The 140,159-nt window shown below is 48.3% G+C and overlaps 6 protein-coding genes across 8 annotated transcripts; all 6 read right to left on the reverse strand.

Moving 5' to 3' along the window:
- Positions 1-9,174: 9,174 nt before the first annotated feature.
- LOC132373213 (keratin, type II cuticular Hb5-like) lies at positions 9,175-15,774 on the reverse strand. Its single transcript, XM_059935940.1, is given in 11 exon segments — positions 9,175-9,252; positions 9,254-9,336; positions 9,339-9,365; positions 10,026-10,057; positions 10,807-11,027; positions 11,433-11,558; positions 11,825-11,989; positions 12,633-12,728; positions 12,869-12,929; positions 13,488-13,696; positions 15,355-15,774. Coding segments are annotated over 11 exon segments (1,518 nt in total).
- Positions 15,775-24,753: 8,979 nt separating this feature from the next.
- KRT84 (keratin 84) lies at positions 24,754-32,189 on the reverse strand. Its single transcript, XM_059934611.1, has 9 exons — positions 31,668-32,189; positions 30,208-30,416; positions 29,533-29,593; positions 28,959-29,054; positions 27,869-28,033; positions 27,615-27,740; positions 26,891-27,111; positions 26,384-26,415; positions 24,754-25,073 (listed from the first exon to the last, which is right to left on the reverse strand). Exons 1-9 carry the CDS (start codon positions 32,187-32,189, stop codon positions 24,754-24,756), a joined length of 1,752 nt encoding a protein of 583 aa, XP_059790594.1.
- Positions 32,190-42,292: 10,103 nt separating this feature from the next.
- On the reverse strand, positions 42,293-80,937 carry LOC132373216 (keratin, type II cytoskeletal 6A-like). Its single transcript, XM_059935943.1, has 7 exons — positions 80,398-80,937; positions 60,903-61,111; positions 58,171-58,231; positions 57,242-57,337; positions 47,128-47,277; positions 44,466-44,591; positions 42,293-42,514 (listed from the first exon to the last, which is right to left on the reverse strand). Exons 1-7 carry the CDS (start codon positions 80,935-80,937, stop codon positions 42,293-42,295), a joined length of 1,404 nt encoding a protein of 467 aa, XP_059791926.1.
- Positions 80,938-85,973: 5,036 nt separating this feature from the next.
- LOC132373215 (keratin, type II cytoskeletal 6A-like) lies at positions 85,974-91,305 on the reverse strand. The gene is made up of 9 exons (XM_059935942.1): positions 90,766-91,305; positions 89,567-89,781; positions 89,163-89,223; positions 88,923-89,018; positions 88,633-88,797; positions 88,029-88,154; positions 86,983-87,203; positions 86,729-86,763; positions 85,974-86,615 (listed from the first exon to the last, which is right to left on the reverse strand). The coding sequence occupies exons 1-9, from the start codon at positions 91,303-91,305 to the stop codon at positions 86,362-86,364; spliced, it is 1,713 nt and encodes a 570-aa protein (XP_059791925.1). The 3' UTR covers positions 85,974-86,361.
- A 7,904-nt stretch (positions 91,306-99,209) lies between these two features.
- LOC132373218 (keratin, type II cytoskeletal 6A-like) lies at positions 99,210-117,778 on the reverse strand. 3 transcript variants are annotated; one of them, XM_059935946.1, is made up of 10 exons: positions 117,230-117,778; positions 116,033-116,247; positions 115,629-115,689; positions 115,389-115,484; positions 115,099-115,263; positions 114,495-114,620; positions 113,449-113,669; positions 113,195-113,229; positions 113,035-113,081; positions 99,210-99,840 (listed from the first exon to the last, which is right to left on the reverse strand). In XM_059935946.1, the coding sequence occupies exons 1-10, from the start codon at positions 117,767-117,769 to the stop codon at positions 99,598-99,600; spliced, it is 1,749 nt and encodes a 582-aa protein (XP_059791929.1). In that variant the 5' UTR covers positions 117,770-117,778; the 3' UTR covers positions 99,210-99,597. The 3 variants fall into 3 exon arrangements, with proteins under 3 accessions (XP_059791929.1, XP_059791928.1, XP_059791927.1); XM_059935945.1 differs by lacking the exons at positions 113,035-113,081; positions 113,195-113,229; positions 113,449-113,669; ... (4 more) ...; positions 116,033-116,247; positions 117,230-117,778 and adding exons at positions 99,965-99,999; positions 100,219-100,439; positions 101,265-101,390; ... (3 more) ...; positions 102,803-103,017; positions 104,000-104,548 and having other exon boundaries at positions 99,210-99,851; XM_059935944.1 differs by lacking the exon at positions 99,210-99,840 and having other exon boundaries at positions 112,440-113,081.
- A 7,895-nt stretch (positions 117,779-125,673) lies between these two features.
- On the reverse strand, positions 125,674-130,995 carry LOC132372537 (keratin, type II cytoskeletal 6A-like). The gene is made up of 9 exons (XM_059934612.1): positions 130,456-130,995; positions 129,267-129,481; positions 128,863-128,923; positions 128,623-128,718; positions 128,333-128,497; positions 127,729-127,854; positions 126,683-126,903; positions 126,429-126,463; positions 125,674-126,315 (listed from the first exon to the last, which is right to left on the reverse strand). Exons 1-9 carry the CDS (start codon positions 130,993-130,995, stop codon positions 126,062-126,064), a joined length of 1,713 nt encoding a protein of 570 aa, XP_059790595.1. The 3' UTR covers positions 125,674-126,061.
- Positions 130,996-140,159: the final 9,164 nt, after the last annotated feature.

A 140,159-nucleotide genomic window follows, 5' to 3' on the forward strand; every position in this document is an offset into this window, starting at 1 on the left:
CCAAGGCCATGGGAGACCCACCAGGGTTCCCACAACCTGCACTCTTCTCAAGCCCCTTCCCTCCTCTCCTTCCCTGCAGTGCGGCAAGCTGGAGGCTGCCGTGGCGGCCGAGGCAGAGCAACAGGGCGAGGCGGCCCTTAATGATGCCCGCTGCAAGCTGGCCGGGCTGGAGGAGGCCCTGCAGAAGGCCAAGCAGGACATGGCCTGCCTGCTCAAGGAGTACCAGGAGGTGATGAACTCCAAGCTGGGCCTGGACGTGGAGATCGCCACTTATCGCAAACTGCTGGAGGGCGAGGAGAGCCGGTGAGGACGGGTCCAGGGTCACTTCACATCCCCACTCCGGGCTAGAAGAGTGCCTCACTGACTCATCTCCAGGGAGAGAGCATTCAAACTGGCAAAGTCTTTAGAGCTCTAGAGAGTCCCGCTATTTCCCCATTCTCAGATAGGGAAACTGAGGCTCAGAGAGGGGAAGGGCTCGTCCAAGATCGCAGCTAGCTAGTGGCTAAGCTAGAACTACATCAGCCTCCCAGCTAGCACTCCAGCGATCTCTCTCCCTTCCTGCATTGCCCCTCCAGCTGCACCTAAAGCTCGTTCCCAGGTAACTATGCTACCCTGTTGGCTGAAAGGGTGTTTCTGCAGTCACATCTCAGTGGGTTGTGAAAGCTGCAATCATTCCGAAGGTTTGTTAAAGGCCATTCGATTTAAGATGCACAGACAAGGAATCCTATCAGCCTGGATAGTCTGGGGTTCAGGACCAGCGAATAGACAGGAGCAGCGCAGTATCCTTGCCCAGGAGGGAAGACAGGGACAGACACAAATCCATCCATCCTCCAGGTGACTGGGCTTAGTGTCCCAGGGAGGATGTCAGAGGCTTCTCAGGGGAGGAGGTAGAGGAGCTAATGGGGCAGGAAAGGGACAGGACACTTCAGGCTGTGCTGACAGTTTGAGCCAAGAATCAGGGTCAGGTGAAGTCAGCATGGGAGGGAGCAACGTGGATTTACACATCGGATGGTACATGGGCCTCTAGCCTTGGGTGGCCATGTCATTATTGCCTCTGAGTTGGATCCCATCCCAGGGAGCAGGCTAGACCAGGGAGTAGAGTATAGAGGTTAAGATCACAGGCTGTGAGCCAGATCACCTGGGTTCAGATCCCAGCTCTACACTTACTAGCTTCGAACCTTTATGCCTCAGTATCCTAATAGTGTCTATAAAACAGATAATCATAAAATCCACAGCTTCAGGTTGTTGCAGGGATTCAGAGGGTTAACGGAACATAGTAAGTGTATGTAGAAACAGATTATTATCAGAATTAGAATATCTTTATCCAGGGTGGCCGGGCAGGGCTGCACCCATGGAGAGACTCTTTATTAACCTGGGTAGTGTTAGAAATCTGACAAGAGTGGCACCCAAAGCAGCTGGCCATGACTGACCAAAGCAGGGAAACTTTTCTGTCCATTTCCTCAGGCCTTTGAGTGAAGCCACCAGCACAGTCTCCCCCTTTGCACCCGTAAGTCCCTAATCCACCTGCCAGCACTCAGTGTGGCTCTCGGCATTTGCACCGTGAAACTTACTTTCATTACGGAAATCATCATTAGTGTGTTGATAACTCAATCATATAATGAATGATGCAGCGTTCCCTACACAAGAGATTTTAAAAGGCGGTTTAGTATATTTGCGTATGGTGGCCACTGCCCTTTTAATAGACCTTCTCCTTTTGCGTATAAAGTGTGTAATTAGATTATACAAATAATGCTCACTGCAGAAAACACAGAAAATAAAAGCAGGCATAATCACTCAACTTGGAGATAGCTGCTGCCAGTATTGTGGCCCAACAGGCACCGTGATGGGCATTTGCTAGAATAGAATCTTCTGGAAGGGCACAGTTCCGAGGCTGTGGCAAAGCCAGGTTCACATAGGAGGAAGGTGAGCTGGAAGCATATATCCCCTGAGAAGCTGTGGAGTGGAGAAGTGTTCTGAGTCAGGAAGAATGAATCAGAACAGAGCTTTCCTGGAGGAAACGTTTTGAAGCTGGGAATTTTTTAAAAAGGGGGGGAGACGTAAAACAGAAAGTACAGGTGTTTATGAAGAGTGCAAGGTCCTGGTATAATGTCTCATCATAACGAAATGTTTATAGTGCTCACAGCAAACCCTTACATCAGAGTTACTGCATGCCAGGCTCTGTCTGCAAGCACTTTACACATGGAGCTTATAACAATCCTATGAGGTGGTATTATCATCCCCATTTTAGAGCTGAGGAAACTGAGGCACAGAAAGGTTAGGTGACTTGGGCAAGGTCACCCAGCTAGTAAGTGGCTCAGCCAGATTTGAGCCCAGGCAGCCTGGCTCTAGGGTCCAGGCTCTTAACTACCACACTCTCCAGCCTCCCTCCCTCCCTCTGAATTTATCAAGTCAGGTGCGTGTCTGGGGTAACATTTAAAAGCGTGAGATAAAAATGGATCCATTTGGATGCTAGGAAGCTATTTCCTACCCAGAGGTGTCCAGTTCGGCAGTAGCTGCTCCCATCACCTTTGTCCCTAGCACAGGGACAAGGAGGGTGACCCCACCCCACCCTACCCCTACTTTTCAGCACCCCGAGTTTCCATGGCCGAGAAGCAAACACGGCATAAAGTGGCCTTTTGGATCCTGCAAACTAACATTCCCCTGTCCTTTGGGGATCCCCAGGAGCAGTGCTAGCCCTGATCCTTCTGCAGCAGGCCCCACCCCTCATCTCTCCCCTTCCCCGCTTCAGGATGGAGGAGAACAGGCCTGCTTCAAGAACAGAGGAGCCAGGTGCTAACCGCTCACTCTCCTCTCCCCTGCAGGGTGTGGGAAGACATGGGCTCCATCAATGCCTGTAAGTTTGGGGGTGTGGGTGGGCATGGTTCTTTGGGGGTCAGTGGCCTTAATATCGGGTTTCCTCTAACTGGTGACGGAACCTCTGTCCACAGGGCACTGGGTGAGGGAGCTGATAGAAATGGATGGTCCAAAATATCTGGCCCCTACATGGATCCATCTGGAGCATCCATGAAGCCTAAGCTTATGCATGTGGCAAATTCGGACCCGCTAATTGGTTCTGCAAAAGTCACCCAAGTCTTTCAGCCACACAGAATACTCCTCAAGTGGTACGATGTTTTATGAGAAAAAAACATGAGCTGTGTATTCTGATCAGCTGGGGTTACTGAAAGTATCTCTTAAATCTGTATCTTTAATAATTCAGTGTGGATGCAGCCCCTAGCCTAGGTGTCTATCTGTTCCCCTCACCTTTCCAGCAACCATATTTCTAGATGATTCCTCTCCTGTGATCAGTCAGTTTTTGCCTAAAGATTTCAACATTGCAACATTAGTCAAGTAGATTTAGGTGTCCAACTTGCTAATCACACTCCTTCAAGAAGATGGCAATGGGTTTAGCTTTTCCTGTAGTTTAAAAAGATTCATGTCACAGGTCCATTACCATGTGAAGAGAGTTAATCACTGGTTCCAGAAAAATTCTGGGTCACACCATGTCTGGAATGGAAGAGAATTCAGACCTGCTGTCTCCTTACAGGTGTGAACCGTTCCCAGGGTGTCATGGTCTGCGGGGACCTCAGTTCCACCGTCCCTCGCGGCCTGGAAGGCATGACCATCGGCAGCAGTGCCCTCTGCTCCCCCTCTGTAGTGGGGGCCTGTTCCAGTGTGAGATCTATGCGGTTTGCATAGTGCTGGGTGGGACTCTGGACAGATGGGGTCTGACGGGGCGAGGGTGGAAAGTGGAGGAACGGGGAAATCTTTTCTCTCTCAGGCCCAAATGTCAGTTTAGAGATTGCCCCTCGCTGGGAAGCCAGAACTAACTCTCCAGTTTCCTTCTCACTGGAGTTATGATTTACTCTTTGACTGTCAACCCTGGGTTTGGCATTCTTGCCACCTCCATTGATTCTCCCCTCGCTGTGGTCCAGGAAAGGATGTAAAGGCTTTTTGATATAAATTGCTTAGTCATTTTCTTCCCCAACTAACTTCAGGTTAGTAGACATTTACTAAGAACTGACTGTGCCAGGCCCTCTGGGCGGGGACCCAGGTAGGGGACGGCAGTGCATGGGTGCACCCTTGTGCTTTGCCCTTGGACGAGGGGCTCTGTATAGCCCCTCAGTGCTGAGGGGGCAGCAGGGGAAGTGGGGCTGGGGCTCTGGGAGTCCCTTCGCTTGATCTGAGAGATTGTATGTTCCCAGGGCATCCCCCAGCTATGCATATGTCAGGATGGAAAGACTGAGGCTAATCTTCCCAGGTTTTTGTTATTGGTGATTTGGAGTTTTATTGTATTTGGGTAATTCCTGTACGGCTCCTTCTCTCTTTTGGTGTGTGTGATTAAATGTCATGGCAGAGATTTTCTCTTAGCAACCAGGTCAGTGCCTGCGCCCTTCCTTGTTTTCCCTGATTGTTTCAGTGCTTCTCCAAGTGTGGTCCGTGGACCACCAGGATCCCCGAGGGGCCGGGGGTGAGGGGACTTGCTAAATATGCAGATGCTGGGCTCCACCCAGAACTACTGAATCAGAAGTTCTGGGGATGAGCCCAGGAATCTGCATTTAAACAAGCTCCCAGGTGACTCCTATAAGAACTAAAGTTTGAGAGTCACTGGTTTGTGAGGGTGGCTCAGATAATTTGGCCGTTGAGGTGACTTTCCCTCTGATTCTCACAGGATCAGATTCATCTCTTTGCCATTCTCCTCTGACTTTGTCAAAAGGTCAGAGTCAGTATGGGCCACCCACGCCGGGTGAGGTGGGGACAAAGGCAGAAGAGAGGAGGAGAATGGAGTCTGTGCTCACAAGTACCAGCTAAGTGTCTGGCGCATCATGTATGTATTTCATCCATTGCTCACAGCAACAGTATTATCTTCATTTCACAGACAAGGAAATTAAGGTCCCGAGAAGTTGATAACTTTATTAAGGTCACACAGCTAGTCCAGGATCCAAACTGAGGTCTAGGGAATGTCAATGTTCATATACTTTCCACTGCCTTGCCTTGGTTGTTCCTTGAGAATAAAATCATGGTGCATCAGAATGCTTCCGGATGAGGGGTTCCAACTGATCCTACCTTACGACACTCCAGAGATAAGGGGTGGAAGGTGACATAAAAGAACCTCCTGGAAATGTTTGTAGAAACATCTCCCCACAGCTTCTGCTCTCCAAGAATCTTGGATAGACCTTATCATGGGGCAGCTCACACATGCCTCTTATGTGGGGATCCAGAATTAAAACTCAGACTTCTGGTGGGAGGACATTTGCCCTGATGGCCTGGACACAGACAGTTGACTGGGGACCTCTGTCTCCGGCCTATTCCTGAGTTGACAGTCCCCAAGAAGTCCCACCAGGGAAGTCTGTTCAGAGTCCCCTCAGATGCAAAGGGCGTCCCCCCGGATGTGATAAGATGGAGAGAGGGGTTTCTGGTGGACAACCTTCTTTCACTTGTTTTATAGGAAAAACTCTTACTTCTCTCACCTTATGTTATTTGGGATTTATAAAAAGGGATTTAAAAAAAGACCTGATTGGGTAGAAGATATTTTGTCACAAGAATACATATTTGATCTCAAGATATAGAAAAACCTTTGAGTAGTTCTCCCTGGCAATGCCAGGGATGACTTCAGAAGGTGTCCCCAAGGGGCACATTGGTCCCCTGGGACTCTGGGATCTTTCTCCAGATCTTTCTTCATGTGGTATCCCCCTAGTCTCTGCCTCCTGGCCTTAGAGGGTCCTGCAGGAGCGCATCTTGGGCACAGCATGGTCTGGATTCCACCAAGTTTGAGCTGGGGAGAAAATCAGGTTCAAAAGGCCACTAGATCTGCTCTGCGGAGGGAAAGGCGTTGTACCAGGATGGGGCTGGGGAAGGGGAGGTGGTAGAAATGGGGGAGGGTCTACCTCTCCTTTCTGATGGTGGTGGTGGAGGGTGTGTATATGCATATTTGTGCCTCCAGTGTTTCCTCCACATTTAATGCAAAAGCTCATCTTCTGAGTGCTCCCTTGACCCACTCCCCTCCCAGGCTACTTGCCTCTCACCACCACTCTTCAGTAGCACCAAGGGTATAAGAGCGGGGTATCCAGACAAGAGGTGATTCCCAGATGGTCATTTTCAATGTCCCTGTCCATTCCAAAGAGGGTTACACTTTGTGATTTCCTTGATCATGTGGTTACCCTGCATTTCTCACCATGCTTGTTTCGGGTGGGTAACGGCTCCAGTTTGTACTTCCCGAGATCCCAAGGACTGAAGCAGGGAACAGTTGGCAACACCAGGACCGGGAGAAGGAGGAGCCTAGGTGTGGGTGTTTGTGAGGATGGTCCAAAGCAGAGGGGATTTGAGACTTGGTGGAAGAGCGCTTGTGGCCTCCGAAAGGAATGAAGAAGACCCCAAAGCCCAAGCTTACCTGATTTTTTGAAAGCACTATATTCCATACTTCCTTATCCTTTGGAGATCCTGTGTATTTTGGGGAGGGGCATTGAATGTTTGCACAGGAGTAGAATATGGATAGAAGGTCTGATTTTCTCTTGATGGGGGTCTCAGCTTGGTTTGTGGAGTTTCAAAAAAAAAAAAAAGAGCCCAGGAAAGAGCCCTGGAGCCACTGACATGGGCCTACTTTATTGTCTGGGCCCCTTGCTCTTCTGGCTTGTTCTTGATTGAGAGATTCAGACCACTTGGCTTCTCCTTAAAATTTATTTTTTTCTAATGAAACTTCAATCCTCAGTTACTCTTGGAGTGTACCGTTTCTGCAAGGAATAGCTCTTTTCTCAGGAGAGAGCTGTGGGAGACCCAGAATCCTTTGAAAAGAGAAGAGCTCTGCATTTTTGCTGTTGGCTGCAAGGAGGGTGGTCGGGAGAGGTTTCATCTTCATGCCAATGGCACCTCGGGCTGCCATGCACACAAAATATGGAAACTTATTAAAAAGCTTGTCGATATCTCCCAGCTCCTAGTTGTTTCAGTTTTCAATGCACGGTGTCATATTTTTGGGTACCAGGTTTGGCATTTTAGTTATGCTTGGCCCAGACCCAAGGTAACATCAAGGTGTTTTCCCCAAGCACAGACTCACTGCACAGGCCCCCAGGCTGACGTCCAGAGCATGGAGGCCACTTCTTGCCCAGCGTCTCTCTGAGACATGGCAGAGCTGATGCTCAAATTTTGATCTCCTGGTGTTTCAGCCCTGGAGATTTAACCTTTCCTGTGGATGAATGATGTGCCTTAAACTGAATGTTGGCCTGTTGTGAGTATGACCATGCCCTTGAAGCCCAGAGAGATGGTAGAAAGAAGGAGAGGAGGCCAGAAACTTGGAGGAGGCCTGTCTGGTGTCAGCTGGCAAACCTCAAACAGCAGCAGCCAAAGCACTCAGGAGAGGCCTCCAGTGGCGTTATAGCTCTTTGGGTCTGAGATGAGGATTCATCAGAATGCACAGGCCCTTAACATCTCCTCGAAGGGACAGGCTGGGGGATGGGGCAGCAGAGGAGGCCGGCAGGGGGACATCTGCCTGGAATAGTGATGGCCAGTCTGTTCTCCTAATGGAGAAATGGAGGTGAGTCCAAGAGGGCTGATGTCTACACCTCCTGCTCTACCAGCTGCCTGAGTTCATCCAACCATCTCAGGCCTGACATGTTCTGGAGCCCCATCCTGGGACTTGGTTGGGGGTCAAAGCCAGGAGGAGACGCTTCCTACTCTCCAGGAACTTCCAGCTTGATCCAGTGCCCAGACACACCCAGTGACATCCCTGGCCAGGAGCCACAAAGAAAGAACCAGAGATCTTCAGGGTTTGAGACACTGTGGGGCAGGAAGCGGGGGATGTGTGTGTGTGGGGAGGGAGGGTAGGGAAGGGGGGCAGAGCGAGTGCTGAGCAAAGGCAAATGGGAGGAGGGGTGTGGGGTAGCCTATGTGTCCAGTGGGATAGTCCTGGGAGGCCTCAGGCGGCGGACTTGTCTCCATTGGGTGGAGCCTGCATCTGGGAAGGTGAGCATCTGGGTGGAGGGGTTGCACAGGGCAGAGGAGCGGGTGGGGAAAGGGGAGATGGGGGAGCCTGTGTTTGATATAAGGAGCACATGCATATGCTGGGAAGTGGTGTGAGCCAGTCAGTAGGGGATGAGAGCTATGAGTTTGGCATTCTGGCTGCTGGGGCGGGGAGGGGGGTTTGTGGGGTGCGGATGGGGAGAAAGAGGTCACGTGGGGATCTGGAGCTGTGGTCCAGGTCTGAGGGGTCTGAGCTGGAATCAGGCTATGGAAGTGGATGGGAAGAGGCAGAATCACTGGAGGGCTGGGAGACACTGCACGGGGTTGGAAAGGACTGGCCAGCTGGAGATGGGGCCAGAGGGCTCCGAGGGTCGGACATGTTGCAGGCACAGAGACGGTGTTCTTCACAAGATCACATGTCTTTGCATGGCAGCAGCATTTATTAAGACAAGGATTGAGACAACCCAGAAGACGAGGCACCCACAGACAGTCATAGCGAGAGGGAGACCCAGGCAGTGGCCTCACCTTCTCCATCCCACCCACTCAGCATTGGACAGATCCCTCCTGCACCGGCAGGGGGTGACCTCGGAGCAAACATGGTGTTTTCTTTGAAATGTATAAAGGTGTATTGAATAGCGAGACCTGTCCAAAGTCAAAAGAATTCCCCCCATAATGGGCCTCTCAACTGGGAGGTCACAGGAGGAGTCTGGCTGGAACAGGTTAACCCAGAAGAAGGCAGTCGGTTAGAGAGACAACCAAACACAAACAAAAATAACCAAGGGGCAATTCTTTCCTGCAGAGACCTTCCCGGCCAGGAGAGGGGAGCTGCTGGAAGTGGCGGGGTGCTGCTTCCTCTCTGATTCTCAGGTTGTGGGAGACCAGGCTGGATACTTAGGCTTATTCCTTGTGCCAGGAGAAGGCCAAATTTTCACAATGTCCAGCGGCCCTGGGTGACCAGTAGGGTCCCAGAGAGCCTGGTGAATAATACAAATTGGCCACTGGTATTTAGGAGTCAAATCGGAATTGAGTAAAAGGGCTGGGAATGACTCTCTCTAACTGAAGCCTGTTGGAGAACCAGGAAACAAGTCCCTAAAATGAGAAGGTGGCGGAGAGCAGTGGAGGGTCTTTCCCTTGGAGGAACACGTGGAAGATTCTGGCAGCAAGCACACATTTTCCATTCACACACCATTCCGTGCCCGGGGGACGCAGGCGGGGCCTCGGACTCTAGGCAAAGCAGACGGACCTGCTCCCGCAGTTGAAGCTGGAGATGCGGGGCTGACAGGGGGCGCAGGAGTCGGACGCCATCAATCACTGTGATGCTGCCCCCAGTGGCCACGGGGCCAGAGGCAATCTGGTGCCTTGGGGTGCTATACATGTGGGCCCCCAGGTGACTCCACCGCGGGAGCTGCTGATGCCTGTGGGAAGAGAGGGGACAGGAAGGGCTGAGTGGCCTGTTGTGATGTCACCAACCCCAGGACAGGCCCTAAGGGGCTTTTGCACCGCAGGACCTCCCTCCTCCTCAAAGGGGTTTAGTGGTTCATAACTCAGACCCTGTTCTGCTCAGCACCTCAGCCTTCTAGGGCAGGGGTCCCCAACCCCGGGGTCCCCAACCCCTAGGAAGCGGGCCACATAGCAGGAGGTGAGCCGTGGGTGAGCAAGCGAAGTGTCATCTGCTGCTCCCCATCACTCCACCATCATCCCCCCGCACCCCACCTCCAAGGAAAAATTGTCTTCCACGAAACTGGTCCCTGGTGCCAAAAATGTTGGGGACCGCTGTTCTTTGGCACCTGGGTGAGAAGGAATCGAGGACCCCTACACTCAGAGGGGCAAAGCTACTGTGTCCTTATTACCCTGGCCTGCAGTTCACATCTCCACCAGTGGATGGCACTCAACTATGCCTTCGTTTAGTGCCTCCAGGGAAGAGTGGGGGTGGGGGGGGAGGGGGAGAGGGGGGCATGAAAGGCCCCCTCCCTCCCAGGCCTGGAACATTCTGGGTTTAGTGGGTTAGGCTGTCAGGTTAAGATTTGCCCATCAACAAAGCCATTTTTCTAGGGGTGTTTCAAGCGGGTACTTACAGACATTCACAGAGCCCACACCTTCGCACAGCCTAAGGGGAAAGAAAACTCCGTTAACTGTGGGCGGTGAGCTGGATTCCCTGAGGCAGATGGTTGCTTGGGCACAGAGAGGGCCTTCCAGATCCAACCCCCAAGAGGCAGGAAGTGCTCCCCCAAAGTCTGTATTAAATGCTCACTCTCTAACTATTCTCTGACCACAGAGACAAGGCCTTCTGATTTTCAGCAGAGGTGAGTGAGTTTATGAACTCCACCCGTTGCCTCCAATCTGAATGACTTGGCCCACCCTGGATAGTGCCGATCGGGCTCACAGAAAGGAGAGTCGAACTGAATGCAGCAGCGTGTGTGAAAGGGCTTAATGCCCAGGAAGAGCTACAGCCATAGGGTGCATCATCCTTACAATGCACCCACCTCCGGGGCAGGCCAAGCTTCAGTCTCCTTTAGGAAGCTACTGGAAGACAATGGATTTTAGAGCCACATGTCTTGGGTGCAGGTCCTGGCTCTTGTGCTTGCTAACTGTGTGGCCACGAGAAAGTCACTGAACGCTGGGCCTTATTTCCTTATCTTTGGATGGGAAAAATGATACCTACCTCGCTGGACTGTGAGGGTTAAAATGAGCACCTAGCACAGGCCTAATAAGCATTCAGTAAATTATCATTATTATTGAAGCTTGAGCTGTACTAGCAGCGGGCAGAGATACAGCTCACATTTGGGCTCAGCGAAATTCACCGCCAGAGGGCCAGGGCCTCCTCCTTCTAGACCCCGAGGTCTTCCTTAACCCCACCTGTGCTCCTCGCCCTCCAGCAGGCGCCTGTAGGTGGCGATCTCGATGTCCAGGCCCAGCTTGGAGTTCATCACCTCCTGGTACTCCTTGAGCAGGCAGGCCATGTCCTGCTTGGCCTTCTGCAGGGCCTCCTCCAGCCCGGCCAGCTTGCAGCGGGCATCATTAAGGGCCGCCTCGCCCTGCTGCTCCGCCTCGGCCACGGCGGCCTCCAGCTTGGCCCGCTGTGGGGAAGGAGATGTGAGGACGAGCGTGAGAGAGAGAGAAGGTGCAACTTGGCTCCCCTGAGCTGAGGGAGCTGGGACAAGGGTCCCAGAGAAAAGGTAGGTTAACTACCTATAAACGGGTAGTTAATGGGACTATGAACACGAGGGAGGGATGGGCACTTTTCACCATCTCTCCTTGGTGGCGTTGCAGGGTGGCCAGGGAGGGGGACATCAGTGACACGGCTCATCCCAGCTCCAGTGCAGCGTGATGTGCCAGGGGCCCTGCCCTCTCTCTGGACCCCTGCTTCCTCACGGGCACACTCTGAGGGCTGATTAGGGCCAGACCTTTGCTCTCCTGCTGGCAAAGGGCCTGGTGCTGCAGTCTGCCTGTGCTGAGTATTCAAGCTCTCCCGGAACCCATACCTGGCACTTGGCATTTTCAATCTCGGCCGTCAGCCTCTGGATCATGCGGTTCAGCTCGTTGATCTCCTCCTTGGTGCAGCGCAGGGTCTCCCCATGCCGGATCACCGTGGCCTTCATCTCCTCGCACTTGGGGGAAGCAGAGATGTTCCTGAGGCTCAGGATGGGGCATCCCATCCATTCAGGACCACGCGGATGATCGTGCAGGTTGTGCAGTGCTCAGCCTGTGCAGCCAGACGTGGCAGCCCCACCCTGACGCCCAAACTGAGATCTGTCAGTCCTTTTCTTACCATCCCTAAAGATCAAAATCCCCAGACAAAAGAAGCCTTTTCTAATATACACCTCGCATCCTTCCCAGTGCCATGTCTAGGAGGCAGGTGCCCTGGGCCACTCACCTTGCTGCGGTACCAGGACTCAGCCTCAGCCCGGCTGCGGCTGGCAACATCATCGTACTGAGCCTTGATCTCGGCGACGAAACAGTCCATGTTCAGGTCCCGGCTGTTGTTCATCTTGACGAAGACTGAGGTGTCTGAGATGTGGGCGTGGAGGACCTGGAGCTCCTGGGGGGCCGACAGCCAATGCATTTGGTTCTGGTGCCTTGTCTGGGCCACGTGCTCCAGCCCTGGGGGCCATGTCCACTCCCTGGAGGGGGCACTGGTCATGTATGATACATGACTCCCACTCCCTTTCATTCACACACAGGTACATCATAAGACAGTAAAGCTGAGACGGGCTTTGGAGGTCAGCTGGGGACAGCCCACGACTTAACAAAGGGGGAAACTGAGGCCCAGCATGTGAAAAAGGCCTGACTCAAAGGGAGCTGGGGTCTGAATGCCGGGACTAGTGATCTGTCCAGGAATTAAGACCCTCTCTCTAACTGGAAACCCACCCTACCCCCCTCCCACATACACTCTTTCATATCCATGTAGAGACCAACACGCACAAAGGCCAGCACACAGGCACACACGCGGCAACACCCCGGGGCTCGCCGGCACAGAGAGGCCCAAGCACACTCGAGCGCCACCGTCCTTGGGGCTTACCTGCACGTGTCTGTGACAGCTACACGACAGGCCCCTCTTGCATGTGCGTGCATGTTCTTCACATGCTTCCATCACTCAGGGGGCAAACGTGCACACAACACCTCCCCCCAGTCCCCACGCCTTCCCTCCCCCCTTCCTGGCTGGTTGGCAGGGCCCTCCTCACCTCGTCATAGAGGCGCTTCAGGAAGCTACACTCCTCCACCAGGGCCTCCACGTTGGCCTCCAGGTCTGACTTCTGCAGGTAGGCGCAATCCACGTCCTGGCAGTGGGGCGAAGAGGAGGGGGCATGCATGTGGGAAGAGGCCCCCGGAAGGTGCCTCTGGGTCGGTGTGGTGACCCACCACGGTGGAGGCCACCAGAGGGTGCCCCTCCCTCCCTGCCCTGTGACCAGCCCCTCACCTTCTTTAGAACCACGAACTCATTCTCTGCTGTGGCCCTCAGAGCCACTTCCTCTTCATACCTGGGGGTGGGGGAGACAGGGGCCGGGGCTTGGCAACCATCTCAGCTCCTGGGCAAGCTCTTCCGGGGCTCAGAAGGGATGAACTCTGCAAATGTCATCTTGTCCTCTCCTTGGTCTATTTTGTGCATTGTTCGTGGGCCAGCCCTGTCCCAGCCTGGCTTATTCCACCCCACTCCTGCTGCCTCTGGATGAGTAACACTCCATCCCCCAAGTCTAAAATCATCTTTGCATCCTAGATCCAAAGAGAGGTGGTGCCATGGGCAGGAAGGGCACGGAGCCCGTGTCATGAAGGTGAGCAGGAGTGGGAGGAACAAGAAAGCTCTAGAACCCCATTGGGTTTCCTTACTCCCCCGAAAACAGCTCTACGACTCAACGGGCCTCCACGGGGTTGAGGTGGAGCCAAAGAATCTGAAAAAACCTAGGCCCCTACTGAGCATCCCCTTGGGTCCCAGGCAGCCCCTGTTGATAGACAGGCAGGAATCTTAATGAAGCTGCTTCAAGAGGCTTGTGGGAGGAGCTTTCCCACTGCCCCTGTTATTCTGGGTCGGGCGCACTCACTTCTTCTTGTAGCCCTCCAGCACCTCCTGCATGTGGTTGAGCTCCGAGGCCAGCCTCCCGTTGTCAGCCTCCACACGCTCAGCCTCCCGCCTCAGCGTCTCGATGTAGCCGTTGAACAGGGGCTCCAGGTTGCTCTCGGAGCACTGGCGGTTCTGGTAGAACTGCCACTTGGTCTCCAGCAGCTTGTTCTGTTGCTCCAAGAAGCGCACCTGCCGCCCAGGGTGGGAGAAAGAGACTCAGGAGGAGGCTGGGGAGGTACCTGCCTCCCCAGAGCTCTCTCTCCCTCTGCTCTGATGTCCTCTGAACAGCCAGGGCCAGGCGAGGGCTGAGCCATGGAGTGTCTGCGACTCAGCGGGCCTTGCTCCCAGTCCGCAAGGGAGGCACTGTGCGTGTGAGTGCCCCCGGCTTGAGGCCAAGGGTCTGATTCAGCTCCCAGGTCTGCCACTGTAACAGCAAGTTGTCTAACCTCTGGGTGCTTGGTTTTCTCATTTCCAAAACAGAGATGATAATAGTACCTTCCTTAAAGTTGTGAAAACTGACCAAGTTACTACATGTAAAGTGCTTAGAACAGTTTCGGACACACAGTAAGTGCTCAATCAGTTGAACTATGACTTGTTCATTACCAGTCATTCTTCATTTATTCATTTATGCAACAAACATTTATTGAATATTTACTATGTGGTGCCAGGACTTGTGCTAAGATACACACACACACACACACACGCACATCTTTGTCTATGTCTGTACCTATCAATCAATTTTATTCAATTCTCACAACCCTTTGGGGGGAGATCTTATTTCTCCTATAGTAAAGAAACGGAAACAGAGACCCCAAGGTATGAAATGACTAACTTACTGTCTCATAGTTAGTAAGGAGTCAGGATCTCATGTCCCTTGAGTCCCCTTCACTTGCCTGTCACCATAGTCTGTCTAAGCTGCTCACTGAACCCTCAGCTTCAATCTGTTATTCAAAAAATAAAGATGATATTTTACTCTATTGAGTCATGTTGAGGATTAACTGAGATCACTAAAGAGAAAGGGATAATAAGAAGGTACCCCTGTTGCCCCCGATCCCAGACCCCAGAGCCTGGTCCTACTTCCTCAGCTGGAGTAAGGCCTCACCGACACAGTAGGAGCCGACATGAGGGGAGACGCAGAGGTGGCCTTTCTGAGAGGCAGCCTCAGGGCAGTTCTGGGTTTCTCAGGCTCTGCACTGGTGGGCCTCCTCCCGCCAGCCTGGCGGCCCTGCCTTCCCGATTCCCAGCTCTGCATCCATGAAGGAGGCTGCCAAGCCTGCTTGGTTAAGTGTCACACCTCCTTGCCCACTACTGTCCTTGGAAAAGAACGCTAACAGCTAACGTTTATCAAGCACTTACTGTGTGCCAGCACTGTCCCTGCATGAACCCCGTGAATCCTCACACCAAGCATGTGAGGCCGGTTCTGTTAGGCGGACAAGCAGCCCGCCTGAGGACTCGCGCGGCGGAGGGGCAGAGCGAGGGTGGGGAGGCGGCGTGGCTCTGAGCACCGGCCTAAGCACTTCCGGAGCTGCCCCAGCGCAGGAGTCGCCTCTCCCCGCTGTCTCCCGCTCCTCCGGTACCCAGAGCCCTGTGTTTCAGCGGCAGCTCTGATATTCCCACGCTGTCTTGTCTCGGGAAACACACACACTTTAGACTATAGACTCGATTTCTGGACCGCAGTGGGTGTCCGATATACTTTTGCAGGAATTGAACGAGAAGACGGATCCTTCCGCGCACATTGGTCTGCATTTCTCTCCCGCTGCTGGCTGTCGTGCTGGCTCCTCTACGGACCCTCCCGAGGGGGAGGGCAGGGCTGGGGCCGTCTCTGGACCATCCCAGGCCTCACTGACCTTGTCGATGAAGGCAGCGAACCTGCTGTTGAGACACTTGATCTGCTCCTTCTCCTCATGCTTCACACACTGCGCGTTGGGGTCGATCTCCAGGTTGAGGGGCACGAGGAGGCTCTCGTTGACCGACACGGTGGTGATGCAGGGCGGGCTGGGGCCACACACGCCGCCGGAGCGGTACCCGAAGCTGCGGCCGCAGGAGCCGGCGCGGAAGCCGCGCACCGCTACGCGGGGCGCACAGGAGCCCAGGGCTGAGACGCTGCGGCTGCCGAAGCCCGTCAGCCCCCGGTAGCAGGACACCCCTCGGTAGGGGGCAGCGCTGATGCAGCAGCGGCTGCCAGTTTTGGGGGCCACAGCTGAGCACGAGCTGAAGGTCCTGGTGACCCCACATCCTGGGCTGATCCTGTAGGAGCGGCAGGTCATGGTGCGGGTCTGATCGGATGGAGGCTGAGCGCGCTGGGGTGTCGAGGGCGGCGGGTGCGCTGCTTAGGATACTTCTGGCTCCTCTGATCCTCCCTGGTCCTTTTATTGGTGGGGAGAGCTGGGGTTGGCTGCATGAAAGGAGTGAAAAGTCATTTTATGTTGTTTATTGGCTTGGGGAGTTTGCCAGCAACTCCCCAAGGATTCGTCTTAAAGGTGAGCTCAGCGGCGACTCTGGGCCTCCCTAAAAGTATTGAAGATGTTATTAGGGATACTGTGCGTTTGCACTTTTCATCTTCAAAGCTCATTTATGTACATTGGGTAATTAATTTTCTCACAGTCTCCCTGTGAGATGGTCTCCACCCACACCTGGAGGCGGGTTTGAACTCCACAGCAGTCTGAGGTGGCTGGGCATGGGGTAGGGGCTGGGGCCACTGTCTCCAGGGAGAAGTTCGAGGGTCCCAGGTTGGGTGAGACCACCAGCGGTCCTCACCTCTGTCCTCTTGGCTCCACACTGAACACATTCTCAAGTACATCGATGTGTTTCAGAGGCTGATAGATCAGGTGAGTCCAAACCCACTCAGGCAGCATTGCTTGGAGGTGGTTCAGGTCCAGAGGGGCCATTTTGACCATGCTCCCTGCAGAACAGAGGGCTGGAGCACGTGGTCTCTTAGAACCTTCTGGATTCCACCCTAGAAGGTTCTGTTCCAGAGCCCTCATTTCTCACCCGCAAAATTGCAACTCTCAGTGGCCACAGTGGCGGCCCCTTGTGGATAAGGGGGGCGCCTCCCTTTAGCCACTTTCTCCCACTTGGCTGAAAGGATGGCAGAAGCCGGGATAACCTCGCTGCTACGGACTTGCTCTGGACACCGTCCCTGGGCTCTTTAAGAAGAAACAGGTCCTGTGAGTCTCACTTCCTTCCAAGACCACCAGCCAGGGCACGGGCTCATCCTGTTTGTCAGCCCCAGAATTGTCACCCCTAGAAGAACATTCAGAGACTGCTCTGCAGAGACGGGGGTGGGAAGGTGGCTTTTTTCTATCCAAGGACACTGTGATTTCTGGCTCCTGGGGGCTCTGAACTCTTGGTTCCTTCTAACATCCCTGCATCCCTGTGTGTCCTGGGGCCATTTATTAGGATAATGATGGATAGTCTTTAATGTTCATTGAGCACAGACCTTGGGATGCGGTCGGTGCTGAGGGAGGATAGCCAGGCCCCTGAGGGGTCAGGAACTTCAGGAAGAAGGGCTGAGGAACTTCTTCTGAGGGTGACAGCCCCTCCAGGGAGCCTCCCAGAACCGAATGCTGTCCCTGTGCCACGGTTCCCTGAATCCTCCCTCAGATGCCCCACGTTCCGTCCTGGGTCTGCCCTTGTCTTCACAGCCAGGTCCGCTGCAGGTCTTTGCCCAGCGCCAAGCTGACTGGTTTCTATCTCCACATCCCACACCTGTCCTTCCACGTAGGGCAGAGACCTTGGGTAGGCAAGGAGCAGGAGGCCTCACTAGCTGGCCCCAAATAGTCTTCAGATCATAGTCACCCATGGTGAAGCAGCTGGCATTTAGCAATCTGGGCAATGGGATCCAAATTGGAGGACCTGGTCTAAGTGTCAGCTTGGACACTACCTAGCTGTGTGGCTTTGGGGAAGCTCTTAACCTCTCTGAGCTTCTGATTCCTTGGCCATAATGTGGGATTCATTCTTATCTTCTGGGGTTGTTGGGGGGATTAAGTGGATAATACACAAGAATATGCTTTGGGGACCAAAAGGGTCTGTATAAAGGAAAGGGACTCTTGCTTCCTATCAGAAACTCCCCTGCCACCCCCTGCAGCCCCTCACCCAGCAGAGAGTGGGCCTGCTCCTTGCCCCGTCCACAGGCTTCACCTCCTCTGCACATTTATGATTTCATTATCCTTTCAAGGCTGCTTTTAATGTTTTCTTTAACCTGATTTCACTAGTGTACAAATTTGGAGTGGAGTCTGGGGTGGAGAGAGGAGGCTATACTGGGGAGCACGGGGGATGGTTTCCCAGTCCCCACCCCTCAAGTGGGGCCCTGCTGGCCTGGATCCAGGGATGTATCCTTGAGCCTTGGACAGTGAGCTCACTGACTGATGGTGGTGTAGACCTGGATGGTGTGCTGTGGCCAAGAGGGATTCGGACCCTTTGAAAGTGAGGAGGGTGGGGCCTGAGCACGGGAGGTGGAGGAGGGACGGGCCCGCCGCTCTGCCAGCCTGGAGAGCCCATAAAACCTCATCCGCTTCTCAACTCCCGTGAGCCTCTGCTCTCCTTCAGCTGATTGAAGAGGATGGAAAACCCATTTCTGCCTCTTGGTAGCAGGAGGGAGCGGAGGCTTAGCCCCAGAGGGAGGCTTTTGTGTCAGCTGTTCCCTCAGGCCCCCAACACACACACACACACACACACACACACACACACACACACACACCCCCCGCAAGCCTCCACCTCAAATTGGGCCTAGGCACTGAGGATGGGGAAGGGGAGCCAGGGGACTCAGGAGACCTGGAGATACCCCACTGCCTTCAGAAATAAAAGACCCATCCAGGACCAGCAGGACTATTCAGAACCAGGGTGTGAGCCCCTGGGCGGGTGTGCCGGGAGTGAGGGCGGGCCCCGCCCAGCACAAGGATGTGCTCGTGGGCGCTGGGTGAAATTTGCCTCACTGCAGGTGGCAGCAGAGCCCAGGGCCTGTGGGGAATGCTCAGGAAGACCGTCCACATGGTGGTTTGGATTGAAGGGGCTGGGCTGGAGGGGGAAGCTGAGTCTTTATGGGGCTGTTCCCAGGTCATCCTGGGCAAGTGAGAAACTCACAGATCAGGCCAATCTGGCACAACGCCCTGGGGGGTTTGTGAAGACCTATGGGACCTGGGTCTTTGCCATCTGGTTCTACCCAAGGGAGGCACGGAGAACCCATAGAACCATGCCCATCTCTACCCATCACCCAAGCACACTACTTAGTGAGACCAGATCCTTGTCTGGGTGCTGGGGTGGGAGCTGGATCTCTCTTTACTGGCCTTCTCCTCACTTACTGCCCACATGTGCCCTGTGGGTTCTCCGGCCCCCTCTCCCTATCCCCAAGCCCTCTCCCTGGTCACACCTTTGCCTGGAATGTCCCAGAACAGATGGCCACCTCTTCCAGGAAGCCTTTTTGGACTAGTCAGAGCAAGGCTGTGATTTCTTCTCTGGCTCAGCAGGCAGCTCACTAAACGCCCTTTCCAGGGCTGCCCAGCTAACTCCAATTAGCCTCCTCCACACCCTCTTGTCCTGGGTGCTGGCATTCATCATGCTCTTTGGTCCTGTCCCATTGTGCTACCCCCACCTTTTGAAAGCCACACCCAGTGTCAGAATGTCCACCCGAAAACCCATGGCCCTCCCATAATTTAAAATGCTCCCGAGAGGCCACTTTTTCCAGGAAGTCTTCAAGTGCTAATTGGTTGAGAGAGGTTTCCTACTCCACCCTGGGGTTCCTGACAGCTTCCCCCTCCCTTCCCCCTCCCTTCCCCCTCCCTCGTCTTCTTCTCTTCCTTCTCCTCCTTCTCTTCTTTAGCAGTAGAACCGTTTCCCTAAATCTTAGGAGGAAAACAGCTATATAAACCTGCCTGTCTGTCTATCTGTCTATCTGTCTATCTATCTATCCAGCTATACAAAGAGATAAGATGGACATGCTGGTCTCTGCTTGCCCTGCCCCCCCCCACTCCAGTGATCCCCTTAAGACACTGAGCTGTGTCACTCCTCTGCTCAAATGCCCCGATAATTCTCCATTTCACTCAAAGTAAAAAAAAGAAAGAAAAAAAGTCCTAATGATGCACCGCCTGTCCCTCTTGTTACAGTTCTCACCTCATCCCCTTGCTCTCGTCACCCACACCGGCCTCCCTCTGCTCCTCAGACACACCTGGCCCACTCCTGACTCAGGGCCTTTGCACTGACTGGCCCTTCTGCCCTGAATGTTGTTCCCTCCACCACATGGCTTGCTCCGTTGCCACCTGTGGCTCTTTGCCCAAATGTCACCTCTCAAACAGGCTTCCCTGGCATTTCTTTTAAAAATGGCAACCTGCCTTCTTCCTCCCAGAGCGTTCTCCATCCAGCTTATCCTGCTCTGATCTATTTCTTTGTTCCATAGCACTTAACACCTTCTAACACACCCTATAATTGACCTGTTTATTCTATTTCTTGATGATTATCAGTCTTTCCTCTCACCCTAAAATAAACTCCAAGGAAGCAGGATTTTTGTCCATCTTGTTCATTGATGGTTCCCAAGCACTTGGAACAGTGTTGGGGATAGAGTAAGTGTCCAGTAAATACTTGCTGATTGAATGACTGTGTAAATGAATGGATGTCTTGGATACTTTAAATATTTTATGTGTGTCATTAAATGCCACTGATGGGAAACTCTGGCCCTTGAGCCCTGAGGAGCACACTTAGTTTGAAAACCATGGGGCACAGAGCCCTCCATGGCTCTTTCCTGATTCAAGGCTGTGGTTTTCTGAGCATCTGTGGGAACACAGACTGACAGAGACACAGTATGGTGAAAACAGTGCTGTGCTGGGCTGGTGAGTGAGGGGGTGGATTTCTTTTCTTAAAGTTGCTATTCAGTGTTTCAATGTTTGTGTCCTAAACACAGTTTTGGAGAAAACAATTTGTTTTTAAAAGACTCCCCTCTCATAGCACAGGGAACTGTACTCAATATTTTGTAATAAACTATAAGGGAAAATAATCTGAAAAGGAATATTTATATACATATTTGTATATGTATATAGAAATGAGTCTCTGTGCTGTACACCTGAAACTAACACGATATTGTAAATCAACTATACAAAAATTAAAAAAAAAACTTAGGGAAATTGATTAAAAAAAAACAAAAGAGGGGCTTCCCTGGTGGCGCAGTGGTTGAGAGTCTGCCTGCCAATGCAGGGGACACGGGTTCGAGCCCTGGTCTGGGAAGATCCCACATGCCGCGGAGCGACTAGGCCCGTGAGCCACAGCTACTGAGCCTGCGCGTCTGGAGCCTGTGCTCCGCAACAAGAGAGGCCGTGATAGTGAGAGGCCCGCGCACCGCGATGAAGAGTGACCCCCGCTTGCCACAACTAGAGAAAGCCCTCGCACAGAAACAAAGACCCAACACAGCCAAAAATAAATAATAAATAAGTTAAAAAAAAAAAAAAAAAACCAACAAAAAACTCCCCTCTCCCTCCACAAAATCCTGTTGCGGGAGTGCTTTGAAAATGCCCTGGTGCGGTGTCTCCAGGGAAGTTGGTGGCCAGCAGAGGGCAGCAAAGCCCGACAGGCAGCCGCGCAGAAGCTCAGTCCTGGTTGCCGGAACGGAAAGGCTAGGGAGCCGCCTGCCTGCGAATCAGAGCTGGGGCTTCGGTGCAGTCGCTGGAAACAGTCCGCTGACACTTCGGTGTCCACCCGTGTTTGGTCCTGGAGTGGCTGAGCTGCTGAACACAGCTCTTCTCCATTAGTAGTAAAACTAGAACCACCACCACCATCACCATCAAAACAGTAGCAACCGTTTATTGTGCATCACTGTGTGCCAGGCTATGTGCTAATAATCTTTGAAATAGGAACTATTTTCCATTTTACAGATGAGGCAAGAGGCTTAGTGAGATTGTGACAGACAGAACAGCATGGTGGTGATGAGTCTGAGTTCTTGAGTCAGAATGCCTCTGCTTTGACCCCTGGGCCTTGATTTCGTCATCTGTCAAAAGGGAAATTATTAAAGTGCCTACTGCCTAAGATTGTTGAAAAAATCAAGTTAAAACACAAAACACACTTGAAACTCTGCTCAGTTCAATCTATAAGTATTATTCTTGCCTATTATTACTTTTGGTCACACAGCTATTTTAAGTAGAGAGCCTGGGATTTGAACCGGGGCCTGTCAGTCCACAGGTTTGAACCTTATGTCATCTTTGGGGGAGAATCAATGTCTTAGCAATATTGAGTCTTCCAATTCATGAACATAGTATATATCTCCATTTATTTAAGTCTTCTTTGATTTCTTTCATTATCGTTTTGTAGTTTTTAGCATACAGATCCTTTTTAAAGGCTGATACTTAGGTATTTCACTTTTTGGGTGCTATTGTAAATGTTAAAAATACTTTAAAATGTTTTAATTTCCAACTGTTCTTTGCTTTTACAGAAATGCAATTCATTTTTGTATATTGAACTCACATCCCATAATCTTACTAAACTCACTTATTAGTTCTAGTAGGTTTTAGAAAAAAGATTCCTTGGGGTTTTCTAAATAGAAAATTATGTCTTCTGAAAATAGAAAGAGTTTTATTTCTTCCTTTCCAAACCATATGACATTTATTTCTTCTTCTTGCCTTAGTTCACTGGCTAGGCCAGCTTGTGTAATACTGACTAAGGGTGGTGTGAACAAATACCATTATCTTTTCCCAGTCTTACGGCAGAAATCATTCAGACTTTCACCATTAAGTATGTTGTTAGCTGTAGGATGTTACTTTGTTATTTATTTATTTATTAGATGCCATTTAGGTCAAGGAAGTTCTCATCTATTCCTAGTTTGCTGAGAGTTTTTATCATGACTGGAGGTTGAATTTTGTCAAATCCTTTAGTGTATCTATTAAGATAATCATATGATTTTTCCTTTTCAGTCTGTTGATGTCATGAATTACATTAATAGGTTTTTGAAAGTTGAACCAGCCTTGCATTCTTAGGATAAACTCATTGTCATGATGTGTTATCTTTTATTTGTTGTTGTATTCAATTTACTAATATTTTGTTGAAGATTTTTATATTTAGGTTCATGACAGATATTGATTTGTAGTTTTTCTTTTCTTATTATTTCTTTGCTTGGTTTTGGTATCAGGGTAATGCTGGTCTCATAAAAGGAGTTGGAAAGTTTTCCCTCCTCTTATGTTTTCTGGAAGAATCTGGGTTGAATTTTTCCTTAAATATTTGGTAGAATGCACCAGGAAAGGTATTTCAGCCCGAAGTTTTCTTTGTTGGAAGATTTTAAACTACATGTTCAATTCTTTTAGTAGAAATGCAGCTATTCAGGTAGGACTGGCTACACAGTTTGTGGGGCTTAATGTAAAATAAAAATGCAGAGCCCCTTGTTAAAAATTATTAAGGATTTCAAGATGATGACAAGAGTCATTAAACCATGTGTGGGGACTTTCTATGGTGTGGGGTCCTCTGTGGTTGCACAAGACACAGTTAAGAGTTCTGGTCACAGTTCTGACGTGTGTGTGTGTGTGTGTGTGTGTGTGTGTGTGTGTGTTCATGGGGTTTCTTGTACCAATAAGCAGCTGGTGTCCCACAGTTCAATGCAATTCTGACACTATCTACCTGGAGATAGCATCAGATTCCACAGGTCAAGGGTTCAGTCCTACAAGACTGCCCACCCCCAACCCTGCTTTAGATGCAAACCCAGGCTGTCACCTGGACTTTTGACCAACCGGCTCTAGATTGAAAGTTTCAAAGACTTCTCCTTGGCTTTGATTAATTTGCTAGAGTCGCTCACAGAACTCAGAGAAACATTTTACTTACTAGATTACCAGTTTATTATAAAAGGATATAACTCAGGAACAGCCAGATGGAAGAGATGTATAGGGCAACGTATGGGGGAAGGGTGCAGAGCGTTCTCTCCACGTGTGCCACTCCTCCCACATCTCCGCATGTTCACCAACTCAGAAACTCTCTGAATCCCCCAGTCCTTATGGGTTTTTTATGGAGGCTTCATTACATAGTCAGGATTGAATGACTGATTCAACCTCCAACCCTGCTTCCCTCCCTGGAGGTTGGGGAGGGTGAACTGAAAGTTCCAACCCGCTAAACACATGGTTGGGTCTCTTGGCCCCTGCAATGATCCCAGAGGAACTGAGGGCGGGGTGGGACCTGGGGAACAAGTGAAAGATTTCACCCTGGTAGGGAGGAGGCTGGAGGGCAGTGCGTGGAGAGAAGCGGGCTGCTTGGCATTCGTTTTCAGAGCTTTTGCTCTATGTCTCATCTCCCTTGCTGAGCTGTGAGCCCCTCCAGGGAGGGGCCTGAGCGCTCTTTCCTCAGTACCTCCTCTGTCCCAGGACACCAGCCTCTGCCCTTGGCAAGTCCCCAGTGGGGTGGGCTAGTGGAGTCTAGGAGGCAAGCTCCCCCATCCCCAGTGTGATTGGGAAGGAAAGGCCAGAGTCCTAGTGATGCTAGCTTGTCAAGTTTATTGAAATCCCAGCCACACAAAGAGCAGTACAGACAGGCACCCACCCCAGCCCAGGCCTCCCTGGAGCGTGCAGACATAAACACCCCTGCAGTGAACAGAGCTGGGCCTCCCTCACACCGCCAGCAGCGGCGTGGAGTGTTGCAGGGTCCGTCTCTCTACCAGCACCCACCCACCTCGTGGACTCGCATGCCAGGGTTACCCCAACACCCCAGGAAGAGAAGCAGCTAGGACCTATGCCACTCGGAGAAGAACCATCTCTGGGGACTCAGGGATCCCTTGGCCCACCGAAAACGGTGGATCCTTCTGGGTCAGGAAGAGAAGGAAAGAACCTTCTCCTGCCAGGAGAAGGAAGGGGAGGGAAGCAGAGGACGGTGGCTGAGGACACCTGCCGTGTGGACAGCCAGCTCTCCATTCTCTAAGTTAATCCAAAGCTAGGACGGCGATGGTGCCCAGACACACCATCGCTTTGAACTGGCCTGTTTCTCCCCAACATGCTGATTTTTGTAATTGTATTGAATCTGCATTTCTTGAGGTCTTTGGGCTGGGTGGTGAGGAGTGACCCAAAGGAAGGAAATTGGGAGTCAGGGACAGGCCAGTCCGCTGGGGCTGTGGATGGAGCGTCTAGGTGGTGAAAAAAATCCCCCCAGAGGGCACAGGCCAGGCAGAGCAGCGCTTGGCTTCTTGGCAGGAGGGGTACCTAGAGCGCCCTCGGCCCAGAGTCCGGGCACGGTGGGGACAGAAGCAGAAGACGTGGAGATGGTTCTTCCTGGTCGGTGGCTGGCCCGGCGCTCGGCTCTCAGTACTTGGTCCGTTGGGAGGTGGTGGTGGACACGAAGCGGACGCTGGAACCGCGGCTGCTGAAGCCGCCCTCGGTGGGCAGCGGGCAGGGGACGCTGGGGGCGCAGGTCTCACCCACCAGCACCGAGCCCCCCCGGGAGCCCGCGCTCAGCGCGTCCCCGCCGCCCACGACCTGGGCCCCGCCCACGCTCGAGCCGCAGAAGCCGCTGGACCGGATGCTGGGGCGGCCCGAGATGGTGACCCTGCCGCGGGAGAGGCTGCAGGTGGTGACCGGAGGCTCGGGCCCGCACACCAGGCCGCCCCGGGAGCTGCTCACCGCTGTGGGAGGATGAAACCCTCAGTGAGGCTGCCTCCTCCTCCGCCTCCCACTGGGGGTCGGGGGAGGGACGGGCGGCGGCATCAGGGGAAGTGGCCTGGGTCCAAGTAGTTCCTACTGTCTACATAGTCAGTACCCACTTTTCCCTTCTCTTGTCTGGGTGCCTCAAGGGCTGTGACTCCACTCAAGTCAAACATTCGGACTAAAATGGAAGAATTCAGCCAGTTCCCCAGGTGTTGGCATATAGCCGTAAGTCCACCATCATTTATATACGGCCAAAGTCAGGTTGGGTTGAGTGAGGCGGGTAGTGACCTGGATTACCCAGCAGCTGCGTGAGTAGCTTCCATGAAGCCACAGGGCTTCTCTCTTCCAATGATACCATGCTCCTTGGCGGGCCCCACGTTGCCCATCAAAAAGGTAGTCCTTCGTTCCTCCTGACCCACTGATGGCTCCGCCCTCTAGCCCTCTGGTCTTCACTGGGCACACCCCCATGACCCAGGACCCTAATCTGATTAAACCTTGCTTAGACCAGCCCCCAGGGTGGACGGCCCCCCTGTCTTCCTTCTCCTCTCACCAGGATCCTTCCTGCCATCTGTGACCCACCCGGTTTAGCATACACAGCTGTGTATATTTGCGCTTTTGGATCAGAAATCTGGGTTTGAATTCTGGCCGTGCCACTGACTACCTTTGTGATTTCTGGCGAGTCCTGTGTTTTCTCTGATCGAATAAAAGGGGGATGCCCGTGCCTATTCCTCCCCCCGGGGTTTTGAGAATTAGGTTGACAGTGGATAGGACCCATCTCAAGAAGATTATAATTCTGGAGAGGAGGGGCTGGGTCTCACCTTCTTTGTGTCCCTATCCTACAGAGCCCAGCACAGGCCCTGAGCGCTTTGTTTGGCGGCAGTAGCCGCAGCAGCAGCAAGGGGACTTGCGTTTAGCCTTGCCATCCTCTGCCATCAGGAGGGGAGGGAACTCCCTGGCACAGGGCTTTCCATTCCTCCTCCGGTCTTTGCCCTTGAAGGACAAGACCACCCAAAGCAAAAAGGCTGACTCTCTTCTGGAACCCTCTCCCACCTACCAGGCCCTGCAAACCTTTGTGATTGCTTAGCTCCGGGGAGGAAGGCTCTGGGGATGTCTCAGACCTCAGCTAAAGGGATGCTCTCAGTTTAGGGGCCAGATGGTCCCTGCTCCCCTGGCTGTCATGGCCAATCTGGCCATGGGCTCCTGACCCCAACGTGGGCTTGAGTTTAAAGGAAATTTGAAGGGCCCCAGGAGAGAAATGTGTGAAGAGGAAAAGACTGAAGGTTCTTACATATGTCTACTGGTCCAACACCTTCATAGATCCTGGAGAGAGAAAGAAACAATTTCACAAGGTGTCATTCCCTGAAAACCTAGGTGCTATCAGAGGGCTTTCTTGGCTCAGTGGACCGGTGGACCAGTGGTTCTCGCCCTTGGCTGCACAAGCATCAGGGAGCTTTGAAAAACGACACGTTCCTAATCCCTGCCCCAAAACTATTGTATCAAAATATTTGAGGGAATGTCTTCTTCTTTTCTTTCTTTCTTATTTTAAAACAAGCTAACCAATCAAGCAGAACTCCCCATGATTCTGGTGCAGCCTGTCTACAGGCTTGCACTGAGAGGCACAGATCTAGAGCCATCTTCTAAACCCCTGCCAAGGGGTCTAAGGTTTGCAGAAAAAATAGTTACCTCTAGAGAGTGCCCATTTCAGCAATTCTTCACATAGTTCCCTCCCCCACTTAGTCTTTCTAGAAGCCGGAAGTCTGACCCCACTCCCACCTACTGCCCTGAGAGCACTTACCGGATCTCCTCGCCCTCCAGCAGGCGCTTATAGGTGGTGATCTCGATGTCCAGGGCCAGCTTGACGTTCATCAGCTCCTGGTACTCCTTCAGCTGCCGTGCCATGTCCTGCTTGGCCTGCTGCAGGGCGGCCTCCAGCTCTGCCAGCTTGCACTTGGCGTCGCTGAGGGCTGCCTCGCCCCGCTGCTCTGCCTCGGCCACAGCGGCCTCCAGCTTGCAGCGCTGGGGGGAGGGCAGTTTGCAGGTGGGCTTTGGCAGGGACTAGGGGATCCTCAGGTCAGGCTAGAAACTCTGCCCCCTGTGAGTGGGCACATAGCCTGGTGCTAAGCCAGGGATGGAGCCCGTGGAGGCTGCTTTCCCAGGGATTGTCATCCTGTAGTTTGATGTCACCAGGGAGCGGAACATTGCTTATCTTCCATTTCTATCCTCACTGATTTTGCACTTACTGATTTCTGCTGCTCTAAGACCAATGGGGTCCAGAGAGTAAAGCCATTCTTTCTGCTTCACCTGCCCCTCTAAGTCAGCCCCAGGTCTTTCCTTCTACATGGGAGACTCTTTCCCTGGTTCCACATTTTCCTCCCCCAGGAAGTCTTCCTGGACTAATTCCTATATTTCTCTGTTTCTGGGTCCTGGTGGCCTCCCCCACATCTTCCGACTTGGGCTCCCCAAAGCTTGGGGCCCTGCCTGTCCTCCCTGTGGGGCTTTCTCTCCTTTCTTTCGCCCACCTGAGCCTTGGCGTGCTCGATCTCCGCCTTCAGCCTCTGGATCAGGCGGGTCAGCTCATTGATCTCATTCCGAGTGTTACGCAGGTTGTCACAGTGTTGGCCAGCTGTCACCCGCATCTTCTCATACTGGGGGGTGGGGGAGAAAGGGGTATTCCGAGGGCTTGAAGATTGGGTCAAGATCACAGCCCACTTTGTCATACATGAGTCTGACCCCAGGGCTGCCTACACCCTTTCCCCAGCGCCCTCCTGCCTACCTTGGTCTGGTACCAGGCCTCTGCATCAGCCCGACTGCGCCTGGCGATCTCTTCATACTGGGCCTTGATATCGGCGATGATCCCATCAAAGTTCAGGTCCCGGCTGTTGTCCATCTTCACGATGACTGATGTCTCAGAGATGTGTGACTGCAGCAACTGGATTTCCTGTGTTGTAGGATCAGCGAGACAGATGGGCTCAGCGTCCCGTCAGTGGCCGGGGCTCTGCCACAGGGTCCCCAGGATGCAGAGTCAGGAGAGAGAGCATTGCTTGTTTGTTCAGAGCAAAGCAATGGGGCAGATCATCCAAACCAAAAGCAAAGAAAAAGAGGTGGCCCAGAACCGTTTCAGTTTGACTTAAACCCTTGTTATATACTAGGAGACATCCCTTTAACACCTTAACTTCTTAGGTGACTATTAAAACCATGGGGGCCTAGGGACTTGATGGAGAGGAGTGAGACCATGCTAAAGCTTAAACTTTCTTTGGTTTATCCACACAGTGGCTGTGCCGGTCTGGATCGTTGAGAGCTGACAATATCCTAGAACATGGTGGTCTAGGAATTCCTATATCCCAAGTCCTTAATAGAACCGGGGGTGGGGCTGGGGGAGGGCTGGGAACTGGCCAGCAAGGTGAGGGCCCCAGAGGGAGCTTTCTTCAGCCTTTCCACTCAGAGCCAGCCATTTAGCTCTGATTGGGTCTATCCCAGACCAAACAGAAGCAAAAGATCGCTAGTTCATTTGACTAATTAGGTAACGCAATTTTTCTTGCATCTCCTAGCAAATCAGTTTTCCAGGGTCTTCTCATCAGTAGATAGGAAGTGACATTCCTAGACCCCAGTCTTTTGATTGGTCCACAAGGAGCTGGCTCATAGATCCAAGGAGTTGATTCATAGACCTGAGTCAGGCTGCTGAGAAGCCTGCTCCCCTTACCTTCTCCACTGGTACATACATCAACATATAGAGGATATAGATTGGATGGGAGGAAAGATGTATGGTACCAAATGTTAGAAAATACGCTAGTCCAGTGAATCCCCCAGGGAGTCCAGACCATGCATTGAGCTCCTTGGATGGCTCAGAGGGGATGAGCCCTTACCGCCATGTATAGGGTTTTCAGGAAGTCGATATCCTGAGTTAAGGTATCCACGTTGGCCTCTAGATCAGACTTATTTAAGAAAACTGTATCCACATCCTGTATCAAAGAGAGAAGGATAAAATACTCATTAGTTGTGCACTGTTTCACCTCCCCACCTTGGCAGGCTCTGGAGGTGGGTGGGAAGACCAGGCCAATTCCCACAGGGCCAGGCCAAGTGGGACAGATGGGAAAGTCATTGGGTGGAAATACAACTTAGTGACTCTTGTTCTTCTCCCTTATACAGCATGAAACCCCCAGGGATGCTGGACATTTTCTGATGCTTATTTAGAGGCAAGAAGAGTCTGGATAATCCAAGACTCTTCAAATGTCATCCCTTCAGACCTCTGCTCTCATGAAGACCCAATTCTAAGTCATTGGAGGCCAAATCAGAACTTCGAAGGGAAGCTGTTGTGACCGCAACAGTGGGGTCCCCTGTGTGTGAGTATTCACAGGGCTGCCCGGGCAGTGTCCTGGAGTTGCGAGAACATTTGCCTGCCTGGAGGAGAAGTTTACCTGGGCCTGCTGCTCTCCTTACCTTCTTCAGAGCCACAAACTCATTCTCAGCATTGGCCCGGAGTCCCACCTCCTCTTCATACCTGGATGATAAGGATGAAGAGGGTGAGTTCTCACTCTGAACTGAGAGCCGGTTACTCCCAGCTCCCCAGTTATCACCTCTTGTGACCTCTCTGCTCCTTCCAGGAGCCTGGCTTCCTGTTGCCATCTGCATGTTTTCAACCACTCTGTCCCATCTTTAAGACCTTTTATGAGTCCACGGCCCTTGGTTTCTCCAAATCCCTTTTATTTCCTCAAATTGGATGCGGGGTCTAAAAATCTGGACATTTGCTGTGCTCCTCTGCTGGAAAAGCCTTAGGGTCATTGCACTTGACCTTAGAGGATGTAGGACCCTATTTGTGGCTGGACTTAGGTACTGTTCTCAAAACCTCAGAAAAGAGTTTCCTTTTCTGGGGTCAACTCACCCATGCTCACAGGCAGGATTAGGGACAACCATGCCCAATTCCAAGTCCCCTTTTTCCTCAGGACCCCTTTTTCCTCAGGATGTGATATGCATATCCCCACCCCTGTCTTCAGGCTGGGAATAGAAACCAGCATTCAACCCTGATCCTTCCAGCAGCTCTCATCCAAGCTTGGCTGCTGCTTTGGGGACCAGCCCATGCCCATCCTAGGTCAGTGCAGTCCAGCAGCCACTCACTTCTTCTTGAAACCCTCAAGGACATCCTGCATGCTGTTCCTCTCAGCCTCCAGCCGGGCCCGTTCGCTGTTCACTACGTCCAGCTGCCTCTGCAGGTTGGTGATGTAGTTGTCGAAGAGGGGCTCCAGGTTGCTCCTGGCACATTTCTGCTCTTGGAGGAAGTTCCACTTGGTCTCTAGGAGCTTATTCTGCTGTTCCAGGAACTGCACCTAAATCCACAGGGGCAAAGACATGGCAATTGAAGTGCTTGATATAGTTACCTATATGTCAACGTTGCTCAGATGGCCAGAGGTGACTTAAACTTGTGGTGACATCGTTCCCTCCTCTGTTGACTTCAGCTCCTCCTCTAACTCAGTAGAATCTGGCGGAGCGGGTCTGCGACCTCTCCTCATGCTCAACCAGGCTTAGCTACAAACAGAAGCTTTGGAACCAAAGCTCTTCAACCATTTCCCTTTCAACCCTCTGAGAAAGGTGAGGGCTGGTTCACTGGGAAGTTGGAGATCGATTCTACCTGAGCTGGGGTTTGCCTACATCTGAAAACTGATTTCAGCCATCCCTAGCAGGGAATGAGGAGCAGAGTAAAGTACATTGGGCTGGGATGTGGTATTAGGAGGTGGGAATTCTCAGGTCATAAGTCATACCCATCACCCCAGAAATTCCATCAGCTGAGACTTATAGAGCTGGAGTAGAACATAGAGACCATTTGCTCCAACCCCTCATTTCAGAGTGAAATGAAGCTCACAGAGGTGAGTTTCCAATCTCAGACACAACAGAGCATCCCATGTCTTCATGGACATGGGTTTGGGGCTGTGTCAGTTCCACCTCTCTGTCAGTTCCACCTCTCTGTTCCTCTCATCAGCCTGAAGACCAGTGACCACCAGTGGTCATTCCCTACTGTTTCCCTCAATCTAGGCGACTCGGCTGAATCTGGATATCCCAGGTGGGGGAGGGGCATGAATTCTTTGCTTTGTACAAAAATTACTCAACTCCATTCTCCATTTCTTTAAGCCTGAACAGGTGTGGCCACTCAGCCTCAGAAACCGTGAAAACTTCAAAGAAAGCATGAGGATCTCAAAGGATAACACCTCTTAAACCTGTACCAGCCAACACCTGGTGTAGGTGTTCGTGTTTCTAGCCTGTCTGGGAGATATTTCTAAGTGGCTAGGTGGTAGGTCTTAGCTTGTTCAGATGCCTTCAGATTTGGCTGGATGTTCCTCCTTCCCCCAGAAGACACTACCACTGTCTTAATCTATCCCTCCATGCAGCGTTTCCTCAGGCTAGTCCTTGCTCTGCAGCAGAGTGACCCAGAAATCATACTGCCATGCCTTTGGCTGATGCCTGAAGGATCTGGGGTCAAGGTCGATGCCCTAGGTCTGGACCAGTTCTTCTGAAGGGAAAGAACATCTCAGTGCATTTAGGTCTCATCATCCCAGACCCAGAGGTTGAGCTGTCACAAGTACCTTGTCAATGAAGGAGGCAAATTTGTTGTTGAGGGTCTTGATTTGCTCCTTCTCATGCTTCTTCACCTTCTGGACATTAGGGTCAATCTCCAGGCTGAGGGGGGTCAGCAGGCTCTCGTTAACAGTCACTGCTGTGATGGATGGGGCTGCTGGCACTCCAGCTCCTCCAACTCGGTAGCCAAAGCCAGGGCCGCTGAAGCCATAGCCGAGGCCACTGCCGGCTCCAAACCCCAGACCAACACCACTACCATCACCAAAGCCAAAGGCCATCCCACTGCCCAAACCAAAGCCAACTCCGTAGCGGATGGGCCGAGGGCACACAGCTGCTATCCTGGGTGAGCACGATCCAAACCTGATGACACTCTGACTGCCAAAGCCGCTAAGACCCTGGAAGCTGTGCCCACTCCTGCAGGAGACAGAGCTGGCCCGGAAGTGGTTCAGGTTCTGGGGGGTCATTGCTGAGCAAGAGCTGAAGCTGCCCACACGGCGACCAGAGCTGACTGTGTAGGATCGGCGAGACATGATGGTGTCCTGGCTGAGAGCCAAGCAGCGACGGCAGAGCAGGGTGAGCTGGAGCTGGGAGTCCCTCTGAGGCCAGTGGATCCCTCTCAGCTCTTTTATGTGTGTGAGGACCTGAGGATTGGCCCCATAAAAATGGAAAAAGCCATTCGGAAGCATTTATGAGCTTGGGTAGTTAGCAGAAACTCTTCCAGCCTGTAACCTCCTTCACAATGAGCTAATCTCAGACACACCTATAATCCTCAGAATCAGGGCCATAACATCAAACCTATAAACATTAAAAACGTATAAACACATAAACGTTATGGTCCTACTTTTTCCACAAGTCGACCACAATTGCCATTATGGGGACCTTAATTTGCTTTGGCCATAAATCCAATAGACTTTCCACAGCAAGTGTGGCTAACCGCCAGAAAGTTAGGATGGCAACTGCTCCAGCCAGAGGCTGCAAGGGATGCAGCTATGCAGATAACCCTCTCAATAGACGGGGGTGTGCAGAAGACAGGCAGGGTCTTCATAGCTCTAAGTAAGAAATGATACGGTGAGAATACAGTTTGTTGCATTCCTGTAGATGGATTAAACAGTCCAAAAACATTTTGCAGTGTTTTATCTGACCTCTATGATCTGATTTCACCGTTTACATAAAAATTGAATCGTCACTAAAGCTCACTTGAGGTAGTGTAGATACATGTCTGATTTGAGACACTCAAAGGAGATCCATTCATTCATACATTCATTTATTCATTTGACAATTACCAGTTACTCTCTCTCAGGTAATGTGCTTGGTGCCGAGGGTACAGAGATGAAAAGATGGTCTCTATCCTCATGGTGGTGGGGGGAGATTAATCTTGAGGACTTCCACCAACCAATACTTTTGTGGCATAATTTGAGGCCAAAATTCTGTATGATTTGGCCATGTATCTGTGTGGAAAGTTAACCACATGATTTTGAGCCCCCAAAATACACATTAGGGCTGATCTATAGTCCTGCCTATGCAGGTTTCTTGCATTATTGATGAATCTTTGGTTAGGAGGGAGAGACACCAAGCAATAAGAATCTGGGTAGGAGATGAAAAGTTCTAAGTCACTGGATATCATTATCATTGTTAATCAATATCACAGGTATTTCAGGACCCAGAGACAGATGTTTGCCTTTTCTATTCTAGAGAGTGACATGATTTGTCCTACTTGTCTGTGCCTGGGGGAACTTGTGCTTGACTGGATGCTCACTTGGGATTCTACTTGGAAGGGGATATGTGCTTTTCTCTGGAGCTATCCAGCTCAGGTCTTCACTATTTTCTTCCTTCCCAATCTCTATACCTTTGATTTCTTTTTCTTGTCTTACTGCATGTGATGTTGAAAAGCAGTGGTGAGAGGGGACATCTTTGCCTTATTCCTGATTTTTGGTGGGAAATCTTCAAGTTTCTTACCATTAAGTACAATGTTAGCTGTAGTTTTTTGGTAGATATATATATTTTTTATCAAGTTGAGGAAGTTTTCCTCTGTTCCTAGTTTACTACTCTTTTATACAGACCCAGCTATCAGGTGTATGTCTAAAGGGAGAAGCAGAAAAATAATAATAACACAATACTTCTTGTGAAGATTGCAAGTGACCTCCAGGTTGCTAAATTCACTGGTCTGTTCTCAGCTCTCATTTAACTTAGCAGGATTTGACATAGTTGATCATTCCCTTTTCCTTAAAACAATTTCTTCTTTTGGTTTCCAGACACCACATTCTCCTGATTTTCTTTACATATTACTGACTGCTTCTTTTCAGTTTTCTCAACCAGTTTATCCTCATATCCCCAACCTGTACACACCACAGCATCATTGGGCTCAGCCCTTGTACCTGTTCATGTCTTTATCTATACTTGTTCCCTTCATGACATCATGCAGCCTCATGACTTAAATACCATCTTTCCACTGATGACTGCCAAGGTGCATCTCTATCCCAGACATCCCTTCTGTGCCCCACATGTATATTTTGATCAACATCTCTACTTGGATAACGATTAGGTATCTCAACCTTCATCTATCCAAAGCTGTTCTCCCGATTGATTGTTCCTATGAAATATGTTCCACTTGCCAGGCTCACTCTCCTTGTAGTGACTCAGGCCAAAAATCTGGGAGTCATCCTTTATTCCTCAGCTTTTTCCATATCGCACATTCAATCCATTGGCAAGTCCTACCTTCAAAATATACCTGGACTCCTACTATTTCTCATCACCCCACTGCTACCATATTGGTCCAAGCCCATCACTCCTCACAGGGTCTATTGAAGTATCCTTCCAGCTGGTCACCCTGCTTCCTCCTTTGCCCCCTCTGATTTTCCTTAACACCATAGTCAGAATGGTCCTTTAAAAACATGTCAGATCATGTCATTTCTAAGCTCATATGCCTCTAGTGGTTTCCCATCCTGCTCAGAGTAAATGCCATACAGGACTCTCCATATTCTGCCCTCCTCTTTCACTGACCTCATTTCCCTCTATCCGTCCTACTGCTCACCCAGCTCCAGCCACCCTGGCCTCCTGTGTGTCCATCAGACGGGCAGGAAAACTCCTACTCAGACGCTTTCCCATTTGCTGTTTTTTTTGTTTTGTTTTGTTTTGTTTTCTGCTGGGAACTCTTTTCCTGCAAATGGCTACATGGCCAGGTCCCTCAACTCTCCCAGTTCTTTGCTCATGGTTCGCCCCCTCTTTAAAGCCCCCTCCCCCATGTACTCTCTATTCCCCCTCCCCGCTTCCTCTTCTCCTTAACAGTGCTTACAGTCTGAGGTCCTTTCCTGCATGGATTTGCCTGTTTATCATCTGTCTTCCCAGGCTGGAATATAAGCTTCAGGAGGCAGGCACTGCTGTGTGTTTTTTTCCTCCTCTGTGTCTCCTGCTTAGGATAGTGGGGACATGTGGGAGGCATGCTATATGGTTTTGTTGAATGAATGAAGACACCGCCAAGATTACAAGCAGGAGGAAAAAGGGAGAGAGGACAGGGGGTGAAAGAAGAGGAATTTGGGCATTTGGCTTTGTAAGTATCTCAGGAAGAGGAGACTCTAGTCTCCAAAATGAACAGGAATGACCTTGAGGAGGATGGTGCCGAAATCCAAGAGCTCAGAGAGGGTCAACCCAGTTTGCCCTCCAGCTCCAGCCTCTTGGGGTGCGAGCCTGGCTGCTTGGAGGAAAGGGCATCCCCCTCTGCTGAGGCCAGGCAAGGGGATCCAGGTGGCTGGGAAGGGGATGCGGGACCCCTGTGGAGGGGAAAAGGGGAAGGGAGCAGGAGGGATGGCATAGAGGACACCAGTGAGTGTGCCAGGCCGGGAACGGAAGACTTGACACAGCCCTTGGTGTCAAATGGAACTGGGTTCAATCCCAATTTTGCCGTCAGTCAGCAGTGTGACCTTGGGCAGTGGCATGGGAAGGGCACGATAGTGGCACATCCTGGATGCAGGCAGTCAGGGGTGCTTGTCTGTAGAGAACTTAAAAACAACAATACACCCAACTAAAAGTCTGCTTGCCTTTTATTATCACTGTGCAACATTCGCCCTCCATGGTATACAAATGACCTGGGGAAATTGTTTAACCTCTCTAAGCCTCAGGTTCTTCATCTGTAAGATGGAATTATACCTACTGCACAGTATGTGCGGGTTACACGTGAAAATGTTTGGGGTGTGTGCTGTGCGGAGCCTGGTGTGGTCATTGTCATCCCTTTCTTTCCCCCCTCCATCCCCCTCTTTTTCTCTCTGCCCCCTTCCCCTCTCTTTTGCACAATCCTCCTTTCACTGGTAAGCCGTCATCTCTGTTCCCATCCAGCACCCCACCTACTTCCCGCTCCAGTGGCTGCGGCATCATTACCCCACCAGCCATTCCCGGGACTGTCCCGTGGCTCAGCTTCCTTCAACCTTAACAGCCCAGGCGGGGTGGGGGTAATTGAGACCAGTCACACATGACCCCTTTTCGGAGATGGGCTGTCGCCATCAGCAGTTTATAGTTCTGAGGCATTATCTCACCAGACAATGCAGAACACAATCCTCAGCCATTTTTTAAAGGGTGGCAGGTGGGGAGAGGGGTGGAGTTGCCCTGGAAACTCTGGGCTGGGGCTTTTGCTGCTCTGACAGTTTCTGCTTCCTGTTGAGAGTTGGTCTGGATGTAATCCTGAGATCTGCTGGCTGAGCTAGTGTAGACAGATTGCTGGCTCATCTCGATGCTAACCGCCTGGGGCGGAGGGGGAACTGCTGATGAGGGCAAGGCGGGGAGGAGGGGATGGGAGAGGAGGGGGCCATTCTGGTTGGCTGAGCAGAGCCTGCGAACCCTGGGCGCACCGTGGCTGCACTGTGTGTGTGATTGTGTGTGTGTGTGTGCGCGCGTGCCTGTGGGAGGGGAGGAGGGTGACAGGGAAATCCAGATGGTGAGAAGGCTTTGCTAAAGCCGCCTTCTTCAGAGTGTTTCCGTTTTGCCTAGGGACAAGCTTGCGCAGGAGAGAGGCACTCACTGGGAGGTGTTCACGCTGAGACCTGCCCTGGTGGGAAGGGAAGCTCAGCGGTCCCCCAGCAGAAGGAGGGGGGCGATGAGGAGAGAGCCCTCTGCCCTGACAGACTAGTGATGCTTGGATAGAATCTAAACACCTCCCGGGAGAGTCAAAGCACCCCTCTTGCTTGAGCCCATCCGCACCCTTTCAGGCAGGATGAGTTTTTTCAGGTTCAGCCCAAATTCTTCACTTGCCCACACAGTTATCCCCTGTCGGGGTGAAATGTGACAGGTGACCTGCTCGCAGGCGTGCAGGTCAGTTTGCTTCAACAAACCTTTATTGGGTGCTGATGTGAGCCCGACATCAAGATTAGGTGCTGGGATACCTGCTGGGCGCAGCCCTCTTCCTTTTACCAGACTCAGTGATCCTAAGAAGTTCCCCTCCTCTGCCCACAGTTCCATTTCTGCAGCCATTTTCCCCAATCCGATCCCCAAGGGGAGAGCCGCGGTAGTGGGTCCACCTGGGGCCACTGATGGGACTGGGATGAGGAAGGGATCCTGGGGGACCCAGGGGAAGGGCAGAGGGCATCTGAGAGAGGAGGCAGTGGGGCAAGGAAGGCTCTCCTAGGGAGAAGAGGGACAAGAAATGGGAGACATTCGGGGGAGACAGACACAAAAACAAGGGGCTTCATTCAGGGTCCTCCCACCCGCCCAAGGCCTCTGTGGGCTGTTCCCCACCTGTCCTCATGGGGGCGCTCTGGGAAGGGCTGGGATTTGGATTCCCGAGGCTGAGGGGAATGCAGGGAGGCTCTGGCTTCCAGCAGTCGGTTCTCCCTTCCTTCCGAGGGCAGGGAGGGCCCTGATCCTCCCTGTAGGTGCAGGGCAGGTCCCGGGAGAAGCTCAGATGTTTGCCCAGGTGATGGAGGTGAACCGCCCAGGGAACCACCAGGAAGCACTTCTGTCCTGTCTGCCTAGAGTCACCTCCTCCCTGGGGAGAGGGGGAGAATGGGGGCACGGCTGCACAGGACTGAGGGGGATCCCCTGGGGGAGGCTCTAGAAGGGCGTGCGGGGCCTGTAGCTCACATCCAGGACTGAGCTGGGGTGCCCTCACTACTGGGAGGAGTCTGCCTAGTGGATGGTTCCAGACAAGTCTCCCTTCCCCTGGGGCCTGGGCCACTCTGGGATGGGAATTCCCAAAGGGATGGTCGCCAGGCTCAAGCCCACCTCATGGTGAAGATGGGGGACTCTTCTCTCCTTCTCCTCCTTTACTCCACTGGGGTGCCTCCTGGGCCTTGGGTAGACGTCTCTGGGACAGAGGTGGGTGGCCTACTGTCATCTCTGTTTTTGCGGACTGCAGGCCAGAGCATTCCTGTAGTTTTCAGAGCTTTGAGTGCTTAATCAGCAAGGAGCTTAGCTGGCTCTAGGGCCAGGTCCAGAGTGACAGGGCTTCAAGTGGGAATGGAGGCCATGAGGCCCCCGTTGTCCCGTCCCCTCCTTCCCTGGGTGTGGACGTGCATCCCTGAAGTCACCGGCCCTCTCCCGTCTGACGCTGCGCGCTCTGGCTCACGGTTGCTGATCCCTCAGCCTGGAGCCCCCGCTGGGCTTCCTTGCTTCCCCTCAGTCCTGTTGGCCTTCGGGATCCAGCTTGCCTGCCCCCTCCTCTGGGGACCTTCCCGAGGCCTGTGACCAGGGTGGGACCCTCAGTTATGTCCTCCTTCACAACAAGCCTGACATCTGTAATTTCCTGTTCCAGGTCTGTACCCTCAGGTAGGCTGTAAGCCCCAGGGGCATGGATTGGGGCCAGGGCCCCATTTTTTAAAAACAGCTTTATTAAGATATAATTCACATATCATATAATTCTCTCGTTTAAAATGTACAATTCAGTGGTTTTAGTATATTCCCAGATAAGTGCAACCATCACCCCAGTCCCTTTTAGAATGTTCTCATTGCCTCAAAAGAAACCTTTGGCTGTCCCCCCCACCCCATCTTCTCTTCCCTCCAGCCCACTAGGCAACCACAGATCTGCTTTCTGTCTCTATAGATTTCCCTAATCTGGAATTTCATATGAATGGAATCATAGAATTTGTGGTCTCTGTGTCTGGCTTCTTTTATCTCCCTCATGTTTTCAAGGTTCATCCATGTTGGAGCATGTATTAGTACTTCACTCCTTTTTATGGCCAAATAATATTTCATTGTATGGATAGACCAAATTTTGATTAGCCATTCATCCACTGATGGACATTTGGTTGTTTCCACTTCTTGGAATAGTGATGCTATGAACATTCACGTACGAGTTTCTGTGTGGACATGTTTTCATTTCTCTTGGGTATCTACCTAGGAGTGGAATTGCTGGGTTACATGGTAACTCTATGTTTAACATTTTGAGGAACCGCCAGACTGTTTTCCAAAGTGGCTGCACCAGCTTATGGTCCCTACCATGGGCTCTAGGAACTGTGTCTACTGTCCCTACTGGTAGGTCAGCCCTGACTGGGGCTGCCTTGTTCACCACAGAGACACCAGCCCCTGGGTGGTCTGACCCATAACAGGTGCTTGATAAATATTATATTGAATGAATGAAAAAGCAAGTGGATGGGTTCTTTTGAATATCTTGCCCATAAATCAGTAACCCTTGTCCGTTCAGACCCTACCCTTGTAATCTTCTTTGTGAACTTCTCTCTGATCTCCTTGCCTGGCATAATCACAAGTTGCTTTTTCTTGTTGTTTCCATTCTCTCTGGCTGTCACTGCTTATGACTCCTCTGTGAGGCTGAGAGTCACCCTAGGGTTCCGAGCGTGTTGTAGTCACCTCTGTATCATCAGCTTCTAATGCAGGGCTTGGCACAGAAGAGATGCCCTATGCGGGGCTGTGGGGGAAGAGGAGCTGCATCCCAGCGCTCAAGAGAGGGGAACCACAAGGGGGCATCTGTAATGGGGGGATTGTTACAGGGGATCAGTGAGGCAAGAGGGACGGGATCAGTGAGGCAACAGGGAGGGGATCAGGGCCAGGCAGAGGGTGGAACCGCTGCCACCAAGTCTCATTTCCAGGTCTTGGGGCTCCCGAGAGGGAGAGGAGGCTAGGGGCTGCCCCGCCCTGGCCAGTCTGCTGTCTGTCTTCCCTGCTTTCCCCAGGCCTGCACCTGCCCTGCCTGGGGACCTGGCTGGGGAGGCAGAGCCCAGGCTTTGAGGCTGCTGAGTACAGACATGACAGACTTTCTCTAGGACATATGCGGGGGACCATGTGGTGAGGAGGCCTGTGGGGAATAGGGCTGTGGTTTTTAACGTGGCAGGTGACGTGCAAACTATTGGGGTGTGATGTGCAGGTTTTAAGTGGAATTTGTATGGCTCCACACTCACTCCACAGGCCACTTGCCAATCATTCACATGTAGTTGTCCCTTTTGTATAATAACCTCTATTTCCACTCCCAACCCCACACCCCGCACCGGCCCCCAGTTCCCCAAAGCTGCCCATCAGTTCCCCTTCAGCCTCATTGCCCTCACGGAGCAGAGCCAATAATCCTGATTCCTGTAGCCTGGGAACAGTCAGTTTATTGGGAATAGACAAGCCCGGAGGCTCATGGCAGAGACGTGGATCCCTGGGTGGGCAGGGCTTCTGCAGATGCAGCACAATTCAGGGGTAAGAGGTGTGCTGTGGGGAGGTGGGGTCAGGCCAGCACCTCCTCTTCCCTCGCAGCCCCTGAGTCAGAGCCTCCAAGTGAGCTGAGGCAGCCCCGTATCACTGCAGCCAGGAAAGCACGTTCATATCAGACCCAAAGCAAGAGGAACTCAAGGGAGAGGGAGCAGGAGAGGGATGGCTACGTACAGAGGGTAGGGGTGGGGCTGATTCCATTGAACAAATAACGCCAGCTCTTGATTGTCCCTTTGTTCAGTAAATACTCCATGTCCCCTTGCCTTTGTGCTAGGCATTTCTTAGCCGTCAGCTGCCACTGTGAGCTCAGGAAAAAAATGTATTTTTATAGCGCCAGTTCAACACACCTGAGCAGGTAAATCTACTGCCCAAAGACCACCTCTTGATTCTGTGTGCTAACTGAGAGGACCACGGACAGGTCCCGAGCGAAGCTGAAATCCTGGCACTTGGCTTGGGAATTTGGAATGGGATTTGGGGGTGTCTCCTTTTGATATTTGTAATAGTGCATGTATTAGGTGGGTGTTGAAAGGAGTTCACTTTTTAGGCGCATGACAGACCGAGGTAAGAGAGGCGGGGAATGTAAGGGGGTCGGGGGAGGCTGGCTTTGTGGGGAAAGTTCCATGGCATGATCCACAAAGCAGAACTGTGATGTGCCCATTTGGCCTTCTCATGGGGAAGAGAAGTGTTTGGGGGCCATTGCCATTCTCTTGGCCGCACTAGAGCCTGACTGTGAGTGGTCCAGGGATACGGCGGATGCATTTCTGTTCTTTGCATCCCACCCCCACCCCAGGACCTAGCGCAGGGTCTGCACACAGCTAAGTGAAAGGTGACTCTTGAAGATACCTGAGGGGCAGCTCACGGTGAAAACCCAAGGGAAAACTTCGATCGGTACAGGAAGGTGGGATTTTGGAACAGCCTTGTCTTCAACCCTGGTGGCAGGGGGACAACATCCAGGCTGGGGGCTGGTGCCCTGTCCCCTGGGCTTCTAGCCTCTGGGGCTGTACTAACACTTGTGGCAGGAGGAGCCACCCCCAGCCCCTAGCTTTACGCTGAAGCTCCTCCTGCTTCCACAGCCCAGTAGCCCCTGGGGCTCACAGGGGTTGTAGATTTCACTGGTACCCACGATGCTGCAGCCCCCGCTGCTCTTGAGGACACTGGTGTCCCCTGGACAGTACATGGGTGTGCTGACCACACTTGGCTCGTAGAGGATGGCGCCTTTGGAGCTGCTCACAGCTGCACGAACAGGAAGGGATGCTCAGAGCCCTTCCCTGAAACATCTCGGCCAGGCCATGGCCCCACCTGCTGCAGCTCACTTCTAAGGACATTCCCATCCCAGCTACCAACTTCCATGTCTCTCACTCCGGCCACATAAAGTGCTTAGCAGTTCCCCACGTGTCTCTCCTCTTGCCCCAGAGCCCTATCTTCTGCTTCACCCTCTCTGTTTCTACTTGTCTGAGCCTGCTTCAAATCCTCTTTCTCCAGAAAAGCATCCCCTTGTCTATATGGTTCCTTGCAGCTTCTGGGCCCTGAAGCACTGGGACCACGCTGCATGTCTGCTCCTGATTCTGACTCCCATAGACTTGGGTAGCTCTGAGGGAGAGCCTCTCCATCTGCCAGGAGCTCCAGGCAAACAGAACTCTTCCTTTGGGGTGGGGGAAGCACGCTGAGGTTTGGGCAGGGGCCAGTGTGGTCTATTATGGGTTGATCAGCTCCCAAGACCCCAGAACTGCTGGGGAGGGCTCATCTACTCACAGATATTCACGGGCCCAACACCTTCACACAGCCTGGGGGTGGGAGGAAAAGGAGACACAAGGGAACTGCATCAGAGAATGAGGCCAAGAAGCACGCAGCACCCCCCTGCTTCTGCCTGCTCCACGGACCCTGTCAGCGAGGAGGGCCTGTGGTCTGCATGCTGTTTTAGATTTTCCACGACTGCGGGATGGGCAATGGCGGCAGCAGCAACCAGAGGGCAGGAGAATAGACATACCTGGTGCCCATCCTTGACTTACCTGTGCTCCTCGCCCTCCAGCAGGCGCCTGTAGGTGGCGATCTCGATGTCCAGGCCCAGCTTGGAGTTCATCACCTCCTGGAACTCCTTGAGCAGGCAGGCCATGTCCTGCTTGGCCTTCTGCAGGGCCTCCTCCAGCCCGGCCAGCTTGCAGCGGGCATCATTAAGGGCCGCCTCGCCCTGCTGCTCCGCCTCGGCTATGGCACCCTCCAGTTTGCAGTGCTGGGAGGAGAGGGCACAGAAAGGCATTATGGGGCGCCCTGGAGGCCTGGGCTGACTCTTAGAAGAACAGAGAACACGGTCATTGTGAGACAATTAGAAACAATATATATTGGTCTCTGCCCCCAGTTTCTGGACAGAACTCCCCCAAACCTTGTAATTTCCTAAGTGATAAGCACACTAAGAGCATCCTTTGTTCTAACATTTGCTCTTTGGCCCTGGTTTCTGACACAGAGTCCCTAAACCCCTTAGAATTTCCTGGGTATTGGCAATGTCTTTTGTTTAATTAAGGTGACTCTAGGTGGGCTCCTGGGTGGGGGCTGGTCACCAGAAAAACCAAGCCATGATGAGAAGCTGGGAATTTTCAGCCCACCCCGCAAATCTCCCGAGAGGGGAGAGAGGCTGGGAACGGAGGTAATAATTGATCACGCCTTTGAGAGGAAGCCTCCATAAAATCCCAGCAGTAGAGGATTCAGAGAGCTTCCAGGTTGGTGACCAGGCGGAGGTGTGGGGAGAATGGCACGCCTGGAGAGGGCGTGGAAGCTCCACACCCCTCCCCCATACCTTGCGTTTTCCATCTCTCCCACCTGGGTGTTCATCCGCATCCCTTATCATATGCTTTTATAATAAACCGGTAGATGTAAAGGAATCTATTTTCCTGAGTCTTGTGAGCGACTCCAGCAAATTAGTCGAACCCGAGGAGGGGGGTCACGGAGACCTCCAATATACAGCCGATTTGTCAGAAGCATAACCTGGACTTGTGATTAGCATCTGAACTGGGGGCAGCCTTGTGGGACTTGGGGGGCAGTCCCTAACCTGTGGGATCTGATGCTATCTCCAGGAAGGTAGTGTCAGAAGTGCGTTAAGTTGTAGAACACCCAGCTGGTGTTGCAGAACTGGTTAGTAAGGAAACACCCTTCCCCCATATCTGGTATCAGAAAGTGCTGTGAATGTGATAGTGGGAGGGTAAAGGAGGGACACAGGAGGAAGAGTGAGTTTTTCCTACAGTCATGGTTATGTGCCAGATTCAAATCTGCTGTGAGTTTTCATCCTAGGATTGTGACATCTGGTTCCTCTGGGGGATGGGGACCAGTTCTCCTGCCTATAACACCTCAAGGAGTTCTGTGAGTTTCCTCTAGGTAAGCCAAGCAATTTCTTTGTGACTAATAGATTTTAAGTGTCTGCCTGGTCTTCACTAGCCTAGGAGAAGAGAATGAGTCTGAGTTTATGAACTCTACGGAGTCACCTTGAATTTCAGGATCATAGAATTAGAGTCTTTGGTTGGAAGGGGCCTTGGAGAATATCTTTTCTATACTCCCATCTAGTGAAGCATCCTTGCTATTCCATCTTTTTTTTTTTTTTAAACTTCATCTCTTTTTCTTTTTTTTTAATGTTTTTATTTTATTTATTTATTTTTGGCTGTGTTGAGTCTTCGTTGCTGCGCGCGGGCTTTCTCTAGTTGTGGTGAGCAGGGGCTGCTCTTTGTTGCAGTGTGTGGGCTTCTCATTGCGGTGGCTTCTCTTGTTGCGGAGCACAGGCTCTAGGCACATGGGCCTCAGCAGTTGTGGCACGCAGGCTCAGTAGTTTTGGTGCACGGGCTCAGTAGTTGTGGCGCACGGGCTTAGTTGCTCCGCAGCATGTGGGATCTTCCCGGACCAGGGCTCGAATCTGTGTCCCCTGAATTGGCAGGCGGATTCTTAACCACTGCGCCACCAGGGAAGCCCCTTGCTATTCCATCTTGATGAAAGCAGGTTGCCCAGCCTCTGCTGGGGGCCTCACTGTTCCCTGGGCCTGCTCATCCTGCTGTGGGTCTGCTCTTCTGTAGAAAGGGCTCGCTCCCTCTCGTGGGAGACAGCGCAAGTTTATTCCCTCCTCAACTGGGCCCCCAGGGAGGATGGACCCACCCATCGTGACCAAGACCGGACAGCGGGTTACCCTCTGATGGCCTCATCTGGGCTTTGACGTTCTCAATGTCTTGCTGCAACCACTGGATCAGCTTGTTTATTTCCAGAATCTCGTTCTTGCAGTTGCGGAGGTTGTCACAGTGGGTCCCGGCTGTCAGCCGCAGCTCCTCATACTACCAGATAGGGAGGTCAGAACCTGGGCACCCACACTGTGGTCCCTCCCAGCCCCCTTTCCCACTGTCCCCCGTGTCTCCTCTCCTGACTTCCTGGGTCAGGTGCTTTTGGATTCTTATACTTGTTCTGTTCCCCATCCCTTATCCATTTCTGGTCCTTTTCTGGGCTACTCCTTATTCCTTTCTCATATTCCAGCCCTGAATCTTTAGGCTTATTAAATTCTCCTCTAAGTTCCAAACTCACCTCCTCTCTGTTTAGTGATTCTGTGTCTTGTCCTTTTCTCTCTGCCCTGGGATTTCCCTCCTTTTTGCTCCATCCCTGCTCTGGACCTTGGAAGGGGATTCTGTGCTCAGCCTGGGGTACCTAACAGACCAAGGACTGAGGACACAGTATGTCTGCCCCCGCCAGGGTGAATATGTTTGTATATTCTCCTTCAAAACAATTGAAAACAAAATGCAATATTATTTCCTATCTTGGCTTAACACTTTTTTTTAAACTTTTGCACATTGAATCTAATTTCTGAATAGTGTGTTATAGACTACATTAATACATTAAAACATTAGCCAACTTTATGTTTTCTGCATATAATGGATGGGAGCGTTTTGCATAGAAAATGCAAAACAAGATAAGCACAAGTCACTCTCTTTGGTTATTGTGAAAAAGCCTGTAGTTGCCCAATCAATATCCATTCTCCTCTTCTTCAAACAGAAGCCCAGATCAGAGAATATTTCTCAGCTTTCTCATCAACGAGGTGCACGGCCATTGCTGGGTAGGGCTTCTAGGAAAGCTGTTTAAAGTCAGAGATGACTCAGTTGTCATGTTCCTTTTGCCCTCTCTTCTTCTGCCTGCTTGGAATGAACATGTGAGATTGGTGGTATGGCAGCCATCTTGGGACATGGGGCAACCATGAGGATTAAAGCACTGTGCTAAGAATGACAGAATAGAAAGCTAGAAGGAGCCTGTGTTCCTGATGGTAACATAGAACCCCAGAGTCATCTGTGGGCAGTCTATCTCTTTACTTTCAAATTATTTGAGAAAAAAGTAAAAATCAAATTTGTTTCAACTGTTATTATTACTATTGATTTCTGATCCTCACAGCTAAATACAATTTTTAAATAATAGAGTTATCTTTCTGGTTCTAACTTAGGAGGATGGGAAACTGAGGTTATTTTCCCTGAGCCCACCTGACCGATGAATGGCCCAGGAGAGCAACTGGAGGAGGGGCCGGCCGGAGCAAAACCCGGCCGTGGGTGAGCCACAGACTGAGTCACAGGGAGCTGACTCCAGGCCAGGGTTTGATACCTTGATCACCATGGATCTCCAGAAAAAGGGTAGAGCATTGCTTGGGACACTCCCTGGAGATTGGTACCCATTGCCTTCAGAAAAAAGTCCAAAGGCCTCAGTGCAGCTCTGCAGATCTGCTGTGATCCGGCCCTGTGTCTCCAGTTGCATTTCCTTCATGGTGCTTCCTTTCATGCTTCTCCGGCCTGGCTCCTGCTGGCCCTCAGCCAGACGTCCCTTCCCGCATGCTCTGCTTATGGAAATCATACTTGGCCTTCAAGATCCAGACCACATTCCAGTGCCTCCGCCTTTCCAGACACAATTTGTTACTTCCGTCATCATCCTACTCCCTTAGCCTGCAGCTCGGCCTTAGCGGTCACTTCATGCTACCTCGTATTTCAGTTTGGCTGGTTACACGTTTCTCTCCTGTGGACTGTAATTTCCTTGAGGATGGGGATGGTGTGACTCTTAGTATTCTCATGGTTCCACACACCCCAGTAAGGCCCTCCTTCCCTGGCCACCCTGTTGAAAACCGTATTCACACCACACTCCCTATGCTTCACCCTGATTTATTTTCTCCATAGCACGTGTCCATCTAACATACATCCACTGTACTTATTTGTCTTGCCTGTCCCGCCCCAGCCCCTGCCTCTGGAATGAAAGTGACACGAAGGCAGGGATTGTTTGTGCTGTGCCCTGCTGGACCTCCAGCACCTAGAATGGTGCTTGGCAAACGATGGATGCTCAATAAATGAATGAATGAATGAGTGAGTGAATAATGAATGGTGCCTTTCACAGATAGGGCGGGTAAGACTGAGATGATAATATTTGTTAAATCAAATTGCCCTCAGGGACACCAACTGCCCTCCCAGCAAGGCCCTAATTACCTAAGTCTGGGGCCACCTGAATCACGGTTTCTGCTCCACTATTAGTAACCACCCCATGCCATCAGCCTCCTCCCACGCCCAGAAGCCCAGAGTCCTTTTGCCATCATTGCCAATTAGCATTCCTTGAATGCTACTTAGGGGAGCACTTCCAGCGAGTCTGTGGGTGAATAAAGCTGGGGAGCTCTGATGCCAGCCCTGGGCTGTCTGTGGGGTCTCCCACACGCTCTGCGGGGACCTGGCCTGAGGCCTGGCCGAAACAACGGGGGCTGGGCGTGGCATGGCCCTCAGTCTCTCCTCACCTGCTTCCTGGGGGATAGTGGGTCTGGGGTCCCCTGGACCCCGCCTGGGCCTCACCCGGCTCTGGTACCCAGGCCTCTGCTTGGGCTTTGCTGCGGCTGGCGATTTCGTTGTACTGGGCCTCGATCTGGGCAACGATGTCATCTGCCTCCAGCTCCTGGCTCTTGTCCATCTTCACAGTGATGGAGGTCTCTGAGATCTGAGACTGCAGCAGGCTGATCTCCCGGGGGTGGGGACCCCGGGTGAGAACGGGTGAGCTCTTTGAGGATAAAGTGGGGGAGGGAGGGGGGAAGAAAGAGGAGACCCAGCTCTGACCTTCCCACAGCAGATTTGTGCGGGCTTTGCCTAGCTGTTCCGGCCTTCAGCCACCAGCCTGCTCCTCGTCCACTCCCTCCAGTTACACAGAGACCAAGAGCCACGCTCTGGGCTGTCCGACTTCTGGGAGTCTCTGTGCCTGAGTACCAGCTGTCCCATGCTGATTTCGTCACTTGCTCACTTCTAAGCCTGAAAGGTACCCGCAGGGCAGGAGCTTTCCCACCCCATCATCCCTACAGAACTGGCCCCTGGCTGACCACCTGTGGGTACCTCCTCATACAAGCTTTTCAGGAAGTCGATCTCCCGGACCAGAACCTCCACGTTGGTCTCCAGGTCAGCCTTTATCAGGAAGGCTGTGTCCATATCCTGCGGCCAGAGAAGTGACAGTCGTAACCTGGGGACACCCCTCCGCCAGCTGGGCCACCTCCCAGGCAAGGTGGTGGCAGGTGGCGGGTGTGGGACCCACCCTTCCTCACTTAGGCCCATGTGGAAGGGAAGGGGTGACAAAGCCAAGGATAGAGTGAGGGGTCCCCAGCCCCAGGACCCCATGCCTGGGCCTGGCATTCTGATGGGGAAGCATCTGAAGGGAATGGGGTTAAAGGAGCCTTGAATGCATTCCTCAGAGCGCCCCGTGGACCTCAGGCCAGAAAATACGTCGCTATCTATGTGAGGGATCAACAAGATGATTTTCATCTCTGGGAGTCTGAGTCAGAGTCTTTGTTTTGGCTTTGATTTGGCATTTGCAACATCTCCAGCTTCTTGGGCAGGTGTAAATACAACCCTTAACACGAGTTGGGAGGTGGAGGCCAGGTCATTCCCTGCCCTTCTGCAAGGGGCGGCGGAGGCTGGCCTTCCTCTCTCCCAGGGTCAGTGGGGCTGGCACCAGGGTCTGCGGGGTGAGCGGGCTGCAGGCACATTTGGACACGGTCCAGGGGCTGAGCGTCCCCAGGCCCAGTGGGCCAGCTCAGGGGGCCTTCTCCCTCCCTGGGCCATCCTCCCTCACCTTTTTCAAGGCAACAAACTCATTCTCAGCAGAGGGCTGCAGGGAGAGCTCCTCTTCATATCTGGTGGAATGGGCAGGGGAAAATGTTTTAGGTGGGCTTGTGGGGTTTGGAAGGGAGTTGGTATCAGGCCTGAGGGTAGGAGCCTCTGGGGGCAAATCTGTGTCTCACCGACTGAATGCCCTAGGGAGGCACCAGGTCCAGCCCCATCTCTGGACACCTCTGGCTCCTCCATCCACTCAACACAGATGACTTTTATCATAGCCTCTCATTAGCCACTTTGCAAGTTTACCTTCCATGCCACTGGCCAGTAGCCTGTTCCTGTGTCGAATCATTCTCTGGGAAGTCCTTCTTAAAGCTACCTTTATTCTATCTTGCTGCTGAGGAAGCTTACCTCATCTAGTCGTTTCCTCTGGGAGGGTGGTGAAGAGTTGGCTGCCTGTTGCTGGCGCAGCTGTCTTTTCTGAGTTGTCCTGAGAGTTGGCTGTAGTCACTGAAATCCCAGCTGACCCCGTGCCCCTCCTCCCCAGGAGAGTTCTGAGCCGGGCCTCTACCTGCAGCTCACTTGCAGAGGTAGCAATTACTCACTTTACCAGATCCTCAGAGACAGCCCGCCTATTTCCTCTAGGCTCCAAGGGAGCTCCTCACCCACTCACTGCCCCCGAAGGCAACGGAATCAGGGTCAGGGGTTTAGTCTGGCCGAATGACTCAGTTTGATGAGCGACATCGATGCATTAAAAGCTTCCCCATGCTTCCTGACGCCCGTCCTTCCGTTTTCCAGCATAACTCTGCCGCTGCGCAGGCTCTGGACACTGAGCCTGCCGCCTGGGTTTCAACCCCAGCTCTGTCCTGTGCTAGTCATGTGACTTTGGGAAAGTGACTGCGCCTCTCTGGGCCTCAGTTTCATCATCTGTAGAATGAGGATAACACTGGTCCTGCCTCACAGAGCTGCTGTGTTACAAATATCACACTAGTTAACGTCTGCAAAGCACCACGTGAGTGCCTGGCACAGGGTACTGTGTATTTGCTATTATTGTTAAAATACCATCTGGTCTCATCCTTCTCCTATTGCCCCACTTTTAAAATCAAAAGTCCTCATCTTGAGCTGCAAAACATGTCCCCTGCCCATCTTGTATCCATCAAGAAAGGCATCGCTCCTGCTGAGAGGGCTGGCCTTACCCCACCCATGACCTTACCACATCTCGCCTGTCACAGTCTGCTTGAGTTGCCCCCTCTCACTTGCACACTCTGGTCCTTCCTTGCCACCTGCTCCTGTCCCATCTTCTTTTCTGTGGTCTACTCTGGACTCCTCTTTTATAAGAAACAACTGGAATGAAACATGTCCTTCAAGGCCCTGAGCAAAATGGCACCTCCCCCAGGAAGTCTTCCTGGGCCATATCTGCTCTCTCGCTCTCTTGGGGTTCCTCTCCCCTCATGCCTTGTACCACCTTGTAGCTGTTGGTGTGCACGCGTTGAGGTCTGTGCTGACTGGACCAGGGCATCTTGAGGGAAAGAGGCAGACTTTCCCAACTTTATCACACCCACACTGCCCAGCACAGCGTCTGGCCCCAAGGAGACATGTGGCTGACACCTGCAGCATGTGTGTCCCCAACGTGGCTCCGTTCCACCAAATCCTTGCTCTTAGCATATTCACACTGTCAATGGAGATGTGTCTCTTTCAACTCTCCCCCGCTGGCACGAGAGACCCACCCAGGACCATGAGGCAATTTATCTAGGCCTCAGCTTCTTGCAAGAAGCACTGAATCTACTAGCCTGTGAGTTCTTCATTAACACATGCTTATCCACTACCTTCTGGTGTGTGAGTCAGGTCTGGAGCTGTTCTCAGGGAGGGCCAGCTATACAACCTTCACCACAAAGAACTGGGAGGGAGACAGGGAGATGGAGCAACTGGGGGTGATGACTTCTGGTTGCTCCAGGAGGAGGCGGGATGGGATATATTGTATTAGCCCAAATGTTGCGAAGAAATCCCAAGAGGGGCTTATCAGGAAGAAGGAACAGTGGGAGTCCAAGCTCGGAGGGAGGAGGGTTTGGGGATCTGTTTGGGGACTAAGAAGTGTGCAGGATCTACCAAGGGACTGATGGAAGATAAGGCAGAGCAGGTGGTAGGGCAGAACCCTGGAGCGCTGGGAACGGCAGGAGAAAACTTGTTTTACATGAAGAGAGGAAGAGCGTGGTGGAAAGGGAGATGAAGACAAATCCGCAATCTCAGAGCTTCTGCCGTGTGCCAGACAGGCAGTATCCTAGATGCTCTGCCTGCATTATCCCACCTGATTGTGCTACCACCTAATGAACTAAGTTTTCAGCCTCCCATTTTATAGATGGGGAAACTGAGGCCCAGATCGTTTATGTCACTTGCCCTAGGTCCCCCGGCTGGGTGGCAGCAGGGCAGACTCACTTTTCTTGTAGGCCTCCAGCATGTCCTGGAGGCTGCAGAGCTCCGACTCTAGCCGGGCCTGGTCCCCAGTCAGCTGCTTCTGAAGGGCACAGATGTAGGTTTCGAAGATGGGCTTGATGTTGCTCTGGCAGCACCTCTGTTGCTGCATGAATTTCCACTTGATCTCCAGCAGCTTGTTCTTCTGCTCTAGGAACCAGACCTACAGGCAAGAACAGAATGTTATGGGGGTGCGGGGACCCTGGGGACCATGGCTGGCGAGAGTAAGTGCTGGTGGGGGCAGTGGAATCCATCTGTGCTCCCACTCCCAACACGCTGCTGCTGTGTCTCTGTGTCTCCCCTGCCTGGGGTGGCTCATAAGACCCCACCTCCCACCCAGGGTCACACACTGTAAAGGAAGGAGGGCTTTCCCAAGAGGCCTGGGACAGGTCCTCCTTCCAGCCCTGCTTGCCTCCCATGAGTCTGGTAACCTGGGTCGAGCCATCCCAGCCCTTCAAGCCTCACTTTGCTGCCGAAAGCTCCTACTTGGGATCTTATGGGGAGACCTTTGTACGTCTTCATACTAATGTAAGCTGGTGAGTATACTGGGAATTGGGGTTTCTTCAATTACAGCCCAGGGGCACTCAGGGGACAAAGCGCAAAGGCTTGGTGCTAACACTTGGTGCTACTCTGCGCCATCCTGCTGGCTGAGTCCAAAACATGTCCCTGTCACAGTAATGTGGAGAGCTGCTGGCCCAATCCTTTATTTTTGTGGCTTGGAAACCGAGGTTAGGAGAAGCTGAGTGAGTTGGCTGTGGTCACCCAGCTAAGCTAGTCACTGGCAGGGCACACACGGTCTCTGGTCCTCGCCCTGGATTTTGCATCTTGTGCACCATCTCTCAAGAAAATGGCAGAGGAAGTAATGTTGCCCTCAACGGCCCCATTACCAGGAGGCTCTCAGCCTCATAGAAGGTGGTGTGACGTAGCTGACAATCAGGGCCCACATTGTTAGGATGAGTTTACAACCAGAACTTAATGACCTTTCAAAATAAAACTGTAAGTCTAACAGTTCCCATTTACTAAAACAAGTTCCTTTTGGGAGCATTTTGCATATATTAGTTCCTTTAATTCTCTCAATCCATCTCTGCCCCCTACCCCACTGGGCAGCAGGGTCCCTGAGGCTGGGAGGCGAGTGGTTTGCAGAGGGCCTCAGGGTACCTGTCAGAAGTGGAGCCAGCACAAGGGTCCAGGTCTCCTGACTGCCAGTTCAGGACTCTTTGCCCTAAACTTGGGGTCACCAGAAACACCAGCTCAGCCCTTGGCATGTATCCTGACCTCAAGAGCCTCCCTGGGGTATAGGGACAGGCCCAGAAGCAGCCGAGGTGACAGGCCAGTCCAGCGCCTTCCAAGGGCAGCACATCACCCTTCCCTGAAGCTTTTCAGAGCTGAGGCTCGGGGGTTGACAGATGTAAGACTTTGGTCACTGCCACTTTGTATCCCTAGCTCTGACTGCCCCACCTTCTCCTCATCTCAGGCCTAAGCTGATGGCAAATTCCAGGGTCACAGTGCCCACCCCTGCCTCCAGGCCCAAGGGTCTCGCCCCAGCTCATGCCCTCAGAAGACGGCTCTTTCGTTAAACCCTCATCAGGAAGGGCAGGCCTCTGCTTCCTTGGTTTGCCCTTTCAGTATCTATCATTGATTTGGAAGTTCCTCTTGTAGTCTGACCTCAGGGCCCCTTGGTGATTTTATCAGATAATATCCAGAGACAGATGACATATTAAAAAAAAGGACAAGCAAGCAGAAATTTCTAGTGCTGAGCCTGATCTAACCAGTTTTCAGTGATTAGGGGTCGTGGAGCACGGGAGAGGCCAATGGATCCACCACGGCTACTCTGCCGTCAGTCTCTCCCTGCTCTTGGGGCAGCCGCAAGGTGCTTTCTGCCTCCCATGGCCCTGGACCCCTGTGCCCACCCTCCTACCTTGTTGATGAAGCACGCAAAGCGGTTATTGAGGCACTTGACCTGCTCCTTCTCGCCCCTCTTCACCCTCTGCACGGTCGGATCGATCTCCAGCTCGAGTGGGACCAGCAGGCTCTCACTGATGGTGACGGGGGGGATGCAGACAGAAGGCTCGCAGGCGGCACCCACGCGGTACCCGAAGCCAGGCAGGCCACACCTGGAGGTGACCCGGGGCCTCCCGAAGCCCACGTTGCACAGGATCCGGGAGCCGAGGCAGCCCAGGGCGCGGAGGCCTCCGCAGCCCACGGGCTGGCATGGTCCCTTGCTCACTGCGTAGTGGGTGACCATCCGGGGTTGGGGGGGGGGATGGCCGAGCACGAGCTGAAGCTCCGGCTACCACATCTGGAGCCCTGCTGGAAGGAGCGGCACGACACGGAGGGAGAGAGAAGCAGGGAGACGGGGCCCTGGCAGGAGGGCGGGGGCGCGAGTTACAGGACAGCTCAGCCTCTACCTTTTTGTCTGGTCGGAGAGGGAGGGCTGAGCTGGGCCAAACCCCAAACCACCACAAAATCAGGTTTATGAGCTTGGCATATTGGCAGCTGCTGAGTACCAAGGTGGGTAACTAGGGTAGCAAAGAGCAAAGGGCAGGAGCCAATGGTCAATGCTCGTGGGTCTCATAAAAATCCTATTTGTCGGTCTTCCTCGTTTATGCGGGTGATGAAAGGGGCCAACCAGACAGATATGTTTGGCATGTTCAGTGACTCGGCCTCAAGGAAAGGGAGAGTTGGGACCTTATGCCCCTTCCTGGGGTCAGGGGGAGGGGCGGGGCATGAATTATCTACCTGGCTGCTCCGGGATTAGAGGTCAAGTTACATGTGCTTGAGGATGCTCTATTCCCCCAAGGCTGTTTCTATGTTTTTCTGCAGATGCTCCAGACCCAAGTGCCCTCCACGGGCTCTGAGCTGGTCCTAGAAGCCCCCAGGGAGGGAGGCTTTTGGCATGAGAGAGGTCTCCCTCAGCAGGCGGGGCCCTGGCCTCCTCAGGCCAGGCGGAGTCCTGGCTCTGGCTCAGCTACCTAGCCACTGTCCCTCTAGGGCTTCTGAGATAGAAGGTTCCAGACATGTGACTGTTGTCTCCAGGGCCTGGTTAGTCGAAAAAAGGCTGCAGGGGACTCAAGAGGAGATGCCTTGTGCTTGAGGAAGGGAGAGGAGTGGATGCTTTCCCGAGACTCTTTGGGGCCCTGGATAGCTGTTAGCGTATTTGACGCCATCTTGGCCCATACAGCTCCTCCAGTCCTTCCCCTGACCCGACCTAGGGCTGTACTGTGCAGTAAATTACTTCTCTGTCATCAAGGGCTTTGTAGTTAACAGATATTGTTTAATAATCATTAGGAACAGGTGGCCCCTATGCTCTGTTGGTCCCCAAGCAATGATGACAATCTTCCCTGACATATTCCCAGCACCCACAAGACTAGTTACCCATTCATAAACCTTGACTTAAGAATGCACGTCCTGTTTCCAAGCACCTACCTCTGTACCCCAAATTAACTCTAAAATTGTCCCGATGGCCCCTTGGCGTTGTGGAGTGCAGGTGCAAATGCTTCCAGATCGTTGTCTACCCAATCTCACCCTGTGAGTGAGCTACCCTGTAATAAACTGATCCATTGATTAAATGGAGCTGCCTGCCTCGTTTTTTGGTTTCAAGATAACTTCTCAGTTAGGTGGGCACTTTTTGTTCCCTCCATCCTCCAACTGGCCCCCAAAATACGTACTGTTGTCAGCCATTAAGTCAGGGTTCCTTTCCCTGTCTCCACACCCCATCCTGAGCCTCCCTGAGATAGACAGAGCCTGCTCTGGGCCGAGGACATCTCTGGGGATGGTTGTTGCCCTCAGGAATTGTTCAGGTGGAAGCAGGATACAGGCTTTCTCCCCAGCACACAGGTCACAGCTCTTTGGAGATGCTTGAAACGCCTCGCCTTTCCATCAGTCCCATCAGTGAAACCACTGTGGCCGACTGGTCTTTCCCTTCCACACTGCGACCTTCTTCCAGATCAAAATCAAGTCAACAATAATAGTTACATTTATTGGGTGCTTACTATGTGTTGGGACCACCCTGAGCTCTACATCCATTATCTCATTTAATTCTTGTGATGACACCATGATGCAGTTTCTATTTTACAGATAAGAAAAGTGAGGAGCAGAGTGGTTAAGTAAAACTCCCAAGCCACACAACTTGTCCAGGATAGGCTGGGATCCAGTCCCATCCTTTCTGATGTCACCGTGCTCTACTGCTCTGGTGGGGAGGAGTCTAGGTTAAGAATCAGGGGTCTACCGCCAATATGCATAGTGTCTGCTCTGTTTCTCGGCTTTCCCACGTCTAGATTAGGAGCCTGGAACTCAAACATTTCTTGTGCATGGCAATTCTCAGTCTAACTGTGACATTTCACTCTGTCCCCTTTTGCATTGTCTTGACTTTGGGTCCCAGAGTGCTGGGGAGGGAAGACTGGGGCTTGGGGAGGTAAGGGGTGTAACAAGAGACTGTGGGGGATGGTGGGAAGCAGAGGCGGGGTGGAGGTCCTGTTGCATGGTGTCCGGGGAAGGGGACTCTCATTCTGCCCTGGAGTAAGCACTGTGGGCGCATGGAACCTGCTCCCGGAGAACTCCATTTCCAAGGTTGCCCTCTGAGCGTGGGTTAGGACACAGACTCAGTCAAGACCTAGAGAGCTCGGTGACATTTTTTTTTTAACATCTTTATTGGAGTATAATTGCTTTACAATGGTGTGTTAGTTTCTGCTTTATAACAAGGTGAATCAGTTATACATATACACATATCCCCATATCTCTTCCTTCTTGTGTGACATTTTACTGAAGCGATTTCAGGGAATAGGCAGGCACAGGGAGCAGGAAGTTCAGAAGGGTTCGAGCCGTCAGAACGGGACTGACTTTTTTCTGAAATCATGAACTCTGTCTTCTTTTGAGCAGCATGGCAACCAGTCTGTATTGCCTTTGGAGTGCGTTTTGGTCTTGAATACATGGCAGGTGCTTTGAGGGCTTACAACTCTTTGGACTCAATGGGGAACCACCCTGTGAAGGCCACTCAAAAAGATCTCTGTGTCTCCCTCACTCCGCTATTCCACCGCCACCCTACCTCTGCTTCCTTCAAGGAGCTGAGTTCATGCCAGCTCAGGGCAAGGAAGAACAAAGGAAGAACTCCCTCTTTCTTCCAGGTCTGCTATCTTGGAACTTCCCTGTGGGGAGGGAATCTGGTGGAAGGCCTTAAAGAGTTTCAGCTCTGGCCAGAGTTGGGGACAGGCAAATCCACACCATAGACATTTCAGAGACAGGGAGATAGACACACAGGGTGGTAGAGGATGAACCGAAAAGGGAGGGAGGGTGAGGGAGAAGGTGGAGAGGGCAGGGTAAAAAGGAAAGAAAACTTTCCAGAAGAGAGATGTCATGGCTAGCTCAAAGGAAAGAGAAAACTCTTGAGCCTGGAGGATTCTTTGGGGGAGGACTATTTCCCAGGGCAGTTCTGATACAGGCTCATTGGGTTCCTTCCCCTGGTGTGTCTGTTGCAGGATCTGGGGCCCAGCTGCCTTGCCCACACCCTCACGTGAGCCTCCCTCCCCCCATCCCCATCGTCATCGGGACATTTCTGTTTGGGACAGTAATTCTAATATGGTCTGAAATGAGGCAGATGTGGAAGGAATCTGGCTCTGAACTCTTACACAATGTAGCCCCAGGCCACGGAGAAATTTTGGGTTCTTGATTACATGATTCCATTCTAGTATGAACAGTGGAGTTGGTAATATTTTGAAGGGCGTCCCATCTCCCCAGCTCACTCACTCTACTCCAGCTACCTGGGCCTCCTCTGAGCGTTTCTGGATCCTCAGTCCCTACAGATTATCCTACACCATCTGCCTGCCACTGTCCCCCTGTTGTCAATTTCTCCATCCCCCCGAAATGGTGTAGTGATTCTCTCCGTGCTGCCCACCTCCTCCACTGTAATGGAAGCTCCAAGAACTTAGGTCCTTGATTGTGTTTGCCCAGCACTGTACCTGAAGCCCTGAGCTCAGTGTTGGGCTTATAGAGGCACACAACAAAACGCATCTTCAGGAGAGCCAGTTAATTGTGCTGTGTGCTTCCAGAAGCACCCGAGGGCTCACTAGATGCCACTTGATGTGAGTAATTGCATCATCCTGCAGCCGCTCTAGGAAGAGTCGCAGGTAAATCTGAGCTGGGCTGGGTGAGCCAGGTTGTTCAGATAGTTCTAGGGAAACCACGAGTGACAGGCAGTTCTTTTGTCTGACCAACAGAACATGGTCGAACTTTTCACATCGTCTGACCCACCAGCTGCCCTGGGAAACCTCACATTCTCCCTTGGTAGGGGAAGCAGCGTCTGCCCCGTCAATTCTAACTCAGGCATGCAGCGAGCGTCAGAGAGGAGACCAGGGAAGGGGCTGGCAGCCTCTGTGCTCTGCGCTCCTCTCCAGAAGCGGGGAGCAATCAGCCCCACTTACCGTGGCGTAGAAAACCCTCAGGAAGTTGATCTGGTCCATTAAGGCTTCCACTTTGGCCTCCAGCTCCACCTTGTTCATGTAGGTGGCGTCCACATTCTGGGCACAGAACATGCTGTCACTCTGAGTCTCACCTTTCCTGGGCTAGCTGGCCGCTCTGTCTGCGAGTTAGGCTGGAGAACTTCAGCTCCCACGGAGTAGAGTGCTTCTCTATCCCAAGCTATAGATGGAGTGGAACGCAAGGGGGATCCAAACTCTGTGTGCACCAGGGCTCTCAGGAAACGCCCACCTGCTCATCAGCTGGTGCCACGTGGAAAGACCTCCCATGTCACCTCCATGCTGTGAGGACAACCTGGCCCATCCTTGGCCCTTGGGCCTCCCTGCCTCTGGACTCTCCCAGCCTCCTCCTAGGATTCCCCTCCTCCTCACACTCTGCCCATTCCTCACCTTCACGCACTGCTTCTCCCTTCTTCCTCCTTCTCCAGATTAGCTCCGGGGCTGATTCTCTCCCTTCCTCCGCCCATCCCCGCCCAGCAGAAAGGTCCACAACTCCTGGAGCTGGTCCCTGTCCTGCACCCATCCCTGAGCCCAACTTGAGGTCCTACAGACCCAGCTCATCACAAGGCCCATTTTGCTTCCCCTTTCCCTGCACTGGACCCACGTGGCGGAGGGGGCTGGTGTCGGGATTTACAGCTCGGACTTGGGTGCCCTGGATCCTGACTCGCTTCTGGTTGTCTGGGTAACCTGCGGCAACTTATTTAACCTCCACAAACCTGAGTTTTCTCACTTCTAAAGTAGAACCTGCTTCCAAGATTGGCTGCGCAAATTAAATAAAGCCTTGTATACAGGGCCGCTGGCTTAAGTGACAACTGTCACCCCCGGAAGGGGCCGCCTGGGCCTGGAGTCAGGACAGAGCATCCCTGTCTCCTCACCTTCTTGAGCACCACAGGCTCATTCTCCGCCGCCCTGCGCCTGTTGATTTCTTCTTCGTTCCTGCGGGAAGGATGAAGTGGATGGGTGTTCGGAGCAGGGGTTCTGGGAGTGAGGTCCAGCAAGGGGGTGGGCTGTAGGTGGGTCTTCAGAGCAGACTGGGGAAATGTGCTGCTGTAGCACTGTTCTCCTGTTTGTTACACATGTGCCCCCCACCCCAAATCCATCAAGCAACCACCCCTGTCTGAACAAAACCCAAACTCAAAACAGCACAAAACAGAACCACCCCTCATTCTTTCTGAGGTTGCTTTCTCAGAGCTTTGCTCCTAAGAGGTCCCATGAAGGCACGGGATGCTTCCTTTTACCTCACGGTCTCGCCCAAGCCAAACAGCGGCCCTGAGGGGAGGAACAGAGAACAGCAGAGGCGGACAGCCTAGGCCTAGGCCGGTGCCTGCACCCCATGGCACCCTCACGTTGCGTTACTGTTCTCTTCTCAGCCCCTGACCCGCAGCCTGGGAAGCAGATTCTTCAGGCTAATAAGAGACCTCTCCTTTGCCCCCTCCACCAAGTTTTCTCATCTTCAATTTGCCCCTAAGCAGCAACCCCACTACCCCCTGCCCCCCTGCTCACTGATCTCTGGGAAGGAAGTTTTACGTCTGCTCTAGGTAACCCATTTCTCACCCTACCTCCTAAGCATCAGCCAACCCCACCCTCTCGGAGGCTCTGGACAGCTGGGCTGTGGTTGGGCTTTGTCTCTTCCGCCTACCAGCTGAATAACCCAGGGTAGGTCCCTTAACCTCTCAGAGGCTTTTTCCCCGTCTATGAATCAGCTTGTTGTTATGTTTTTAAGACCACGGAGTACTAACCCACGTGATGGATATAACCAGAGTCTCCCCGGCTTTTATGTTGCTTCTATTGTCCAGAGAATTTTCAGTACTGTGCCTTCTTCTAAGTTCTCTGGGAAAACTGATCTGATTTTCCTTATTGTTTCCTCAAGTTGTCTTTTCATTAGATCTGAGCATCTTGGCTTCACCCAACCCCATGCAATTGGCCTTCCGTGTTTCCCAGTTCACAGTCCCTCTGCCAGAGGGCAAGCATCACGTGGCCCTACACAAGCCTCTTAGACACCTGCCACAGGAACATCGCCATCCTTTAACCAGCAGCAGACTCCAACAGATACCCTCACCCTCATATCCCTCCAATGTACCTCTTTCCTTCTCAACCTTGAGCTTTTGTCTCCTACTCCAGGAAGCCTTCTTGGATTGAAACACTGTTACCCCACATTTGCATGATCTTATAAATTACCCATCTGCACTTGCTTCTCTTGTCTATGTTTGCGTCACTACACGCATATACCTAATCATCAGTACAATAAAAATAGCTAACATGTATATGCCAGGCATTGGGCAGCCTACTAACTACTTAACATGCAAGTTTTGCTTTAATATTCTCAATCCCCCTATGAGGTGGGTACTATTAATATCCCCTTTAACAGACAAAGGAACTGGGGCTTAGAGAGGTTAGTTTTCTTCAGGTCATTGAGCCAGTAAGCGGTTGAGCAAACACTGTAAACCTGACTAGATTCTATAGTGCTGTTCCACAGAACTTTTGTGGTGATGGAAATGTTCTGTATCTGCCTCCATTATGGGACCCATTAGTCACATGTGGTGACTGAGCACTTGAAATGTGGCTAGTGTCACTGAGGGACTGAATTTTAAATTTTATTTAATTTTAAATTAATTTATATTTAAATAGCCCCATGTGACTAGTGGCTACCATGTTAGCACAACTCTAAAATCTGGACTCTTACTACATTATACAAACAGTAACCAAAACTTATCAAGTCACTTATTTTGTTTGGACCAAGAACATTAGATATAAATTAAAACAATAAAAATAAGAAATTATTTGTATCTATAGGCAAGAGCATACTGCTATGTTTAGCGGGGTGTGTATGTGTGTGTGTGTGTGTGTGTGTGTGTGTGGTTCCAGGAAGAAGGCAGCAAATATGCCTCCTTTTTCTTCATTTCCCAGCCTTGGCCGGGGTTGGGGTGGATGCATGAACACTGTGTAAGTCAGCAATGGGATTTAGTTGAACAAATGTGAGCATGAGATTCTACGGGTGTAGTTCATAACTCATGAGTTGCTACTTGTATAACCTTGGATGAGTTGGTTGCTATCTCAGAGTCTTACTTCTTTCATCTCCAGAGTTTGCAGGGTTATGTGTATCACGCTCTACGTGCCCATGTTAGTTTTCATCTCTAAGCCCAGCCCCTCCTCAAAGGCTCAACATTTTTTTTTAAATTAATTAATTTATTTATTTTTGGCTGTGTTGGGTCTTCGTTTCTGTGCGAGGGCTTTCTCTAGTTGCGGCGAGCGGGGGCCACTCTTCATCGCGGTGCGCGGGCCTCTCACTGTCGCGGCCTCTCTTGTTGCGGAGCACAGGCTCCAGACGCACGGGCTCAGTAGTTGTGGCTCACGGGCCCAGTTGCTCCGCGGCATGTGGGATCTTCCCAGACCAGGGCTCGAACCCGTGTCCCCTGCATTGGCAGGTAGATTCTCAACCACTGCGCCACCAGGGAAGCCCCGAGGCTCAACATTCTTGACTGCAGGGTCCCAGTTCTTCTCCTGAGTCCACCTCCGTGCCCTAAGCGTGTGCCCTGTTTCCCACTGGCCTGGACACTTCCGGAGAGCAGAGCCTCCCCTGGAGCCTCAGGGCTGAGCCGCCACTCACTTGCTCTTGAAGTCCTCCACCGCGTCCTGCATGCTTTTCAGCTCCATCTCCTGCCTCGAGCGCTCTCCCCCCAGGCTGTCCAGCTGCTGCCTCAGGTTGTTGATGTAGGCTTCAAACATGGGCTCAAGGTTGGCCCTGGTGTCTTTATGCTCCTGCAAGAGGCTCCACTTGGTCTCCAGGACCTTGTTCTGCTGCTCCAGGAACCGCACCTGGACGGGGGAAGAAGAGAATGAAGTCTGGAGAAACTGGGGAGGCAGAGCCAGACACCCCAATTAATACGGGAGAGAAGAAAAGTATGCCCGTCTACCAATGATATAACTGACAACTCCAGGTCAAAATGGAAAAGCCCATCAAGCCACCCCGATGTTCTCTGGGGCTCCCAGAACTAGTGCAGTGGGCCTTGGAGACTTTGATGCGGAGCCTCCATTCCTGGGGTAAGTGTCTCTACAACACCTGCTCTGGGTTAGGTTAGTTTGCCCAGGGAATTTAACAGCTTCACTCTTCCCTCTGTGTTGACTGAACCAGCCGGCATGGCTCCCAGGGAGGATGAGGGGAAATTCCCGCAGGTCCTGCGGGGCAAGCTGGCCCCACCTGCAAATACCTCTGCCCCCGGGAGGTGCTCGCTGAGCGGATGCGCTTTCCCACAGGGAGGTCGTTGGGTGACGGCTGCGCTCTGGCCGGGGCCTCTCCAAAACTTCCTGCCAACCCAACCGCATGGACCAGATGCAGCCCCCGGCTCACTTTGTCAATGAAAGAGGCAAACTTGTCATTGAGGGTCTTGATCTGCTCCCGCTCCTCTTTCCGTACCCACTGGATGTTGGGGTCAATTTGCAGGTTGAGGGGAGTCAGGAGCCTCTGGTTGATGGTGACCTCTTGGATGCCTCCAGGGGGACAGATGGAGAGCCCCCATAGCCCCCTCCAGTTCCGCCCCCATAGCCGAACCCACCACTGACCCCGATCTCTCTGCTCGCCCTGCCATCAAAGCCACTTCGGAAGCTGCTGCTGCAGCCACTGATGGAGACCCGCTTGGTCCCCCTCCAGGTTGTAGAGGCTGAGGCTTCCACAGCTGGCCCCAGAGCCGCTGATCCTTCCCAGTCCTCCACTGCCCCGCCCCCCCCCCGGGGAGTGGCCCACAGAGACGGAGATGAAGCGAGAGCGGCCAGTGGCTGGGGTGGTGGCCGAGGCCGTGCTGAAGCCCCTGCGGCTGCCGGTCTGGAAGGCGATAGCGGGCTGCCTGGACGTGGTGGCTGGGAGAGGCTGGCGAGGAGAGCTCCTGATGTGGGTACGTGTGGAGCGGGATGGAGGAGACAGGGCAGCTGGGGTGCCCTGGCCCCCTGGGCTTTTATGGGCCTCTGGGAGGGGAGGGGCGGGGCGTGCTCAGGCAGGCCCTCTGATGGCATCTCCTTGGCATCCACCAACCCTGAGCCCACACTCAGCTCCCCTCTGGAAACAGTGTAAAAGCCACTGGTTGGTTCCCTGACATCCCTCCCGCACGTGGAAACTCCTTTCTAGTCGCAACTTGATCAGCAGATGAATGAGAAGCAGGTAAATTGCTTTCAGTCTCGTCCTAATCATGCATCTTATAATGGACTCAGAAAACACTGCCTCATTTCTAAACCGCTCTCCTAGGCCTGGGACCAACTCCCTCTTGTCCAAACATCTTGTGTCAACCCCAGCGACTGCAGTTCACTGTTTCCTGTTCCTTTCTGTCCCTCAGGTGTGCATCTTATTCCTGAGCACTTTCTGGGCAATTATCCCCCCTCCCGACCCCGTCCCCAGCTCAAGCAGTCCCTCCAGATCTTGAAAAGCCTGCTCTACACTCATCTTTATCGGGAATCCACCCGTTTTGATTGCCCCTTTATTTTACTCTGAAGCTGCCATCTCTATTGCACGGGTCACACATGACATCCTGGGGCGTCAGTGTGTGTGTCCGTGAGTGCACGTACATCCTGTCCATTCCTGTATAACGTGACCCTCAAGGCCAGGTCTTCTGCCTGCGTGGAGAGTAGTTGAGAGAGTGGGAAGATGGGTTTGAATCCCAGCTCTGCCACTTCCTAGTGGTGAGACATGGGGCCAGTCATGAAACTTCTCTGGGCCTCAGTGTGGGTGTCTGTAAAGCGGAGTTTGTGATGACTATTCATGGCAAAACAGCTTTTGCAACGCTGAGGACATGTAAATGCTGAGCCAATGTTTGTTGTGTCTTCTTTCCTGATATAATCACGCATGTGTGAAGGAAGTGCCAGCAGGGCGTCTGTCCTGAGCAAGGCCTGCGGGGATTCGAGAGAAGCACAATACACATTCTTTTTCTTTAATAACAGGCTTGTGGTCCTGTTGGGAAGACAAAATGAAAGCACACTGAGTAACTTATGAAAAGGTGGTACGCAGTAAAACACCACCTCTTGGCTCTGTTTCAGGTTGCCTTATTCCAGAAGTCTCCCTGATTGGCCACTTTTCCTATTGATGGCCAAGGATCCTGACCCTTTAATCCTTCATCAAAAAGCCCCAGTGGCTACACTGAGTAGAGGACTTGTTTTTTGTTTTTTGTTTTTTGGGTTGTTTTCCCTGTTAGTCTTTAAAAAAATTTTTTTTAAATATTTTATACAATTTTAAAAGGTTACTTTCCATTTACAGTTATTACAAAATATTGGCTATAGTCTTCGTGTTGTAAAATACATCCTTGTAGCCTATCTTACACTCAGTAATAGTTTGGACCTCCCACTCCCTCACCCCTATATTGCCCCTCCTCACTGGTAACCACTAGTTTGTTCTCTATAACTGTGAGTCTGCTTCTTCTTTTGTTATAGTCACTAGTTTGTTGTATTTTTTAGATTCCACATATAAGTGATATCATACAGTATTTGTCTTTCTCTCTGACTTATTTCACTTAGCATAATGCCCTCCAAGTCCATCCATGTTGCTGCAAATGGCAAAATTTCATTCTTTTTTATGGCTGAGTAGTATTCCAGTGTATATATATACCACATCTTCTTTATCCATTCATCTGTTGATGGACACTTAGGTTGCTTCCATATTCTGGCAATTGTAAATAATGCTGCAATGAACATAAACACGTGGAGGTTAAACAATATGTTATTAAGCAATCAATGGATCATGGAAAAAATTAAAGAGGAAATCAAAAATTACTTAGAGACATGGGACTTCCCTGGTGGCGCAGTGGTTAAGAATCTGCCTGCCAATGCAGGGGACATGGGTTCGAGCCCTGGTCCAGGAAGATCCCACATGCCGTGGAGCAACTAAGCCCGTTCACCACAACTACTGAGCCTGTACTCTAGAGCCCAGGAGCCACAACTCCTGAGCCTGCATGCCACAACTACTGAAGCTGGCACACCTAGAGCCCGTGCTCCACACCAAGAGAATCCACTGCAATGAGAAGCCCGCATACCGCAAGGAAGAGTAGCTCCCACTCGCTGCAACTAGAGAAAGCTCGCGCGCAGCACCGAAGACCCAATGCAGCCAAAAGTTAAAAATAAATAAATAAATTTATATTTAAAAAAATACCTAGAGACAAATGAAAATGAAAACATGATGATCCAAACCCTATGGGATGCAGTAAAAGCAGTTCTTTTTTTTTTTTTATTCTTTAAAAATCAAAGTATAGTTGATTTACAATATTTCATATATACAGCAAAGTGATTCAGTTTTAAGCAAAAGCAGTTTTAAGAGGGAAGATTATAGTGATCCCTGTTGGTCTTGTTGACTGTGTCCTCCAGCCCCTATCCATCTAAATTGATAAGGAGTCTCCAAGCCTTCTCCGTCCCCTTTTGTCTTCATCTCACATCCCGGGGGCGGGGGTGGGGGCGGAGTCAGACAGAGAAATATTTAGATCTTCTTTTGTCTTGCTGACTTCTTGCTTCTTGCAGTGGCTTTGGAGGATGGGAGAGGGAGAGAGAAGCTGAAATGTATGCCGTCTCTGTTTTGTCGATGAGGAAACTGAGTCCCCGCTTGGTAAATGAAGGAGACCAACATTGCCGAGCTAGAGAGAAGCAGAGCCACGTTCCGTGGTCTCTCCACACAGGGGTCCTTTCAGAGGTGCAGGTGATGGGTTGGCAGATGCTCGCCAGCCTCAAGCAGCAACTTGGCACTCGGAGCGGCGGTTCTCTGTTTTCTGGGCTATTTCCTCCTTGGGGCTGAGGCCAGGGAATGGGCCTCTCCTCCATCGAGAGATTGTTTGACAGTCTCAGTTTCCACAGGGAACCCGTGAATCATAGCTTTTGTTGATACAGGCCAGGAGGAGCACAGGAGTTCTCTTGCCTGGTTGCCAACGGGTCCAGATCCCAGCTGGGGTGGTGAATGCGTCTGCGGTGGAAAGAATAATCGTCTTTGTGTTCTGTACTCATGGCATGATGATCTTCCTCCCAGAAGAAGGGACACTTGTTTCCTGAGCCATGCTGAGGAAACTCTTCAGAGCTTTCCAGGGAACAAAAGCTGGTGAAGGGGCAAGGCTGGGAGGGCCTTCGCTGGCCCGTCCACGGGAATGGGGGTCACCGCAGCTCTTGCCCATCAAGCTTCCTGTGCAGAGGATGCTCCAGGCTGCCTTCCCTCCTGGGTCATGCTTTTCTTTCCCAAACCCTCTCCTGGGAGCCTATTCCAGGCATTGCCGTCTCATCCCGTTTCCAATCTTGTTTCCCTTGGCCATCACCTCTTGTCTGGGGTTGCCCACTTCCTTCCTTCCCTCGCTCCTCTCTCTAATTTTCCCACCTGGACCGTTGTTTCCAAAGCTAGATTGTCTTACTCGTTGACTTTGGTGAAATAGATGGAAACAGATATGTCTTACCTCTCTTTCTCCTTCACTCCCCCTCCTGTGACCTTTGACCTTCACTGTGACCTTTACCCTGGTGGACAATGTCTACTTGAATGCCTAGGACACCCCGGCCTCCCACTTTGAAACCTCAGAACTTAGAGACTATGACACCTCTGCTTTCCTTCCTGCCAAAGAGGTTTCTTGTTTCGATTTTTAACCTCCTTTATAATTCTGCTTTGAACTCTCCCCGCAAGAAGCCTTCTCAGATAAACCGTGCCCAAGACCAGCCCCTTCACACCTGTTCCCTGAGCAGGCCTGTGTGTGGCTTGCACATCGTGTATTGTTCCTCCTGCCTTGGTTTCCTGGTGGTCTGGAGGGTTGGGGTGTGTCCCCTTTCCCCTGAACTGCCTCGTAGCACCCTACAGAGAATTGTGACTGCGGCTCACTGGACATAGGTTGTCTAATTTAAAGAAGAGCTTCAGGAACATATTCCTTTCTGTTCTCCAGATCTCCTGAGTTTCTCCAACACTGTACTGTTGGGTCTATCTGGGAGGAGTTTTCTTGAGGTTTGAGGAGTCGTGGATTCAAAAGCTATAGTATGGGCTCTGGTGCCCAAGGCTGGGAGCTCCAAACTCCTCCACTTCCCTGTTCCTGCACCATCTGCTTGGGTTGGTCTCTCCCATCCTCAGAGGGATGCTGAGGCTTTTGGCTGTGGTGGATTTCAAGGAGACTGACCCGAGATGGCAACCAGGGCTTGAAGTCAGGGGAAGAGGGGAGGAAAACATGGAGGCACACCTCCCAAGGCCATGGGGGTGGGGGGCACACCAAGGAGCTTTGGCTTCCAACCAGGCCAGGGCCAGAGTAGGGCAGGCTGGAGGGGGCAGAGGGGATTGGGTCATCCTCTAGAGCAGGCTGGCTGATGCTCAGAGCCAGGGTCCCTGGGTACAGTGTCCAAGTCCCCAGGCCTCAGCCACCCACCCCCAATCCCTCAATATTCTAGATCCCTCCCAGACAGCCCTCTCCTACTGTCTCAAGGAGTTCTGCTTGTAGTTAAAAACTATTTATTAGCACTTGCTATATGCCAGGTGTTTACTGATCCAGGCACAGGAGATATAGCAGTGAACAAAGCAGACAAACCCCTTCCCTCCCGGAGCTCACACTGAAAGAGAAAGGGGGTTGGGGCCATCTGGAGGTTCAGTCACAACCTGAGTCTTACAACTTCTGGGGACTGAGTACAGAGATGATAATTCTGTTGCAGGGGTACCTGAGACATCCCACCAGAAACACTCTTCAACTTTGACTGTTCCTGCCGGGGCAGCCGACTTCCTCAACACTTGGCATCTCTAACAGGCACCACCCAGCCTGCCTGTACAGGGGTCAGACCTTCCACCACATGGCCCCTTTGCTCCTGCATTCAGTGGCAACAATTCCTCTCCAAAGGCACTAAACGTGCCAACTGACCTCAAGAAACCACCGAGATTCAGGACTTGGGATGTGTACTTGCGCACGGCCAGATCTTACCTGATCTGCTCCCCTCCATTGCCCACATAACCAGGGCTTTCACTCAGGTCCAGATTCAATGGGCAGGTACAGAGCCTGGTGCAGATGGGCAGGTGGCCCTCAAGGCCCCTTCCTCAATTTTAGCAGCAAATTGGAGTGCTCTTTCCATTCAAGCTTGTGCTTAAGAGAAGCAAGATGGAGCAGCCCCTTCCCTCCATGATCAAGAGCTTCAGACACACCCAGCAGATGTGCACGTACAAAGCATGGACGGACACATGGCCACCCACGTCCTAAGAACATTCACGAGACGATAATCTACACATGAATGTGGTGTCTACTGGGTGCGTCGGGATAGAGAGGTGAAGCAAAGGAGCAGAGTCAATCTTTAGAGCTGAGGGAGGCTCAGAGAGAACAAAACCAAGGACAGGAGCCACTGAAGGCCACACAGTCATCTGGTAGACCAGCCAGAGCTCCCGATCCCTTCTGATGCCTTTTGCCCCGAACCTCCCTCACATCATAGAGCCAGTGAGAAAAGCCCCCTTTGCCTGGGAAGCACAGCTGGGGTTCTTCCTGGAGGGAGGGGGTGGTACGATGCCAGTGTCTCAAGGGCCCTCACAGTGCCCCCCCCCCACAGAAAGCATCTGGAAGGATTCATATGTGTCTTGGCCATCTGCCTCTGACCATCTTAATGTCCTCCCGTGTCCCCAGGAGGGGGCACTTCACCAAGTCTCTCTGGTTGGTGCTGAGGAGGAGCTGCCAAACGGGGATGCTGCTGGGAGAGGAAAGTGGGAGAGCAATGGGATGCCCCTGCAGCTCTTCCTGGGCCATCTGTGATCAGAGGAACACACTACCTAGGAATCCCAGCGAGGTAAACGTGGCACGTTGTCATGGTCTGTGGGCACAGGCTGGGTGGGCTGGGCGGTACTCGAGCACCGAGGGAGGCTCTTTACACCATCCCATTGGCTCGTTACTGGGCTTGGGGGTTGCTGTTGAGGGTGGGTGTGTGTGTCACCAGCTGGGAAGAAACAGCCGGATGTGTCAACCTCACCCCTGTGCTAGGCTGGGCACTGCCCAGTGTCTCATGGGCTTGGATGTCATGGAAACGCTTTCTTCCTTCCTGCTTTCTAGTCTCATCCTCTCAGCCCCAGTTATTTTGACCTGAGCCTTCAGACAAGATGCAGTTGTTCATTTATTCATTCAACAAATGTCTGTGGAACTTACAATGTACTAGGCACTGGGATACCAGAGTGAAGGGGGTCCCATTACCAACACATCCAGGGAACGGACCATTAGGATAGTGTCGCCGTATGAATAGGAGTAGGCATAGGATGTGCACGGGAAGCTCTGACACAGCTGCCAGGTGTCTAGGAGGCCAGGCCATGACCCTGGGGTGTAGACCCCAGGCCCTTGCTTTCACCTCAGCTCCAGAAAAGTTCATGAAGTACGTGTTACAGAGGTCCCTATTTTATGGATGAGGAGAGTGAGGCCTAGAGTTCCACAGGAAGTTGAGAGTAAATCTGGAGTTAGGACTCTTGTCCCCTGTCCCCTAGCACAGGACTTGTGCCCATGCCACCCTGATCCCTGCCGGATAAAAGGTTCTGCATGGTTCCCACCCCCAGGGGCTTGCTGGGCTGTGCAGAAGATAAAATTGATGTATTTATATGAAACAATAAAAGTCATATAAAGTGGCATACAACAGAATTTTAAGAAGTGAAATTCAGACAGTGAGCGGCATGACTGAATGCAGGATAGATGTTGAAGGCTGCAGACGAGCCTTGCTCTCCCTGTTGGCTCCAAGGACCACATTTTGGGTGCACACAAGAGGACGCAACCTCCTGAGCGTGGGAGGAGAGGCTGGGGGAGCCGGCTTGGTTGAACATTTCTCACTGATAAATCACAGAGTGATTCCATTCACGGATCCTTGAGATGGGATTGCATTGATCTGCTGAATGCACACCCACCTTGTCTGTAAAGCTGCATTACTGTCTAAAACCTTTTGGTGACACATTATTTACCTGGGTATTTCCACGGGCAGGAGTTTCTGGATGCGGGGCTGTGTTCTCCACCATCCCCTGGAGGGCGGGGCCTGCGGAGCATCCAGCCTTGGCCTCGGAGTCCCTGTCTCATTCTGGACTGCCTGACACCCAGCTGACCTGCGGGCACCGTGTGAGCATACGCTGGTGATGAGGATGGTGACAATGACGATGGTGTTGGGAAACCAAGAGCCATTAAGCTGGGAGCGATTGGCTCCAGGTAACTGGAGAGCAGGTAGCTCTCCATGCTCTGCTTTAACAGGGTAAATATTCAAAAGCCCAGACACAGAGGGATGAAAAGTTAAGATCTGTGACTTGTTACTGCAAAAGAATTCGTCTCTTTGAAGAAGGACTCAGCAGAGGACTCTTGCAACTGGTCAGCTCTTCTTGCGTGCACTCAAAGTGTGATTGACTGATACGCAGCTTCCCTGGAGGGCTTCTAGGAAAAGCCCTCTGCAAAACCACGAGTATTTCTGTAATCTGATGGGATGAAATAGTTTTCACGAAACAGACCAGCGCCATGTCCGGGCTGCAGGTTACATTGAGCGGCCAGGGCGCTGCTCTCACCTTCCTTCCTGGAAAAGGGCTAAAATGGTGTATGATCCCACAGGCAGATGCCTCAGTGCCCTCTGGTGATTCTCCTCCGGTGGATATTCTAGATATGCTCCCATCAGACCAATGAGAAACACTAATTCCTTTTAAAGGAATGCTTCAATGTGCTTTCCACTTGCCCCGAGCACTGGTTTATTAAGCAAGAGTTGGCCAGCCTGGAGTGAGCCCAGAGGTGAAAATGATGAAGGTATTGGGAAATAGGAGGTGTGAGGGGAGAGGAAAGGCATGATGCAAGGAGGTCAATCTGTTTCTTCGGCTTTGTTGTAGCCACCAGGGAATAGAATACACTTAAACTCAGCAAGAGGAATTCAACTCAGTAACAAAGGGCTTCTACTGTCTAATGGTAAACAAGGAAATCCTCTCTCCAGGGAAGTCGTGAGATTTCTGATTCTTTCTGGAATGATTGAGAGGGTGTGATTCTGCAATAAATGGAGTTCTTTTTGTTTGCTTGTTCTGTTTTGTTTTTCTGGAGCATTTAATGTCTCTGTGAGATTAGTACCTACACGCTGTACCCTGATAAGGTTGTTTAGGTATCATGGTATTTTATGGATTTAGTTCTAAAATGTGGTTTCCCTACATTTTCAAAAACTGCCCTTCACTTGAAGGAATTGACAATCACTCAGCCTCTCTGAAGTTGGACCTGCCACTGTTCACGTACCTTTATGCTTTGCATGCATGCATCACTCTTGCCTCTTAATTTACATGGTGTGTGTGTGTGTGTGTGTGTGTGTGTGTGTGTGTGTGTGTTTATGGGTGTAGTTCTGGCTCTGTCAAGTGAGAGGGATTTTTCTTCAAGGGTAGGCACATAATTCAGTTGAATCCAACATGAGCTTAATAATGCACCTACCTGCCTTTCAATTACCTGCAGTGTCTAAAAGCTAGCTCTGCCACAGGTAACCTTACACGGTATTGCTGAGTGACTTTGCTGGGTGGCTGAGTGACATAGAGCATATATGAGCAAATAATGAGGTTTGGAAAACATGTTTTTAGATGAGAGTAATACAGGCTAAAGACAGTCGTACTCCACTCATCACGCCTACATCACCAAGGAATAAACGAGAGGTCAGAGTGGGGAAAATAAGGCTGCAGAGACTGGTAAGGTTCTCAGGAGGAGGAAAGACAAAATAAAGCTTGGATGGAGTCCAGAGCTGGGGGAGGAGAGAATGGGATGCTGTGCCAGCTTGGGCAAAAGCAGTCATTCCGCATCCTCCCAGTGTGGGCTGGCATTCTCAGGCTCAAGGGCAACACTCCTTGGTGTTTGCCCTCGGTGCGGGGTATGTCACCAGCTGATGTCATGAGCCAGCAGATGTCCCATTGAGGAGAGGAGCCCACTCCTGTGTTTGCTCTTAGCACCCTAGCGCAATGGCATCTCCACTGGAGGGCAAGCACAGCCGGGAAGGGCTGCAGTGATGGGGGAGGCCAGGTCGGCCCCTCCTGGTCCACACCTGCACCTCTCCCCACGGCCAGAGGGGTAACTGATGGAGCCAGAGTCCAAGGGTGAGACCACACCGCCCTAGCGCTGGGGAATAGCGAAGATTACGAAAGGAGGCAGGTCGGTCCTTGCATCCTGGCTCTGCTTCTTTCTTGTCACTTCATCATCAGAACTGGGATAAAGTTTAGCAAGGTGGTTGGTACAGGAATCAGTAACTCTCATGCACTACCTTCCAGTGATTAGAAAATATGACAGAAGAGGTTCTAATTCACAACAAAAAACTGTAAGATCCCTGGGGGAGCCTAATATCAACAGCAACCACAAAACAAAATGCACAAGAATAAGAAGAAAACACTGAAAACAAACAAGCAATGAGTAGAAATCACTGTATCAGAAACCATCATGGAATAGAAAGCTTTAGTAATGACAATGGTGTGATCGCACAAAGAGATGACTGGAACAGGACAGAGCATGTACGAATCCAATGTAATAAAAGTAGTATTTCAATGGGGGAAAAGGAAGATATACTTTTATGCAGCAAAAAAGTACAAAAGGGAAAAGAACATTGACCCAAATTCCCACTCCTCAGAATCAATCACTATTAATATTTTGACTCATGTATTTGCTTTCACCCTTTTCTCCGTGTTAACATCGTTTAATAAATCACATACGTAATAAATAAGCACAATGTCCTTTAGAACAATCCATGGCTTAAGTTCTGGCTAAAATGGCCAGCCAGGTGTACTGCTGTCTCCTTCTCCCAGGGTCAAGCCTGAGAAATTATAGAAACATGGAAGCCATGGATACTAGGAATCACCAGTGATGGCACATAACCGTGAGAAACCCCAGGGGATCTCAAGGCTGTTTGAGCTGACTTGTGCGGGGGTTTGGTCCTTGCCTATTGTCTGCGGCTTTACAGTAGAAATTTGGAGCAGCAACCCAACCACCAGCGCCCTTGTCTGTAGTTCAATGTCTGTCGTTCAGTATATCTGTAGTTCATAGGTAGGGTTGCCATATTTAGCAAATTAAAATATAAGATGTGCAGTTCAATTTTAAATTCAGATATAACAAAAAATAATGTTTTAGTATAGGTGGGTTCCATACACTATTTGGGGCATGCTTATGTTAAAATGTTTTTGTTGTTTATGTGAAATTCAAGTTCCACTAGGCAGGCTCTATTTTGTCTGGTGGCCCTATTCATAGCTGACTGGGATAGTAATGCCTGCCCTGAAGGTCAAGCTGCTGGCATGTAGCCGGCCTCCACAGAACTGGGGACATATCTGGCCTTCATTCCAGGGTGGTGAGAGAAGCCTGTAAGTAACCTGCTGTCATGGAGCTTTTCACATGGGGAGGGGGAACCAGAGTCTGTGCCTGGCTCACTGGGAAGTTTCCCCACCAGCTTTTGGGATTTTGTACAGCTTGGTAGTTCCTGACCTCTGCTTCCATCATTCCCTTGACTCAAACCCTACAGCTGCGTAATAGTAGGGTAGGGCGGTCACTAATTCTCAGAAGTCTTCCCCAGATCCAAAACTTCTGCCTAGTGACCTGCTCAGCTGCAAGACCCTTGCACACCTGTGGACCACCATGGCATAAGGCTAGATTGCAACTTGATCCATGATCCAGGGTAGAGGGTCTCTGCTGTGGCTCCAAATTAGCAAAAATTATTATAACTGAATTGGTAATTGTTGTTCCTATGGAATTTTTCCTTGCTTTTAATTCTTCTGCATACAGGTAGCACCTGGTTGGAAAGCCTGATGAGCCAAATTCTAGAATAAGCTTGTGTAAACTTGGCCTAAAAATCTGTTTCTGTCTAAACGTCAAAATCGTAACCCTGACACTGATATCTGGGAAGATTTGAATAAAACTCTAACATCTGTTTTGCTTGTCAAAACTTATATAGAATTTTACACTGAAAATGGCTGTGGATATCCTATCACAAAAGGAGAATGTTCCCAGCCATAACCGCCTCCATGCTAATCTGAGTGTCATCTGTTAACCTGGACCATCTTTCTTTTTTTTTTTTTAATTAATTTTTATTGGAGTATAGTTGCTTTACACTGTTGTGTTACTGTCTACTGTACAGCAAAGTGAATCAGCTATACTCATACATATGTCCCCTCTTTTTTGGATTTCCTTCCCATTTAGGTCACTATAGAGCATTGAGTAGAGATCCCTGTGCTATACAGTAGGTTCTCAATAGTTATCTATTTTATACATAGTATCAGTAGTGTATATATGTCAATCCCAATCTCCCAATTCATCCCACTCCCCCCTTTTCCCCTTGGTATCCATATGTTTGTTATACATCTGTGTCTATTTCTGCTTTGCAAATAAGATCATCTATACCAGTTTTCTAGATTCCACATATATGCATTAATATACAATATTTGTTTTTCTCTTTCTGACTTATCTCACTCTGTATGACAGGCTCTAGGTCCATCCACATCTCTACAAATGACCCAATTTCATTTCTTTCTATGGCTGAGTAATATTCCATTTTATATATGTACCACAGCTTCTTTATCCATTCCTCTGTTGATGGGCATTTAGGTTGCTTCCATGTCCTGGCTATTGTAAATAGTGCTGCAGTGAACACTGGGGTGCATGTGTCTTTTTGAATTATGGTTTTCTCTGGGTATATGCCCAGTAGTGGGATTGCTGGGTCATATGGTAGTTCTATTTTAGTTTTTTAAGGAACCTGCCTACTGTTCTCCATGGTGGCTGTATCAATTTACGTTCCCACCAACAGTGCAAGAGGGTTCCCTTTTCTCCACACCCTCTCCAGCATTTATTGTTTGTAGATTATTTGTTGATGGCCATTCTGACTGGTGTGAAGTGACACCTCACTGTAGTTTTGATTTGCATTTTTCTAATAATTAGTGATCTTGAGCATCTTTTCATGTGTTTGTTGGCCATCTGTATGTCTTCTTTGGAGAAATATCTATTTAGATCTTCCACCCATGTTTTGATTGTGTTGTTTGTTTTTTTGGTATTGAGCTGCATGAGCTGTTTGTATATTTTGGAGATTAATCCTTTGTCAGTTTCTTCATGTGTAAACATTTTCTCCCCTTCTAAGTGTTGTCTTTTCGTCTTGTTTATGGTTTCCTTTGCTGTGCAAAAGCTTTTAAGTTTCATTAAGTCCCATTTGTTTATTTTTATTTCCATTATTCTAGGAGGTGAGTCATAAAAGATCTTGCTGTGATTTATGTCAAAGAGTGTTTTTCCTATGTTTTCCTCTAAGAGTCTTATAGTGTCCAGTCTTACATTTAGATCTTTAATCCATTTTGAGTTCATTTTTGTGTATGGTGTTAGGAATTGTTCTAATTTCATTCTTTTACATGTAGTTTTCCAGTTTTTCCCAGCACCATTTATTGACGAGGCTGTCTTTTCTCCATTGTATATTCTTGCCTCCTTTATCATAGATTAGGTGACCATAGGTGCATGGATTTATCTCTGGACTTTCTATCCTGTACCATTAATCTATATTTCTGTTTTTGTGCCAGTACTGTCTTGATTACTGTAGCTTTGTAGTATAGTTTGAAGTTGGGGAGCCTGATTCCTCCAGTTCCGTTTTTCTTTATCAAGATTGCTTTGGCTATTTGGGGTCTTTTGTGTTTCCATACAAATTGTAAAAATTTTTGTTCTAATTCTGTGAAAAATGCCATTGGTAATTTGATAGGGATTTCACTGAAACTGTAGATTGCTTTGGGTAGCATAGTCATTTTCACAATATTGATTCTTCCACTCCAGGAGCATGGTGTATCTCTCCATCTGTTTGTGTCATCTTAGATTTCTTTCATCAGTGTTTTATAGTTTTCTGCGTACAGGTCTTTTGTCTCCTTAGGTAGGTTTATTCCTAGGTATTTTATTCTTTTTGTTGCACTAGTAAGTGGGACTGTTTCCTTAATTTCTCTTTCTGACCTTTCATTGTTAGTGTATAGGAATGCAAGAGATTTCTGTGCATTAATTGTGTATCCTGAAAGGAGAAATTACAACTGACACCACAGAAGTACAAAGGATCATAAGAGACTACTACAAGCAACTATATGCCAATAAAATGGACAACCTGGAAGAAATGGACAAATTCTTGGAAAGGTACAACTTTCCAAGACTGAACCAAGAAGAATTAGAAAGTATAAACAGACCAATCACAAGTAATGAAATTGAAACTGCAATTAAAAATCTTCCAACAAACAAAAGTCCAGGACCAGATGGCTTTATAGGCAAATTCTATCAAACATTTAGAGAAGAGTTAAGAACTATCCTTCTCAAACTCTTCCAAAAAATTTCAGAGGGAGGAACACTCCCAAACTCGTTCTATGAGGCCACCGCCACCCTATATCTTTTTGAATTATAGTTTTGTCTGGCTATATGCCCAAGAGTGGGATTGCTGGATCACATGGTAATTCTATTTTTAGTTTTCTGAGGAGCGCACATACTGTTTTCCACAGTGGCTGCACCAACTTACATTCCAACCAACAATGTAGTAGGGTTCCCTTTTCTCCACACCCTCTCCAGCATTTGTTATTTGTAGACTTTTTAATGATGGCCCTTCTGACCAGAGTGAGGTGGTACCTCATTGCAGTTTTGATTTGCATTTCTCTAGTAATTAGCCATGTTGAGCATCTTTTTATGTGCCTATTGGCCATTTGTATTTCTCCTTTGGAGAAATGTCTCTTTAGGTCTTCTGCCCATTTTTTGATTGGGTTGTTTGTTTCTTTGTTGTTGAGTTGTTTGTATATTTTGGAAATTAAGCCCTTGTCGGTCACATTGTTTGCAAATATTTTCTCCCATTCTCTAGGTTGTATTTGCATTTTGTTTATGTTTTCCTTTGCTGTGCAGAAGCTTGTAAGTTTGATTAGGTCCCATTTGTTTATTTTTGTTTTTATTTCTGTTGCTTTGGGAGACTGACCTAAGAAAACATTGGTATGATTTATGTCAGAGAATGTTTTGCCTATGTTCTCTTATAGGAGTTTTATGGTGTCATGTCTTATGTTTAAGTCTTTAAGCCATTTTTAGTTTGTTTTTGTGTATGGTGAGAGGGCGTGTTCTAACGTCATTGATTTACATGCAGCTGTCCAGCTTTCCCAACACCACTTGCTGAAGAGACTCTCTCAAAGACTCCATTTTGAGAAAAAACCCTGAGTGGCAGAGGGCTGAATAGTAGTTGGTAGTCATCCACCCACAGAATAACTGAGTATCACATGATGTTGACTGATGGAGTTGGGTATGAAGCAGGGTAAGTTGTCAGTGGGGCTGAGAGGTGGTTCTCCAAAGATGAGCATCACTGAGTGGGTTGAGTAAGTTTCAGAACCAGTATATGATCAACACTACAATCTAACACAGAATCTTTATATTAGAAATCTGCTTTATTCAACACAACAAAAGAAAGCAAAGAGAGCAGAGAAAAACATTGTAGGGATATAACTGCAGCTGAGAGGGTGGTGTCAACACCATTTAGGGACACTGCATCGGAAGATAACTTATTTGTTCTGTGGGGAACTCCTGAGTCTAGCTAGAATGGGCAGGACAGTTAAAGGGAAGATTCCCTGCTCTGTTTTCATGATCTCGATTGTCACTTTTCAAGGAGGGCATAGGTCATTTTCTTCCTAGAATCATGGTAGACTGATGAAACTGATAATAAGATGGGAACATCAGTAGGATGCCTACATATGTTCATGACACTGATTGTTGACCTTCTGATAGTGAGTAATGGAGGCTCGGGTGAAGCCAGTATAGACGGAGGAAATGAGGACTTAGCCACTTCTGCTCTAATTCATAGGCCAAGAGAAGTCGGAGACAGGAGAGAAGCAGCAACCTGAGAAGGGGGCAATGCAGCTGGATGGGGGGCTAAGACAATGTGGGACCAAGTACCAACAGGAGGACTTCAGTGCTTGTAGTTCTTCCTGCTGGAGGAGGAGGTGGTGGTGTATTTGACGGTGGAACTGCTGCCCCTGGAGGAGCTGAGGCCACCCACTATGGCTCTGCCACTGCTGGAACTGAAGCCACCTCCAACGCTGTGACCACTGCTGTAGGAATAGCCACTGCCTCCGCCCAGGCCTAAGCTACTGCTGACACCACTGACACTGCCATAGCCACTGGAGATGGTGGACTGCATGTGGCCATGGTCTGTCTCAGATCAGTCTCTGGATCATGTGGTTGAGCTCAGCAGTCTCCTGCTTGGTGTTGTACATGTCATCCCCTTGTCTATGTACCCTGACCTGCAGCTCCTTACACTGTAGTCCAGAAGAATAGAGAAGCAGTGTGCATGTGGGTAGATAAAGTGTTTATGGGCTTTCACATGCCAAAAATGGCTGTCAATTCCCAACCATCTAATAAACTCACACCAAACGATGCGACATCTCTAGATATAGTAGATGGCACAAGATTATTTGCTGCTGCACTACTGAATAGTTCTGTAGGATCATTGAGCACCTACTTTTTCAATAAACTAGTGATATTCTTAGTGATATCTAAGGGATTTCACAATCAGGAAGAGGTTGAAGGCAAAACTCAGTAGGGCAATGTCATTAAACTCTTTTTTCTTTTTATTCAATAGGCCTAACTGTAAATTCTTTAATTGTCTACGTGAACTGAGCAATGACAGACCTCCTATGAAATCGTCCAGGGTCTTTGTATTTCAAACTCCACTCAAAAAACTGCGGTAGGCTGGTGCAGCTGAGTGTAACCACCTGGGGCGGGGGCATGTGGGAAGCATGCAGTCTTAGCCGGAGGTAACTCCTGGAGAAGACAGTATGTCTCTCACAAAATGCAAAGCCCTTACCCTTGACTTGGAATGCACTCTTTTTCCCAGGCCTGAGGAATGTAAAAGAGATTAGCAAAGCTATCTCAAGCCAGGAGACCTCAGGGAACTGAGAGTCCTGGTTGTTCCTTATGGCTGGGGGCTGTGTGTAAGCCTGCTTAAGGGAAGATAAGGTTCAAGGATAGTTGTTGTAAACTTGTTGACGTCCATGATGGTGACTGAACTGAGACGATAAGCAATTCTATGGGTTCATTGTCTAATAATGAGTTCCTGTTCTGTCTATATAAGATTCAGTAGATTCTAAATAAAGTGCCTTGTGACCATCAGTTGTCTTGGTCCTTCTGACCCCATACTCAGGGTGCTATTCAGTCCCTTACCCCTCTCCGTCGGGACCTGGAAGACCCCCTGCGGTGGCTGGACCCTCGCAGGGGCACAGGATTTCTCTCCCGTTGCTGGCAACTGCTCACCTTGGTCTGGTGTAAGGACTTGGCCTCAGCCTGCCTCATTTGAGCAATCTCCCCATGTAGGCCTTTGACCTCAGAAATGGTGCCGTCCACGTCCACATTATGATTGTTGCCCACGGCGAGGACCACAGAAACGTCTGAGCTGTAGGACTGCATCTGAGAGCACTCCTACCAGATACGGATCGTTAGTACCTCTGCTTCCAGTGATATACATCTATGAGATCTAACTCCCAAACACTCCATCCACTCAGACTCCTAAGCAGAAAAACGAACAAACAGGGTGAGGTTCTCTCCATCTCAAAGTAAGAACATAAGTGATCAATTTGATCATTAAAGGTATTTATCTTGGTGTGCAGTTCAACCTCATTCATGCAGCAACCACGTCCTGGGAAAGGAGGGACAATTCGGAGTCAGCCGACCCCTACTCCCAGCCCACCCAATATCTTCTCCTCCCATGTGTGGGCTCTGCCAGCCTTCAACAAAAGAATGGGGACACCTAATATTGCTAAGCTCACCTTTCTCAGTGTTACAGGTTCATTTGGTGCTGTTGCAGGCTTACTGATTTCTTCTTCATTTCCAGAGAGGATGATGAAAGATGCTTGAGCCAGTGAGTAAAGGATTTTGAAAGAGCCAATGGAAATTTTCATTTCCATTGGATATTTTTCCTAAGCAATCATGCCCTCAACTGGACCTAGTCACTTGGTAGATTTGAAGTGTGGGCTTCAGAAAACTGAGCTCACTTCTCTCCTGTAACTCAACTTGTTCTTGAAGTCCTCCATCAGATCCTGCATGTGTCTGAGCTCTGAGTCTGGGCAGCCACTAAAGAAGAGGAGAGATTCCTTCCACCCCCTGAGGTTGTTGATGTACTGCTCAAACGTAGGCACCAGGGTCAGCCTCACGGGCTTGGATCCCTGCTGCTGAGGGAGGGTCCACTTGGTATCCAGGCCCTTGTTCTGCTACTCCAGGAACCACACCTGCAGGAAGGCAAGAGAGTCGTTTGCTAGACATAGAAAGAAAGGAACAAGTATCTGTATTACCAGGTTTTCAAGTAGGCTGGGGTGGTGTCCATGGTGCTGGGCTACTAAGGGAATATACAGAGGCTCAGATTGGGAGGTAGGCTCCCCTGATATTCTTCCTTCTAAACCAGCAGATCTCATTGATGAAATTCCCCCATAGACTTTTGAGCTGTTCCTGCCCTATAAGTTATTGTGCCTATCAGTGATTTTTTCATCACTTCCTCTCTTTCTCTTGACAAGCAGAATCAAAAGTGTAATTTAAAATAGTTTTTACCTGATGTATTATACAAAGCTTTTATTTTCTAAAATAAAAGGGATGTTAAATGATATCTAATGATTAGATTCTAATCTAAACTCCCATTTAGTGCATGTACCTCTTCTAAAACACTCTTGATAGATGGTCATGCTCTGTTTCTAGAATAACTTTTTAAAAAAAAACCAAATTATAAATATTTGTACATCTCAAATGTTTCTTTTTCTCACCTGGATGGAAAATAATTTTACTTTTATTTTCTTCTCTTTGTTTTTCTTTTTCTTTTTTCTTCCTGCTGGAAAGGTAGGCCAGAACCTCAGAGAAGGTAGTGACTGGCCTTTTCTTTGTATCCCATTGTAGACCCATTAGTGGTAAGTGTTAATCCACTTCATTCTCTCTTTTCCTTTTCTTTGCTTCAGGGTTATCAAGAGTGGAGAAGCTTCCCAGGCAGGAATGAAGACATTTAAGGGATCAGCAGCTGTAAATGATTTTTATCACCTTCTACCTGTGGTCCACATGGAGCCTATCCTGCATCCCAGTGGAGAGCTAGCCCGAGTCCCCTCCTCCCTCTCTCCCAAGGCTCCCCCTGGTAGGACATTGGTTGCGTCTCTAGACTGGGGACTCTGAAATCCCAGTGGAGGGCAGGTGCTCCCGGCTCACCTTGTCGACGAAGGAGGCAAACTTGTCGTTGAGGGTCTTAATCTCCTCCCGCTCCTCAGTCCTGACCTGCTGGATGGTGGGGTCGATTTGCAGGTTGAGGGGAGTCAGGAGACTCTGGTTGATGGTGACCTCTTGGATGCCTCCAGGGGGACAGACGGGTATGCCAGGGCCCCAGTAGCCAATACCAAAGCCAACTCCACCACCGAGCCCAAAACCACCACCAGCTCCACTGCCAAAACCCAATCCACTCCCAGCTCCACCTCCAACGCCATAGCCGCCTCCAGCTCTGCCGCCATATCCGCCACCGAGGGCACAGCTGCCCGCTCCGAGGGAGATCCTCTTGGAGCCCCCCACGCCATAGAGGCTGCGGCTGCCAAAGCCAGCTCCTCCACCCACTCCAGCGAGCCCACCACTGCCCCTGGAGCGGGACACGGGCACGCTGCTGAAGCCAGAGCGGCTGACCCCAGGGACTCTGGCTGAGCCGGCACTGAAGACACGGCGGCTGCTGCTTTGGCTCTTCACGGTGGATTTGGAAGTCATGGTTCCTGAAGTCGAAGAGGCTGAGGAGGGCGTGAGAGGTGGAGGGTAGAGCTGAGAGGAAAAGTATGAGATAGGTTTCCAGCAGCCAGTGTACAGGGAGGAATGGGCTGGGCTCAGTCCTGGAAGGTAAGCCTGCAGGTCGGGAAGGATTGGGCTTTACAAACAGTGAGATCATACCTGGGTTATTAGAAAAGATATGAAATACGAAGACTGCTTTTTGGCTTCCTTTAGCCAGGGAAAAATTCTCCTGCCTTTGATCTTTGATTTATATCAATACAACAAGACTATTCTCAATTCACTGAGGCTAGGAGTTAGACTGTCTCAAACAAACATTCAATATGCGTTGCTTGTGTATCAGAATGTACGTGCCTATCATCCCAATTTTCAATTATTATGTCAAGACCAGATTTATTTCATTCATAATTCCAATCTCATCTTTTGTAACAGCTGAGAACTTGGAAATCTAACAGCAATCTATTGCTTATGCCCTAATAGAAAGATTACCATTTCCCCAATGATTACAAATATGTTAAATTTGACTTGTTTTTTCTGTATGTAAAAATTTGAACAGATAGAAAAGTATAAGAACAACATAATAGACCCCTATTTGTCTATTAAGGATGGATACCCATCACCCAGATTTTGCAATTATTATGTCAAGGCTGACTTTATTTCATCCATAACTCCACCTACTTTCTCCATCCACCTTAAGTTATTTGAAAGGAAATTCCAGAAGAAAGGTCATATGATTTCATATTCAATTCAGTATTTATGTCTAAATGACAGACTCTTTAGAAAATGACCAAAATGTTTTTTTTACTTTATTTTATTTTTTAAAACATTTATTATTTATTTTTATTATTATTATTTTTGGTCACAGTGCACGGCATGTAGGATCCTAGTTCTCCCTGACTAGGGATGGAACCCGAGTCCCCTGCAGTGGAAGTGCAGAGTCTCAACCACCGGACCGCCAGGGAAGTCCCCAAAATGCTATTTTTATATCTTAAAAATTTAACAGTAATTCTTTAACATCACGAAGTTTAGTGAACATTCAAATTTCCCTTTATTCTTACTTATTTTTATAATTTGTTTGTTTAATTCAGGGTCCAAATAAGGTCCATACATGTTTATTTGGATGATACATCCTTTAAATAATACATCCTTTACATCATTTAGCTCTTCATCTTTTTGGCCATTTATTTGTTAAATAAACTAGGTTAACTGTCCTGTAGAGTTTTCCATTCTTTGGCTTTTGTGATTGCGTCCTCTGATGTCATTCCACATGTTACTCTCTCCTCTATATTCCTGTAATCTGGAATCTTAAATCTGGAAGAATAATAAGTTTATTTTGTGTATTTAAACTTTTCCAGAAGTAGATGTAGTTGAAAGTGTATAAGATTGAGTATTACATATATATACATCCATAAATATATACATTTGCAGAGTGGTTGCATCATTTTGAGTTTCCAACAGCAGTGTATGAGTGTTCTCTTTGCTCCATACTGTTGCCTTGGTATCCTCAATTATTTTGATGTTAGCCATTCTAATAGTATGTGGTTTTATCTCTGTGGGCTTTTAAAATTTAATTTATTTAAACTTAAAAAAACCCTCACGTAAACAGTTCACCCATTTCTCCCACTCCCACCCCTTCCCCCGCCTCTGGCAACCATCAATCTGATCTCTGTATCTATGAGCTTAGTTTTTAAATTTTTGAAAATTTGTTTTTTAGATTCCACATATAAGAGAGATTTTGCAGTACTTGTCTTTCTCTGTCTGACTTATGTCACTTAACATAATGCCCTAGAGATCCATCCATGTTGTCACAAGTGGCAAGATTTCATTCTTTATACCCATATACAATATTTACATATTTTAAAAACGCCTAAATTGCGCACATTTGTCTATCAAAATAAATTTCAGGGCAAATCCCCAGCCACCTAATTGAAGATGTTTCTGTGCTTTGGGGGGGACAATTTGTGTGTATGAGTTTGCGTATGTGTGTGTATACTCTTTTCCTTCAGGTGTTTCAATTATTCTTGTGTTGAATCTACTTTGTCTTCTTTATCTATATATCCTCTTGATCCTCCTTTAACCCCTCGTTAACTCCCTCTATGACCCCCATTCTCTTTTCTCGATATTCTCCCATACGCCCTTTGTTGTGCATTCAGCACATCTATTGTCCTTTGTACTGACATCAACTTGGCCTTCATTTCCCTGCTGGCTTTGTTTTTCTCTCTGCCTCATATCTGACTTCTGTAAGTAATGTTTTATCTTATTGTCTCATTATATGCTTTTTCTTCTCTAATTTTATAGAGGGTTTGTTTTATTTTGGCAATATTTTTAGTGACTTTGTTCTGATGAGTGATCATTATCTGCCTTTTGTTTTTCCTGTTCATTTCATTTTTGAATGTGTATCCTCTTTAGTGAGTCCTGGAACACTTCCTTTCTGACTAGTGCTCATCTTTGAATGAGGTGAACTCCTTCTAGACCAGTCGTTTGCAGAAAGTATTCTGGGGAGTGAGCTGGGGTCATATTCAGGTTAACAGGCTGTGCGAAAAATTCTCTTATTCCTTAAAAACCTTGCCCAACCAATCACTGCAGAGTGACTTAAGTTCACAGTCTCTCTGCTTTTTTTCCCTCTTATTAACAAAATGCTGCCAATAGGCCTTGTTTCTGATTTGTTATTCAATTCTACTTCCCAGTTTCTAGAAAGTTCATGACAAATGTGGTCCTGCCTCAGGTCCTACTCCCAGTTCTGACTGTTGCAAACAAGGGATTCTTGGATTTGCACCTGAGGACCTGTCCTTCACATTGACCTAGTTGTGTTAAATGAGTCAACAGTGCCTGGCATGCAGTAAAACCTCAACATCAGGCTGCTCCTATAGCTTGTGTTCAGCTACTGTCTTGATGAAGATTTTCTTGTATACCAGGAGCTGAAAAACAACAACAACCAAAAGCCAAAATAACAAACTGAGAACAACCAACTCTCCCTGTGACTGGATACTCCTTCACCATTTAGCGGGGCTTGCTCTGAACCTAGAGATCAGCCCAAGGTTAAGGCTTAAGACCTTCTCAAGACTTTTCTGGGCATGTGTCTTGTCTGGACCTAGGCACAGTTTTCTAAATTCTCTCATACACACAGCTGCTCCTGAATGTCCTCATTTCCCAGAGTCCCACTCCAGCTTAGCCTCTAGACCTTAGATGGTCAGAGGGTCTACTGCGTATCTTCTCCCGTAGTCTTTTGCCCCAGGCCTCTGTGGGTTTGTAGTCTGCCCTGCAGTTTTTACTAACTGTACCTGCTGCTTCTCTTGCCTGCATTTGGATTTATGTGGAACAAAGGTGAGAATCTTGTATCACTTCTTCAGGAATGCCCCAGATGTGTTTGAAGAGACTTGCACAGTAATTTGCAAATAATCTGCATCTGCTCTCTGGTTCAAGATGCATGTGCTGGGTGTGGAGAGTGACCAAGAGGAGCAATTGGGTTTGAGAGGGGACTGGAGGGTGGGAGAGGGGTGGGGGGAAAATTCTAGAACAAGGCTGCTGCTTGCTCAAGACCACAACTACACCAGGTATAGGGCAGGGCAAGTGCTAGGAAAATTGTCACAAAGCTTTTGCTATCGTTTTGAAGATGGATTTCCTTGACTGGGCATTTGCTTGTTTGTTGTAAAGTTTTGAGTGTTTTCCAGAGCTCCTACAAAGTTTGTTCAGACAGCTTCTGGTTGTTTTTTCAATGTTTCTTTCACAAAAGGAGAGCTTGGTGGTTTACAGTCTGCCATTTTGCTATCAGCACATGCACCATAAGATTTTAATAAGATAAATCCATGTGTACATATTATTTTGCAACCTGTTTATTATTCATTGCTATATTCTATATCTTTTTCCTGGTCAGTGTTTTCTTTCCATTATTCCTCACGGGTACATAATATTATAAATACTAAGTGGGCTTAGATTTTGGAACCCAATTGTCACATACCTGCTGTTGGGGAAGTTCTGGGCAAAGTGAGGAGGTACCAATGTGAGAGGCTGCCCAGTTTGCTGGGGGAATGGTTATAGGTGAATACAGCAGGATACTGATACAAAAGGATCCAGATTCACCCTCTTTATATTATTGAATCCAAGAACTTTTGCTTGTGTTGTAAGCGCCTGGGGGCAAGGGAGATAATGGACTCATGAGGAAATAGGGAATGGTGTGGACAAAAGGCAGCCCAAGTGAATATGAGCCTTGCACCATATCCTGAGTTTTCATTACCCATTCAGAGAAGTCACTGTAGCCAGAGCACACCAGAGAGATGAAGGACTCAGCTTCATCCATCTCCGCAAGAGTCTTAAGGTGTGAGAAGGTAGATATTTCCATTCTCGTTTTGCCTTCACACTTTAAGAAAACAGAATCTGACTTTTGTGATGGTTTGACCAGCTCTCCTGCCTTTAATTTTCCCTGCTGGGAAGATGGGATTCACATCCATGTACATACTTCTTCCTGCATTTGTAGTATTTCTTCAAGATACATTTCTAGAAATAGAATTTCAGTTCAGCAGTATATACACTTTAATTATCCTTGATACCCCTTGTCAGGCAAGTTTGTTGGTCATGAAGTTAACTCTAAGTAAAAATCAAACATCTTACTCTCTTGTTAAATGTCATTTTGCTATGGTAGGCCAGAAATACCTTTCCCCTACTGGACATTGAGAGTTGATCCCTTGGGCGTGGGTGGAATGATCTTAGAGAAGAAGGAAGAGAAACTCAACAATTACTTCTTGGTATGCGCAATTAAAAGAAGAGTATACAATATGGTGGACCATATTCTTCCCATTACATTTGCCAAACATTTAGATGAAATCTTATCCGTGAAGGAAATCTGAGCATCCCGAAGCTAAGTTGCTGTTTGTCGAAGTTCTCTAAAGGAGAGGGGTGAAGCACATGGGGATTGGGAGTACGCTTCGTTCCTGAAAAGGCATTTGCCCAGTGAAAACCGCAAGAACCATTGGGAACAAAGCAAGGCAATATGAAACCACGCATTATAGTATAAATCTGCTTTATTTAGCAATCCAAGTGAGCAAAGAGCAGAGGAAGCATCACAGGGATAGAGACCCCCGTACATCATAGAACTAGTCACTTGTGCTTTCATGATCGCTGCAAGGGAGGAACACAACACCTGTGAGATGGGACATACTGGGCCAGTGGAAAGCTAGGGGCATTGCCCTGTTCTGGAGTAGGACCCAGACAGTGACCTTCCGATGGTGAGCAATGGAAGCTCAGATGCGGCAGGTGTTGGCGGAGAGGACATGAGGGCACTCAGCAACTTCAGTTCGAGCTCAAGGAGTAAGAGAAGAAAGAAGCAGGAGAGAGGAAGCAACTGGAGGAAAGGGCAGTGAAGCTGGAGAGGGAGCCTGAGACACTGTGGGACCCCGAGCCCATGGCAGGTGTTCAATGCCTGTAGCCCTTCCTGCTGGAGGAGGAGGTGGTGGTGTATTTGATGGCGGAACTGCTGCCCCCGGAGGAGCTGAGGCCACCCCCTATGGCTCTGCCACTGCCGGAACTGAAGCCACCTCCGGAACTGAAGCCACCTCCAATGCCGTGACCACTGCTGTAGGAGTAGCCACCGCCTCCGCCCAGGCCTAAGCCGCCGCTGACACCGCCGGCACCGCCATAGCCACTGGAGACGGTGGACTGTACCACGGCTGGAGAGGCAAGGGGACAAGGCCATGACAAGACATGGTGAGCTCACTCTGCCACACAGAGTCCAGTCAGAAGAGCACAAGGGCAAGGGAGGGAGGCAAGTGAAGGTACTTACAGATGTTGACTTGTCCAACGCCTTCCCCATTCAGCCTAGGAGAGAGGAGACACAGCCATCATGAGACCTCAGAGCCAGAGCTGGACCAGCGTGGGAAGCTTGGGCGTGAGGAGAGCCCATGGGGAACGTGCCTTCTAAGTGCTTTTCTGGGAGTGGCATTATGGTCACGACTAGAGCGCCTTCCACTGGTGCTCACTGGCTGGACACCTTGGACATGGACCCAGATGTTTGAGGAGGTTGTGTGAGTTACTCACCTGCACTCCTCGCCTTCCAGCAGCTTCCTGTAGGTGGCGATCTCCACGTCCAGAGACAGCTTGACATTCATGAGCTCCTGGTAGTCCTTCACTAGCTGCGCCATATCCTGCTTGGCCTTCTGCAGGGCGTTCTCCAGCTCGGCCAGCTTGTTCTTGGCGTCCCTGAGGGCCAGCTCCCCACGCTGCTCAGCATCGGCGATGGCGGATTGCAGGTTGGCGCACTAGAGGGGAAGATGGGCAGATGAACCTGCAATCTGGACTCCTGAGGAGACGAAGCATGGTTCTTCTTTCCCAGTGAGGAAGAGCTCTAGAGCCCAGATTCCATGGAAAAGGACGTTTGATTCTTTTTGTCCAGTCTTTTTCCATTCTGCAAACCTGAACTAGTCTAGGAGCTCCCTATGCACTTCTGTGTTAACCACCCTAATGAGGATGGAGGTGGTGACTGCTGGAAGATACTACAGCAGACCCAAGACCAGGGGACATTGGAAGAAATGGACCCACTGGCTTCTTCTGCATGTGGACAGTTTGGGTAAGTTCATGTGGATGCACACGAACTCACACAGAACCACAGACACCCACAGTGAGGAGATGATTTCACTTGAAACTGTTGCGACCTTGCCTTCCTTCCACTTCACATGTTTGGAAAACCCTCATTTGTCCTGTGTCTTTTCTCAGCTTCTTTTTCACATGGAATCTGAGCATATTTGCAGCAATCTTCCTCACACTTTCTGGCCTGACCTTTTCTTTGCCAACTTGTGTCTTGCATTCCCAAATCAATCATTCCTCTTATGGAATCTCATTTCAGTGCCTCAAGACTGTATCTTTGTACCGCTGACCAGTTGGGATTGGTCCTGTCATGCAATTGTTTCCTGCTCTTGGGTTGGGATCCATCTCTCTAACTTGTGGGAACTCACTAAGGGAGGAAGTACATGTCCTCCCCTCCCTGCTGTTCCCTCAGTGCCCAGGAATTCCCTACATGGTGGTAGATGGTCCCTGGTGGCCTAGGAAGGAAAGGATGCTTTTCTCCTCCATGGTCCCCACCATACCTGCTTCTTGACGTGGTCGATCTCAGATCTCAGCCTCTGGATCATGCGGTTGATCTCAGTGATCTCCTGCTTGGTGTTGCGCAGGTCGTCCCCGTGTCTGCCCGCCGTCAACTGCAGCTCCTCGTACTGTAAACCAGAGGGAGAGAGGGTGGTGTCCATGGGCTTCACAGGACACTAATCAAGGTTTTCACAAATCGAAACGAATGGTTTGTCCACAAGGCGTTTTAAGAAAATTGGTGTTACAAGGTCATGGACACTGTACACCCATCACACACCATCCTTGGTAGGACCACTGACTGCCTGGTTCTCTTCAGGACCAGAACATCCTCTGTACTGTTTCTGAGAACCAGCATTGGGGTGAAGCTAAAGCAAAGATCCCTTGGTCTTTATCTACGGTAGCTTTTGTCCTACATTTAGGTTCTTTGACTTACTAGACGTGGACATAAATACTGTAAAGACCTACTCTGTTGGTTCAGGGTACACGTCCATTGAGAGGACCCCCGCTTCCTAGATGGAGATTTCCTGAGTGAAGTCTCGGGAAGCCTTGCTGGTCTCCAGCGGGGAGGCACAGGGTTTCTTCTCCAGCTTCCCCCTCACTGCTCACCTTGCACTTGTACCAGCACTCAGCCTCTTCCCGGCTCCTGCAAGCGATCACCTCATATTGCGCTTTGACTTCAGCGATGATGCTGTCCAGGTCCAGGGTGCGGTTGTTGTCCATGGAGAGGACCACAGACGTGTCTGAGATGTGGGTTTGCATCTGAGCCAGTTCCTGCACAACAAGAGATCGTCAGATCCCCTTTTCCCATGACGTTTACAGAGGTACCCAAGCCTAAGATTTTCCATTTTTGCAAATCTCTTTAGAGTCAATAAAACAGAGTGTGGAAAGATGCTTACTGCTTCATAGAGGGCTCTGAGGAAGTTGATCTCATCTATGAGAGCGTCTGCCTTGGTTTCTAGTTCAACCTTATTCATGTAAGCAGTGTCCACATCCTGGGGAAGAAGCCAACAACTTGGGATCAGATGAGCCGAGCCCTCCTTCCCAGTCTGCTCCTCCTTTAATCTCCCCGATTATTCTTTTCTCAGAGTCCTCTCCTTCGGCAAAGAAACATGAACCCCTCATCTTACTCATCTCACCTTCTTCAGATTCACAAATTCATGCTCTGCTGACATGCGCCTGTTGATTTCATCTTCATATCTGGAATTAGAAAGGGTAAAGCCTAACTGAGTCAGTGGTGAAGGTTATACAGAAAAGGCAGCCTGGGACCCCAACTTCCCACAATGGATATATCCAAATGGAGCTTTCCTGCCAGTAAGCCTAAAAGACGAATTCTGTGGTCCCTCAATTGTTTACATCTTTACTCTCCCCATCCACCTGTCTGGCCCTTTTGTTCTTCGGGGTTTGTGTTTAGGCAAGAATTGTGGTTTCATTTCCGTGGACGTGTTTTACTAAGAACCATGCCCTCATTTGGACCTGGTCATCTAATAGACTTGAAGCGTGGGCTTCAGGAAGCTGAGCCCTTTTCTCTCCTGTAACTCACTTCTTCTTGAAGTCCTCTACAGTGTCCTGCATCCCCCTGAACTCGGAGTCCAGGCGGCTTCTCTCCGTGACAAGGCTGTCCAGCTGTGTCCTGAGATTGTAGATGTACTGCTCGAACAAAGGCTCCAGGTCCTGCCTCACGGTCTTGGTGCCCTGCTCCTGCAGCAGGGTCCACTTGGTTTCCAGGACCTTGTTTTGCTGCTCCAGGAATCGGACCTGGAGGAAGACAAGATGGTTATTTGTGCAACAAAGGAAAGAAGGAAGGAAGGGAGGAAGGAAGGAAGGAAGGAAGGAAGGCAGGCAGGAAGAGAGGTGGGTTGACTGTGCCCTAGCAGATCTGGTGGTCCCCGTGGTGCTGGGCTACTCCAGAGCGCACACAGCGGCTCAGGCTGACAGTGCTGCGCCCCTGACTGTTTGCCTTCACACCACACAGATCTCACTGGCCACGTTTCCCCAGGGAGCTATCAGACAGTCCCTCTTCTCCATTACGGAGCCTGTCAGTCAGTGACTTTCAACATTTCTTTTCTTCCTCTTGATAAGCACAATCACAAATGTACTTTAAAAGAGTATTTCTCTCGTATATTGCACAGAGTTATTTTATAGAGTGTAACTCAGCTAAAGGGATGTCAAATGTTTAGAATCTAATGGTTAAATTCCAACCCTATTGATGATTGGATTTAATCTTCTTTCCCATCTAGTGCATGAGTCCCTCTAAAACAAGCTCCCTTAATGCTCATGATCTGGTTCTACAAGTTAAGTATTTTTATGCACATATACCTGTTTCTGAGTCTTTTATTCCTGACATTTCCTTTGGGTTTTTATCTTCTTTCCTTCCCCGCCACCACCCCAACTAAGGCTCAAGTGCAGTTTCCACTGTAATTCCCTTTTTAATTTCTTAGACCCTTCAGAAGATCAAGCGAACTCATTCCATTCTCTCAGTTCCTTTCCTTTGCTTGAGGGTTATCAAGAGTGGAGAATGCTTCCCAGGCAGGAATGAAGACATTTAAGGGATCAGCAGCTGTAAATGATTTTTATCACCTTCTAGCTGTGGTCCACATGGAGCCTATCCTGCATCCCAGTGGAGAGCTAGCCCGAGTCCCCTCCTCCCTCTCTGCCGAGGCTCCCCCTCGTAGGACGTTGGTTGCGTCACTCCACTGGGGACTCTGAAATCCCAGTGGAGGGCAGGTGCTCCCGGCTCACCTTGTCGATGAAGGAGGCGAACCTGTTGTTGAGGGTCTTGATCTGTTCCCACTCCTCAGTCTTGATTCGCTGGATGGTGGGGTCAATTTGCAGGTTGAGGGGAGTCAGGAGACTCTGGTTGATGGTGACCTCTTGGATGCCTCCAGGGGGACAGACGGGTATGCCAGGGCCCCAGTAGCCAATACCAAAGCCAGCTCCACCACCGAGCCCAAAACCACCACTAGCTCCACTGCCAGAACCAAATCCACTCCCAGCTCCACCTCCAACGCTATAGCCGCCTCCAGCGCTGCCGCCATATCCACCACGGTAGACACAGCCGACCTCTCCGAGGGAGATCTTCTTGGAGCCCCCCACGCCATAGAGGCTGCGGCTGCCAAAGCCAGCTCCTCCACCCACTCCAGCGAGCCCACCACTGCCCCTGGTGTGGGACACGGGCACGCTGCTGAAGCCAGAGCGGCTGACCCCAGGGACTCTGGCTGAGCCGGCACTGAAGACACGGCAGCTGCTGCTTTGGCTCTTCACGGCGGATTTGGAAGTCATGGTTCCTGAAGTCGAAGAGGCTGAGGAGGGCGTGAGAGGTGGAGGGTAGAGCTGAGAGGAGCAGACTGGTGAGACGAGGTTGCCAGCAGTGGCTTATATATGGAGAAAATGGGCTGGGCTCAGTGCCAGAAGGTGAGCCTGCAGGTTGGGAAGGCTGGTCTTTACCAACAGTGAGATCACATGGGCTTTATTAGAAAAGTTATGAAATCTGAAGATCGCATTTGAGGTTTCCTTTAGTCAGGGAAAAGTTCTCCTGCCTTCCAGCTTTGAGTGCTCTCAGTACAATAAGACTAGTCTGAATTCACTTAGCTGGGAGTTAGTCACTGACTCACACAAAGGTTCTCCATGTTACGCTCGTGTATGAAATGCACTGAGGCTCCTCTCGCCTGGTGTTTCACCCACAAGGCAGAAATCCTGGAGGTCAAAATAACCTATTGCTTATCCCTTACCTATAATTAGTAGCGTTTTCACTGATTGCAGAAGTTAAACATGACTTATTTTTGCTTTCATTACAAATTTCCCACAGCTAGATACGTAGATTTACAATATAATGGGCCTCTGTATATCTGTCACTGGATTTTATACAAATTATTAACTCATGGTCAGCCTTATTTCTTCTATACTCCCACCCAATTCCCTATCAATCTTAAAATATTCAAAAGCAAATCCCAGAGATCATATCATTTCTTTAGTATATAATTCAACATTTATTTTGTAAATGAGGTACTCTTTTAACTACATAACCAAATGCCATTTATATATCCTTAATATTTATGCATTCATTAACATTAAGGAGTGTCTCTTCAATCTTGAACTAAATCCGTTTGTGTTATTTATATTTTAAGTTTTGGTTGTCCAAATCAGGATCCTAATAAGTTCCATACATTTTGTATTTCGGTGATATGTCTTTAAAGTAATATGTCTGTAAAATCATTGAAGTCATTAAATCCCCCTCCGCTTTTCCACTTGCAGTTTATTTGTGATAAAAAATAAAAAACAGGTTATTTGTCCTGTGCATTTGCATAGTCATGTTATCTTACTTAGCGTGATCTCGTGTCCTTTGTGTATCCTGTAAACTGACAGTTCAAACTAGAAGCTTAATAAGCTAGCTATTTAAACATTACAGATACAGATGTCATAGAATGCCTATTTATATACTGAATATTGATATTTACACACCTACTTATTAAGTGAAAAATTAAACAAGTAATACATGGTTAAGGAAACAATTACATGCTCAAGATCATTCCCCACTCCTGTCTAGGAAGACAAAGCAGTGTTGCCACTTCCCTGTGTATCCTTGTAGTCACGTCACTTCGATATGTTTCTGTGTTTTTCCTGGGGCATGTGTGATGCATGCGAGCATATACATTGAATATATACATACAGGTATATATGAAACACACGTATATATTCCCTTTTGCAGTTGCACTCACGCTGTATGTACTTTGCCTCCATATCTATGTTTTCACGCGATTCTCATGCTATTTCCTACAGGCTGTTTTCTCCACCTTTACCTGTGGTCCATTGCTGTGCATCAGCAACGTCTTATGCTGCTTTCAGCTTGGCCTTCCTTTCTATTGTGGCTTTATCTTTCTTCTCTGCTCCTTTTCTGAGCTCTATCAACTAATACTATCATCTTTTATTTCTCACTCTATTGCCCCTTTGTTCTCTTATTTCACCGTGGTGTTTATTTCATTGCCTTTTCGGTAATAATCTTTGTCACTTTTTTCTGTTGAGTGTTTTCTAAGTGCCTCTTGTTTTTCTCTTTCAATGTAAAGTGTCCTTCGTGGGGCCTGGAATGGTTCCTTTCTAACGAGGGCTCATCTTTGAAAGAGGCGAGCTCCTTCTGCACCTGTCTTTTGCAGACAGTATTCTGGGAGGAGGGGCCAGGCTGCAACCAGGCTAACAGGAATTCTCATTATGGCACAGGCTGTGTGAATAATTCTTTTAATTTTAATTAGACGAAGCCAAGGAAGGAGGATGGCTGCGGCGTGGCTCGCAGTTCAGTCTCCGTCTTCTTTGCTTCCCCGACAACCTGTTGCCAATAGGCCTTGCCTCTGATCCCTTACTCAACCCTACCTTCACTGGGTCTTGAAACTTCATGGCAAATGGGTCCTCCCTGGAACACACACACCCACTTCTGACTGTTGCAAACCAGCGATTCTTGGATTTGCACCTGAGGATGTGTTCTTCACATTCACACAGTAGGAGTTACATGAGTCAGCAGTGCCTGGCAGTAGGAAAACCTCGGGGTTAACTTTGTGTGCTGTCCCTCTGTGGTCACCACATTGTTTCGTTTTGATTTGTTTGTTCTCAAGAGTGTTCTTCACTGGATTTTCTGAGATCTGCCCTGAGGGCATCTTCTCTCGCAGTTTCCCAACAACTGTGTTTGATTTCTTTCTTTCTGTGAGAAGAGTTTTCTATTTTCTTTTTTTTTTTTTTGCTTGAACGACTTTACGATGTTTTCCTTTTGGGGGTTGAGGGTGGAGATTACTTTTACGTTTCTTGTTCTCCTTGTTTCTTTTAAGATAATATCTGAGAAGGGGAAATGCCTTCCTTTCCTCCATTAGGCTACATTCAGAAGTCTCCCATTCATATATTTATATTTACAATATATATAGCCTTTAAACTTTTAAGCAATAATTGAAATTCAAAATATTAATTTTCCTTTCTCGCGCTGCATGGAAACTATTGGCTTCAATGAAGACATCATTGTGCTCAGGGCCTCTCCCTTCCCTGAGCCATGATAAGAGTCACCTGAAAGTTTTCTACAAGCCATCGTATTTACCATCATCAGAAATTTAATCCCAAAGTGTATTTGTGCTCTCCTCAGTGGAAGAACCTCCTTTATTGCTTAATCACAGTTTGCAGCATTGAAAGCCCAACAGATACAATGAAAGAGAATAGTATGTAAACCACCATGTACCAATCCCCCAGATTAAACACTTATCCATATTTCTCAGCTTGTCTCATCGAATTCCACTACTTCTTATATTGAAATCTTCTACTTTAGTTGATGTATCTTCAAGGAGATTAAGACATTAAGTCATTTCACTTGTCAATATTTGCATGCATGTCTAAGTTGTTAAGAAGGACTTTTAAATCTAACTGTACAACAGTTTTATATCGATCATGAGCAACAGTCACTTCTTAATGAAACCTAATACTCATTTATGTTCATACTTCTCTGATTATCTCAAAGATGTCTTTTTATGCTGGTTTGCTTGAAGCAACATCCTAACTAGATTCACATATTGCATTGGACTGGTGGTTCTCTTAAGCTTCTTTCATTCTGTAATAGATTCCATTGTTTTCTTTTATATACCACTGATTTGTGGAGAAATTGTTTTTTTCTCTAGAACGGCTACATTCTGGATTTGGCTCATTGTTTCTGTTGGTGCCACGTAACTTCTAACGCCGGTTTTTCCTCGGTACTAGTTATATTAGAGTTGATTAGATTTAGTTCCATTGTTTCAGGCAAGATTATGTCCCAGCTGGTGCTGTGTGCCCCGTATTGCATCAGATCATGAGGCATATAATACAAGGTGTTCAATTTAGTCATGTTAAGACTGATCCAGGTATATCCATAGTTCCAGCCTTAACCCTCCATTAAAAAGTGTCCAATAAATTTGTCATCTAATATTTTAATATTCATTGATCAACTCTCCGATTGACTATTTCATGAGGGGATGCACACTGGTAACTTATTAATTTAACATCCTGCCTCTGCATTTATCACCTGGCAGTCATCTGTAAGGAAGGCATTGTCAGGGTTCCCTTTGTAGGTAACCTAATATGTATTTAATTGATACAGGAAAGGCAGAAGAAGTGCTTCTTTCTCTTTATTTTGCAATTTTAGAATAGTGGGTTGGCAGCCCAGCAATTTCCAAGTGTAATAAAGAAAGTTATTGTTTGTTTGTTTGTTTTTTGGGTTTTGTATAATTATAAATTCACAGTTCAAAAAATATATTTGATATGTTTGAGTCCATGGCAGGCATTAATCCTTTTGGTGCTGAAACTGTCCATTTTAGGCCAATGGGAGCTCCTCAGATTGGCTTCTGTGTCCTTTTGACAGAAACGCATTGGACTTTGCAAGCTTCCTTGTTGACGGGGACGAGATGTCTCAAGGCTACCTTGTACTTATCTTGCAACAGACATGGAAACAGCCATTTCTGGGAGTCGCTCTGGTACCTTTTATTGAGAAATGATATTCACAAGCTAAAATTTGCATGCTACGGGTGCTCATTGTTACTGGGTTACTCTTGCTTTGAAGACTTTTCAATGGATAGAGCTAAGAAAAATGTAAAAATATAATTGAAAGGTACTCAAATCAGAAGTTGATACTGATATTTCCAATTCAAATAGAATACAGGATGATTTTCTACCTGTATTTCTTTTACTCACTCTGAAAAGCTGAGCTCTGAATGACATATTACTTATTTGCTTTATCCTACAACAAACCTATGATAGTGTCAAACTAACAGTACCAATATTATTACGAAAAAGAGGGCTATTAAATGCCGTTTCTGATTTCTTCGTGGCTACACCCTGCAAGTGCTATGAAGAAACTCGGATTAGGCAAGAGGAATGGAGAGATAGAAACGCGGGATGAAGGAAAACCTTCATAAGAATCCAGATAAATTCTAGCCTTGCAGTTTCAAACAGAAGCAGGAAGGAAAGGTCTTCCATTACTACATTTGATGGAGAGGAGTTTCTTAAGGGAGGGAGGACAGATACAGATGGCAGTGGGGTTAAAGAAGGGGGTTCTATAGGTGCACGAGGAGGTTGGGGACAGTAAGAGTGTTGGGGAAAATGGCACATCTGAGTGGACCGGCCTCCGAGACCTCAAGAGGATGGTTTTCCTCTGCCACTCACTTTCTAGTGCTAAAGGGACACCCCTGGAGTCCAGGAAGTAAGAGCATTGAGGAGAAGGCACTGCCCAGCAAAACTCATGGTTAAAGGAATCCAGCTGCTGTTCGAGAAGAACTCCTCAAGCCCTTTCTCCTCCCATCCTGGGATCTACCGTCAGCTTTTCTCAAGGCCAAGTACAATGAAGAGTTAGCTAGCAAGGGATTCTGTAGGGATGACTCTGGGAGCACGGAGCAGCGCAGAGAAGAGCAGCCTGCTCTCAGCACCTGTAGAAACGTTCCCTCCTCTGGCTCTTCTGCACCCCATGCCCCCACCGTGAGCTGGGATCCCATGCACTGGGCTGTACTGGCCATTCTAGCCCATGCAGCTAGAATCCACGTGCTATGGCTCACAAGTGATCATTCTGAATCACAGAGGATTCAGGTAAGGTGAACTTTGGATACAGCCTCTAACTGGAGAATGTTTTTCTATTGGAGGTTGTTATTTTTAAAATGTATTTCCTATATTTCCCAGGTACATGGACTCCATACAGGAGGAGGCAATTGGCTAACCTCCTTAGGAGTCAAATCCAGTATCTAAGGACCGTCAGTACTGCCGAGTCCTTCCTTGACTCAAAAACACGTCTTTGCTCTTGCGAAAGAAATACGTTTCCTCTTATTCAGTCCTCAGTGGGCAAAGGAAATCAATCGGAATGGTTTAATCTCAGGGAGCTTAACCTAGAGACTGAATCTTTCCTTCCTTAGTACCAAAAAGGGTAACCGCGTTTAATCTCAGATGTCATACAATGAGGACATCGTGGGGAACACACTTTCTCTTTTGAAATGACACATGTTCAACACCAAAAAATTTAGAAAGTACACATCGTAAAAGAAAGACACTTTACTAGAGTTAACGCCAGCTTGAGATGATGAACTTTACTGTTGTAGCGTTAGTTCTTCAGTGATTTCTCTGTATCTCTGGCCCTGCAACCGTCTTTGTGTTCCTTTGTGATTCTGTCTCTTTCTCTCCCTTACTTGTTTCATAATGTTGTGTACAAAATTAGTTTAGTGAAAAATACAGATGTTACTTTGAGCCCCACGCTTTAAGTGTTTTTCGTAATAAACTTTTAATTTCAGAATAGTTGTAGATTTACAAAAAATTGTGAAGATAGTCCAAAGAGGTCTGTATACAATACACATTCATTCCCCCTATTATTAATACCTCACTTTAGTTATATTTCTCACAATGAAGGAAACAATATAAATATATTACTATTAACTAGTCTATACTTCATTTGGATTTCCTTACCTTTTGCCCAATATTCTTTTTTCTGTTCTAGGGTATCATCCATGGTACCACTTTCCATTTAGTCATTGTGTCTCCTTCTTGGCTAACACGGTTTGTCAGGTTTTCCTTGTCTTAATGACCTTGAAAGTTTTGGGGAACTCTGCCCAGGTGTTCTGCAGATGTCCACAATTGGGCTTTGGCTGATGTTGCCTCATGAATAGGCTGGAGTTATGGTGTTTGGGAGGAAGACCACAGAGATGACGTGTGCCCTTCTCATCACATCATATCCAGGGTACTTGCTATGAACCAGACTTACTACTGTCGGTGTTACCCTTGATCACCTGGCTGAGGAAGTGCTTGATTGATTTCTTGACGGTAAAGTTACTCTTTTCCCCCATTTTTAGACTGTGCTCTTTGCAAGGAAGTCATTGTGCACAGCCCACACTTAGGGGGGAGCAGTTCTTCACTCCTTCCTTGATTGGGGAGCACCTATGTAACTAAATGAAATTCTTCTGCCTAAGAGTTGTCAGCCATCCCTTATTAATCAATTTAGTCAATCCCTTATCCACGTCAGTGGGGACCATGAATAATTATTTCATAATTTGGGTTATAATCCAGTACATTATTTATTTGTCTATCTATTTATTTATGGCTCAAGTTGTTCCAATTTGTCTATCAGGAGCTCTTACAGGGTCTTTTTGATTATTTCTTTACTTCTTGGCCCTGAAAGATGCTGCAGGATCATCTTATGTATATATTCCACCCCATTCCTAGACTCAGTCATTTCTCCTGGATTCCTAACAAGGGAACTTTCATTCCTAATGGTATAAGGCAGAATTCTCCAGAGAAAAAACCTGGGATTAGGAACATGGACAGAACAGAGACTGGCAAAAGTGACTGGCCCTCAGGAAGATGTTGACAGACCAACCTTGCACTGTATCCTGAGTTTTCCATTACCCATTTGTAGAAGTCAAAGGAAGCCAGGGCACAGCTGAGAGAGGATGCAGGGCTATCTCTTTGGAGCAGCAAGGACTCTACTTCTTTGAGGCTCTGTGAGAGGATTATGTGGTAAGGAAGAAGGCATTTCCATTCTTACTTTGCCTCCACACTTCAAAAAATCACCACCTGTGCTTTGTGTCTGAGTCCTTGGATGCTGAATTTGCCCAGTGTTTCCAATTTTTCCCTGTCGAAAGGATTACTGGGATTGACAACCATGAAGTACAACTTCCTGCATTTGTCCTATTTCCTCAGCACACATTGCTCGAAGCATAATTTCAGTTCAGAAGTATGTACATTTAAATTACTCCTGATACACGTTGCCAGGCAAGTTTCTTGGTCATGAGGCCTGTCTAAGGACAAATCAAATATCTTACTCTCTAGTCAATGTCCTTCTGATCTACTTGGACTGCAATATGATTCTCTGGGGAGTATGGGTGTCAACTGGGGCAGGAGGAGGTAGAGTGTTAGAGACCAAGTCAGAGAAACGAATCTGCTGGCACCTGGTCAGGGCAGTGAAAACAGACTTTACTATGATGATGAACCTGCTCCCTCCCGCTTCACTTGCCAAACTGTTCTCTGAGGACTCCTGAGCATCCGGATGCTAAGTGGCTGTTTGTCGAAGTTCTCTAAAGGAGGGGGGTGAAGCGCATGGGGATTGGGAGTACGCTTCGTTCCTGAAAAGGCATTTGCCCGGTGAAAACCGCAAGAACCATTGGGAACAAAGCAAGGCAATATGAAACCACGCATTATAGTATAAATCTGCTTTATTTAGCAATCCAAGTGAGCAAAGAGCAGAGGAAGCATCACAGGGATAGAGACCCCCGTACATCATAGAACTAGTCACTTGTGCTTTCATGATCGCTGCAAGGGAGGAACACAACACCTGTGAGATGGGACATACTGGGCCAGTGGAAAGCTAGGGGCATTGCCCTGTTCTGGAGTAGGACCCAGACAGTGACCTTCCGATGGTGAGCAATGGAAGCTCAGATGCGGCAGGTGTTGGCGGAGAGGACATGAGGGCACTCAGCAACTTCAGTTCGAGCTCAAGGAGTAAGAGAAGAAAGAAGCAGGAGAGAGGAAGCAACTGGAGGAAAGGGCAGTGAAGCTGGAGAGGGAGCCTGAGACACTGTGGGACCCCGAGCCCATGGCAGGTGTTCAATGCCTGTAGCCCTTCCTGCTGGAGGAGGAGGTGGTGGTGTATTTGATGGCGGAACTGCTGCCCCCGGAGGAGCTGAGGCCACCCCCTATGGCTCTGCCACTGCCGGAACTGAAGCCACCTCCGGAACTGAAGCCACCTCCAATGCCGTGACCACTGCTGTAGGAGTAGCCACCGCCTCCGCCCAGGCCTAAGCCGCCGCTGACACCGCCGGCACCGCCATAGCCACTGGAGACGGTGGACTGTACCACGGCTGGAGAGGCAAGGGGACAAGGCCATGACAAGACATGGTGAGCTCACTCTGCCACACAGAGTCCAGTCAGAAGAGCACAAGGGCAAGGGAGGGAGGCAAGTGAAGGTACTTACAGATGTTGACTTGTCCAACGCCTTCCCCATTCAGCCTAGGAGAGAGGAGACACAGCCATCATGAGACCTCAGAGCCAGAGCTGGACCAGCGTGGGAAGCTTGGGCGTGAGGAGAGCCCATGGGGAACGTGCCTTCTAAGTGCTTTTCTGGGAGTGGCATTATGGTCACGACTAGAGCGCCTTCCACTGGTGCTCACTGGCTGGACACCTTGGACATGGACCCAGATGTTTGAGGAGGTTGTGTGAGTTACTCACCTGCACTCCTCGCCTTCCAGCAGCTTCCTGTAGGTGGCGATCTCCACGTCCAGAGACAGCTTGACATTCATGAGCTCCTGGTAGTCCTTCACTAGCTGCGCCATATCCTGCTTGGCCTTCTGCAGGGCGTTCTCCAGCTCGGCCAGCTTGTTCTTGGCGTCCCTGAGGGCCAGCTCCCCACGCTGCTCAGCATCGGCGATGGCGGATTGCAGGTTGGCGCACTAGAGGGGAAGATGGGCAGATGAACCTGCAATCTGGACTCCTGAGGAGACGAAGCATGGTTCTTCTTTCCCAGTGAGGAAGAGCTCTAGAGCCCAGATTCCATGGAAAAGGACGTTTGATTCTTTTTGTCCAGTCTTTTTCCATTCTGCAAACCTGAACTAGTCTAGGAGCTCCCTATGCACTTCTGTGTTAACCACCCTAATGAGGATGGAGGTGGTGACTGCTGGAAGATACTACAGCAGACCCAAGACCAGGGGACATTGGAAGAAATGGACCCACTGGCTTCTTCTGCATGTGGACAGTTTGGGTAAGTTCATGTGGATGCACACGAACTCACACAGAACCACAGACACCCACAGTGAGGAGATGATTTCACTTGAAACTGTTGCGACCTTGCCTTCCTTCCACTTCACATGTTTGGAAAACCCTCATTTGTCCTGTGTCTTTTCTCAGCTTCTTTTTCACATGGAATCTGAGCATATTTGCAGCAATCTTCCTCACACTTTCTGGCCTGACCTTTTCTTTGCCAACTTGTGTCTTGCATTCCCAAATCAATCATTCCTCTTATGGAATCTCATTTCAGTGCCTCAAGACTGTATCTTTGTACCGCTGACCAGTTGGGATTGGTCCTGTCATGCAATTGTTTCCTGCTCTTGGGTTGGGATCCATCTCTCTAACTTGTGGGAACTCACTAAGGGAGGAAGTACATGTCCTCCCCTCCCTGCTGTTCCCTCAGTGCCCAGGAATTCCCTACATGGTGGTAGATGGTCCCTGGTGGCCTAGGAAGGAAAGGATGCTTTTCTCCTCCATGGTCCCCACCATACCTGCTTCTTGACGTGGTCGATCTCAGATCTCAGCCTCTGGATCATGCGGTTGATCTCAGTGATCTCCTGCTTGGTGTTGCGCAGGTCGTCCCCGTGTCTGCCCGCCGTCAACTGCAGCTCCTCGTACTGTAAACCAGAGGGAGAGAGGGTGGTGTCCATGGGCTTCACAGGACACTAATCAAGGTTTTCACAAATCGAAACGAATGGTTTGTCCACAAGGCGTTTTAAGAAAATTGGTGTTACAAGGTCATGGACACTGTACACCCATCACACACCATCCTTGGTAGGACCACTGACTGCCTGGTTCTCTTCAGGACCAGAACATCCTCTGTACTGTTTCTGAGAACCAGCATTGGGGTGAAGCTAAAGCAAAGATCCCTTGGTCTTTATCTACGGTAGCTTTTGTCCTACATTTAGGTTCTTTGACTTACTAGACGTGGACATAAATACTGTAAAGACCTACTCTGTTGGTTCAGGGTACACGTCCATTGAGAGGACCCCCGCTTCCTAGATGGAGATTTCCTGAGTGAAGTCTCGGGAAGCCTTGCTGGTCTCCAGCGGGGAGGCACAGGGTTTCTTCTCCAGCTTCCCCCTCACTGCTCACCTTGCACTTGTACCAGCACTCAGCCTCTTCCCGGCTCCTGCAAGCGATCACCTCATATTGCGCTTTGACTTCAGCGATGATGCTGTCCAGGTCCAGGGTGCGGTTGTTGTCCATGGAGAGGACCACAGACGTGTCTGAGATGTGGGTTTGCATCTGAGCCAGTTCCTGCACAACAAGAGATCGTCAGATCCCCTTTTCCCATGACGTTTACAGAGGTACCCAAGCCTAAGATTTTCCATTTTTGCAAATCTCTTTAGAGTCAATAAAACAGAGTGTGGAAAGATGCTTACTGCTTCATAGAGGGCTCTGAGGAAGTTGATCTCATCTATGAGAGCGTCTGCCTTGGTTTCTAGTTCAACCTTATTCATGTAAGCAGTGTCCACATCCTGGGGAAGAAGCCAACAACTTGGGATCAGATGAGCCGAGCCCTCCTTCCCAGTCTGCTCCTCCTTTAATCTCCCCGATTATTCTTTTCTCAGAGTCCTCTCCTTCGGCAAAGAAACATGAACCCCTCATCTTACTCATCTCACCTTCTTCAGATTCACAAATTCATGCTCTGCTGACATGCGCCTGTTGATTTCATCTTCATATCTGGAATTAGAAAGGGTAAAGCCTAATTGAGTCAGTGGTGAAGGTTATACAGAAAAGGCAGCCTGGGACCCCAACTTCCCACAATGGATATATCCAAATGGAGCTTTCCTGCCAGTAAGCCTAAAAGACGAATTCTGTGGTCCCTCAATTGTTTACATCTTTACTCTCCCCATCCACCTGTCTGGCCCTTTTGTTCTTCGGGGTTTGTGTTTAGGCAAGAATTGTGGTTTCGTTTCCATGGACATGTTTTACTAAGAACCATGCCCTCACTTGGACCTGGTCATCTAATAGACTTGAAGCGTGGGCTTCAGGAAGCTGAGCCCTTTTCTCTCCTGTAACTCACTTCTTCTTGAAGTCCTCTACCGTGTCCTGCATCCCCCTGAACTCGGAGTCCAGGCGGCTTCTCTCCGTGACAAGGCTGTCCAGCTGTGTCCTGAGATTGTAGATGTACTGCTCGAACAAAGGCTCCAGGTCCTGCCTCACGGTCTTGGTGCCCTGCTCCTGCAGCAGGGTCCACTTGGTTTCCAGGACCTTGTTTTGCTGCTCCAGGAATCGGACCTGGAGGAAGACAAGATGGTTATTTGTGCAACAAAGGAAAGAAGGAAGGAAGGGAGGAAGGAAGGAAGGAAGGAAGGAAGGCAGGCAGGAAGAGAGGTGGGTTGACTGTGCCCTAGCAGATCTGGTGGTCCCCGTGGTGCTGGGCTACTCCAGAGCGCACACAGCGGCTCAGGCTGACAGTGCTGCGCCCCTGACTGTTTGCCTTCACACCACACAGATCTCACTGGCCACGTTTCCCCAGGGAGCTATCAGACAGTCCCTCTTCTCCATTACGGAGCCTGTCAGTCAGTGACTTTCAACATTTCTTTTCTTCCTCTTGATAAGCACAATCACAAATGTACTTTAAAAGAGTATTTCTCTCGTATATTGCACAGAGTTATTTTATAGAGTGTAACTCAGCTAAAGGGATGTCAAATGTTTAGAATCTAATGGTTAAATTCCAACCCTATTGATGATTGGATTTAATCTTCTTTCCCATCTAGTGCATGAGTCCCTCTAAAACAAGCTCCCTTAATGCTCATGATCTGGTTCTACAAGTTAAGTATTTTTATGCACATATACCTGTTTCTGAGTCTTTTTTCCTGACATTTCCTTTGGGTTTTTATCTTCTTTCCTTCCCCGCCACCACCCCAACTAAGGCTCAAGTGCAGTTTCCACTGTAATTCCCTTTTAATTTCTTAGACCCTTCAGAAGATCAAGCGAACTCATTCCATTCTCTCAGTTCCTTTCCTTTGCTTGAGGGTTATCAAGAGTGGAGAATGCTTCCCAGGCAGGAATGAAGACATTTAAGGGATCAGCAGCTGTAAATGATTTTTATCACCTTCTAGCTGTGGTCCACATGGAGCCTATCCTGCATCCCAGTGGAGAGCTAGCCCGAGTCCCCTCCTCCCTCTCTGCCGAGGCTCCCCCTCGTAGGACGTTGGTTGCGTCACTCCACTGGGGACTCTGAAATCCCAGTGGAGGGCAGGTGCTCCCGGCTCACCTTGTCGATGAAGGAGGCGAACCTGTTGTTGAGGGTCTTGATCTGTTCCCGCTCCTCAGTCTTGATTCGCTGGATGGTGGGGTCAATTTGCAGGTTGAGGGGAGTCAGGAGACTCTGGTTGATGGTGACCTCTTGGATGCCTCCAGGGGGACAGACGGGTATGCCAGGGCCCCAGTAGCCAATACCAAAGCCAGCTCCACCACCGAGCCCAAAACCACCACTAGCTCCACTGCCAGAACCAAATCCACTCCCAGCTCCACCTCCAACGCTATAGCCGCCTCCAGCGCTGCCGCCATATCCACCACGGTAGACACAGCCGACCTCTCCGAGGGAGATCCTCTTGGAGCCCCCCACGCCATAGAGGCTGCGGCTGCCAAAGCCAGCTCCTCCACCCACTCCAGCGAGCCCACCACTGCCCCTGGAGTGGGACACGGGCACGCTGCTGAAGCCAGAGTGGCTGACCCCAGGGACTCTGGCTGAGCCGGCACTGAAGACACGGCAGCTGCTGCTTTGGCTCTTCACGGTGGATTTGGAAGTCATGGTTCCTGAAGTCGAAGAGGCTGAGGAGGGCGTGAGAGGTGGAGGGTAGAGCTGAGAGGAGCAGACTGGTGAGACGAGGTTGCCAGCAGTGGCTTATATATGGAGAAAATGGGCTGGGCTCAGTGCCGGAAGGCGAGCCTGCAGGTTGGAAAGGCTGGGCTTTACCAACAGTGAGATCACATGGGCTTTATTAGAAAAGTTATGAAATCTGAAGATCGCATTTGAGGTTTCCTTTAGTCAGGGAAAAGTTCTCCTGCCTTCCAGCTTTGAGTGCTCTCAGTACAATAAGACTAGTCTGAATTCACTTAGCTGGGAGTTAGTCACTGACTCACACAAAGGTTCTCCATGTTACGCTCGTGTATGAAATGCACTGAGGATCTTCTCGCCTGGTGTTTCACCCACAAGGCAGAAATCCTGGAGGTCAAAATAACCTATTGCTTATCCCTTACCTATAATTAGTAGCGTTTTCACTGATTGCAGAAGTTAAACATGACTTATTTTTGCTTTCATTACAAATTTCCCACAGCTAGATACGTAGATTTACAATATAATGGGCCTCTGTATATCTGTCACTGGATTTTATACAAATTATTAACTCATGGTCAGCCTTATTTCTTCTATACTCCCACCCAATTCCCTATCAATCTTAAAATATTCAAAAGCAAATCCCAGAGATCATATCATTTCTTTAGTATATAATTCAACATTTATTTTGTAAATGAGGTACTCTTTTAACTACATAACCAAATGCCATTTATATATCCTTAATATTTATGCATTCATTAACATTAAGGAGTGTCTCTTCAATCTTGAACTAAATCCGTTTGTGTTATTTATATTTTAAGTTTTGGTTGTCCAAATCAGGATCCTAATAAGTTCCATACATTTTGTATTTCGGTGATATGTCTTTAAAGTAATATGTCTGTAAAATCATTGAAGTCATTAAATCCCCCTCCGCTTTTCCACTTGCAGTTTATTTGTGATAAAAAATAAAAAACAGGTTATTTGTCCTGTGCATTTGCATAGTCATGTTATCTTACTTAGCGTGATCTCGTGTCCTTTGTGTATCCTGTAAACTGACAGTTCAAACTAGAAGCTTAATAAGCTAGCTATTTAAACATTACAGATACAGATGTCATAGAATGCCTATTTATATACTGAATATTGATATTTACACACCTACTTATTAAGTGAAAAATTAAACAAGTAATACATGGTTAAGGAAACAATTACATGCTCAAGATCATTCCCCACTCCTGTCTAGGAAGACAAAGCAGTGTTGCCACTTCCCTGTGTATCCTTGTAGTCACGTCACTTCGATATGTTTCTGTGTTTTTCCTGGGGCATGTGTGATGCATGCGAGCATATACATTGAATATATACATACAGGTATATATGAAACACACGTATATATTCCCTTTTGCAGTTGCACTCACGCTGTATGTACTTTGCCTCCATATCTATGTTTTCACGCGATTCTCATGCTATTTCCTACAGGCTGTTTTCTCCACCTTTACCTGTGGTCCATTGCTGTGCATCAGCAACGTCTTATGCTGCTTTCAGCTTGGCCTTCCTTTCTATTGTGGCTTTATCTTTCTTCTCTGCTCCTTTTCTGAGCTCTATCAACTAATACTATCATCTTTTATTTCTCACTCTATTGCCCCTTTGTTCTCTTATTTCACCGTGGTGTTTATTTCATTGCCTTTTCGGTAATAATCTTTGTCACTTTTTTCTGTTGAGTGTTTTCTAAGTGCCTCTTGTTTTTCTCTTTCAATGTAAAGTGTCCTTCGTGGGGCCTGGAATGGTTCCTTTCTAACGAGGGCTCATCTTTGAAAGAGGCGAGCTCCTTCTGCACCTGTCTTTTGCAGACAGTATTCTGGGAGGAGGGGCCAGGCTGCAACCAGGCTAACAGGAATTCTCATTATGGCACAGGCTGTGTGAATAATTCTTTTAATTTTAATTAGACGAAGCCAAGGAAGGAAGATGGCTGCGGCGTGGCTCGCAGTTCAGTCTCCGTCTTCTTTGCTTCCCCGACAACCTGTTGCCAATAGGCCTTGCCTCTGATCCCTTACTCAACCCTACCTTCACTGGGTCTTGAAACTTCATGGCAAATGGGTCCTCCCTGGAACACACACACCCACTTCTGACTGTTGCAAACCAGCGATTCTTGGATTTGCACCTGAGGATGTGTTCTTCACATTCACACAGTAGGAGTTACATGAGTCAGCAGTGCCTGGCAGTAGGAAAACCTCGGGGTTAACTTTGTGTGCTGTCCCTCTGTGGTCACCACATTGTTTCGTTTTGATTTGTTTGTTCTCAAGAGTGTTCTTCACTGGATTTTCTGAGATCTGCCCTGAGAGCATCTTCTCTCGCAGTTTCCCAACAACTGTGTTTGATTTCTTTCTTTCTGTGAGAAGAGTTTTCTATTTTCTTTTTTTTTTTTTTGCTTGAACGACTTTACGATGTTTTCCTTTTGGGGGTTGAGGGTGGAGATTACTTTTACGTTTCTTGTTCTCCTTGTTTCTTTTAAGATAATATCTGAGAAGGGGAAATGCCTTCCTTTCCTCCATTAGGCTACATTCAGAAGTCTCCCATTCATATATTTATATTTACAATATATATAGCCTTTAAACTTTTAAGCAATAATTGAAATTCAAAATATTAATTTTCCTTTCTCGCGCTGCATGGAAACTATTGGCTTCAATGAAGACATCATTGTGCTCAGGGCCTCTCCCTTCCCTGAGCCATGATAAGAGTCACCTGAAAGTTTTCTACAAGCCATCGTATTTACATCAGAAATTTAATCCCAAAATGTATTTGTGCTCTCCTCAGTGGAAGAACCTCCTTTATTGCTTAATCACAGTTTGCAGCATTGAAAGCCCAACAGATACAATGAAAGAGAATAGTATGTAAACCACCATGTACCAATCCCCCAGATTAAACACTTATCCATATTTCTCAGCTTGTCTCATCGAATTCCACTACTTCTTATATTGAAATCTTCTACTTTAGTTGATGTATCTTCAAGGAAATTAAGACATTAAGTCATTTCACTTGTCAATATTTGCATGCATGTCTAAGTTCTTGAGAAGGACTTTTAAATCTAACTGTACAACAGTTTTATATCGATCATGAGCAACAGTCACTTCTTAATGAAACCTAATACTCATTTATGTTCATACTTCTCTGATTATCTCAAAGATGTCTTTTTATGCTGGTTTGCTTGAAGCAACATCCTAACTAGATTCACATATTGCATTGGACTGGTGGTTCTCTTAAGCTTCTTTCATTCTGTAATAGATTCCATTGTTTTCTTTTATATACCACTGATTTGTGGAGAAATTGTTTTTTTCTCTAGAGTGGCTACATTCTGGATTTGGCTCATTGTTTCTGTTGGTGCCACGTAACTTCTAACGCCGGTTTTTCCTCGGTACTAGTTATATTAGAGTTGATTAGATTTAGTTCCATTGTTTCAGGCAAGATTATGTCCCAGCTGGTGCTGTGTGCCCCGTATTGCATCAGATCATGAGGCATATAATACAAGGTGTTCAATTTAGTGATGTTAAGACTGATCCAGGTATATCCATAGTTCCAGCCTTAACCCTCCATTAAAAAGTGTCCAATAAATTTGTCATCTAATATTTTAATATTCATTGATCAACTCTCCAATTGACTATTTCATGAGGGGATGCACACTGGTAACTTATTAATTTAACATCCTGCCTCTGCATTTATCACCTGGCAGTCATCTGTAAGGAAGGCATTGTCATGGTTTCCTTTGTAGATAACCTAATATGTATTTAATTGATACAGGAAAGGCAGAAGAAGTGCTTCTTTCTCTTTATTTTGCAATTTTAGAATAGTGGGTTGGCAGCCCAGCAATTTCCAAGTGTAATAAAGAAAGTTATTGTTTGTTTGTTTGTTTTTTGGGTTTTGTATAATTATAAATTCACAGTTCAAAAAATATATTTGATATGTTTGAGTCCATGGCAGGCATTAATCCTTTTGGTGCTGAAACTGTCCATTTTAGGCCAATGGGAGCTCCTCAGATTGGCTTCTGTGTCCTTTTGACAGAAACGCATTGGACTTTGCAAGCTTCCTTGTTGACGGGGACGAGATGTCTCAAGGCTACCTTGTACTTATCTTGCAACAGACATGGAAACAGCCATTTCTGGGAGTCGCTCTGGTACCTTTTATTGAGAAATGATATTCACAAGCTAAAATTTGCATGCTACGGGTGCTCATTGTTACTGGGTTACTCTTGCTTTGAAGACTTTTCAATGGATAGAGCTAAGAAAAATGTAAAAATATAATTGAAAGGTACTCAAATCAGAAGTTGATACTGATATTTCCAATTCAAATAGAATACAGGATGATTTTCTACCTGTATTTCTTTTACTCACTCTGAAAAGCTGAGCTCTGAATGACATATTACTTATTTGCTTTATCCTACAACAAACCTATGATAGTGTCAAACTAACAGTACCAATATTATTACGAAAAAGAGGGCTATTAAATGCCGTTTCTGATTTCTTCGTGGCTACACCCTGCAAGTGCTATGAAGAAACTCGGATTAGGCAAGAGGAATGGAGAGATAGAAACGCGGGATGAAGGAAAACCTTCATAAGAATCCAGATAAATTCTAGCCTTGCAGTTTCAAACAGAAGCAGGAAGGAACGGTTTTCCATTACTACATTTGATGGAGAGGAGTTTCTTAAGGGAGGGAGGACAGATACAGATGGCAGTGGGGTTAAAGAAGGGGGTTCTATAGGTGCACGAGGAGGTTGGGGACAGTAAGAGTGTTGGGGAAAATGGCACATCTGAGTGGACCGGCCTCCGAGACCTCAAGAGGATGGTTTTCCTCTGCCACTCACTTTCTAGTGCTAAAGGGACACCCCTGGAGTCCAGGAAGTAAGAGCATTGAGGAGAAGGCACTGCCCAGCAAAACTCATGGTTAAAGGAATCCAGCTGCTGTTCGAGAAGAACTCCTCAAGCCCTTTCTCCTCCCATCCTGGGATCTACCGTCAGCTTTTCTCAAGGCCAAGTACAATGAAGAGTTAGCTAGCAAGGGATTCTGTAGGGATGACTCTGGGAGCACGGAGCAGCGCAGAGAAGAGCAGCCTGCTCTCAGCACCTGTAGAAACGTTCCCTCCTCTGGCTCTTCTGCACCCCATGCCCCCACCGTGAGCTGGGATCCCATGCACTGGGCTGTACTGGCCATTCTAGCCCATGCAGCTAGAATCCACGTGCTATGGCTCACAAGTGATCATTCTGAATCACAGAGGATTCAGGTAAGGTGAACTTTGGATACAGCCTCTAACTGGAGAATGTTTTTCTATTGGAGGTTGTTATTTTTAAAATGTATTTCCTATATTTCCCAGGTACATGGACTCCATACAGGAGGAGGCAATTGGCTAACCTCCTTAGGAGTCAAATCCAGTATCTAAGGACCGTCAGTACTGCCGAGTCCTTCCTTGACTCAAAAACACGTCTTTGCTCTTGCGAAAGAAATACGTTTCCTCTTATTCAGTCCTCAGTGGGCAAAGGAAATCAATCGGAATGGTTTAATCTCAGGGAGCTTAACCTAGAGACTGAATCTTTCCTTCCTTAGTACCAAAAAGGGTAACCGCGTTTAATCTCAGATGTCATACAATGAGGACATCGTGGGGAACACACTTTCTCTTTTGAAATGACACATGTTCAACACCAAAAAATTTAGAAAGTACACATCGTAAAAGAAAGACACTTTACTAGAGTTAACGCCAGCTTGAGATGATGAACTTTACTGTTGTAGCGTTAGTTCTTCAGTGATTTCTCTGTATCTCTGGCCCTGCAACCGTCTTTGTGTTCCTTTGTGATTCTGTCTCTTTCTCTCCCTTACTTGTTTCATAATGTTGTGTACAAAATTAGTTTAGTGAAAAATACAGATGTTACTTTGAGCCCCACGCTTTAAGTGTTTTTCGTAATAAACTTTTAATTTCAGAATAGTTGTAGATTTACAAAAAATTGTGAAGATAGTCCAAAGAGGTCTGTATACAATACACATTCATTCCCCCTATTATTAATACCTCACTTTAGTTATATTTCTCACAATGAAGGAAACAATATAAATATATTACTATTAACTAGTCTATACTTCATTTGGATTTCCTTACCTTTTGCCCAATATTCTTTTTTCTGTTCTAGGGTATCATCCATGGTACCACTTTCCATTTAGTCATTGTGTCTCCTTCTTGGCTAACACGGTTTGTCAGGTTTTCCTTGTCTTAATGACCTTGAAAGTTTTGGGGAACTCTGCCCAGGTGTTCTGCAGATGTCCACAATTGGGCTTTGGCTGATGTTGCCTCATGAATAGGCTGGAGTTATGGTGTTTGGGAGGAAGACCACAGAGATGACGTGTGCCCTTCTCATCACATCATATCCAGGGTACTTGCTATGAACCAGACTTACTACTGTCGGTGTTACCCTTGATCACCTGGCTGAGGAAGTGCTTGATTGATTTCTTGACGGTAAAGTTACTCTTTTCCCCCATTTTTAGACTGTGCTCTTTGCAAGGAAGTCATTGTGCACAGCCCACACTTAGGGGGGAGCAGTTCTTCACTCCTTCCTTGATTGGGGAGCACCTATGTAACTAAATGAAATTCTTCTGCCTAAGAGTTGTCAGCCATCCCTTATTAATCAATTTAGTCAATCCCTTATCCACGTCAGTGGGGACCATGAATAATTATTTCATAATTTGGGTTATAATCCAGTACATTATTTATTTGTCTATCTATTTATTTATGGCTCAAGTTGTTCCAATTTGTCTATCAGGAGCTCTTACAGGGTCTTTTTGATTATTTCTTTACTTCTTGGCCCTGAAAGATGCTGCAGGATCATCTTATGTATATATTCCACCCCATTCCTAGACTCAGTCATTTCTCCTGGATTCCTAACAAGGGAACTTTCATTCCTAATGGTATAAGGCAGAATTCTCCAGAGAAAAAACCTGGGATTAGGAACATGGACAGAACAGAGACTGGCAAAAGTGACTGGCCCTCAGGAAGATGTTGACAGACCAACCTTGCACTGTATCCTGAGTTTTCCATTACCCATTTGTAGAAGTCAAAGGAAGCCAGGGCACAGCTGAGAGAGGATGCAGGGCTATCTCTTTGGAGCAGCAAGGACTCTACTTCTTTGAGGCTCTGTGAGAGGATTATGTGGTAAGGAAGAAGGCATTTCCATTCTTACTTTGCCTCCACACTTCAAAAAATCACCACCTGTGCTTTGTGTCTGAGTCCTTGGATGCTGAATTTGCCCAGTGTTTCCAATTTTTCCCTGTCGAAAGGATTACTGGGATTGACAACCATGAAGTACAACTTCCTGCATTTGTCCTATTTCCTCAGCACACATTGCTCGAAGCATAATTTCAGTTCAGAAGTATGTACATTTAAATTACTCCTGATACACGTTGCCAGGCAAGTTTCTTGGTCATGAGGCCTGTCTAAGGACAAATCAAATATCTTACTCTCTAGTCAATGTCCTTCTGATCTACTTGGACTGCAATATGATTCTCTGGGGAGTATGGGTGTCAACTGGGGCAGGAGGAGGTAGAGTGTTAGAGACCAAGTCAGAGAAACGAATCTGCTGGCACCTGGTCAGGGCAGTGAAAACAGACTTTACTATGATGATGAACCTGCTCCCTCCCGCTTCACTTGCCAAACTGTTCTCTGAGGACTCCTGAGCATCCGGATGCTAAGTGGCTGTTTGTCGAAGTTCTCTAAAGGAGGGGGGTGAAGCGCATGGGGATTGGGAGTACGCTTCGTTCCTGAAAAGGCATTTGCCCGGTGAAAACCGCAAGAACCATTGGGAACAAAGCAAGGCAATATGAAACCACGCATTATAGTATAAATCTGCTTTATTTAGCAATCCAAGTGAGCAAAGAGCAGAGGAAGCATCACAGGGATAGAGACCCCCGTACATCATAGAACTAGTCACTTGTGCTTTCATGATCGCTGCAAGGGAGGAACACAACACCTGTGAGATGGGACATACTGGGCCAGTGGAAAGCTAGGGGCATTGCCCTGTTCTGGAGTAGGACCCAGACAGTGACCTTCCGATGGTGAGCAATGGAAGCTCAGATGCGGCAGGTGTTGGCGGAGAGGACATGAGGGCACTCAGCAACTTCAGTTCGAGCTCAAGGAGTAAGAGAAGAAAGAAGCAGGAGAGAGGAAGCAACTGGAGGAAAGGGCAGTGAAGCTGGAGAGGGAGCCTGAGACACTGTGGGACCCCGAGCCCATGGCAGGTGTTCAATGCCTGTAGCCCTTCCTGCTGGAGGAGGAGGTGGTGGTGTATTTGATGGCGGAACTGCTGCCCCCGGAGGAGCTGAGGCCACCCCCTATGGCTCTGCCACTGCCGGAACTGAAGCCACCTCCGGAACTGAAGCCACCTCCAATGCCGTGACCACTGCTGTAGGAGTAGCCACCGCCTCCGCCCAGGCCTAAGCCGCCGCTGACACCGCCGGCACCGCCATAGCCACTGGAGACGGTGGACTGTACCACGGCTGGAGAGGCAAGGGGACAAGGCCATGACAAGACATGGTGAGCTCACTCTGCCACACAGAGTCCAGTCAGAAGAGCACAAGGGCAAGGGAGGGAGGCAAGTGAAGGTACTTACAGATGTTGACTTGTCCAACGCCTTCCCCATTCAGCCTAGGAGAGAGGAGACACAGCCATCATGAGACCTCAGAGCCAGAGCTGGACCAGCGTGGGAAGCTTGGGCGTGAGGAGAGCCCATGGGGAACGTGCCTTCTAAGTGCTTTTCTGGGAGTGGCATTATGGTCACGACTAGAGCGCCTTCCACTGGTGCTCACTGGCTGGACACCTTGGACATGGACCCAGATGTTTGAGGAGGTTGTGTGAGTTACTCACCTGCACTCCTCGCCTTCCAGCAGCTTCCTGTAGGTGGCGATCTCCACGTCCAGAGACAGCTTGACATTCATGAGCTCCTGGTAGTCCTTCACTAGCTGCGCCATATCCTGCTTGGCCTTCTGCAGGGCGTTCTCCAGCTCGGCCAGCTTGTTCTTGGCGTCCCTGAGGGCCAGCTCCCCACGCTGCTCAGCATCGGCGATGGCGGATTGCAGGTTGGCGCACTAGAGGGGAAGATGGGCAGATGAACCTGCAATCTGGACTCCTGAGGAGACGAAGCATGGTTCTTCTTTCCCAGTGAGGAAGAGCTCTAGAGCCCAGATTCCATGGAAAAGGACGTTTGATTCTTTTTGTCCAGTCTTTTTCCATTCTGCAAACCTGAACTAGTCTAGGAGCTCCCTATGCACTTCTGTGTTAACCACCCTAATGAGGATGGAGGTGGTGACTGCTGGAAGATACTACAGCAGACCCAAGACCAGGGGACATTGGAAGAAATGGACCCACTGGCTTCTTCTGCATGTGGACAGTTTGGGTAAGTTCATGTGGATGCACACGAACTCACACAGAACCACAGACACCCACAGTGAGGAGATGATTTCACTTGAAACTGTTGCGACCTTGCCTTCCTTCCACTTCACATGTTTGGAAAACCCTCATTTGTCCTGTGTCTTTTCTCAGCTTCTTTTTCACATGGAATCTGAGCATATTTGCAGCAATCTTCCTCACACTTTCTGGCCTGACCTTTTCTTTGCCAACTTGTGTCTTGCATTCCCAAATCAATCATTCCTCTTATGGAATCTCATTTCAGTGCCTCAAGACTGTATCTTTGTACCGCTGACCAGTTGGGATTGGTCCTGTCATGCAATTGTTTCCTGCTCTTGGGTTGGGATCCATCTCTCTAACTTGTGGGAACTCACTAAGGGAGGAAGTACATGTCCTCCCCTCCCTGCTGTTCCCTCAGTGCCCAGGAATTCCCTACATGGTGGTAGATGGTCCCTGGTGGCCTAGGAAGGAAAGGATGCTTTTCTCCTCCATGGTCCCCACCATACCTGCTTCTTGACGTGGTCGATCTCAGATCTCAGCCTCTGGATCATGCGGTTGATCTCAGTGATCTCCTGCTTGGTGTTGCGCAGGTCGTCCCCGTGTCTGCCCGCCGTCAACTGCAGCTCCTCGTACTGTAAACCAGAGGGAGAGAGGGTGGTGTCCATGGGCTTCACAGGACACTAATCAAGGTTTTCACAAATCGAAACGAATGGTTTGTCCACAAGGCGTTTTAAGAAAATTGGTGTTACAAGGTCATGGACACTGTACACCCATCACACACCATCCTTGGTAGGACCACTGACTGCCTGGTTCTCTTCAGGACCAGAACATCCTCTGTACTGTTTCTGAGAACCAGCATTGGGGTGAAGCTAAAGCAAAGATCCCTTGGTCTTTATCTACGGTAGCTTTTGTCCTACATTTAGGTTCTTTGACTTACTAGACGTGGACATAAATACTGTAAAGACCTACTCTGTTGGTTCAGGGTACACGTCCATTGAGAGGACCCCCGCTTCCTAGATGGAGATTTCCTGAGTGAAGTCTCGGGAAGCCTTGCTGGTCTCCAGCGGGGAGGCACAGGGTTTCTTCTCCAGCTTCCCCCTCACTGCTCACCTTGCACTTGTACCAGCACTCAGCCTCTTCCCGGCTCCTGCAAGCGATCACCTCATATTGCGCTTTGACTTCAGCGATGATGCTGTCCAGGTCCAGGGTGCGGTTGTTGTCCATGGAGAGGACCACAGACGTGTCTGAGATGTGGGTTTGCATCTGAGCCAGTTCCTGCACAACAAGAGATCGTCAGATCCCCTTTTCCCATGACGTTTACAGAGGTACCCAAGCCTAAGATTTTCCATTTTTGCAAATCTCTTTAGAGTCAATAAAACAGAGTGTGGAAAGATGCTTACTGCTTCATAGAGGGCTCTGAGGAAGTTGATCTCATCTATGAGAGCGTCTGCCTTGGTTTCTAGTTCAACCTTATTCATGTAAGCAGTGTCCACATCCTGGGGAAGAAGCCAACAACTTGGGATCAGATGAGCCGAGCCCTCCTTCCCAGTCTGCTCCTCCTTTAATCTCCCCGATTATTCTTTTCTCAGAGTCCTCTCCTTCGGCAAAGAAACATGAACCCCTCATCTTACTCATCTCACCTTCTTCAGATTCACAAATTCATGCTCTGCTGACATGCGCCTGTTGATTTCATCTTCATATCTGGAATTAGAAAGGGTAAAGCCTAATTGAGTCAGTGGTGAAGGTTATACAGAAAAGGCAGCCTGGGACCCCAACTTCCCACAATGGATATATCCAAATGGAGCTTTCCTGCCAGTAAGCCTAAAAGACGAATTCTGTGGTCCCTCAATTGTTTACATCTTTACTCTCCCCATCCACCTGTCTGGCCCTTTTGTTCTTCGGGGTTTGTGTTTAGGCAAGAATTGTGGTTTCGTTTCCATGGACATGTTTTACTAAGAACCATGCCCTCACTTGGACCTGGTCATCTAATAGACTTGAAGCGTGGGCTTCAGGAAGCTGAGCCCTTTTCTCTCCTGTAACTCACTTCTTCTTGAAGTCCTCTACAGTGTCCTGCATCCCCCTGAACTCGGAGTCCAGGCGGCTTCTCTCCGTGACAAGGCTGTCCAGCTGTGTCCTGAGATTGTAGATGTACTGCTCGAACAAAGGCTCCAGGTCCTGCCTCACGGTCTTGGTGCCCTGCTCCTGCAGCAGGGTCCACTTGGTTTCCAGGACCTTGTTTTGCTGCTCCAGGAATCGGACCTGGAGGAAGACAAGATGGTTATTTGTGCAACAAAGGAAAGAAGGAAGGAAGGGAGGAAGGAAGGAAGGAAGGAAGGAAGGCAGGCAGGAAGAGAGGTGGGTTGACTGTGCCCTAGCAGATCTGGTGGTCCCCGTGGTGCTGGGCTACTCCAGAGCGCACACAGCGGCTCAGGCTGACAGTGCTGCGCCCCTGACTGTTTGCCTTCACACCACACAGATCTCACTGGCCACGTTTCCCCAGGGAGCTATCAGACAGTCCCTCTTCTCCATTACGGAGCCTGTCAGTCAGTGACTTTCAACATTTCTTTTCTTCCTCTTGATAAGCACAATCACAAATGTACTTTAAAAGAGTATTTCTCTCGTATATTGCACAGAGTTATTTTATAGAGTGTAACTCAGCTAAAGGGATGTCAAATGTTTAGAATCTAATGGTTAAATTCCAACCCTATTGATGATTGGATTTAATCTTCTTTCCCATCTAGTGCATGAGTCCCTCTAAAACAAGCTCCCTTAATGCTCATGATCTGGTTCTACAAGTTAAGTATTTTTATGCACATATACCTGTTTCTGAGTCTTTTTTCCTGACATTTCCTTTGGGTTTTTATCTTCTTTCCTTCCCCGCCACCACCCCAACTAAGGCTCAAGTGCAGTTTCCACTGTAATTCCCTTTTAATTTCTTAGACCCTTCAGAAGATCAAGCGAACTCATTCCATTCTCTCAGTTCCTTTCCTTTGCTTGAGGGTTATCAAGAGTGGAGAATGCTTCCCAGGCAGGAATGAAGACATTTAAGGGATCAGCAGCTGTAAATGATTTTTATCACCTTCTACCTGTGGTCCACATGGAGCCTATCCTGCATCCCAGTGGAGAGCTAGCCCGAGTCCCCTCCTCCCTCTCTGCCGAGGCTCCCCCTCGTAGGACGTTGGTTGCGTCACTCCACTGGGGACTCTGAAATCCCAGTGGAGGGCAGGTGCTCCCGGCTCACCTTGTCGATGAAGGAGGCGAACCTGTTGTTGAGGGTCTTGATCTGTTCCCGCTCCTCAGTCTTGATTCGCTGGATGGTGGGGTCAATTTGCAGGTTGAGGGGAGTCAGGAGACTCTGGTTGATGGTGACCTCTTGGATGCCTCCAGGGGGACAGACGGGTATGCCAGGGCCCCAGTAGCCAATACCAAAGCCAGCTCCACCACCGAGCCCAAAACCACCACTAGCTCCACTGCCAGAACCAAATCCACTCCCAGCTCCACCTCCAACGCTATAGCCGCCTCCAGCGCTGCCGCCATATCCACCACGGTAGACACAGCCGACCTCTCCGAGGGAGATCCTCTTGGAGCCCCCCACGCCATAGAGGCTGCGGCTGCCAAAGCCAGCTCCTCCACCCACTCCAGCGAGCCCACCACTGCCCCTGGAGTGGGACACGGGCACGCTGCTGAAGCCAGAGTGGCTGACCCCAGGGACTCTGGCTGAGCCGGCACTGAAGACACGGCAGCTGCTGCTTTGGCTCTTCACGGTGGATTTGGAAGTCATGGTTCCTGAAGTCGAAGAGGCTGAGGAGGGCGTGAGAGGTGGAGGGTAGAGCTGAGAGGAGCAGACTGGTGAGACGAGGTTGCCAGCAGTGGCTTATATATGGAGAAAATGGGCTGGGCTCAGTGCCGGAAGGCGAGCCTGCAGGTTGGAAAGGCTGGGCTTTACCAACAGTGAGATCACATGGGCTTTATTAGAAAAGTTATGAAATCTGAAGATCGCATTTGAGGTTTCCTTTAGTCAGGGAAAAGTTCTCCTGCCTTCCAGCTTTGAGTGCTCTCAGTACAATAAGACTAGTCTGAATTCACTTAGCTGGGAGTTAGTCACTGACTCACACAAAGGTTCTCCATGTTACGCTCGTGTATGAAATGCACTGAGGATCTTCTCGCCTGGTGTTTCACCCACAAGGCAGAAATCCTGGAGGTCAAAATAACCTATTGCTTATCCCTTACCTATAATTAGTAGCGTTTTCACTGATTGCAGAAGTTAAACATGACTTATTTTTGCTTTCATTACAAATTTCCCACAGCTAGATACGTAGATTTACAATATAATGGGCCTCTGTATATCTGTCACTGGATTTTATACAAATTATTAACTCATGGTCAGCCTTATTTCTTCTATACTCCCACCCAATTCCCTATCAATCTTAAAATATTCAAAAGCAAATCCCAGAGATCATATCATTTCTTTAGTATATAATTCAACATTTATTTTGTAAATGAGGTACTCTTTTAACTACATAACCAAATGCCATTTATATATCCTTAATATTTATGCATTCATTAACATTAAGGAGTGTCTCTTCAATCTTGAACTAAATCCGTTTGTGTTATTTATATTTTAAGTTTTGGTTGTCCAAATCAGGATCCTAATAAGTTCCATACATTTTGTATTTCGGTGATATGTCTTTAAAGTAATATGTCTGTAAAATCATTGAAGTCATTAAATCCCCCTCCGCTTTTCCACTTGCAGTTTATTTGTGATAAAAAATAAAAAACAGGTTATTTGTCCTGTGCATTTGCATAGTCATGTTATCTTACTTAGCGTGATCTCGTGTCCTTTGTGTATCCTGTAAACTGACAGTTCAAACTAGAAGCTTAATAAGCTAGCTATTTAAACATTACAGATACAGATGTCATAGAATGCCTATTTATATACTGAATATTGATATTTACACACCTACTTATTAAGTGAAAAATTAAACAAGTAATACATGGTTAAGGAAACAATTACATGCTCAAGATCATTCCCCACTCCTGTCTAGGAAGACAAAGCAGTGTTGCCACTTCCCTGTGTATCCTTGTAGTCACGTCACTTCGATATGTTTCTGTGTTTTTCCTGGGGCATGTGTGATGCATGCGAGCATATACATTGAATATATACATACAGGTATATATGAAACACACGTATATATTCCCTTTTGCAGTTGCACTCACGCTGTATGTACTTTGCCTCCATATCTATGTTTTCACGCGATTCTCATGCTATTTCCTACAGGCTGTTTTCTCCACCTTTACCTGTGGTCCATTGCTGTGCATCAGCAACGTCTTATGCTGCTTTCAGCTTGGCCTTCCTTTCTATTGTGGCTTTATCTTTCTTCTCTGCTCCTTTTCTGAGCTCTATCAACTAATACTATCATCTTTTATTTCTCACTCTATTGCCCCTTTGTTCTCTTATTTCACCGTGGTGTTTATTTCATTGCCTTTTCGGTAATAATCTTTGTCACTTTTTTCTGTTGAGTGTTTTCTAAGTGCCTCTTGTTTTTCTCTTTCAATGTAAAGTGTCCTTCGTGGGGCCTGGAATGGTTCCTTTCTAACGAGGGCTCATCTTTGAAAGAGGCGAGCTCCTTCTGCACCTGTCTTTTGCAGACAGTATTCTGGGAGGAGGGGCCAGGCTGCAACCAGGCTAACAGGAATTCTCATTATGGCACAGGCTGTGTGAATAATTCTTTTAATTTTAATTAGACGAAGCCAAGGAAGGAGGATGGCTGCGGCGTGGCTCGCAGTTCAGTCTCCGTCTTCTTTGCTTCCCCGACAACCTGTTGCCAATAGGCCTTGCCTCTGATCCCTTACTCAACCCTACCTTCACTGGGTCTTGAAACTTCATGGCAAATGGGTCCTCCCTGGAACACACACACCCACTTCTGACTGTTGCAAACCAGCGATTCTTGGATTTGCACCTGAGGATGTGTTCTTCACATTCACACAGTAGGAGTTACATGAGTCAGCAGTGCCTGGCAGTAGGAAAACCTCGGGGTTAACTTTGTGTGCTGTCCCTCTGTGGTCACCACATTGTTTCGTTTTGATTTGTTTGTTCTCAAGAGTGTTCTTCACTGGATTTTCTGAGATCTGCCCTGAGGGCATCTTCTCTCGCAGTTTCCCAACAACTGTGTTTGATTTCTTTCTTTCTGTGAGAAGAGTTTTCTATTTTCTTTTTTTTTTTTTTGCTTGAACGACTTTACGATGTTTTCCTTTTGGGGGTTGAGGGTGGAGATTACTTTTACGTTTCTTGTTCTCCTTGTTTCTTTTAAGATAATATCTGAGAAGGGGAAATGCCTTCCTTTCCTCCATTAGGCTACATTCAGAAGTCTCCCATTCATATATTTATATTTACAATATATATAGCCTTTAAACTTTTAAGCAATAATTGAAATTCAAAATATTAATTTTCCTTTCTCGCGCTGCATGGAAACTATTGGCTTCAATGAAGACATCATTGTGCTCAGGGCCTCTCCCTTCCCTGAGCCATGATAAGAGTCACCTGAAAGTTTTCTACAAGCCATCGTATTTACCATCATCAGAAATTTAATCCCAAAGTGTATTTGTGCTCTCCTCAGTGGAAGAACCTCCTTTATTGCTTAATCACAGTTTGCAGCATTGAAAGCCCAACAGATACAATGAAAGAGAATAGTATGTAAACCACCATGTACCAATCCCCCAGATTAAACACTTATCCATATTTCTCAGCTTGTCTCATCGAATTCCACTACTTCTTATATTGAAATCTTCTACTTTAGTTGATGTATCTTCAAGGAGATTAAGACATTAAGTCATTTCACTTGTCAATATTTGCATGCATGTCTAAGTTGTTAAGAAGGACTTTTAAATCTAACTGTACAACAGTTTTATATCGATCATGAGCAACAGTCACTTCTTAATGAAACCTAATACTCATTTATGTTCATACTTCTCTGATTATCTCAAAGATGTCTTTTTATGCTGGTTTGCTTGAAGCAACATCCTAACTAGATTCACATATTGCATTGGACTGGTGGTTCTCTTAAGCTTCTTTCATTCTGTAATAGATTCCATTGTTTTCTTTTATATACCACTGATTTGTGGAGAAATTGTTTTTTTCTCTAGAACGGCTACATTCTGGATTTGGCTCATTGTTTCTGTTGGTGCCACGTAACTTCTAACGCCGGTTTTTCCTCGGTACTAGTTATATTAGAGTTGATTAGATTTAGTTCCATTGTTTCAGGCAAGATTATGTCCCAGCTGGTGCTGTGTGCCCCGTATTGCATCAGATCATGAGGCATATAATACAAGGTGTTCAATTTAGTCATGTTAAGACTGATCCAGGTATATCCATAGTTCCAGCCTTAACCCTCCATTAAAAAGTGTCCAATAAATTTGTCATCTAATATTTTAATATTCATTGATCAACTCTCCGATTGACTATTTCATGAGGGGATGCACACTGGTAACTTATTAATTTAACATCCTGCCTCTGCATTTATCACCTGGCAGTCATCTGTAAGGAAGGCATTGTCAGGGTTCCCTTTGTAGGTAACCTAATATGTATTTAATTGATACAGGAAAGGCAGAAGAAGTGCTTCTTTCTCTTTATTTTGCAATTTTAGAATAGTGGGTTGGCAGCCCAGCAATTTCCAAGTGTAATAAAGAAAGTTATTGTTTGTTTGTTTGTTTTTTGGGTTTTGTATAATTATAAATTCACAGTTCAAAAAATATATTTGATATGTTTGAGTCCATGGCAGGCATTAATCCTTTTGGTGCTGAAACTGTCCATTTTAGGCCAATGGGAGCTCCTCAGATTGGCTTCTGTGTCCTTTTGACAGAAACGCATTGGACTTTGCAAGCTTCCTTGTTGACGGGGACGAGATGTCTCAAGGCTACCTTGTACTTATCTTGCAACAGACATGGAAACAGCCATTTCTGGGAGTCGCTCTGGTACCTTTTATTGAGAAATGATATTCACAAGCTAAAATTTGCATGCTACGGGTGCTCATTGTTACTGGGTTACTCTTGCTTTGAAGACTTTTCAATGGATAGAGCTAAGAAAAATGTAAAAATATAATTGAAAGGTACTCAAATCAGAAGTTGATACTGATATTTCCAATTCAAATAGAATACAGGATGATTTTCTACCTGTATTTCTTTTACTCACTCTGAAAAGCTGAGCTCTGAATGACATATTACTTATTTGCTTTATCCTACAACAAACCTATGATAGTGTCAAACTAACAGTACCAATATTATTACGAAAAAGAGGGCTATTAAATGCCGTTTCTGATTTCTTCGTGGCTACACCCTGCAAGTGCTATGAAGAAACTCGGATTAGGCAAGAGGAATGGAGAGATAGAAACGCGGGATGAAGGAAAACCTTCATAAGAATCCAGATAAATTCTAGCCTTGCAGTTTCAAACAGAAGCAGGAAGGAAAGGTCTTCCATTACTACATTTGATGGAGAGGAGTTTCTTAAGGGAGGGAGGACAGATACAGATGGCAGTGGGGTTAAAGAAGGGGGTTCTATAGGTGCACGAGGAGGTTGGGGACAGTAAGAGTGTTGGGGAAAATGGCACATCTGAGTGGACCGGCCTCCGAGACCTCAAGAGGATGGTTTTCCTCTGCCACTCACTTTCTAGTGCTAAAGGGACACCCCTGGAGTCCAGGAAGTAAGAGCATTGAGGAGAAGGCACTGCCCAGCAAAACTCATGGTTAAAGGAATCCAGCTGCTGTTCGAGAAGAACTCCTCAAGCCCTTTCTCCTCCCATCCTGGGATCTACCGTCAGCTTTTCTCAAGGCCAAGTACAATGAAGAGTTAGCTAGCAAGGGATTCTGTAGGGATGACTCTGGGAGCACGGAGCAGCGCAGAGAAGAGCAGCCTGCTCTCAGCACCTGTAGAAACGTTCCCTCCTCTGGCTCTTCTGCACCCCATGCCCCCACCGTGAGCTGGGATCCCATGCACTGGGCTGTACTGGCCATTCTAGCCCATGCAGCTAGAATCCACGTGCTATGGCTCACAAGTGATCATTCTGAATCACAGAGGATTCAGGTAAGGTGAACTTTGGATACAGCCTCTAACTGGAGAATGTTTTTCTATTGGAGGTTGTTATTTTTAAAATGTATTTCCTATATTTCCCAGGTACATGGACTCCATACAGGAGGAGGCAATTGGCTAACCTCCTTAGGAGTCAAATCCAGTATCTAAGGACCGTCAGTACTGCCGAGTCCTTCCTTGACTCAAAAACACGTCTTTGCTCTTGCGAAAGAAATACGTTTCCTCTTATTCAGTCCTCAGTGGGCAAAGGAAATCAATCGGAATGGTTTAATCTCAGGGAGCTTAACCTAGAGACTGAATCTTTCCTTCCTTAGTACCAAAAAGGGTAACCGCGTTTAATCTCAGATGTCATACAATGAGGACATCGTGGGGAACACACTTTCTCTTTTGAAATGACACATGTTCAACACCAAAAAATTTAGAAAGTACACATCGTAAAAGAAAGACACTTTACTAGAGTTAACGCCAGCTTGAGATGATGAACTTTACTGTTGTAGCGTTAGTTCTTCAGTGATTTCTCTGTATCTCTGGCCCTGCAACCGTCTTTGTGTTCCTTTGTGATTCTGTCTCTTTCTCTCCCTTACTTGTTTCATAATGTTGTGTACAAAATTAGTTTAGTGAAAAATACAGATGTTACTTTGAGCCCCACGCTTTAAGTGTTTTTCGTAATAAACTTTTAATTTCAGAATAGTTGTAGATTTACAAAAAATTGTGAAGATAGTCCAAAGAGGTCTGTATACAATACACATTCATTCCCCCTATTATTAATACCTCACTTTAGTTATATTTCTCACAATGAAGGAAACAATATAAATATATTACTATTAACTAGTCTATACTTCATTTGGATTTCCTTACCTTTTGCCCAATATTCTTTTTTCTGTTCTAGGGTATCATCCATGGTACCACTTTCCATTTAGTCATTGTGTCTCCTTCTTGGCTAACACGGTTTGTCAGGTTTTCCTTGTCTTAATGACCTTGAAAGTTTTGGGGAACTCTGCCCAGGTGTTCTGCAGATGTCCACAATTGGGCTTTGGCTGATGTTGCCTCATGAATAGGCTGGAGTTATGGTGTTTGGGAGGAAGACCACAGAGATGACGTGTGCCCTTCTCATCACATCATATCCAGGGTACTTGCTATGAACCAGACTTACTACTGTCGGTGTTACCCTTGATCACCTGGCTGAGGAAGTGCTTGATTGATTTCTTGACGGTAAAGTTACTCTTTTCCCCCATTTTTAGACTGTGCTCTTTGCAAGGAAGTCATTGTGCACAGCCCACACTTAGGGGGGAGCAGTTCTTCACTCCTTCCTTGATTGGGGAGCACCTATGTAACTAAATGAAATTCTTCTGCCTAAGAGTTGTCAGCCATCCCTTATTAATCAATTTAGTCAATCCCTTATCCACGTCAGTGGGGACCATGAATAATTATTTCATAATTTGGGTTATAATCCAGTACATTATTTATTTGTCTATCTATTTATTTATGGCTCAAGTTGTTCCAATTTGTCTATCAGGAGCTCTTACAGGGTCTTTTTGATTATTTCTTTACTTCTTGGCCCTGAAAGATGCTGCAGGATCATCTTATGTATATATTCCACCCCATTCCTAGACTCAGTCATTTCTCCTGGATTCCTAACAAGGGAACTTTCATTCCTAATGGTATAAGGCAGAATTCTCCAGAGAAAAAACCTGGGATTAGGAACATGGACAGAACAGAGACTGGCAAAAGTGACTGGCCCTCAGGAAGATGTTGACAGACCAACCTTGCACTGTATCCTGAGTTTTCCATTACCCATTTGTAGAAGTCAAAGGAAGCCAGGGCACAGCTGAGAGAGGATGCAGGGCTATCTCTTTGGAGCAGCAAGGACTCTACTTCTTTGAGGCTCTGTGAGAGGATTATGTGGTAAGGAAGAAGGCATTTCCATTCTTACTTTGCCTCCACACTTCAAAAAATCACCACCTGTGCTTTGTGTCTGAGTCCTTGGATGCTGAATTTGCCCAGTGTTTCCAATTTTTCCCTGTCGAAAGGATTACTGGGATTGACAACCATGAAGTACAACTTCCTGCATTTGTCCTATTTCCTCAGCACACATTGCTCGAAGCATAATTTCAGTTCAGAAGTATGTACATTTAAATTACTCCTGATACACGTTGCCAGGCAAGTTTCTTGGTCATGAGGCCTGTCTAAGGACAAATCAAATATCTTACTCTCTAGTCAATGTCCTTCTGATCTACTTGGACTGCAATATGATTCTCTGGGGAGTATGGGTGTCAACTGGGGCAGGAGGAGGTAGAGTGTTAGAGACCAAGTCAGAGAAACGAATCTGCTGGCACCTGGTCAGGGCAGTGAAAACAGACTTTACTATGATGATGAACCTGCTCCCTCCCGCTTCACTTGCCAAACTGTTCTCTGAGGACTCCTGAGCATCCGGATGCTAAGTGGCTGTTTGTCGAAGTTCTCTAAAGGAGGGGGGTGAAGCGCATGGGGATTGGGAGTACGCTTCGTTCCTGAAAAGGCATTTGCCCGGTGAAAACCGCAAGAACCATTGGGAACAAAGCAAGGCAATATGAAACCACGCATTATAGTATAAATCTGCTTTATTTAGCAATCCAAGTGAGCAAAGAGCAGAGGAAGCATCACAGGGATAGAGACCCCCGTACATCATAGAACTAGTCACTTGTGCTTTCATGATCGCTGCAAGGGAGGAACACAACACCTGTGAGATGGGACATACTGGGCCAGTGGAAAGCTAGGGGCATTGCCCTGTTCTGGAGTAGGACCCAGACAGTGACCTTCCGATGGTGAGCAATGGAAGCTCAGATGCGGCAGGTGTTGGCGGAGAGGACATGAGGGCACTCAGCAACTTCAGTTCGAGCTCAAGGAGTAAGAGAAGAAAGAAGCAGGAGAGAGGAAGCAACTGGAGGAAAGGGCAGTGAAGCTGGAGAGGGAGCCTGAGACACTGTGGGACCCCGAGCCCATGGCAGGTGTTCAATGCCTGTAGCCCTTCCTGCTGGAGGAGGAGGTGGTGGTGTATTTGATGGCGGAACTGCTGCCCCCGGAGGAGCTGAGGCCACCCCCTATGGCTCTGCCACTGCCGGAACTGAAGCCACCTCCGGAACTGAAGCCACCTCCAATGCCGTGACCACTGCTGTAGGAGTAGCCACCGCCTCCGCCCAGGCCTAAGCCGCCGCTGACACCGCCGGCACCGCCATAGCCACTGGAGACGGTGGACTGTACCACGGCTGGAGAGGCAAGGGGACAAGGCCATGACAAGACATGGTGAGCTCACTCTGCCACACAGAGTCCAGTCAGAAGAGCACAAGGGCAAGGGAGGGAGGCAAGTGAAGGTACTTACAGATGTTGACTTGTCCAACGCCTTCCCCATTCAGCCTAGGAGAGAGGAGACACAGCCATCATGAGACCTCAGAGCCAGAGCTGGACCAGCGTGGGAAGCTTGGGCGTGAGGAGAGCCCATGGGGAACGTGCCTTCTAAGTGCTTTTCTGGGAGTGGCATTATGGTCACGACTAGAGCGCCTTCCACTGGTGCTCACTGGCTGGACACCTTGGACATGGACCCAGATGTTTGAGGAGGTTGTGTGAGTTACTCACCTGCACTCCTCGCCTTCCAGCAGCTTCCTGTAGGTGGCGATCTCCACGTCCAGAGACAGCTTGACATTCATGAGCTCCTGGTAGTCCTTCACTAGCTGCGCCATATCCTGCTTGGCCTTCTGCAGGGCGTTCTCCAGCTCGGCCAGCTTGTTCTTGGCGTCCCTGAGGGCCAGCTCCCCACGCTGCTCAGCATCGGCGATGGCGGATTGCAGGTTGGCGCACTAGAGGGGAAGATGGGCAGATGAACCTGCAATCTGGACTCCTGAGGAGACGAAGCATGGTTCTTCTTTCCCAGTGAGGAAGAGCTCTAGAGCCCAGATTCCATGGAAAAGGACGTTTGATTCTTTTTGTCCAGTCTTTTTCCATTCTGCAAACCTGAACTAGTCTAGGAGCTCCCTATGCACTTCTGTGTTAACCACCCTAATGAGGATGGAGGTGGTGACTGCTGGAAGATACTACAGCAGACCCAAGACCAGGGGACATTGGAAGAAATGGACCCACTGGCTTCTTCTGCATGTGGACAGTTTGGGTAAGTTCATGTGGATGCACACGAACTCACACAGAACCACAGACACCCACAGTGAGGAGATGATTTCACTTGAAACTGTTGCGACCTTGCCTTCCTTCCACTTCACATGTTTGGAAAACCCTCATTTGTCCTGTGTCTTTTCTCAGCTTCTTTTTCACATGGAATCTGAGCATATTTGCAGCAATCTTCCTCACACTTTCTGGCCTGACCTTTTCTTTGCCAACTTGTGTCTTGCATTCCCAAATCAATCATTCCTCTTATGGAATCTCATTTCAGTGCCTCAAGACTGTATCTTTGTACCGCTGACCAGTTGGGATTGGTCCTGTCATGCAATTGTTTCCTGCTCTTGGGTTGGGATCCATCTCTCTAACTTGTGGGAACTCACTAAGGGAGGAAGTACATGTCCTCCCCTCCCTGCTGTTCCCTCAGTGCCCAGGAATTCCCTACATGGTGGTAGATGGTCCCTGGTGGCCTAGGAAGGAAAGGATGCTTTTCTCCTCCATGGTCCCCACCATACCTGCTTCTTGACGTGGTCGATCTCAGATCTCAGCCTCTGGATCATGCGGTTGATCTCAGTGATCTCCTGCTTGGTGTTGCGCAGGTCGTCCCCGTGTCTGCCCGCCGTCAACTGCAGCTCCTCGTACTGTAAACCAGAGGGAGAGAGGGTGGTGTCCATGGGCTTCACAGGACACTAATCAAGGTTTTCACAAATCGAAACGAATGGTTTGTCCACAAGGCGTTTTAAGAAAATTGGTGTTACAAGGTCATGGACACTGTACACCCATCACACACCATCCTTGGTAGGACCACTGACTGCCTGGTTCTCTTCAGGACCAGAACATCCTCTGTACTGTTTCTGAGAACCAGCATTGGGGTGAAGCTAAAGCAAAGATCCCTTGGTCTTTATCTACGGTAGCTTTTGTCCTACATTTAGGTTCTTTGACTTACTAGACGTGGACATAAATACTGTAAAGACCTACTCTGTTGGTTCAGGGTACACGTCCATTGAGAGGACCCCCGCTTCCTAGATGGAGATTTCCTGAGTGAAGTCTCGGGAAGCCTTGCTGGTCTCCAGCGGGGAGGCACAGGGTTTCTTCTCCAGCTTCCCCCTCACTGCTCACCTTGCACTTGTACCAGCACTCAGCCTCTTCCCGGCTCCTGCAAGCGATCACCTCGTATTGCGCTTTGACTTCAGCGATGATGCTGTCCAGGTCCAGGGTGCGGTTGTTGTCCATGGAGAGGACCACAGACGTGTCTGAGATGTGGGTTTGCATCTGAGCCAGTTCCTGCACAACAAGAGATCGTCAGATCCCCTTTTCCCATGACGTTTACAGAGGTACCCAAGCCTAAGATTTTCCATTTTTGCAAATCTCTTTAGAGTCAATAAAACAGAGTGTGGAAAGATGCTTACTGCTTCATAGAGGGCTCTGAGGAAGTTGATCTCATCTATGAGAGCGTCTGCCTTGGTTTCTAGTTCAACCTTATTCATGTAAGCAGTGTCCACATCCTGGGGAAGAAGCCAACAACTTGGGATCAGATGAGCCGAGCCCTCCTTCCCAGTCTGCTCCTCCTTTAATCTCCCCGATTATTCTTTTCCCAGAGTCCTCTCCTTCGGCAAAGATACATGAACCCCTCATCTTACTCATCTCACCTTCTTCAGATTCACAAATTCATTCTCTGCTGACATGCGCCTGTTGATTTCATCTTCATATCTGGAATTAGAAAGGGTAAAGCCTAACTGAGTCAGTGGTGAAGGTTATACAGAAAAGACAGCCTGGGATCCCAACTTCCCACAATGGATATATCTAAATGGAGCTTTCCTGCCAGTAAGCCTAAAAGATGAATTCTGTGGTCCCTCAATTGTTTACATCTTTACTCTCCCCATCCACCTGTCTGGCCCTTTTGTTCTTCGGGGTTTGTGTTTAGGCAAGAATTGTGGTTTCATTTCCATGGACATGTTTTACTAAGAACCATGCCCTCATTTGGACCTGGTCATCTAATAGACTTGAAGCGTGGGCTTCAGGAAACTGAGCCCTTTTCTCTCCTGTAACTCACTTCTTCTTGAAGTCCTCTACTGTGTCCTGCATCCCCCTGAACTCGGAGTCCAGGCGGCTTCTCTCCGTGACAAGGCTGTCCAGCTGTGTCCTGAGATTGTAGATGTACTGCTCGAACAAAGGCTCCAGGTCCTGCCTCACGGTCTTGGTGCCCTGCTCCTGCAGCAGGGTCCACTTGGTTTCCAGGACCTTGTTTTGCTGCTCCAGGAATCGGACCTGGAGGAAGACAAGATGGTTATTTGTGCAACAAAGGAAAGAAGGAAGGAAGGAAGGAAGGAAGGAAGGAAGGAAGGCAGGAAGAGAGGTGGGTTGACTGTGCCCTAGCAGATTTGGTGGTCCCCGTGGTGCTGGGCTACTCCAGAGCGCACACAGCGGCTCAGGCTGACAGTGCTGCGCCCCTGACTGTTTGCCTTCACACCACACAGATCTCACTGGCCACGTTTCCCCAGGGAGCTATCAGACAGTCCCTCTTCTCCATTACGGAGCCTGTCAGTCAGTGACTTTCAACATTTCTTTTCTTCCTCTTGATAAGCACAATCACAAATGTACTTTAAAAGAGTATTTCTCTCGTATATTGCACAGAGTTATTTTATAGAGTGTAACTCAGCTAAAGGGATGTCAAATGTTTAGAATCTAATGGTTAAATTCCAACCCTATTGATGATTGGATTTAATCTTCTTTCCCATCTAGTGCATGAGTCCCTCTAAAACAAGCTCCCTTAATGCTCATGATCTGGTTCTACAAGTTAAGTATTTTTATGCACATATACCTGTTTCTGAGTCTTTTTTCCTGACATTTCCTTTGGGTTTTTATCTTCTTTCCTTCCCCGCCACCACCCCAACTAAGGCTCAAGTGCAGTTTCCACTGTAATTCCCTTTTAATTTCTTAGACCCTTCAGAAGATCAAGCGAACTCATTCCATTCTCTCAGTTCCTTTCCTTTGCTTGAGGGTTATCAAGAGTGGAGAATGCTTCCCAGGCAGGAATGAAGACATTTAAGGGATCAGCAGCTGTAAATGATTTTTATCACCTTCTAGCTGTGGTCCACATGGAGCCTATCCTGCATCCCAGTGGAGAGCTAGCCCGAGTCCCCTCCTCCCTCTCTGCCGAGGCTCCCCCTCGTAGGACGTTGGTTGCGTCACTCCACTGGGGACTCTGAAATCCCAGTGGAGGGCAGGTGCTCCCGGCTCACCTTGTCGATGAAGGAGGCGAACCTGTTGTTGAGGGTCTTGATCTGTTCCCGCTCCTCAGTCTTGATTCGCTGGATGGTGGGGTCAATTTGCAGGTTGAGGGGAGTCAGGAGACTCTGGTTGATGGTGACCTCTTGGATGCCTCCAGGGGGACAGACGGGTATGCCAGGGCCCCAGTAGCCAATACCAAAGCCAGCTCCACCACCGAGCCCAAAACCACCACTAGCTCCACTGCCAGAACCAAATCCACTCCCAGCTCCACCTCCAACGCTATAGCCGCCTCCAGCGCTGCCGCCATATCCACCACGGTAGACACAGCCGACCTCTCCGAGGGAGATCCTCTTGGAGCCCCCCACGCCATAGAGGCTGCGGCTGCCAAAGCCAGCTCCTCCACCCACTCCAGCGAGCCCACCACTGCCCCTGGAGTGGGACACGGGCACGCTGCTGAAGCCAGAGCGGCAGACCCCAGGGACTCTGGCTGAGCCGGCACTGAAGACACGGCGGCTGCTGCTTTGGCTCTTCACGGTGGATTTGGAAGTCATGGTTCCTGAAGTCGAAGAGGCTGAGGAGGGCGTGAGAGGTGGAGGGTAGAGCTGAGAGGAGCAGATTGGTGAGATGGAGGTTCCCATCAGTGGCTTATATATGGAGAAAATGGGCTGGGCTCAGTGCGGAAGGTGAGCCTGCAGGTTGGGAAGGGTGGGCTTTACAAATAGTGACATCGCCCCCAGGCACTAGAAAGGTATGAAGTATGAATGTTGCTTCTTTGGCATCCTTTCGTCGTGGAGAAATTCTCCTGGCTTCTAGCCTTGACTTGATCACAACACAATAAGTCTGGATGTAAATTCAGTGAAGTCATGAGTTAGTCATGTTCTCAAACAAAGGAGACAAGGAGTTGATCTGTGATAATTGTCCCCTCCTTCTGCTTACTCAGACACTGTTCTGTGTGCCCCTTTCCCACACAGTTTTTCTCTTCCACCAGCACCACCCTTCCCATCAAGTTGGACTGCCTCTGAGAGCTAATAGGCATTTGCCCGGTGGCCTGAGCAAGAAGTGGCTTGTGGTGTTTTCCCGCCATGTTTGAACCTGTCCTTCTGGAGCTCCTGGCTGCTTTTCTGGTGGCCTGGCCTGGGAATGGGGGCTACTTTGGGGACATGACCCTCCTTTGAAAGGCAAGAGGGACAAAGGAGCTGAGTATTTACAGCATAAGAGCAACTCTATCCTATGTGGAATTGGCAGTTTCATGATAGGATAAGAGATCACCCAAGCCCACCCTGCCCAGAGATCTGGCTTCTTGTGATTTCTACCCATGCCTGCACCTCCCTCCCTAGTGTTTGTTTTCACAATGAGCTGATGACCCTGTACATTTTTTTTAACCAAATGAAATTCATAGACACCTTTTTTCTCTGGTTTTTTGGAATGTTAACTTAGAGCTTAATTTACAGAAGCTAAAATGAGTAGCACAAAAATCATTAAGGGAATTAATTGCATTTTGATGCCCATAGATTCTGACATTTCTTAAGAATCAAGAATTATATATCTTAATGTGGTGTGCACAGAAAGTTGAGGGGCATATAGAAGCAGTGAATCATAAAAATGTGCCTTTATAAGTGTGATGATGTCACAAGTAAATTCCAAATTTATATTTCTAATCTCAGTGCTTGAAATCTCAAATCCCCAGACACATTCTTAGAGGGTGGGAAGGCTGTCAAGTGAGCATGGTGTTTGGTTTAGGGGGAAAGAGATTCATTTCCTAGTCCATACATTAAGTACTAAGAGGAATGTTGAGAGCAATTGTAGGCATGGTGATTTATGAGAATATCTGGTTAATTGACAACCAAGGGAGGAAAGACAAACTCCCATATTGAGATGAGCCTGAGAAAAGCTCTTGTGTTGATTTTATAAGCAATTCAATCTCTCCAGTATTATGGAGGCACAGCATCCAGGAGAGCAGGGCATTCCCTACCCAAAGGAGTGCTAACTCAGCATCTGGCAGGAAAGAGATACCTTCTCAAGGCAATGGAAGCAGCTCCCCTTCCTCCACCCTGGTTGCACAATGCTCTACCAAGAAATGTGATTCCACCCAATTCTGAGAAAGAAGCTTTCCTTTCCATGGCATGGTGTTCTGAGCTACTCTCTTGGGATAGATTCTTTAGACTTGGCATGGATGAGGCCAGGAGGGGAGGAAGGGTTGGCAAGTCAGTTTGGAGCAACATGCATTTGTCCAATGTCCTGTGTCTATGTCAGTGTTCCATGTCTGTGTCTGCTTTCACATTGCAATGGCAGAGTTGAGTAATGGTTGCAACAGAAGAGTGTATGACTGGCAAAGCTTAAAAGATTTATTAGATGGCCCTTTAAAGAAAAATGTGCCAACCCCTGGTTAAGAGCAAGGGCTCTGGAGACAGAGTGCTCAGGCTCACAGGCTCCCGTGGTTTTTATGCAAATTACTCATTTTTAGAGCTGTAAACTGGGGGATGATAATAGTACCTATCTCACAGTGATGTGAGGATAACGTGAAATAATTCACGTAAAAGTCTTAGCACAGTGTCTGCGCATAAGTTCTCAATGAAGATGAGCTAATATCATCATCATAATGGAAGTATGAAGAAGCTTGGTGTGTTCAGGGACCCACAAGAAGCTTCAAGAACAGAACACAGGGACAGCCTGTATGTGTCTGGGAGGGGTGGGGAGAAAATGCAACCAGTGTTGCAGGTTTGTGCCACATAAGTAAGGCCAGAAGCCACAGGTAGAAGTTTGTCCTTGCTCCTGGAGGCCATGCAGAGGCATGAGATCAGAAGTGTGATTTGCAAGCTTGCTGGCACTCAGAGCAGCAGGCAGGGAAGAGCTCTTCTCCAGCAGCAGCTCCTTGCTCAAGGGGCTGGAAGGAAGCGGTGGTCAGAGGAAGGCAGCATCCGAGTCCTAGGAGGGAGCTTGGCAGGCTGCCCTCTCCCTCCTGTGGAGTCAGGTTCTCTGCTGTAACCCTCTTCCAGGTCCTTATCTGTCCTCTGGGCTGTGCACACGGGGACAGGTTTCTGTCAAACAGCACAGGTGATCAGATCAGGTCCTCTTTTAGTACTAATTGTATATCTTTTCCAGAGTGGGAGAAGACTCATCCTCCAATGAAATATATAATTCAATTGCAGCAGGAACCTCACATTCAACCATTTAGCCTATCAGAGGATGATTTAACTTCAACATATTATCCAGTGTGAAATTTGGCATGTGCACCAGATGGCATGAGCAATGTAAAGTATCATGTTTGTTTCATTTCCTGACACAAGTATTTCTCCTATTGGTAGATTTATAAGTCATTATATATATATATATATATATATATATATATATATATATATATATATATATATATATATATATATATACTTTTTTTCCCCCCCGAAAAGTCCCCATCACCACCTGCCAGGGAATGATGTTCTAGGAACCAATTCCAGGGACCCTGACCCTGAGTCATGTCCACTGAGAGGGCTCATGAGAGATGATGAGGGCTCCTGAGAGAGTGGAGGGGGAGTCAGGGAGAAGGGGCCCTGTAGCGGATCCATTTCTGCCCACTCTTTCCAAGCCCCACTACCCTTAAAAGGTCAAGGGCAAGTGGTTCATTTGCCCTTGATTTTCTCTATCTTTCTTTGTCTGGGTGTGGGAAGTGTGCCGTGTTCCCTAACCCATTTTTAGACTGCCTCCCTGGACTAAGCTGTACTTCTTCTCTCCTCTGGAATGCAGTACTCTGCCCTCTTCCCCTGTTTTAGCGCCCAGGAGAGGGTTGTGTTCATAGGCAGTGGGGACCCACTGGATGGTTAGAGAATTGACTTCTCAGATGAAATCTTCCCAGTGATCCTGAATCATGTCCCATGGTGGAGCACAGGGGAGTTATATTTTCCCAGAGGAGAAAGGTGGGGAAGCCAGACCTTCATAATAAGATTAAAACAAAGAGTGATAATCCAGGCAACTATGTGAGAGAAACTGAAGCAAAGCTGCATGAGTAACTCCGGCAACAGCCAGCCTCCTCCTCAGCAGGCTGCTGAACCCAGCCTCTACTCTCTGCTGGGAGAGCCTCCATCCAGGCTGGTGTTGTCTCTCATGGCCATGGAATGAGGAAGGCCTTTGTTCTAGGGCCCAGGGATTAAACCATACTCCTTGCATTTTTCCCAGCATGGAGGAAGGCAGGAGCGATCCCCTGAAGGCTGAGCCCATGGAAAGTCTGCCTCAGGAGGATTTGCCTTGTCTTTCTGCCTCCCTGGATGGAGCTGGCAGATGAGAATGAGGAATAGACCATTGTCACATTCCGTCAAAAGCTTAAGACTAAGTGCCTAACCCTGCAAGCCCCAGAGCAGGCTGATGCTGTTCAGAGGGAATCCCACAGACCCAGTCTTGTCCCTGGGGAGCAGCCATTGAAAGAGAAACACATGCAACCACACATGTAAAGGATGGAGACAGTAGCACTGTCACCGACCAGGGTTCTTAACCTCCTTAATCAATAGAAATTGATCAGAGGTCAGACAAGAAATTCAGGCAAGGCTTTATTGGGACCCCTACTGCAGCAGCGGGGAGTGAGAACAAGTAACATGTTTCCTTGCTAGCTCAGGAGCGAGCTGGTTCCTTATATGGGGTGAGGGTAGGGGAATGTCCAGGGGTCGGGCTGGAGGGGTGGCTTAGGTGATTTGGCCACCCCTTTGGTGGTGTTGTATGCAGGGGGCATGCACAGTACCCTGCTTTTGCTCCCAGCTCTTCAGAAGTGGCAGTTGGGTTTGTTTGGTCTTTTTGTATCTTGTTGTCCATAATTTGCCCCAACGGCACATATACAGTTATTTTTAGTCCCTTATAAGTTTCTTTGTATTTTGTTTTTCAAGGAGATGTTTGTCCAGGTGCAAGCACTGCAGCAAAGGGTCCCAGGTCCCAGGTCCCAGCCTGTCTCAGCACCAAAAGTTGGAGTGGAAAGTGCAGCCTTCTATGATATACAGAGTGGTTCAGAAAGTATTGAAACTTTCAAAATTGTATTACTTAGTAACCATGCTGTATATAAACATGTAGTATGCACTAAACAGTAGAGCTTCCCTTGTATTTCTCAATTTTCACACACAGAGTCCACCCATTTTTGGCAGAGAGCACAGCGATGGGGTCGCATATCTGGATATGATACCTGTGTGGCTTTATTCACAGCTGCAGGTAGTTTCTGACAACTCCGTCTTCCAGCAGGATGGGGCTCTACCTTAAGTCGATCGTGGGGTCCAGAGGTCATGGAAAGAACACCTTCCACGGTGCTCAGTGAGATGCTTGGTTCAAAGTATTGACCTCTGGAACTACAGTCCCTAGTCCCCAGATGTCACTCCATGTGACTTCTAGGGGGTATAAGTCAAGAACCTCGTGTTTGTCCCACCTCTTCCTCATAGCCTGGAGGAGATGAAGGGAAACATTGTGGCTGCCATTTCAACTATCAAAAGTAATATTCAACAAAGGGTCTGGGATTAATTGATGCAATTATTAGCCTACAGAATTGAGGCGTGTCTTGTGCCTTGAGGGACAAAAATTGAGTGTTTGTACAGTTATAGAAAAAAAAAAAAACTCTGATTTTTCCCTTCAGCTGATTTTGGTACCTCTTCTTATAAAACCTAGTTACTGAGTAATACATTTTTGGAAATGTTCATTTCTTTTTGACTCGCCCTGTACATACTGGTATTGGGTAGGTAGGTGCACTTGAAAGTATAAGTCACTGATAAGTGCATCATTGGGCTGGGACTGAAGGCATAGATGGATGAAGGGGACAACTTTTGGCTTTCCTAATTGATGTGGAGAAACTAGTTGGAGGAGGAGGAGCAATTGGTATCTTGTGAGTGAGGCATTTTAATGCTCTGAAGCAAGAGTGATGCAGGAGGTGAGAAGTGTTTTAGAGAAGATGTGAGGATGGGGAGAAAACAAGCTGAACCCCAGGGCTAGTGTGGAGCATGCCTGGGATGAGCAGCCAAAAAGAGCATGGGGAAGAGGACAAGGGGCCAGAGCCTCCCTCGTCATATGTCCTCAGTCCTCAGTAGGAACAGAGGTTGAAGAGAGCCAAGCCAGGGCTCCAGGGGAGACCAAGAAAGTGCCCAAGAAGAGTTACCAGTGGACTGGTTTCCTTCTCTCTCCACTGCCTCCCTCACATCCTTGCCTCCCTTCTTATGTCTGCCTCCTCTTTGAGCTTTTTGTTTTCACCTCCTCACCTCTGCAGGGTCCACCTCTCTATACTGTGTCATTAAAAAAAAAAGTATAGTTGGGTGAAAATTCTCCAACATTTTAATAAGATACACGAAGTATCTGACTTAAATAACATGAGTGATTAGAAAAGATGCACCTTATGGGATGATGTCTTACTACATCTGCCTTCTGGTTAAACTCCCTTTATTTCAGTAAAGGGGAAATATTGGTTAATTATGAATGTACTGGGTAATTCTCCCCACCAATTCAGGATGGTTTGGAGTAATTCCTACCCCCAAAAAATTCATCTCAAAACCATCTGAATGTCCTAGAGAGCAAACATGCCTCCAACTGTCTCCTCAGATTTCTTGGCATTCAATGGCTACTTCCATTTGTTAATCCTTTATAATCTTACTTTAAACCTAGGGCTGGAATTAGTAACAGATCACTGATACTCTGGCACAAGTCTGTGGAACTAACATTGCAAAGGAGACCTCAGGGTGGATCTGATACATTTAGCTTCCTTCCGATTTTCCTCTGCCCTTCCCTCAGCCACTTCCAGAAAATAGCTTGAATTTTTCCGATAGGCCCAGAAGAACATTCAAGATGGCTGGAAAAGTTTGGACCCTGTGGCAGAAACTGTTGATTTGGCTAATCTAGATTCCATTCCTGATTTACTTTTTTCTTTCCCGTTTCTACTTTAGAAACTTGAAACATGAAATATTCTTTCTCTTAAAAATTTTTGTGTTTATTGAGGTATAGTTTATATACAGTGAAATGCACAGATCTTAAGTGTGGTGTTCAATTAATTTTGACAAATTTGCTCACTTCTGTATCCACACAATATCAAGACATAGAACACTTCCATTCCTCCAGAAAATTCCTCTGTGCCCTTTCCCTTTAAGCCCACTGCCTAAAGCAATCACTGTTTTGATTTTTCCACCTTGAATTAATTTATTTTAGAATTTTATATAAATGGAATCACACAGCATTTACTTACATATTTATAAATATATATGTATATATTTGTGTGTGTGTAGTTTTTTTCAGTCAGCAAAACGTTTTTGAGATTCATCCAGATGGTTGTGAATATTGGTAGTTCATTCTTTTTTATGGCTGAGTACTGTACCATTGTATAAATAAACCACAGTTTCTTTACCCATTCTGACTCGTGGGTTCCTAAAATATTTCCAGTTTGGGGTTACTTTCCATTAAACAATTATGAGCATACTTGTGAGTCTTTGTGTTGACATATGTTTCATTTTCCTTAAATAAGTACCTAGGAATGTAACTGCTGCATCAAGAGGAAATGTACAGCCAGCCCAGCCAGGCACATCTTATGTGTATATAACCAGAGCCATAGAAAATTCCATTCCTCTCTCTCTCTCTCTCTCTCTCACACACACATACACACACAGATGAGTAAACGTATATCAGTTTTCTAAAATGGTTGAATCATTTTTTAACATTAGACTTTAATTTTTAGAGCAGTTTTAGGTTCACAACAAAATTGAGCATGATGTACAGAGTTCCCATACACTCCCTGCCCCGTCACACACATAGCCTTCCCCACTATCAACATTCCACATCAGAGTGGTACAGTTTCTACAGTCAGTGAATCTATACTGCTATAAACATCATGTACAGGTTTTTGGGTTTTTTTGTTTGTTTGGTTTTTATTTTATTTATTTTTTTATACAACAGGTTCTTATTAGTTATCCATTTTATACATATTAGTGTATATATGTCAATCTCAATCTCCCAATTCATCACACCGCCATCTCCCCCACCCTGCCCTGCCACTTTCCCCCCTTGGTGTCCATAAGTTTGTTCCCTACCTCTGTGTCTCAGTTTCTGCCCTGAAAACCGGTTCATCTGTACCATTTTTCTAGGTTCCACATATATGCGTTAATATACGATATTTGTTCTTCTCTTTCTGACTTACTTCACTCTGTATGACAGTCTCTAGATTCATCCACGTCTCTACAAATGACCCAGTTTCGTTTCTTTCTATGGCTGAGTAATATTCCATTGTATATATGTACCACATCTTCTTTATCCATTCGTCTGTCGATGGGCATTTAGGTTGCTTCCATGACCTAGCTATTGTAAATAGTGCTGCAATGAACATTGGGGTGCATGTGTCTTTTTGAATTATGGTTTTCTCTGGGTATATGCCCAGTAGTGGGATTGCTGGGTCATATGGTAATTCTACTTTCAGTTTTTTAAGGAACTTCCATACTGTTCTCCATAGTGGCTTTGGCAATTTACGTTCCCACAAACAGTGAAAGACGGTTCCCTTTTCTCCACACCCTCTCCAGCATTTGTTTTTTGTAGATTTTCTGATGATGCCCATTCTAACTGGTGTGAGGTGATACCTCATTGTAGTTTTGATTTTCATTTCTCTAATAATTAGTGATATTGAGCAGCTTTTCATGTGCTTCTTGGCCATCTGTATGCCTTCTTTGGAGAAATGTCTATTTAGGTCTTCTGCTCATTTTTGGATTGGGTTGTTTGTTTTTTTAATATTGAGCTGCATGAACCGTTTATATATTTGGGAGATTAATCCTTTGTCCACTGATTCATTTGCAAATATTTTCTCCCATTCTGAGGGTTGTCTTTTCATCTTGTTTGTAGTTTCCTTTGCTTTGCAAAAGCTTTTAAGTTTCACTAGGTCCCATTTGTTTATTTTTGTCTCAATGCTATGAGATTAGAAATCAATTACGGGGAAAAAAACATTAAAAAACACAAACACATGGAGGCTAAACAGTACGTTACTAAATAACCAAGAGATCACTGAAGAAATCAAAGAGGAAATCAAAAAATACCTAGAGACAAATAAAAATGAAAACACGATGATCCAAAACCTATGGGATGCAGGAAAAGCCGTTCTAAGAGGGAAGTTTATAGCTATACAAGCCTACCTCAAGAAACAAGAAAAATCTCAAATAAACAATCTAACCTTACACCTAAAGGAACTAGAGAAGGAAGAACAAACAAAACCCAAAGTTAGCAGAAGGAAAGGAATCATAAAGATCAGAGCAGAAATAAATGAAATAGAAACAAAGAAAACAACAGCAAAGATCAATAAAACTGAAAGCTGGTTCTTTGAGAAGATAAACTAAATTGATAAACCATTAGCCAAACTCATCAAGAAAAAGAGGGAGAGGACTCAAATCAATAAAATTAGAAATGAAAAAGGAGAGATTACAACTGACACCACAGAAATACAAAGCATCCTAAGACTACTACAAGCAACTCTATGCCAATAAAATGGACAACCTGGAAGAAATGGACAAATTCTTAGAAAGGTATAGCCTTCCAAGACTGAACCAGGAAGAAACAGAAAATATGAGCAGACCAATCACAAGTAATGAAATTGAAACTGTGATTAAAAATCTTCCAACAAACAAAAGTCCAGGATCAGATGGCTTCACAGGTGAATTCTATCAAACATTTAGAGAAGAGCTAACACCCATCCTTCTCAAACTCTTCCAAAAAATTGCAGAGGAAGGAACACTCCCAA

This window comes from Balaenoptera ricei, chromosome 10 (assembly GCF_028023285.1).
Source record: "Balaenoptera ricei isolate mBalRic1 chromosome 10, mBalRic1.hap2, whole genome shotgun sequence".
NCBI classification, from domain to species: Eukaryota; Metazoa; Chordata; class Mammalia; order Artiodactyla; family Balaenopteridae; genus Balaenoptera; species Balaenoptera ricei.

What these genes read in the sequence shown, in the direction of transcription:
- LOC132373218 (XM_059935946.1), bottom strand. Translation starts at nt 117,769, where the DNA reads ATGACTTCCAAATCCACCGTGAAGAGCCAAAGCAGCAGCTGCCGTGTC. An exon ending in AGTGCTGGTACAAGTGCAAG is followed by an intron (nt 114,621 to 115,098) that starts GTGAGCAGTGAG and finishes TCTGGTTTACAG; the next exon opens with TACGAGGAGCTGCAGTTGAC. An exon ending in TCGACCACGTCAAGAAGCAG is followed by an intron (nt 113,670 to 114,494) that starts GTATGGTGGGGA and finishes CTTCCCCTCTAG; the next exon opens with TGCGCCAACCTGCAATCCGC.
- KRT84 (XM_059934611.1), bottom strand. Translation starts at nt 32,189, where the DNA reads ATGTCTCGCCGATCCTACACAGTCAGCTCTGGTCGCCGTGTGGGCAGC. An exon ending in CTTGAGGGTTTCAAGAAGAA is followed by an intron (nt 29,594 to 30,207) that starts GTGAGTGGCTGC and finishes CTTATCATCCAG; the next exon opens with GTATGAAGAGGAGGTGGGAC. An exon ending in TGTTGGACCAGTAGACATAT is followed by an intron (nt 25,074 to 26,383) that starts GTAAGAACCTTC and finishes ATCCTCCCACAG; the next exon opens with CGGTGAGCAGCTCCCGGGGC.
- LOC132373216 (XM_059935943.1), bottom strand. Translation starts at nt 80,937, where the DNA reads ATGACTTCCAAATCCACCGTGAAGAGCCAAAGCAGCAGCCGCCGTGTC. An exon ending in TGAGGGTTTTCTACGCCACG is followed by an intron (nt 47,278 to 57,241) that starts GTAAGTGGGGCT and finishes CACCCCCGGGAG; the next exon opens with ATCAGCCTGCTGCAGTCTCA. An exon ending in AAGCCCAAGCAGAGGCCTGG is followed by an intron (nt 44,592 to 47,127) that starts GTACCAGAGCCG and finishes CCTATCTGGTAG; the next exon opens with TATGAGGAGCTGCGGCTGAC.
- LOC132373215 (XM_059935942.1), bottom strand. Translation starts at nt 91,305, where the DNA reads ATGACTTCCAAATCCGCCGTGAAGAGCCAAAGCAGCAGCTGCCGTGTC. An exon ending in AATTTGTGAATCTGAAGAAG is followed by an intron (nt 89,019 to 89,162) that starts GTGAGATGAGTA and finishes CTTCTTCCCCAG; the next exon opens with GATGTGGACACTGCTTACAT. An exon ending in AGTGCTGGTACAAGTGCAAG is followed by an intron (nt 88,155 to 88,632) that starts GTGAGCAGTGAG and finishes TCTGGTTTACAG; the next exon opens with TACGAGGAGCTGCAGTTGAC.
- LOC132372537 (XM_059934612.1), bottom strand. Translation starts at nt 130,995, where the DNA reads ATGACTTCCAAATCCACCGTGAAGAGCCAAAGCAGCAGCCGCCGTGTC. An exon ending in GTAGAGGACTTCAAGAAGAA is followed by an intron (nt 128,924 to 129,266) that starts GTGAGTTACAGG and finishes TTCTAATTCCAG; the next exon opens with ATATGAAGATGAAATCAACA. An exon ending in AATTTGTGAATCTGAAGAAG is followed by an intron (nt 128,719 to 128,862) that starts GTGAGATGAGTA and finishes CTTCTTCCCCAG; the next exon opens with GATGTGGACACTGCTTACAT.